This window comes from Trichosurus vulpecula, chromosome 1, assembly GCF_011100635.1.
Source record: "Trichosurus vulpecula isolate mTriVul1 chromosome 1, mTriVul1.pri, whole genome shotgun sequence".
NCBI lineage: Eukaryota > Metazoa > Chordata > Mammalia > Diprotodontia > Phalangeridae > Trichosurus > Trichosurus vulpecula.
In genome coordinates, this window is record NC_050573.1 from 444,150,357 (window position 1) to 444,294,535 (window position 144,179).

General features: G+C 39.9%; 4 protein-coding genes, 1 non-coding gene and 1 pseudogene across 8 annotated transcripts; 3 read left to right on the forward strand and 3 right to left on the reverse strand.

Annotated features, from left to right (window-relative positions):
• Window positions 1-20,758: 20,758 nt before the first annotated feature.
• On the reverse strand, window positions 20,759-40,033 carry UTP15 (UTP15 small subunit processome component). Its single transcript, XM_036763893.1, has 13 exons — window positions 39,357-40,033; window positions 36,892-37,075; window positions 36,373-36,465; window positions 36,068-36,252; window positions 34,055-34,233; window positions 32,664-32,789; window positions 30,995-31,130; window positions 24,908-24,992; window positions 23,166-23,315; window positions 22,590-22,691; window positions 22,289-22,422; window positions 21,576-21,634; window positions 20,759-21,164 (listed from the first exon to the last, which is right to left on the reverse strand). Exons 2-13 carry the CDS (start codon window positions 36,979-36,981, stop codon window positions 20,932-20,934), a joined length of 1,572 nt encoding a protein of 523 aa, XP_036619788.1. The 5' UTR covers window positions 36,982-37,075; window positions 39,357-40,033; the 3' UTR covers window positions 20,759-20,931.
• Window positions 39,570-54,598, forward strand: ANKRA2 (ankyrin repeat family A member 2). Of its 4 annotated transcripts, XM_036763908.1 has the most exons (10): window positions 39,586-39,774; window positions 40,535-40,635; window positions 43,695-44,079; window positions 46,351-46,509; window positions 47,771-47,836; window positions 48,931-49,028; window positions 50,266-50,391; window positions 50,797-50,863; window positions 50,951-51,031; window positions 51,871-54,598. In XM_036763908.1, exons 3-10 carry the CDS (start codon window positions 43,791-43,793, stop codon window positions 51,924-51,926), a joined length of 942 nt encoding a protein of 313 aa, XP_036619803.1. In that variant the 5' UTR covers window positions 39,586-39,774; window positions 40,535-40,635; window positions 43,695-43,790; the 3' UTR covers window positions 51,927-54,598. The 4 variants fall into 4 exon arrangements, with proteins under 4 accessions (XP_036619798.1, XP_036619803.1, XP_036619812.1 ...); XM_036763903.1 differs by lacking the exon at window positions 40,535-40,635 and having other exon boundaries at window positions 39,570-39,774; XM_036763917.1 differs by lacking the exons at window positions 39,586-39,774; window positions 40,535-40,635 and adding an exon at window positions 40,826-40,866.
• A 31,443-nt stretch (window positions 54,599-86,041) lies between these two features.
• On the reverse strand, window positions 86,042-86,168 carry LOC118835102. The gene has a single exon (XR_005009451.1). It is a non-coding gene; the product is annotated as a U6atac minor spliceosomal RNA (small nuclear RNA).
• A 9,192-nt stretch (window positions 86,169-95,360) lies between these two features.
• On the forward strand, window positions 95,361-100,084 carry LOC118839672 (low-density lipoprotein receptor class A domain-containing protein 1-like). Its single transcript, XM_036747184.1, has 5 exons — window positions 95,361-95,553; window positions 96,556-96,678; window positions 98,722-98,865; window positions 98,972-99,094; window positions 99,948-100,084. Exons 1-5 carry the CDS (start codon window positions 95,361-95,363, stop codon window positions 100,082-100,084), a joined length of 720 nt encoding a protein of 239 aa, XP_036603079.1.
• Window positions 100,085-102,177: 2,093 nt separating this feature from the next.
• On the reverse strand, window positions 102,178-109,851 carry BTF3 (basic transcription factor 3). The gene is made up of 6 exons (XM_036742147.1): window positions 109,625-109,851; window positions 109,012-109,080; window positions 105,265-105,378; window positions 103,694-103,895; window positions 103,046-103,102; window positions 102,178-102,503 (listed from the first exon to the last, which is right to left on the reverse strand). Exons 2-6 carry the CDS (start codon window positions 109,078-109,080, stop codon window positions 102,457-102,459), a joined length of 489 nt encoding a protein of 162 aa, XP_036598042.1. The 5' UTR covers window positions 109,625-109,851; the 3' UTR covers window positions 102,178-102,456.
• Window positions 109,852-136,233: 26,382 nt separating this feature from the next.
• On the forward strand, window positions 136,234-137,140 carry LOC118834735 (annotated as a pseudogene).
• Window positions 137,141-144,179: the final 7,039 nt, after the last annotated feature.

The window sequence follows — 144,179 nt, forward strand, 5'->3', positions numbered from 1 at the left end:
TTCTCTTTTTGGTCTGGACCTTTGATATTTTTCAGCATGAGGAATCTCCAATGTGGAAATTTAAGAGTTGCATGAGGTGCTAAAAGGTCAAATGAAATGTGTATACAGCTAGTACAGTATGTGTCAGACTTGAGCTCATCTTCCTGACTCCAAGGATGACCTTCTATCCACAGTCACACAATTGCTCACATTAAATATATGGAGAGAGAGAGAAAGAGAGTGGAGAGAGAGAGAGACAGAGAGAGAGAGAGAAAGGGAAGTGTGTACATATGTGTGCATACCACACACTAGTCAGCAGGGGGAAAGTATGGTCTATGTTGATTCATTTTTCTCTATTAGAATGCAGCTTTATAACTAGAAGAGCCCCAAATCATTTGCATTTTCTGTGCAGCAGATAGTTTTGTTGACTATTCAATTGTTGCTGATGGAATCATGTCATCTTTATTCAAAAATCAGCTTCATTTGTTTATGCTTTTGCATTCTGTCCTTTCTTTGTTAAAGGAAGATGCCAAATCACAGGCCAAAACCATTTTTGAGTTGGGATTCAGATGTCAAGCACTGTTTTTGTAAATGAGCCTGGCCACCAGCCTGTCTCCCACAGCTAGACTTAAAAGCCCTTTGAGAAGGACAATGTCTTAAATAATCCCTGTTTATATTTCTGGTATTTTGCACAGGAACCCTAATTTAATTCAGCAAATGTTCATTAAGTTCCTACTTTGTACCAGGCACTGCACTAGGTGTAAAGAATATAAAGAGAAAAATATGGAATGATGCTGCTCTCAGAGAGCTAACATCCTACAAGGAGAACCTGGCCTATATGCAGAAAACATACATACATGAAACATACACTAAATAAATAAAAACCCACTATTTTTGGTGGGAAGCATGAACAACCAGGGGATGAATCAGGAAAGGTCTCTTGTAGGAGGTGGCACATGAGCTGAGCCTTGAAGGGAACTAGGGATTTGAGGAAGTGGAGATGGGATAGGGAGAGCATTCCAGGCATCAGGGACACCCTAGGCAAAGGCATGTGGCAAGAGATGGATTGTACTGTATGGAAAACAATGAGTAGGGTGGTTTGGCTGGAATATAGAGTTTGTGACTGAGGGGAATATGAACTTAATCTGAAAAGATAGGTTGGACCCTGACTCAGAAGGGCTTTAAGTGCCTAACAGCAGAGCTTGTATTGCATCTTCTGACCAATAGGGAGCCCCTGAAGCTTCTTAAGCAAGGGAGTGACCCCATCAGACCCAAGCTTTAAGATTTAGGATCTGCACACTTGGCCAGCATTTATGTATGAATGTTGAACTAGAGAGAGGAAAGACGGGAAGCAAGGAGGCTAACCCGGGCAGATGCAATAGTCCAGGTAGAGGTTATTGTTGTTCAGTTGTGTTCACTCATTTTCAGTCGAATTCAACTCTTCATGACCCCATTTGGGGTTTTCTTGGCAAAGATACTGGAGAGGTTCGCCCTTTCCTTTTCCAGCTCATTTTACAGATGAAGGACTGAAGCAAACAGAATAAGTGACTTGGCGGGGGTCACACAGCTAGTAAGTGTCTGAGGGAAGATTTGAACTTAGGGAGATGAGTCTTCCTGACTCCAGGCCCCGTGCCACAATCCACTGCACCACCTAGCGGCCAGGTAGAGGTAATAACAGCCTAAACTAAGTGGTAAGAGGCATCTTTACAGTAGAATCAACAAGACTTGGTAATTCATTGGATAGATGGAGGGGGAAGGAGGAGTGAGTGAGAGTGCACATAGTAGGTACTCAATAAATGTTAGTTCATGGTGGTAATCCTGAATCTCCCTAGAGTCACCTGTTTGCACAAATAGGTACAACTCAGAAAGACAATGGCACACTCTATTCTGTCAACAACCTCTATCTGGACTATTAAAGCTGCCTACTAGATGAGCATGCTTGTATATGTTCAATAAAATGCATGCTTATCCAAAAAATCAACTTACAGGCAATCTCACCTATTTTATTTACCATATCCAGGAGCTAAAATTTTAGTCTTCTCGTGGCTCAATCCACCTAGTTTACCCCAAAAGAAATCCCCCAAAAGACTGTTTTCTTACACACAGAAAAGCAATGAAAATACTTGGCCCTTCCCAGGGAAGTTTATAGCAGCATAGAATTAATCGGGTTATAAATTCCTTGAGGGTAGAACTGTCTTTTGCCTCTTTTTTTTAATCCCCAGCATTTCACACAGTGTAAGTACATAGTAAGCCCTTAATAAATATTTATCAATTGATCAATTGGGAGGGGCAGAGGTATCAAACATGCCACTCCCCAGGGGCCCAAAACCCTCTTGAGTGTGGCAAGAACTAGATTAAAATGTAATTGGGAAATATTTAACAAAATACAATAAGGCAAAGATAACATTACCTTTTAAAATAAAATCAATGTACTTCCTGCAGAAATCTTTATGTATGGATTAATGGCCCCCATTTCTATTTGAGTTTGATACCACCTCTCCTTTATTTTTTCCCACTTAATAGTATTTTAACATGTAAAAATAGTTTTCAACAATCATTTTTATAAGATTTTGAGTTCCAAATTTTTTTCTCTCTCCTTCCCTTCCCTCCCTCCTGCCCAAAATGGCATGCAATCTGATATAGGTTATACATGTACAGCTGTATTAAATATATTTCCACATTAGTCATGTTGTGAAAGAAGAATCAGAACCAAAGGGAAAAACCATGAGAAAGAAAAAACAAAAAAAAGTGAAAATAGTATACTTTGATCTGCATCCATACTCTATACTTCTTTTTCTGGGTGAGGATAGCATTTTCCATCATGAGTCTTTTGGAATTATCTTAGATCCTTGCATTGATGAGAAGAGCCAAGTCTATCAAAGCAGATCATTGCACAATTTCTCTGCATACAGTGTTCTCCTGGTTCTGCTCACTTCACTCAACATCAGTTCATATAAGACTTTCCAGGTTTTTCTGAAATCTGCCTGCTCATCATTTCTTATAGCACAATAGTATTCCATTACATTCACGTACCATAACTTGTTCAGCCATTCCCCAATTGATGGACATCCTCTCAATTTCCAATTCTTTGCCACCACAAAAAGAGCTGCTATAAATATTTTTGTACATGTGTGTCCTTTTCCCTTTTTTATAATCTCTTTGGGATACAGACTTAGCAGTGGTATTGATGGATCAAAGGGTATGCACAGTTTGATAGCCTTTTGAGCATATTTCCAAACTGCTGTCCATAATGTCAACACTGCTTTAACAGCTGAGATCCAGAGTCGTTACAAATTGGCTCAATGACTTACCCAAGTAACAGAGATTCAACCCAGATCCTTTGCTCCAAACCTAGCGCTCTTTCCACTATCTACCACAATCTAGTTTTGGTCAACAACCATATAGAGTATCACTGAAGGGAATTTTTTTAAAATTAAGAACTCAAGGGCTGTTGAGCCCTGTGCCTTTTGATAATTCTATCATCCTCCAAAAGCAGGAGTTAGGGAGTCAGCCTGGGGTAGGGGAAATTACACTGGACTGGGAGTGAGAAAAGCTAGATTTGAAATCCATCTCTGTGATTTGCTACCTTGTGTGACCTCGGGCCATTCGCTTAACTCCTCTGGGCTTTATTTTCCTTTCAAGTCAAATGAAAGGATTGGAACAGAGGATCTCTAAGGGTGGCTCGCACTCTTAAATCCTTGGTAAAGTAGCTCTTGTTTAATCTGCAGCCAGTCTGAGGCATCATAGTCATCATAGGAATCCTCTGCACTCCCTTCCCAAGTCAATACTTTCTGAAAAATATGAGAATTAGAGACCCCAGATCTAATCCTGCCTCCTAAATAGACCCAAACCCAGATAGTGTGGTGCTGTGGAAAGACCACTGAATTTGGAGCAACATGGGATTTGAATCCTAACTCTGCCATTCGCTACCTATGTGACCACGGGCAAATTATCTAACCTTTTTCAGCCTCAGTTTCTATATCTATAAAAGGAGGGGGTTGAATTAGAAAACCTCTACACTCTCTTTCAGTCCTAATTCTAACTCTATGAATTTATTAACCGATTTTAAAAGGTCTAAGTGTATTTTTTAACTTGTGAGGATTTAAAAAAATAATAATATTGTCCTCAATCCTAATGCTCCAGGATGAACTTGGGTGACTCAAACATTGACATTGTTTATTGCCAAGACCCTGAGTCACCAGCTAAGTAACTAGTGTTTGTTCAAAACAACCCTGGGACCTTATGACCCGATTACAAACAGAAAAACCTACATTGGTTGAAGTGAGTATCAAATTACTCTTATTCTAACTAGCAAACAACCAACAAACCTGAGAGAGCCTGTAATGTATTTTAGTGCTCACCAAACATGAACAGTGGTTGATGGCCTTATGTTTAAACAATTGGAGTTGCTATAGAATTTATACCAGCAAGGGTCCAGCAGAAGCAGTATTTCATTTGCACATACAATCTGCCATCGGATCAATGGAGGCATTTGAATTGTAAAACTTTCAAAAGTCTTTCAAAGACCAGAAATTTTTAGACTAGTTTTGCTTTAAAACCCCTGTGCCAAATAATAGTGTATTTTCACTGGAAGCAAACTAACCGAGGGTATTGGACTAGATGACCTAATGACGTCCCTTTTAACTCTAAATATACCATCCTAGAAGAGAATACATACACACATAGAGAGAAAGAAAGAGTTTATACATACACACATATGTATACTACATATATATATATATATATATGTGTGGGTGTGTGTGTGGGTGTATTCCATTGTTGCCAGAATGTCAGGCTTTGGACTTTATTTTATGCATACAAATGTATATATGTATATGTATGCATATATCTGTATTATATGTGTGTATGCACACATATAACATGTATACATATATGTATATATTATATGATATATTATAAATTATATGTAATATGTTAGCTTTGGGCTTTATTATATATGCCATACATTATATATATTTATATGTATGTAAAATAAAGTACAAAGCCCAACATTCTGGCAACAGTGGAGGAAGCCCAAAATATACTTCAATACACTTATTTATAGTATATTTGGGGTAATCCTATTAGTTCATCTAGATAGGGAACTCCAGGTATGGAAACTTCTCCCATTGTTGCCTATTGGCAATTCCTCTGTAATTTGTAATCTTAGATAATAAGTGCCTGGGGCACTGAGCAATTAACTGACTTGTCCCTGGTCACACAGTCAGTATGTGACAGGAACTGGATATTAAGCCACGCCTTGCTGACTCCAAGGTTGGTTTCCATATATGAAATTCCAATAAAAAACTGTAAAAATCAAAAACAACCCAGAATCTATCAAAGGAGGTGCATTGGACCAAGAGTCAGGAGATCATTGTTCTAATGTCACCTTTGCTATTGATGGTTTCAGTTCCTCCTTTGGCAAAATTGGGGTGATAACCACTTATCTGTGAATTTCATAGATATGTTGGGTTTGGGACTTTATTTTAAGAGAAAATGAGCCCCCAAATATCTTTTCATAATTATTATGTGTTAATATCATTTCTACATCTGAACCTACATCTAAATGCCAAGAATATTCTTCTCTAACCTATGTCTGCTACTGGTTTTCAGGGACAATTTAGTCTTCACTTCCTTATGCCTCCTTGATACAAACCCAGGAGGTACACAGAAACAATAGTATTCACCTACTTAATAAATCAATCCTGGTTACATTTTCTTAACTTTCTAACTTAGACTTCCTTAGGGTATAGCCTAGCTGTAGGACCTCTGGGTCAAAGTGTAGGAAATTTTCGTGATTTTCTTAGCACAAATACAAACAGCTTTCCAGAAGTGCTGTCAATTCACAGCTCCACCAATGGCATATTATTTGCCTTGTCTGTCCACAACCCCTCAAATATTGACTATTCCCATCTTTTGTCATCTTGACCAACTTGCTTGGTGTGAGGTGAAACCTCTGGGTAGTTTTGACCCACCCATCTTTTAAAACTCAGATCAAATCCTGTTTCCTTCCAGTGAGTTTTCTCTGATCAAACCGTGTCAGGAATAATTTTTCCCTTCTCACTTGTAATAGCACTTGTGTGTCTCTCATTTAAATACTGAGAGTCTGTGTTCTGCAGTTCTGCATCTAGTAGGCTCCTAATTGTTGAATGCAAGCAGAAAAGAGAAAGGGCTGGTTCTCAGTTGTTAATGTTTCAATGACAATATTTCTGCCCTTCTTATAACTCCAGTGAAATATCCAGTGAGCAAACCACTGCCGGTTTAGCTTGTGTGATGACTAAAAGGCTGTTTTTCAATATGGGCAATAAATGTAGACAAACAAGTGTTGGACAGTTCAGTCCTTGTGTGCTAAATTCGCTCAGTCCCAGACTGTCCCTAGGACAGCGTTGGCAGGCAGCCGCAATAAACCTGAGCAGCCTTGAAACAGCGGCAATAACCCCCGATCACAAGGCGGTGGGGTGGGGAGTCAGGCTTAGCCAGTTGCATTCAGGTGTGAGGAGTTGTGGATGCCTGGTCTTTGGCTGGGGCCACCTGCTAACAGAGGTCTAAGTCTTTGAGCTTAAGAGCAGGGCAAGAGGTCGGGATATCAAAGCACATCCCCTTTGTAGGCATTCCAGAGGAGTTACTGGGTGGGGCTTATTTGCAGACTTCTTGGGGTGCCAGAAGAAGCAGTAGGTTTTGATTATTGATACCTTATTCCTAGGTCCTCAGCTGTCACTGGTTTAAAAAAAAATCAATCTGGGAGACAAGAAGAATATGGACCTTTGAGAGCTTTAATTGATTATCTTCAAGATCTTTGAAAATCAAGCAATTTCCATGGGACCAAGCCACAAGGAAGAAGGATGGGACAAGATTTATCTTACCATAAAAAAATAAAATATAATTTAAGTCTGCTAAAGTATGGCTCCCCAACCAGACTTCTCAGTACTTTCATTCTCTATTGGGTACCTGCTGTGCAGAACACAGCATTAGTCACTCAACTAGTAAATAAATGATACACAAATGTTATTCCAGATTTGAGAAGGGAAAGATCATTCTTGATGGGGGCATGGATTTAAGGATCAGGAAAGGCATTTTGCTGAACAAAGAAGCATTTGAGCTGAGTTTTAAAACACGAATATGTCAAGACAACTCTGAAGTTTCAGTACATGCTCAGCAGTTTGGCAGTGGACTCTCCTAAATTCATCCCAGCAGGTTCATCCAATTTGGGGGAACCTCCCTCAATTTCTCAGGGGTGCCAGTGGTGCACCTTGGCTACCCAGCTGTCCTCATTCGTGCCACATGACCAGCCCAACTTATCTTCCTCTGATATTAATCTTTGAGATGTCACTTACTGCTTTTCTTCAGAGTTCCTCATTGGTTATATGTTATAATCTGCTCATAACCCACCATGTGCCTCTCCAATACCCTCTATGTGATATTTATTTTTAGTTTTCAGAGGCAGTTGTATTATGTCTTGTTGCCATATAGCAATATCTGGTAGAATGTTAGTATTTTTTTAAATGGGCCTTTGCTTTCATGGGAAGCATGAAGTGGGTAAAGAAGTTTTGCAAATTCCTGAAAGCAATTCAGCTTGTTCTCCTCTGTCTGTTCAAATCTGGGCCCAACTTTGTCCATCTGAACTGTCTGTCTCAGATATATGTACTATTGGAGCACTCTATATAGTATCCAACCAAATACATGGTGAAATCTAGACAATAGCCATTCCTTATCACTTGGACTTTCCCATGTGGGTGATCAGGCAAAACTCCTTTGAGTGATTAAACATCTCTTTCCAGAGGTTCTGCAATTTTCTGTGGCTGAATGTAATCAGAATAATGTCACCCATAAACAGGAGCATCAGAAGGACTTCATTACCCCCAGGGAAAACTTCTTCATGCAAGATCTCTTCCATTACAACAGAAAATATTTTTGGCAGCATCTATCTCCCTGTTATATGCCTTTCCCTGATTTTTATTGTTAGAGGGTCATGGAACAGAGTTATTTCTGCTGTTACATCTCCTGAGGAATCTGGAATGATTTTGATGTATGGATGGGAGATGCCTTATTGAAAAAGGGCATATAAGGCAACATTCTGTTCTACAAATCAAATGGTTTTTTCCACAATTAATAAACAGTAAGCACACTGGAATCTGATATTCTCTATATCTTTCAGTCAATTGTGAGATGGTAAAAATGTAGTCCATTGTTGAGTATCACTTGCCAGAACCTACTTTTTTCCCTACTAATGCCCTCTCTGAGGTTGCCCTACATTTATCTATGTGTGACTCTCATAAAGATTATGTGTACACACACACACACACACACACACACACATATGTATATGTATAGGAGGGGCAGCTGGGTGGCCTGAGTGTCAGGCCTGGAGTCAGGAAGACTCATCTTCCTGAATTCAAATCTGGCCTCAGACACTTCCTAGCTGTGTGACCCTGGACAGGTTGTTGTGTTTGTCCTTCGTTCTCAAAGAAGACCATGACATCAGGGAAATGATGACATGACTCGCAGTTGACTTTGATTTGAATGAGGGAAGGCTGTGCAAGGTCACCAGCCTTACTTTCTCCTCCAGAGACATCTGGGTCCAGTGGCCTGATATTCACCAGGAAGACTGGAGATGGCCCAGGTTGCATGACCCTGGCCAAGTCACTTAGTTTGTCATAGTTTCCTCATCTGTAAAATGAGCTAGAGAAGGAAATGGCAAACCACTCCAGTATCTTTACCAAAAAAAAAAACAAAACAAAAAAAAAAAAACAAATGGACTCACAAAGAGCTGGGGAAGACTGAAATGACTGAACAAAATATACAGGAAATGAGGTAAGTTTGAGTATTTATTGATATTGTCAGCCCCCTTTGGGGGTTTTTAATAAAGTCTGACATCTTTTCCACAACATCGGCATCTTTCCTTCCTTTCTACATCTTCTATCTGAATGTCTCTCAATTTCTTCACAATTCTATTATCTCTAGCACTGATCTTCTCAAGGTCCAATGTGGCTGATTCCTCATCTTTGTTCTCTTCAGTAGAGGTAGAAGACAAGTTTAGTACTCCCATTGTCCTTGTTAGAGAAAACATTGATAAAATAGATTTTATATATCTCTTCCACTCTTCTGTTATTCTCCTTACATTTTCATTCTTGAATGCCCTTGGGATGGCTTGATCAGTTGGATGTCTTGCCAAATTTTCTATAAATTGGTTTTACCGCCCCACTGCTTCTTAGTGCTTTATGAGATGATACTGCTCAATTGTCAATCTCTCTTTATGAGATTTGATAGACAAGTTTATATGAACCCAGTGTGGTCTTCAGTCTCCTTGTTGTGGCAACTAGTTTACAGATAAAATTGTAATAATTTCTGTCAATTGCTGTCATTTCTGTTGTCCACTTCCCATTTTGTCAATTAATTGTTAAGATACTATAGAATTAAGTTGTTTCAATTATAAGCCTTATATTTTTCTCATTAAAAGTCTTACTTTTCATTAATTCTGATCTTAGCTCTGACAAGTTGGTGGTCTGACTCAGGAATTACTCCCACATCAATAATACTTCCTGTCCTTTAAAATGTAATACATTTTGTTCTTTTTGGTGCTCCCCATACCCAGCTGTTACCAATACTTTTCTCAAAATGTACATGATTTAGAGACATGGAGCTTCCATGCAACCTACAAGTCTTTGGTTTCATTCCTTCTTGCTGAACCATACTTTCCCATACAGTTCTTCCCATACTCACTTTTGCCCATCTTTGCACTGATATCACCAAGTACCAGAATATGCGTTGATTTAATTTGGTCTTATTAAGTCCTTCACAGAATGTCTCTGCCACTTCGTCTTCGACATTTGATGTTGGTACATAAACTAATTATTTTCATAGTAGCCCTTTTGCAAATAGTTATCATTAGCAAGTTGTTGTCCTTCATACTCAAAGAGGTTCAAAATGACATCACTATGTTGCGGCCAGTGTTATGTGTCCCACTGTGACTGATCACACTAATTTGAGCTCGGGAGGTTCTACCGCAGATCGGCACGAATAGTCCATATGAATGTATGGAGTGGAGATGTCTCCAGATGTGCACATCTGTATCAGTAAGGCAATAATAACAATGTAGATGATAATTGTCAAAATGCCTACGTAGTTCTGCATCGCGAAGTATATGAGACTCTCCACATAGACGGTAGAAGAAGTAAACCATTGATTCAGACATCAGAGAACCAGATCCTGCAAGCCATTTATCCAGTCTATCAGAGCAGTAAAGCATTCCATACATAATATCACAACATGGAGCCTCGCCATCCCAAAACCTCTCTGACCCCCCTGCTGGGGTCTTCCCAAAGACAAACTTACAGTACAGCTAAGTCAGCCTGTTCAGCTGTAACTATCATGATGGCGGCCATTAGCAGCCATAACTGCTCACTTGAACACTCTCTCTCTCTCTCTCTCTCTCTCTCAGCATTTCCTGTGACACAACTTCCTTTTCCTGTCAGGAAGCTCCTCCCACCACCTGTGTCTTAGGCTTCCTATGATGTAAGCAGGTCACATGACCTGTTAATGGGTGGGATAGATCTTCAAATCTAAATTGCTACTACGACATTTCACATTTCCTTTGTGCCACTGCAAGCCTACTTTGCCCATAGAGTGGAGTACCTTCTCTGATCTAGGCACGCTACACTGGGCGGTCCTGTGCCAGTGTCTCAATCGATTCCAAAGTTCTTCAGAGAGGCTCTGAGAGTGTCCTTATATCACTTGTTCTGACCACCATGTGAGCGCTTGCCTTGTATGAGTTAATTACTTTATCATTAGTTCTGCAATATATGATGACCAAATATCCCATTAAGTAATGTTTCTCGTTGACTGAATGACTCTGAGTGTATGCCAAAATATATTCTGCCAACTCCTTTCTTTGCCTCTCCAAGAAGTATCTGTGGGTCATCCTTCCATCTTCTAGTTTGTCTATAGAAAAATTTAGTAATATTAATTTGATTATTGTTCCAAGAGCAAGAGGTGAAAAGCAGGTGGAAATAGATGGCAAGATGCCAGGCTGGATAGAGCCTAGAGGATGACTGGAAGAAGTTTTCACATCAAAAGAACCATGAAATTGCAGGCCTAGGCCCGAAAAAAAAAAAAAGAAATTATTGGAAAGGTAAACTTTGACTCAGTCTATGCTGAAGGGATGACCAATGGCAGATTAGTGGATGAGGTTTATTATGGACAAGTCTCTTAGATTCCCTAAAGTATAGTACTGGTATTTTGTAACCTTTGAGCAGTGCTATGTAGCTCTTCTTTTGGGGAGAATTTTTAGAGCTTGAAAAAATAAAATAAAATCGCTTGAGTTCTTTCTATTTTACTACCTCCTTCTCTTACATAGTTCACCCTCTTCTGATCCTCCTCTATGGCAAGTACTACATTTCCAAACTCTTTGACTTACATGTTTATTTACTTTGAATTCCCAATGAGATTGGAACTTTTGCACAGTGGATAGAGCCAGCCCTGGAGTCAAAAGGACCTGTGTTCAAACATGACCTCAAACACTTACTAGCTGTGTAACCTTGGGCAAGTCATTCAACCCTGTTTGCCTCAGTTTCCTCATCTGTAAAATGAGCCAGAGAAGGAAATGGCAAACCACTCCAGTGTCTTTGCCAAGAAAACCCCAAATGGGATCACAGAAAGTCAGACACAACTGACATGACTCAACAACAACAACATCCTTTCCCTGAAAGAACCCGCATCGCGTCTCTGCAGTTGATGGAGTATCTTGTAAGGAAGACCTTTCCCAAGCTATTTCGCTTCCATGTTGTTCATTTATTGTTATAGGAATAAGATGTTTTACATATATGTTCAGGGCCTAGCATAAGCCTTCTTCCACAAAGTGGTGGTTCAATAAATGTTCGTTGATTAAATGAATAAACGAATACAGAGATAGCTTCTAACAAAGCTCCCGGAGCTACTAGAGAATACCAAGCAGAACTTAGGGAAAGAGTGCCGGGAAAGGCCCTCCAGTCTTGTAAATCTACTGCCACCTTGTGGTAGTAGATGCTTACAAGGTTTGTTATTAAAGTGGGGTTTTCTGGTTGGCCATTTGAATTCTATTTCAATTATGAGTCATAAAAGGCAGTGTGTCTAGCTTTGGGGAACATTTTCTACTTGAGCTGCATAATTTATCTTATACATGACAACCAACTGCAGCTCACACATAAATTGACCATTTATTCAATAAATATTTATTAGTTCAATTCTGCAAATATTTATTAAGCACTTTCGATGATGTATGTTCAGAGCCCTGAAGTAGGCCCTGGAGATACACAGTGAATAGTCAATTGTTTGTGTCCTCAAACAATCTAGGGGATCTCAGGATGGGAAGGGGATCTCAAAGGTCATTTAGTCTTAACCCACACCTGAATCAGCATCCCCTCTAAAACATTCCTGAGAAGTAACCACCCACTAGAGGAGTTTACAATCTAATTATACCTACTGTGTGTACAGGATAATTTTTTTGATAGAGGTTGGAGGACAGTGACATTCGAATCACCCTCAAGGAGTTTCCCATCTAATAGTAGAAATAAAACATGCATGTACACAAAACTCGGTAATCCCATCACATAAAGCAGGATTGGGTGACATAAAGGCAGAAACAAAATGTAGTAGGAATGAACTCAAAGGAGGGAGAATTTATTTCTAGCTGGCATTATCAGGGAAGACAATGGAGGAGGTAGCTTTGGGCTAATAGTAATAACAGCTAGTATTAATACGGAACCTGCCAAGTGCCGGCCATTATGCGGAGCAGTTTATAAATATTATCTCATTTGATCCTCATGACAATCCTGGAAGATAGGGGCTATTGTTTTCTCCATTTTACAGATGAGGAAACTGAGACAAACAGGAGTTAAGCCCAGGGTCACACAGCTATTAAGTATCCGAGACCAGATTTGAATTCAGGTCTTCCCGATTCCATTCCCAGAGTTCTTTCCACTTGTCACTACCTGGGTCTTAACCAATGAGTGGAATTTTAATTGGCAGAGTTGAGGAGGTAAATCTGTACCAGGAGGAAACAAATGCAACAAAGAGAGGTACAGAGGTGGAAAGGTATGGGCTAAGTGTCCAAGGAAGGGCAGCTTGGCTGGAGTGTTGTGCACTTAGTGGGAAGTAGTTGGCATTTCTTGACTTGGAAACGTCAATAGGTCACAGATGGTAGAGGCACTGAATGTCAAGCTGGAGTCTGGACTTTGGCAGTCACTACGGAGCCATTAAAGGTTTGGAGTGGAGTGAAGGTGTTACACAATGAAGTTTTAAGAAAGATTGGCCAAACAATAAAGGATGGGTCAGAGGAGAGACCAGAGGCAAGGGGAATTGGTAGGAGATGACTGCACATTACTTATATAAATCACTAGGTGAGGAACAGAATCGTCTAACAAGCTAATCGGGTTGAGATGATGACAAAAATGCATAGCGCTCCTCTCCCTAAATCGCTTTGGAGCTCAGTGGAGCATCTAGGTGGCACAGTGGATAGAATATCAGGCGTGGGGTTCAAATCTGGCCTCAGATACCTACAAGATATGTGACCCTGGGCAAGTCAGTTAACCCTGTTTGCCTCAGTTTCCACATCTGTCAAATGTGCTGGAGAAGGAAACAGCAAACCACTCCAGAATCTCTGCCAAGAAAACCCCAAATGGGGTCATGAAGAGTCGGACACAACTGAAAAATGACATCCCTTCCGACTTCTCTGCACTGTGAGTTGTGATTTATAAGCAAATACCCCTATTATAGCCACCATGAATCACAGAAACGGAGCGTGCATAACGGTAATCTTTTTTATTCAAGTAAGACACGCAGAGTAGATGACATTTAATGATATGTATGACTATGATTGGCAAGGAAGGAAATGAGCACCTTGAGGATGGGCTCTGGATCTCCAAGATCTAAGTCTTAAACACTAGAGAGAAAGGGTTGGGGTGGGGATGGGGGTGAAGGGAAGAGGGAAATAGAGGGGCCTGACCTGTATCCAGGCTCAGAAAGGAGAGAAACAAGTAGGGGAACCTTGCCAATGGGAAGAAGCCGACTGCTATAGAGTAGAATGGAGCTAAGACGAACCCTGTGATTATACCGGTCAGGAAAGCTCTCTCTACCAATGTAGGTCAGCACTTTCTCTCCAGCTTAGTCTGAGACAGTTGCCTAGAGTACAGGTGATGATGATGATTTAATAGCTTTAATAGGGATCTCTGCGACAATCCCATAGGGTAGGTGCTATTATTATCCCTGTTTTACAGATGAGGAAACTGAGGCAAGGGATAAGTGGCTGGCCCAGGATCTCACAGCTAATAAGTATCTGAGGCAGAATTCTAACTCAGGTCTTCTTCATTCCAAGTCCAGCTCTCTACCAACTGAGCCACCTAGCAGCCTAACTTGCTTGCGCAGAGAAATACAGCCAGTATGTGTCAGAGGTGGGATTTGAAGCTAGGTCTTCCTAAAATCAAAGCTATACACAGTGCTGGCTTGGCATGGATGAGAGGTAAGGGGAAGGTCCTTTACAACGTCACTCTAGTTAATGTTGGATACAGACACTGGAACCTAGGTCCTCTGACTTCCAAGTCCTGTACTCTTTCTATCCTACTCTCCCTAGAACATTTGCTCCCGACACCAAGAATCTGCCTGGCTTCTCATCTCAAGACAAGTGCATCAGGCCCACTTTTGTCCCAGCTTGGGCCCCAGCCTGGGAGAATGTTAAAAAACAAAAACAAAAACAAAACTTGTGTCTTCTAAAGCAATGGCATTGCCAAAATCAATCTTGCTCCCATGCCTAAATTCTGACCCTTGTTATCCAAACATCTGTGTTTGGGTTTTAGCCTGCCTGAGTAAAGGTTATAGGCCCCCCTATAACCAACTCCTCTGGAACTAGATTTCATTACATGGCTTACAGTCTAGTCTACCATCCTTGTCACCCCTCTGGCCTTTGTTTGTTCCTCCACAGCCAAGTTGATTGGCTGGACTCTGCTCTCCAACCTGTAGGGCAAACAGGGATAGCATGGGGGCCCCAGAAGAGACTGAGAAAACCACTCAATGTGAGGGTAAACCTAAGACAGTGAATTATGTTTCAGGGGAGAAGTGGAGACCAAAGAACCTGGAGGGCTGGGAAAAGGGTGTCTGCCTCTTGCATTTAGTCCAACACAAGCCTTTCAGGAAAAAAAAAAATCTGTTAAATTGATCTAGACAGAGAGTGTGTGATAAGGAAGTGAGTAAACCATGACTGACCTCGGACAAACCTCCAATTTCTTCTTCCCCTGCTCCCTGCACCTGGAGTGCGGCTTTTCTGGGAACCCAGGTATGTACAACAGTGCCTTGACTTCCCACCATCACTCTGAGGAGTCCCTAGAACAGGGTTCTTCACTTTTTATGTATTTCATGGGCCCTTCTGGCAGTTTGGTGAAATCTATGAATCTCTTCTCAGAATAATGCTTTCAAATGCATAAAATACATGTGTATAATAAATCAATTTTTTCAAAATACAGTTATCTAAATTTTATTAATATTAAAATTTAAATTAAAAATTAAATTAAATATTATTATATTATATATAACATCTATGGTATATGTAAATAAATATAAATTGCATATAATTTATTTATAAATACAATTAAATGAATAAAATTTTAAAATTAAATTTAAAATTTTAAAATTTTTTTAAAAAATGTTAATGCACAAGTTGATGGACTCCAGGTTAAGAACCCTTACCTTAGAAGAACTGGCCTACAGGTAGGTTATGGAGGATTATGGAGGACACTCCAGGAGTATCCAGAGAAGGACAGGGTCTCCTCATATCTGCCCCGGAAGTTAAACAGCTAGAGTCCCTTTTCCCAGGGAGGGCAGGTAAACCTTCTAGTATGCCCCTCTTTAAGAACAAATGACCCAGCTGGGACATGCTGTCTTACTGTATCAATAAAGGGTGGTGTAGACCAACACCCCACAGCCTCTCCATCAACTTTGGTTTCAAATTCAAGGATCTGTGTGTCATCTTGAGCTGAAGAATAAAAAGACACCAGCACAGAGGCAGATTCCCACGGCCCACCAAGAGAGCAGGGAATCCCACTACAGAATAATTTGCCTAAGGGACAGCTGTAACCTGTAACCTGCTTTACTTTCTTTCAAAGGCTGACACAGTTAGACTCCTGATCTATCAATATTAGGCACATGAAGGCTTTGTGGTTCCATCTGAGCTCCTTGGTAACTTAACCCATAAACTGGATCATCTAATAGAAATACATGTGCCAGGTTATGTGAGCTTTCCAATTTCCAGATTCCTTTGGAAAGTAAATGGCACAGTGGATAGAGCACAGTGACTTTGAATCAGGAACACCTGAGTTCACAATCAGCCTCACTTAAAATCTCTGTGACTCTGGGTAAGTCACTCGACTGCTGGTCTGCCTCAGTTTCATCTATAAAATGGGGATAAAATAGTACCTAATTGCCAGGGTGGTTGTAAATGATAGTTATTAAAGCATTAGAAACTATGAAGGCAGAAAGATTCCACCCCTTGATCATCCAGATGACCCTTAAGGTTCCTAAAACAGGAGACCCAGAATATAGTAGTTCAGCTGTGGCCTGACCTGTCCAGAGTCCAAGACCATTACCTGCCTTATTTTGAATATTCTCCATCTCTTAAGTGATATCTTTTCTATATTTCATATATTCACCATAGGACTATTTCAGATAAATATTTATTTTCACTTTTTTTAAACCAATTTTCAAATTAAAGCTAAGTGATACAAGCTTTTTAAAATATTAGAAAATAAATTGTATCCCATTGACCAAGGTATGAACCTATTCAGAGAGATGCTTGTTATGTCTAAGTTATACGTAACCTAAAAAGGTAACGGGATAACATACACAAACTTTTTTTTTCCTGTTTCTCCATGTTTCGATGTCTTCCTGTTAAACATGTAGGAGAAATTCCATTCAATCATCAAGAGAATAGATATTTTGCTCAGCAGACTTGGAATTCACCTAACATTGTTGGAGGAATTCTGTTTTTATGTAGCTGTTTCCTTTTGTACATCCAGATTGCTTAGAAATTACTCAAGCCTCACACATACAAAAAGATGAATCAGATGGTTTGAAACTACTATTTTAATGAGCAAAATCTTTCCTGACGTTCCTGGAATTTCCTCTAGTTTGGGGTGTTTATTCAGCAGACAGTCCCCATTAGAGCTGGCTGCTGAGACAGACAGTTAAATGCGTACATTCAGGTCTTCAGGTTCTAGAAAACATGCTGCTGTAAAAAGAAAATTTTCTCCCTTTACAGGAGGGAAAAATTTTTGAACACAAACATTACACTCAAAATTCTACCTGCGCTTTTAGACAAAACATCCAACTTCACATTTTTACTGCTTTGACAAATTAATAGCTCTTAATACAGTTAAGAGTGCACAAAAATATTTTAGGTCAAATGGAAAATGATTTGGATAAACACTAATGCTTTAAAATAACACTTCGTAAGAAAGAGCATAGTGGCTGAAAAGTTGGCCTCAAGGCTGCAAGACCTGAGCAAGTCCTGACTTTGACACATCCTGGTAATGCAATCCCCTGCCCTCTCAGTGCCCCCAGGCAATTCTCTAAGACTAAGTGGAAGACCAGACCTGCTTTGGTAGAGGGAATTTCCTCACTGGGAGCTCCCTACAGCAATGTAATCACAGGTCCTGTACCAAGAGATCCCCTAAACTTGAAGCGTAGGGGCAGCTACGTGGTGCAGTAGATGGGAGTGTTGGACCTGGAGTCAGGAAGAACTCCAATTCAAATCCCTGCTCAGACACTTTACTAGCCATGGGACCCCGGGCAAGTTCTTTAACCCTGCTTGCCTCAGTTTCCTCACCTGTAAAATAAGCTGGAGAAATGAACGGCAAGCCACTCCCATATTTTTGCCAAGAAAACTCCAAATGGGGTCACAGAGTTGGAAATGACTGAAATGACCAAATGGCAACAAAAATTTGAAGCATCTGTTAATTCTATACCCTTGAGAGCATCAGTGCATATTCACCACCAGCAACCTTTCCCAGGGATGTTCCTGCCACTTCTCATATATCAATCAGTTTCTTAAAGAAACCTATAATACAGTATAAGCCATCTATCACATATATATGATACAAGACCTTTACTGAAATATATGGACATTTTCAGAGATTTACCAATTGTGAACTTATAAAACATAAACTAGAAAAAAAGTACAATAAGCTTCTTTTAAAGGCCAGATCATTCTAAATTGAAAATAAGATCTCTGAAAGTAAAAAAGGCACAAGTATATACTGAAAAAGTGACACTGATTATAGACGACCCTCAGATTTTATGTGAAATTTGAGAGAGGGAGATGTGATAACATGAAAAAAGCCCTAGATCTGGAACCCAAAGAAATGGATTTTAATTCTAGCCATCCTGCTGTAAAACCTTGGGGAAATCGCTTATCCTCTCTGTTCTTCCAACTCCTTATGTAAAATGAAAAAACTGGACTAGATCATCTCTTACGATTCTTTTTGGCTTCACATCCCAACATCCCTAAACTTGAACAAATATTTTTAGTGTTTAACACATATTCTTGGGAGGAGGGAAGGGAGTTGCAGACCTGGATTTCGCTGGGATAGGGAATTCCCAATATAGAAACTCTCTCCACTGAACATCAACAGCTGGTCTGTAACTTACAGTCCTAAAAAATCGCCTGGAGCACCGAGAAATGACTTGCCCATAGTCACATACCTAGTCTATGTCAAAGACAAAACTCGCCTCCAGGTTTTCCTGACTTGAAGGTCAGCCTTCTATCTACTAAAGCAAGCTGCCTCATACACTTAAAAGTGGCCTGGTCAAGGAAAATGTGGGTGAGGAAGAAGGAATGAGAGAGGCCAAAATTCAAAAGCCTCATACTTCCATATCACTTTTGTTCAAGCCAAGGAAGTGGTAGGCATTATCCAATTCCAGATCTCCAGAACCTCGAGGCGATGGCTTTCTCTAGCAGTTCATTAGTTTCAGTAAGATCCTGGCTGTCTTCTCCTCTGAGGGGCAAGCTGTTAAGGAAATCCTCTCCCTCTAGCCAAATGATGTCCAACTCCTGAATTCACAGTCTTTGACTTATAAGGCAACCACCAAGACCAGAAATGTCCATTTTTCAGGATCACTAGTCACTGATCTATGCTCAGAGAAAAAAACAGTGTATATATATATATATATATATATATATATATGCATATGCATATATATATTTATACATAAATACATATATATTAAATATTTATACACATATATTTGACATAACAGCAACAAAGAACACAAAGAACAAATTAGGTTATATTTTAACAGATAGGAGATGCTATTAATGTGGGGGTAATCCCCGAGTTAGCTGTCTCTGTATGACCTAAACTGTCAGAACTATGAATATAATAGTACCTTTTGTGGAAGCAAAAAAAAAAAAAAAGGGAAATGGATGCATCTATTGGGAAGCAAATTATGGTATATGAATGTAATAAAATATTACTGAGCTCTAAGATATTACTAAGAATTCAGAAAAATAAGACTGATGAATTGAAGAGCCAAAAGAAAAAAGGAGAACCAAGAGAACAAATACATATCGATCTCACAATAAGGTAAAAAAGTAAAAATCACCAAAATTCAGATGAAATTCAATGACTCCATGGTGAAATACATTTAACACATGACCACAGAGTTAAGACTGGAAAGAGTCATCTCATCTTAGTTTCCGATTTTCACCAATGAACAGATAAGGAAATCAAAATTAAGAGATTTGCTTGAGATCACACCAATAATAAGTGGGTGAGGAGAGCCGGGATGAACCTCAGGGCCAGGGTCCTCTCCAGTGCCCTTCCTCCTGCTATCAATGGCATACTAGAAGAGCAGACAGAATTTTTAGGACAGTTTGTTTTGCTTAACTTTATGTCACAAGGGAAGGCTGGGGGAAGGAACAATTATTGAGAAGTAAGTGTATAGAAGACAAAGAGAATTAATAAAATATCTATTTTAAAAGGACAGGCATTATGAGGATGAAAGGAACTCATATTATTTAATTCCCTCCCTAACACCTCCCCACCCAACTAAAAAAAGACCGAGTGGTAAATGAATAAGATTCAAGCTTCTGGAGGGCTATCAGAAGAGGAATTATCAAATGAATATTTTCTGACACTAAAGAAAAGCCAGGCTCAGAGACTAGATAGGCTGGAAATTCCTGACTATAAAGGAATAAGCAAACCACTGAGGTGTTGGTATTTCCTTACCTAGAAAAATTAATAAAACATTCAGGTACAAATGTAATCATTTCTAGAAATTTAATGTTAATACATTCAAATGGACTGGCAAAGAGTAAACTGCTTTCTCCATGCTGAGGCAAGATTGGTGTAGATCTGATGTCCCAGGAGATCTATAGTTTCACCATTAGCTAATAGCTTCGGGGCACGGGACAGCCAGTCTGGCGGGTACTGAGGATGCCAAGTGCCCTTTCTGGAGCTGGAAAAGTAGGACATCAGCTTTGCTGGGTACAAAGCAGAAAAATCCTTGAGTCTTAAGAAAGGTATCTCGGAGTGGAGGCATCACCCAGAGGGGCTCCTCCTTCCTAATACAAACATGATACCCTCTGAATGCTTCTTCCCCTCCCAGATTCTGATGTAGAATGCTTGCTGAATCAAAACATCAGCTCATTCTACGAGCATTTAAAATGGACTGTGACCAGTACAGCAAGAGTCAGAGAAGCAAAACCATCCTCCAATCTGAAGATTTTATAAAACTATTTAAAACACAGAAACAAAATTACTTCATCAAAAATCACATCTTAAGGAGATATTTATTTCCCAAACATAACAACTTCAGTCTCTCTTAAAAAATACACTTTGATGAGCTTCTTCTTGTATGAAGTTATCTGTAGGGAGTCACTCATCTAACAGTTCCCTTTCCAATTAAGGTTGGTATTATTCACCAACCCAGGTCTCAAACAAGCACAGTGCTTGTATCTTGTTCCTGTTCCCTGGAAACACCATTGGATTTACTGTCGAACACAGAAGTGCTTTCTTTTCTTATCATGGTAGCAAAGAGCATGTCCATCATCCCCAAAGCTTCTAATAGTTGTCCTTGATAACTAATCTCTTTTTCTACAAGCTCCTGAAGCACCAAAAACTGTTTGTCAATTACTGGTGACTGTCCAATCACAGGTAGGTATATGTCTAGAAAAAAAAAAACAGTCATTAGAACATCCTTTCTACTATAAGATGTAATTTTGTAGATGGTAGAATTCGCACTGAAGTATATGACAAACAACCACGTGTTCTGCTTCTTTTTAATAGTTACTTTATCCTTTGTGAAAGCATAAGAATAGAAACAATCCACACAATGATCTAACTATATAGCCATGTCCCTCATAAGAGATCAAATAAGATAATATTAAAGCATTTTTAATAAAGTGCTACACAACTGTCAGTTATGATTATAAATCTGAGTTGATAAACAATCATATAAGCTGAATTTTAAATTCAATTTTAGCATTTTCACAACTATATCTATTAAACTGTTTAAATTTGAAAACTACGAACCTTAAAAAAAAAAAACCACCAAAAGCCCAAACCCTTACAACTTACCAATAACCATTTCAGCAACATTGATCAAAACAGGGGCAAATCTTGGCTCAGCCAGGTGCCTACAAAGTAAAAAATTGGTTTATCAGAACCAAAAGTTAGGAAGTTGTCACCTTTTTGTTACACCAACTCTATAAACATCAAAGTTTGCAGCTCACTGGATTTGAAGTCAGAAGACCTGGTCGGGTTTCAACCCTGGCTTTGACCCTTCCTGGCTATATGACTATACTACTAAAAGTTTAATCTCAAAAAAAAAAAAAAAAGTTTAATCTCTTCAGTTCAGTTTCCTCATTTGTTTAATGGGGGTGGGAAGGGGAATTAATACTTCTACTACCAACTTCATAGGATTGGTGTGAGGAAAGCTTAGAGCAGCATAGAAGTGTGAGTTACTAAAAGGGAAAGGGACATGAAACTGTGATTTCACTGGTATATGGAACTTCCAGGTGAGGAAACTTCTCCTCCCAGTGCAGGTTGGCACCATCTTTGCAACTTACACTTTAGAGAGTTGCCCAGAACAGTGAGGGATTAAATGACTTGGCCCAGGGTTCAGCCAGGCAGTACTGGTCAGAAGTGGGACTTGAATTCAGGTCTTCCTGGCTTCCAGGCCAACTCTCTATCTACTACACCATGATCCCTCACTATTTTAATAATTTCTCTAATTTGGAAATAAGGTTTTCAGGTTCAAAAGGCTGTTGTTTTAGGACCACAAAACATACCTTATCAAGAAACTAAGAATAATACTAAGTTGTTTCTCATCCCTTCCTGCAAGGGCATTCGAAAGAGTTCCTCTTCGATTTAACTCCTGAATGACAGCAACTGTAACTTCAGGCTGTTTGACCCTAAACCTGGGCTAAAATAAAAGGGAAAAAAGTCAACCGGAGCAGACAATGCAGTAAAATCCAAGATCAAAGTCGTTAACATTATAAAACCTTTTTAAAAGGCTTTTTTTCTATGTTCCTGAATCCTGGTAATTTACCCCAAATAAAACAATTACAGGAAAAAAATGATGTTGCTCACCTGAAGTACTCTATCAAGAGCTTTGGAAACCTGAAAGCTTTTCAAATCTCTGTCGTATGTCTGTAAGTATGTCTTTAATGGTCTGCTGACCAAAATATCATCCTAGAAAGACAAATTTTAAACAGGAAAAAATAATCTTTTTCTTTCTTTAAGTGATTTTTTTTTCATTATCTCTTTCCACAGGAGCAGGGAAGGGATAGGGAAGAAGGAAGTACTTTTAAATATTCATACTGTAAGTACCATTATGCGTACAAGATAAAGTACATAAAAGTGGGAAAGAATGATTAAATCAACACCTAAAAAGTTAATTCTAAGAAGTTATAACTATATTATAAAGTTATAAATATATACATATGTAATAAATTTATGAAGAAATTATAACTTCTATCAACCCTCTTTACTTAGGACACCTTGTAAAAGTATTCCCCTCTTATCAAATCCCCATTATCAGGCTTATTTTGTCATTTAAAGAACTGATGCTTCCTAGTAACTTTCTTAAGGGACTGGTTTGCACATTCTTTATGTTGAAAAGAAAGAAATCAAGGATTTATTCTATTCTCTTCTCCCTGAAAATACCTGTTTTTTCATGTAATTTTTCCCTCTAACAAAGGTTCTATATGCAGGTCTTCGTCTCCTTGGAAAAGGATCCTTCTTTGCTTCAGGTTTCCGATGTTTAACATTTAGCACTCCGTTGGTCATCCCTACAACTATCGTCTCATCTTCACGCTGAAATGAATTTTTAAATGTTGGTAAGTTCTGGTGAACTGTAATACTGTTTTGTAACAATCAGATACTCCCCTTTTATTTTAAATAGACTTTAAAGGGTTATTTACTGCTGCTTATTATATTGCTAGATCATTAGGGTGAGACCAGAGAGTAGGAAAGAATAAGAACTTCATTTTACTATCAGCATAACCTTTGTGATGAACACACATGGTAAGTGGATTATATTCATTCATATAGCTCCACTAAAAAATTGTAAGATACATGAATACAGAATTAACAATATATTTTAAGAGTCTTAAACTATCTGTATTTCTCCTCCAAACTACTGACTCTTCTTAAATCCTCACAGTTGGCCTTGACTCCAGAAAAGGCTCTACTTTCCTACAGTCTTTCCAAAGGGACCATAAGATCTAGATCAAAGATGACTTACTTCTCCTAAAATCATTCTGTCCTAAGGGTGACCTTCAATCCCTCCAGCTTTCAGAACTTTTCCAGGCATCCACCTCTTCTTAGGCCACTTCACCTCCTCCCTTTCCTAATTACAACCCTTTAGATGACCAGTTCAACACAACCCTTTCCTCTACTCCTGAATTCCTTGTTCTCCTGTCCTGCCACTGCTCGTATCTCGCCAAACCCTAACCCTGTATAACTCCCCCCAACTACCTCTTCTGCTCCTACTTATGTGCTACCAAACAGAACTAGAGAAAGTCACAGAATCACACTGACTGGATCTACCACGTGTTTATCTCATCTCGACAAGAAGTTCACTACGGCAAGGTGATTTTTTTACTCCTCCATAATTACCTCTCTATCTGACTTAGCACAGGAGCTGTTCAATACCCTCTCTTCTCAAGCCTCTATCTCCTGCTCTTCATGAAGACTTTTCTAATCCTCCAACTAATAGTGCCTTTTCCCAAAAATTACCTTGCATCTATTATGTAGTACACTTATGGGCATACAGGTTATCTCGCCTCACGAGACTGTAAGCGGAGGGAAGGGGGCTGTTTCATTTGTGTCTTTGTATTCCCAGTACCTAGCACAGTAATAAAGTGCACACAGGAAGCATGTGATAAATGCTTGTTGGACTGGATGTGCTTTACAAATTCTGTTCTTTTTCATTCTCATCTCTGATATCTTGGTACATACTGCACTGTTGTTGTCGTTGGGTCATTTCAGTTCTGTCTGACTCTTCATGGCCCCATTTGGGGTTTTCTTGGCAGATTCTGGAGGGGCTTGCCATTTCCTTCTCCAACTCACTTGACAGATGAGTAAATTGAAGCAAACAGCATGAAGTGACTTGCCCAGGGTCACACAGCTAGGAAGTGTCTGGGGCCAGATTTGAACTCAGCAAGATGAGTCTTCCTGACTTCTGGCCCAGGACTCTATCCACTAGCTGCCCCACATACTACATTATATTAAGTCATTATATGTATTCTAGACACTCTCAAACATTTCAGGCAAGAGAAAGAAAAGGAAATTCTTCAGACTAAATTACAAACCAAAAAGATCCCTATTCCGATCTGTCTAAAATGATTAAAGGATAGCTTTAAGGAATAAGCACATACCCCAAGGAACCCTGCACAGATACTTACTGCCAGTGCCAGGCTTAAAATTGATGCTGCGTAATCAAAACTGTGCACCACTTTGTAGGAAGTCGTGCTGTACACTTTCACCTTCCTAGTAAGAAGAGAAACTTAGTTACAACATTTCTTGGAACTTTTCAGCCTAAAGTACACAATATATAGTATTTAAAAAAAAAACTATGAGCATAAAGACCTATTTATCAAACTAAATTAAGACATTATGTGAATTGTAAAATGATTCACCATGGAGCTCCCAAAATTTATTAAATGTTTATTTACAGGCCATGAAAAATAGGGTCTTACTTCACTTTTAAATGCCACTCTTTCAAAGGAGACAGTCCTTATAGTAATGACTTCTGTGATAACTATTATCTGGTTTTTAGCTGCAAAAATAACTCACACTGGCATCACACTTTAAAATCATCAAAGCGCTTTCCTCACAACCCTCTAATAGGCAGTGCAAGTATTATTACAACCATTTTACAGATGGGGAAAATGAGGTTTTGCATTTAGGGTAATAGCCAGAAAACTACCCAAACTCTAGGCAGAACCAGAACCTGGATCACTTGGCTCCAAGTCCAGCCCTCTTTCCACCAGATCACCCTAACACTCACAACTGGCACTTTTTTTTTTTAACATGCCATCATCTTTGGCATGTCTCTAGATTACAAGGACACTTCAAAGGTTAAAGCCACTAGCACAACAAAATAGTGGGCAATTTTATTGCAGGCTGCACTCTACTGAGATTGCTCAACTAAAATGAAACCACTCGGTTCAGTGTGGAAAGGTAAGATGGCAAGCTGGAGCCACCGTGTAGCTGAGGAGATTTCTAGGGCTCCCTCCAGGCCTCATGTCCTCTGGCACACACCAGAGCCCTTCAGGAAGGGAGCAATGTGGTAGGGTGCAAAGAACACTGGGGCTGGGATCTGAAGATTTGCCACCTTCTTAAGTCACTTCAACACTTTGGCAATTTACCTATATTAAATGATCAACTCAACAACCATTATTGTGAAATGTGAATAATCCCTATAAAGATCCAGGCACCAGCTAAATAAACAAATTTACCATAAACATAGGAATAAAAGGATAAACAATGGCAAAATTTACCACCAGCTATTTATCATAAGATTTATAAGACCTAGGACTAGAAGACCGCCAAGATTGTCTAGTTTAATTCTCTTGTTTTACAAGGTAAAGAAACTGAGGATTTATTGAAATAAGCCTTCACTATCCATGAGGAGGAAGCACAGTAATAGGTTTTTTTTTTAAGTAAAGGCACTTTAAGACAGGCAATTCATGGACTACTTTTATTCATGTGTTTGTTCGTTCATTCATTTTCAACGAAACCACTATGGACAGTGTGTATGCTGGATACTAGAGGAGACAGAAGAATAAAAAGAGATTCTATTCCTGACTTCCCAAAACTGTAATCTAGATTTAAATGATTCACATATCTAAATAAGATAACTTCGATATAATTAATAAATGCTGCATGCTCCAGCACCAACTACAGACTCAGATAAATACAAGCAAACTTACATTTATTGATTTGATAAGAAAATAATGCCTACAAAAAAAGATCACAGACTCTACACCTGTAAAGGTTGTAGAGGAATACTTAAGGAGGCTACAAACTGCTAGGGTGGATTTACTCATGCTATAAGTCTATCAGCACAGCAAACCTCAACTCAGAACTAGAATACAAGGAGGGATAAGAATAAAATAAGAGACATCAAAAGGCTTAGAATGCAAGGAATCTGCAAATAATAGGGTTACCAGAGGAACTGTTCTACGTTCGGTTAAGATGGAAACTATAATAAGAATAAAGAAGATTTTCTGAGATTAAAGAAAAAAGTCTGTTTTGCTAAGGTATAGGATTCCTAGCAAGAACGATCCTCAAAGGCTCAGCCATCTATTTGCCAAGACCTTAAACTTTTAAGATGACAAGATTTAATATGCCACAAAAGAGTGATGTCACTTTAAAAAGCCAACTCTGCTTTCCGGATGATGGAGAAGAAAAGTTCATAAAAAATGCATTTACCACTGGAACTACTCATTGGGCAAGCTGACTTATCTCTGAAAACTGGGGAATATTTCAAGAACTAAAGAATCTGAAACAGTCTACTGAGAATGTTCCATGGCTCATAGTCCAAAGACCACCATAATGTGCACTGGAAATATGAAAGCAAAGGAACAAGAAGAAGAAAAAATTAGTACAAAAAAAAAAAGATATAAGAGATGAAGTGAATCTGAACAAAAGGAAAAGTAGTTCAATGAACAGGTATACTCGGTGATGTGGGTATAACTCCCTCCAGTGGTGCCAACAACTCATTCATCCATGCCTTCTCATGTTCCTGAAAACATTACATAGGGGCTCCACTCATGTGCGACTGCAGTATCACAAATTCACAGCTTTAGAACTAGAACAAACCTCTCTTGACAACTATGGGCCCCAATGGAGCACATGATGGTGCTGGCCATCAGGTATCCTACTACTCCTGGACCATGTTTCTGATATTATCTTTCACCCCAACTCTCTCGGCAAAATTCTTTGCTGTCAAGATGCTGTCATACCCACCATGCATCATTCCATTGCCTTTTGGCTCAACTGCCATTTTGTTTCCTTTCAGATTATGGTGGTCCCCCATTCACAGCCACATAGCAGCAATGGAAGAATGTTGGTGTTAAAAAGAAGGGCTTTTTGCTTCAGAGGGAAGCTCAGGGTCATTAATGGCACTATGCAATCTCCCGTGAGCAGTTAGGCCTTATTTCCTATTCAATTCTGAGACCATTATGTCGCCATAGCGTCGAAGATCCATGTAGAGCTTTACAGAACACGTGCATGTGAACCAAGAGCCAACAGGTCTATATCATTCACTTTTTTTTCTATATGGGAAATTAAAGGAAAAGGTTTGAGTAACTACACTTATTTAGAAAACTGCAATGTTCTGGGAATGACACAATCTGAACAGTATTATTCAAAAATCGCAACACCGGGTGGAGTACATTCCTCTTCTACAGGGAATCACTCTTCTCTAGAGATTCTGTGCTGGACATCCTCCAGGACATGCACAGGGCAAACACCTCTAGCTAGCATGTCTGTTTTATACCCTGCCTCGATATTTATAAATAGCTGGCTTTATAAAGTTCTCTGTTATTTTCTTTTTCAGTTTCATATGATTTTAAGATAGGCACTGGAGATAGTAAGGAAGAAATTGTGTTCTACATCAAATTGTTTTTATAGTCAACAAAATGTAAAGTGGAATCTTACATTTGTTATACCTTTCTATCAACTTTGTGACTACAAAATTATATTCTGCTGAAGAATATCACTTGTAAAAGTTGCCTGTTCCTTTTGCATATTTTCATCAATAAAGTCCTTGAATTACAGGTATGGGAAAATAAGCACCCAAGTTTAGTTACTGACATTTTTTTTTGGATTGCTTTTTGGAGCAGTAAAATCTGAATCTTTTCCTGAGGATTTAGTATGATGTCCTCTTTCAGAGACCTTGAAAATGAATTCATCACCCTCAAAAGAGCATTGCCTCCAAAAGGGACCGACTCTGTCCCCTCTGTGTATGCTTGACTTCACCCATCTTTATTTTCTTTAGTGTTATTTCTACGCCTTCACACATCACCCTAGAGATCATGAGTTCACATGTGGAAAAGTTCACCAACACTGATGAAGAGAAGTGTGTTACAGAAATCCTGACAGACCTTTCCTATTTTCCATCTGTTTGTTACCCTCGTTCTTCTAGGTTTCTCACTGAGCTTTCTGTAAAACTTGTTTTCCTCCACTTCTCCTTGCTCTTTTATGTGATGTTGCTCATAAGTTTCCACCATCCCACTCTGTAAGATTTTACAAACCAGTTTATATCCTAAGCTAGTATTACCCTTGGCTGCCATGACTCTCTGCTTTGGCAAAAACAAGTGTTTTCTGGCTAAGTTGTTTCTTGGCCCTTTTGGACTCCTTTTAACTATTGAGAATGTCAAGATTAATATGATTCAGTTCCTCCAGTAGTACGTCCTCCAGACAAGGAATTCACATTTAGGCTACCAACAGTTAACATCTGTAAGTGATTGAAAAACTGTGATTCTTACTACTTTCTGATCCCTGTACTCCCACTGTCAATGCAGGAAAAAAAAGGGATCATATTGGACCAAGGGCCATTTTGTACTTTTCCTTGCTTTATGGGTTGCAATGGCCAAAAATTCATCACCCATGGTGAATTCTAGGATCTTCTCCAAACTTATCAAAGTGAGTCTTCAAATAGCAGACAGTCTACTACTAAGACCATGCTTTATAACCTGAAGGAACCTGTTAGATAAGACCTTGTTGCTCTGCTGACATAACCTCTGAAAACCCAGGATCCCCTACATGCTACAACATTGTCATTGTTTGTCCTTCATTCTCAAAGAGGACCATGACACCGGAAAGGTGATGTCATGACTTGAGGGTGAATTGGATTTAAGTGAGGTAGGGCTGTGCAAAGTCACCAGCCTCACTCCCTCCTCCAGAGTCATCTGGGTTCAGTGGCAAGATATAGATCAGGATGATTGGAAATGGCCCTGGATGCAATGGGAGACCTTGGCCTTTTTAAGCTAAGGTCTTTCCCAGATCAGCCTCTTTTACCTAGCCAAAAAAAAAAATCAATCTGGCAGGGAAAGACCCTCAGGGTTTCTGGCCAAAACAAAAACAGTTACTATTTACATTCACTCTGAACCACCAGAGCCCAAACAATAACCAAATGCGTCTTGGGCTGGGAACCTATTGTTGGCCAATCAATGTGAGTCAGAGTCAGATCCCTGGAGGAAAGGACTAAAAAATTAAGACAATATATTGCAGTTATTCCTTATTATAGTGATCTACTCTTATCAACAACAGATAAGCAACCACATTTGGACTCTATCACTTCAGTACCTAATGTACCAGGAGACAAAGCAACCACACTAAAGAAGTGGAAAAGGGTGTCTGACTTTGACCAAATAGATGAAAAAAAGATGTAATAAAATTCTTTAAAAACTACCCCAAAAAATCATGAATTGCACTTTTTTAAAAAAGTGACACCAAGTAAACAATCACTGGCCCATATATCTATTTTCTCATCCCTCTAAAATCTCTATGAGAAGTCTATGCATTTCTTTGCACAATCAGTGATAAAAATATAAGGGTGGGAATGGCCTTTCTCAGCCAACTTGCTATAGCAGACCATGTCTTCAAAGTCAGAAAAAAGTGAGAAGTGATGAAAAATTAAGCTCCTATATATTTTTTTTGGTTTTTAAAATTATCTGAATTTTTCTGAACTTCCAGTTTCTCTCTATTACATAATCTACCCTAAAATGCAGATCAGAACAGGCTACATGAGGTAAATAAGATTTTAATGCCAAATCCTAACAAGGGTAATACCAAAGAAAGTAAACTATTAGTCCACTTCATTGATGATTTTACTTGAGTATAAATATCCTAAATCAAATCTTAGCAAATACAATGCATTAAGTGAATAGTTTTCTAAATGATCCATAATATTAAAATAATCACTTCTTTGTAGCTAATATAACAAGAGCCAAGGAAAACCAAAAAACATTTAAGAGTTCAGCAAAGTTGGAGGGCATAAAAGACAAACATAAAATTTACTGTATTCCCATGCAGGGTGTCAGAAATCTTAGTGCAATATTAAGCTTTTTAAAAAGTTTATTAAAGCTTCAAGTGCAATAAGACCTCTGGGATTCCTTATATACAAATAACCAACAGTTCACATCCTATTTACCTATAATCTGGTCTAAGTAACAGTCTCCATATCTATAAAGTGGGGATGAAACTACTTGCCCAACCTACCCTGGGTTTGTGAGGAAAGCATTTTGGAAACTACAAAGCACTACACAAAATTCAAATATTACAACAACACAACAAACAATTTTTGGAAATGGGAATCAACAAACAAAAAAAAATTATTAACTAATTCACTTCACAACCAACTTTGGGAGGGAGAACCACATCTACTTCATTAAGCAGTTGAGACCTGTACATTTATCTCCATGCAATACTTTTCTTAATTCAAGACAAAGCCAAGTCTCTGATCAAATTAAGATACTGACCTGTCTAGTGATCCAGAGAGTAGTCTTTGTCCAGAGCTGCTTAGACATAAGCATGTGACGGTTTTGTGATGATTTCTCAGGGATACTAGCAATTGTCCTCCTTTTAGAATGTCCCAGACCTTAACATAGCGACCTCCTGGTAATAAGAAGAATCAAATATACGTTAGCATGACACAAAAGTGCTTTAGAAAAATAAATCACCCTTACTGTTATTAAACAAGGAAGTACTATTCTTGACCTCCAATTTCAAAGCCTCTTTGTTTGAAAAGCAAATTACTTGAAACTTGTTATGAAAACCATAAACTTGAGAAAAAATGCATTACAAAAGCCCTTCTGTTTGTGTTGAAAAAAAATTATATTTTTAGGCAAATTGTGAAATACTATTAAGTTAATGAAAACATACCTCATCAAAATTACCACCATAGGAACCCAGACCGCATATGGATCTCTTTTTCAGTAAGCAGGCAACCTGAAGCCTTCTCTAGAAATCTTAATTTCAAGCATTTGTTCCTCAGAAGCACAACAAAGAGAAGAGAGGGAAAAAATTCAGGGAGATCTATATTTTTGGTGGGGGGGAAGGTAGAGAGAGTACCCTGGACTGAGAGGTAGGAGATAAGATGGACAAATGATGTAATCGACAAAACACTGATAAGCTGGACACTTAACAACTATGAAACTTTCACAACTACTACTCTGGACTTCCATTTTTCTCACCTGTAAAGATTAGGGGGTTCTATACAGTAATCTCTAAAGTACCACTACCCTGCTCTAAATCCCATAATCCTAAATCATTTAGCCTCTCTGGGGCTCAGTTTTCTTTTCTGTAAAATAGGAATAATCAACTTGCACTTCCTATTCAATCAGGTCACTGTGAAGAAGCCACGTTAAACCTAAAAGCTCCATGTAAATATGAAATATTATTAAGTATTAGGCTGCTTAGCATTAAGCTTTAGGTTCTACTATATCAAATATAGGAATTCTCTTTATGGAAAGCAACTTCTTATAACATATGTATGCATTGCACACGTTTGCAGCATTTCAAGACTACACTAACTTTTTAACTTAAATAGAAAAAGGCCCTTAGTTTTGCATCATGTTGGAAAGTTTAGCTGGATAAACCAAAGACAAAACTCTCTGTCCAGACTCCATGTAGGCCATGTCCAGGCTGACACCAGAGTCTTGGAAGCTTGCATTTCCTCAAAGTCTCCCTGGCCCTGCTGAACCACCAGCTTCCTGCAGGGTCATCAAGCCAGAGATTGCCATAACTTTGGCTCTGACCAAAATTCTGCTGCGATCCCTTTGAGCTGGAGAGATACAAATGCACTAAGCCAATGTGGGAGGTATTTTTCCTTCTTAAAAATAACTGTGGTCTTCATAAAAAGTTTCAGGTATTTAATTCAAAATTTAAGGTCAAGAATAACCCTTTATTAGATAATAGCAATGATGATAATTTATGTTTAAACAGCCCTTAACATCTGTCCAAATTTCCCTACTCTTTCACCAACCTGAAATATATACTCAGATATCCAAAGAAGTCACACACAAATTACTCAAATGAAACGAGGAAACGATATCTGGTAAAGGATCGTTTGTGATTCAGAAAGGAAATACCAGTATGCAACGAGAGGCCACTATTAAATCTCTTTTTAAAAAAACCAAAAGCCAATACCTGCGGATACTAGAAGGCCTCCAGACGGGAAGAGCAGAACGCTCTCCACAGGCTGTCCATGCTCCACAGTCAGCACACTTTTCTTCACTCGAGCATCAAACATTTTTACAGTATGGTCGTATGAACCTAAAACATCAGTTTATGTTTTTATGAAATTGGCTGTCTTTTTAAAACAACCACAAACAACAATTCACAAAGCAAATTCACAATTCACAAAAGTTCAATCACAAAATCTAAAGGCATGGCTAACAGCACAAAGGATCCCCAAGAACATCTGTGTGTACAAGCTGAGCACCAAGTGCACCCTGCAGACAGCACAGTGGGAAAGGAGGCTTTGGAGCCAGAAGGTTTGGCTTCCAGGCCTAGGTCTGCTCACTACTGCCCAGATGTCCTTGGGCCCAGTCCTCTGACCATTCTATCTAGTGAGAGTTGCATGAGATAATCCCACCTGTCACCTCCAACTCTCGAATTCCCCTGTTCCACATACGTGCACAAGTCATGCTTTCCTAAGCAGGGTCTAGCTTATCTTGATTTTCCATTGCTCCTGCCTTCAGAGTCCATGTCAGTTTGCTAAACAACCAAAGGTGTAAAACCCTGGTTAAAGGCAGCCTCAAAAATGTAACTCCAGCACCTTTGACCCTTAACTGCCACACAGCCTGATAAACTGAAATGAACCTGCCCAAATTACATTAGAGTCAACTACGAAAATGGAAAATAACATGAAGAGTGCTGAGCCATCCCTCTATTAGGCAGTTGTGTTTAACACAAGGGCAGGTAGGTGGCGCAGTGAGTAAAGCACCAGCCTTGGAGTCAGGAGGACCTGAGTTCAAATCCAGCCTCAGACGCTTGACACACTTACTAGCTGTGTGACCTTGGGGCAAGTCACTTAACCCCAATTACCCTGCCTTCTGCCCTCAAAAAAAAAAAACAAACAAACAACAGCAAGGTACTATGGGAGAGGGAGAGCTGTTCATTAGAAGGTGACTAACATCTGAAAACAAAATACATCAATAAAAGAACGAATGTAGTTGAATTTGGAATGACACTGATTTGCTTTGCAAGAGGCACAAAAAAGGCAAGCAGCCTTGAGAATTTTGAAGGCAGTTTGCTACTCACATATAACGCACACTTATCATTCAGCCACAAGGGACCTCAACGACCATCTATAAATCTCCTCAATTTACAGATGAAGAAACTAAAGCTCAAAGAGATCCTTTGTACCACACCGGCTCCAAAACAAATAATACAGGGGGTGGAAGTGCGAGTCAAAGATAATATGTAAAAAGGAGAGGAAACAAACCTAACTCCATTACGAAATTGGAAAAACTGCTCCCTCCCCCAAAGAGCAAAAAGTGTACAAATCACCTACTTTAGAAAAATATGAAGCTAACCTGTTACAAGGAGATCTGCATTAAGTTTGCTAGCACAACCGCATCTCACGTAATCTGTGTGCTCACTAAAGGACAAAATTTCAGTGGCATTTGGGATGTCCCATAACTTAGTTGTATAATCATCTGCTCCAGAGAGGATGCGGTATTTGTCAGCTGTAAAATCTACCATATGAACGGCTCTGAAAGATAAGAAATGGTAAAGCATGAGTCTATAGCAGGAATTTTATTTCTGGAATATTGTAATAAGGTCAATTTGCAGAATCTATTAAAAATAGTAAAAAGTTTGAGTGGATGACTAGAGGCGAGGAATCTGTGGGGTCAGAACTGAGGAAAAGAAAGTGAAGGCTGTCAAAATGCCTCTCTGCCCCAATTCAGTTTAGATATTTTAAATTTCCACATCATGATTAGGCTGTCACAGAAAAAGAGATTAATGAAGCAATATCGATAAACTGACAGCTTAATTCAGTTCAACGAACATTCATTAAGCACTTACTGTTTGCAAGAAACTCTGCTAGAGTCTTGTATACAAAGAAACAACACAGATCTATATTGCAAGAAGTTTGCAATCTAATAGGAAGGAAAGACATTTACACAAATACCTATCACAAAAGGGAGCTGAAAGTCTAAGGACAGGTTCAGCCAAAGCTGTGGAAAACATGAGGTTTTCAGTGGGTAAAAGTGTGAACCTTTGGGGACACTGTTGTCCTAATGACATGCTTACATTTCCACAGGTAGAGGTGGCATGAATAAATATATGCCCAGATGCTGGGCTTGATGTCAGGAAGACTTGGGTCCAAGTTCTGTGGCTGACACTTTCTACGTGCCGCATACAACTCAGGACCAACTACATCTTAGGGCAAAGATGGGCTGCCATCTACTTCCACGGTGTGAAGGGAGTTCAAAAACAAGAAGAAATAAGAGGTACTTTTACATCTGTATAAACTTCAACAGATCTAATAGAAAAAGGTAGTTCACATCTTATTCAATATCTTCGATTCAGGCTTTATTAAATTAATTTAATCTCAAATGTTTGTTTCATGAGTAGTCAATCATCTATCTGGATAATTGCAATAGCACCATAACAGGTCTCTGTACTCTTTACCCTTCATGCCACTGCTAGAATAACTTTTCCTCTGTATAGGTATGGCCCAAAACACTTCATTTGTTCCCCCTTCCCAACTCTTTTTTACTTGGCATTCAAAGCCCTTCATCATTGGGTACTAGTCCTCTCCCATTCCTTCTCTCTCTGCTTAAAACTAGGATATTCTTCTTTGAACCTTCCCGCTTCTGTACAGATGAAATTCTCTGTGCCTCCAATGTCCACATTCTGTCTATGGACTCCTCTCTTGTCCTGCAGTAAGCATCATACCACCCTCTCCTGCATGTCTGGATCTTCATGGTAAGCAATGACTTTCCCCTTCAGACACAGAACTTTCCTTTGAACTGTATTAATGCACTTAAATCATCTGTGTTTTCATCTTATCCCTCCAGTAGACTGACAGCCCCACAAGGGCAGGGACCAAGTCTCATCTGAACTCTATCCCCTAACAATGGTTGGCACACTATAGACACAGTATATTCTTGTTGAATTAGTGTCAAATAATAATGAGAAATATACTGAAGAAAACACTTGTTTTAAATTAATATTTCAGTCATACATAATTTTAATAAAATGCTTGCAATTATCAGATAAAACTACATTTTATCAAGCAGTTTGTCAAAAAGCAAAATGTTCAACAGAATCAAGAAGAAAGGAGAACAATCCTGATACAGTTCACTTCTAACAGAGATCCACTCAGCTACTCCTCACTGGCTTGAATACCCACCTACTTATACAGGTTCCTAAATGCTTCCTCAAAAGTCCAACCTACTCCCAGGCTACCCACAAAACATGGTACTTGGGCTTTTACACAATACCTAAACCTCCATGACAGTGCCCATCAGTTTCTTCAAAGCTAGATCAGAGAATTATACTGAAAAAATGTACCAATACAAGTCGGATGCAATTCTTACTTTGAATGGCCATCAAATTGTCTGAGTGGTGCCCTTCCAGTCACATCAAAGAGTTGGACAGCACCATCTTCACTGCCAGCAACCAGCAGCCTACCATCTTGTCGATATGTAGCACAGTACGCAGTGTCCTTGAAGCGCGAAAAGGTTTTTATAGGTTCTTGGGAGTATCGGCCATAAATATGAATCTATCACAAATACCAAAGATATATCAAAAGAATTACATGAATATTTTTCACCACGGAGTACATGAATCAAAAGTTAAAGATAAACCACGTAAAACCACACTTTATGATATCAAGTCTTACCCTTGAAGAAGCTGTGACAGCATAATTATATGGAGGCTCTGGAGAAAAGTCTATTTTTGTCACTGCACCAAACTCTTTTATCTGAACAGGAGTCTAAATGAAAAACAGTGTCATATTAGAATACTTTTACCATTAGTGGATTAACATCTGTATACATTTCTTACAAATAATTTCTAAGAACACTTATGTGCTTTGTCTTACAAAGAAATCTTTAAGACTTATCAAAAACTAATTTTTTAAAATCACAAATGTTTTATAATGAGGAAAAGCAAAGAGGCTAGGGTTTAACAATTAGGGATAAAATCATTGAAATTTCATTGAACAACTGACACAAAATACTCAGAAATAAGAACAGGCAATCAAACTATTATCAAGTCATTTGCTAAATTAGTTTCTGAGTTGTTTTCAAATCTTTAGATTATTTAGGCCATATTAATTTGGTACAGAAAGTTAAACTGTGTACTGGAAAAATTAATATAAATGAAAAATTACTTTCTACTAATTATCTCAGGTCCTTACCTTGTAGTTTTTCCAATACAATGTATCTTGAGTTATTTTCTCACCAAGTTTGGGAAATGTCTGAATAACAACAGGCTTATAACCAGCCATTATTATTTACAGCTGAACTATTACCCTCTAAAAAGGACAATCCTTAGGTATTAAAGTAGTATCCTTTAATATTTTTAATGTCCCCTTCTTTAATCTGAAAAATAGGAAATATAATGTTTACATACGGACAAGAATATATATTTAAAATCTGTTCCCCTCCTACTTTCAAAAAGGTTTGAAGCAGCTTACATAAAATGCTGTAAAGGGGTCATTTGAGTACTAAACATAAGAAATCAACCAAAGGTGGCATCATTATTTTCTGGCACCTGAGTTTGGAAGGTTACTCCCTAAACTTGGGTCTGTTTTCCTGCAGCTAAGGCAAAAAGAACAACACTGAGGTAGCAGAGTTTTTCTTTTCTGTAAACAGGAAATACACACGTTCACTTGCGGAGAAGGCACAAAGTTTTAAACATGATCTTATGAAAGATACAGAAATGCCTCTGTCGATGCTCTATGAAGGAAGTGGGCATAACAACAAATCACAACTCAGTAAAAATTTCTTCAAGAGTCTGAAATAAAGCAGTCCAGGAAATTTGCTTTCTAATGGTCTAACAATACAGATCAAGGACTGTGGCATCTAGACAGAAGGATATTTAAAAAAGATTATTCAGCTATCTGTCCAATATCAGCATGCTCAAACAGCTTTGGAGAGGCCCTAATAGCATTTAATTCTGACCTAACCTTGTAACAACTGCCTGTAATATGCAATATATTCTACAAAATTGATTCGGGTGTCAGCAATTAAATAACAGATGCCTAGACAACAAAACTAGCATTCCATTCTGGAAGGATTTTTTTTTCTCTTAAACTAGTAATAACTCTTGTTTCTCGGATTCCTTAAGGTTTACCAAGTACCTTTTCTCATTTGATCTTCACAACAACCTTGTGAGGTAGGTGCTATATTTATCCCCATCTTACAGATGGGGTCAATGGAACCAAAAGTGATATGCCCAAGATAACAAAGCAGTGTCTAGGTAGGATATTTAGGTCTTACTGTTTCTAGAATCTCATAAAATATTCTATTGGAAAGATTCCCTTCTTAAATTTTTGACTTTAAACATAAGCTTTAAAGAGTTACAGATGAGGCCTCCGACACATACTGACTGTAGGAAATTGGGGAAGTCACACAACCTCTCAGCGTCTATACACTCTCCAAGTTGTAAACCAGTAAGAGATTTGCATTAGCAGAGGAACTTTCCCCAGTGAGAACTCCTTATAGTAAAGAAATCACAGGTGAGGCCTCTAAAAACAAACGAAAAAATGGCATCAAAAGGGTCATTCAAATTCAGTCACGGGATATTATGGAAAATACTTTCCTCTCTTCTAAGTTTATATTAACAAGAATCGTGAAGTCAATGCCTGTCTACTGTACTGATCACCTATGAAAGGGATGTAGTAATTTAGAAGCAGGTTCCCTACCTTTTAATATAGGGACATTGTTGGAGCAAAAGTATATGATGCATAGCCATATCAAAGAAGGTGACAAAACTTAAAAAGCACCACAGAAGAGAATTTACTGCATAAGCAAATGTCATTTATTCAATGAATAAATCCCATTTTTCAAATAAATCTAGTGAGATCAAAACGAATCAAAGGAACACTTGCATTATACAACTGTTTTTAGGAAAAAAAATGCTCCTAAATAGGGAGACATATTTGAACTTCACAATATTCCACTGAAGTTTCAAAAACCTAATGTTAATTTTCGAAAAAAGCAAATGACACATAAAATAATTTTTGAAGACAAAATGCTTAGAGCCTTTCTCCTCTCACATCTCCTCCAATGGGAGCTGTGCCACAAATCGGGTTAAGTACCTGAGAGGTTTAAAGTCCAAGCGGAAGTTTTCCATCGTGAAATGGGTGCATTACACAAACTGAAGCCACCAGAAGTGGACTGAGCTTCCGAAGGATGTTTAAAAGTCTAGTTCTGGGCTTCTTAACCTGGGGGGGTCTGTGAAGTCGGGAACAGGGAGAGGGGTTTGAGGCTGTGTGTTTGTGTGTGTATAACGACGAGTGTATTTCAAGAACTGTTTTCCTTTGTGATCATATACTTTTATGCATTTAAAAACATGATTCTGAGCATACAAATGGTGAAGTGCTTTCGCTCTAATTGATTAGTTAACTAAGCAAGCCTCCCAGCTCCTTCCAGGCAGGGAGGCCCAAGGTATAAAAGTCCCTGTCAATAGCACTGGGCGTGCCGGGGGAAGCCCGGCCCCGGACTGTCCCCCCTGCCCCAACCGGAGGCTTGTCACCCCACGAGGCCGTAGACGGTGCGGGTGCTCCAGCAGAGACCCAGGCCACCTGCCGGGGAGCTTGTCTTGGAGCGCTGGGCGAGGGGCAAGCACCCGGCTTCCACTGGCCGCCGCTTCCCTTACCTCCCCCGGAGCCTGCGGCGCTTCTGCTCGCAGGGCGAGGCTCTCTGAATCCTTTGGCGGCCGCTCCCGCTACTTCGGCTCGTCAGAACACCATGCAGCCGAACCAGGGGTCAGGCCCTGGGATTCACGTGTACTCCGGGCCCACGAGTCTTCACCTAGCGGCCCGGTCCTCTTCCGGGCCCGTCGCACAATATGTGCGTCATCCGCGACCCGGCGCTGCCAGACTGACGTAGAGGGAGGCAGGGCCTAGCGACGCGAGGGAGGCGGGGCGGCCTGAAGGAGGATGGCGAAGGGAAGCTAGCGGAAGCTGGGGCCTGATTGCGGGCTTCCGCCTCGAATGTCTTTTAAGTCCGTGGTCTCGGGCCGAAAACGCGGGTCGACTTAGAGGAGAGGAGAAACTGTCGGGTTGATTCGGAAGGTAAGATGGAAAACTCCGCTTTCCTAAGGTCGGGGGCGGCGGGGAAGGAATAGGAAGTGACGCATCAGCCACAACAACCTGGTCCGGGAGGCGGCGGCGGGACGGAGTAGCAGGTGAAGGCTGGCGGAGCTCACGGAGCAGGAGAGAAGAGGGGAGCCTGAAAGGAAGGGCCTGTCGGAGGCCCCGTTCTATCCCTCGCGTACCTACCCCCGTCGCCTCCCGCACCTACCCCCGTCGCCTCCCGCGCCCTTGCTCGCCCCTGCCCTCCTCTCGCGCCCCTGCCGCCTCCCTCCCCTGACATCCCCCTCGAGCCCCTGCCCCCTCCCTCCCCTGACATCCCCCTTGAGCATCTCCTCTGCCCTCCTCCTGCCCCTGCCATCCCCCAGCTTCTCTGGCTTCTTTCGGGTCTCAGCTAAAGTCCTCCTTAATCTTAGGTCTTTCCCGTGAGACTATGCCTAGTTTGTCTTGTAGATTTCTTGTTTGTAGGCACTTAATAAACGCAGGTCCGTTTGACTTGATTTGAATTGGAGAGAGTGAAAGACATAAGTTCAAATCCTGGTCACTTAACTAGATGCGTGACTGTGAGCCAGACGCCTCACCTGACTGAACCACAGTTTCCCCATCCATAAAGTGGAGATGATAAACCTGCCTTGCCACCCGAGAGAAGTGCTATATAGATGTGAACTATTTGCTACAGTGAGCGTATAATTATTCCTATTACTAATTTCTACTACTAATGCAAGCCATAATTCCTCTATAGTATTCTAGGATCACAGATGTGGAACTTGAAAGGACCTCAAAGACCACCTAGACCAACACCCTCATTTACAGATAAAGAAACCGAAGCCCAGAGAAGTTAAGGTACTTACCTAAGGTCACACAGAGAGTGGGAGAGCCAGGTTTTGAACCTTGCAAGGTCCATTGACTGCGAATGAATGAATGAAACTAAGTACTTGATATACCAATAGAAAAGTCAGTCTTCCTGGCTGCCAGCTCATATTTTGCTCAATCTTCATCCAGGTCATGCCCTCTAACTATGGTGTCTGCTGGGCTCTGTCCTGGGCAGTCTTCTGGATCTGTCGATTTCACTTGGTGAGGTTATCCGCTCCCATGGATTTAATTATCATCTCTATGCTGATGATTCTCAAATTTGCTTATCCAGCCCTAACCTTCAGTCTCACATATCCAACTGTTTTATCTGGAGCTGGATGTCCTGTAGACAGCTTAAAATTATCCAGAACTGATTTCATGATCCTTCTCCCTAAGTCCTCCTGTCTTCCTAACTTCCCTACTACTGTCAGTGGCACCACTATCATCCACACCTCCGCACTTTCACCCTCCATATCCAATATCTTGCCAAGGCCTGTCAATATTCTACCTTTGTAACATCTTTCTGCATGCCCTGCTCTCCTCTAATTCTGCCACTCCCCTAGTCTAGATCCTTATCTTACCTTCCTTCTCCATGGAGTCAAACTAGGATGTAAAAGAATTCTTCCTACCACATATTGACTTAGAAAACCACAAATTAATATTGTCTATATTGTATCATATTGTATTTTTATTCATTTTGTTAAGCATTTCCCAATTACATTTTAATCTGCTTCTCTGGAGTTTTGTAGGCTTCTAGCTAGGCAATGAGTTTGACATCTCTGTTCTATGAGAGCCTTTCCTGATCTTCCTTACTACTAGTACTTTTCCTTTTGTTGATTATCTTGTATCTTATTTTATGTAGCTGTTTGTATATTGTCTCTCTGATTAGACAGTGAATTACTTGAGAATGAGGACTGGTTTTTGCCCTTTTTTGTATCTGCAGCACTTAGCATTGTGCCTGGTTACATAATAGGTATATAATAAGTCACTGTTGACTTGCTGATTTATAGGGAAGGTTTCAGCCGCAAGTCAGATGGAAAGATCCATTAGCCTTAGAATGCAATGGCAAACAAAATGATAATGCATTATCTTTAATGTAATTTCCACTGATTAAAAAAAATCATAACTTTCTGATATTGAACTATTTGAAAGTGCCAAAGACTTTGACTACAAGAACTTTCTTTTCTGGGTCTTCAGGAGAAGTAGTTTCTAAAAGGTGGCATCTCCACAGGGCCTGCTTCCCAGGGTGATGGCTGCAAGGACAAGGCTGAAAGCAGAGCCATTGGGCTAAAGTGTGTAACGACTCTCAGGGAATAGCCCAGGAGTAGCAGCTGGTATTGGTAGTGGTAAGAAAGGCAGCCACTCTTTCACAAGGACTTCTCCCCTCAGTGATAGCTTCTGTGTCAGGGATAGAAACAAGGTCATTGGTCTGGAGGGCAATGCTGTTCACAGAGCTATTGGATTCAGGTTCCTGGGCTCTTTACATCAGTAAGTAAGGAAAGGTGGTGTTTTGACTTGCCAGGCACCAGCTGAAGTTCAGGCATGGAAGGTGGCTTATGTGAATGTGTAGAGGTGAGAGAGAGCTCAGGAACGCTTGTCAGTTGGTACTTTATTTAATTCAACTCCCTTGTTTTACAGATGAAGACATAGAGGCCCAAAGATGGCTTCCTTTAAGTCACAGATAGTGACAGAAGTACATCTGGAACCTAGAAATCTTAGCCAACTAGTATCTATTGCATGCAAATATAAACCCCACTGTACTAGCTGCTGTATGAGATAGAAAATGCAGGCCCTACCCTCAAGGCTTACAATATAGGATGTGAGGGTGTGTCTTTAGTGGTGTCCTATCATTTTTCTGCATTGGAATCACTACTTTCATTTGTTCATATGCCATTGTAATTTATTTTCTGAAAGTGTACTAACCTTGTGACCTATTTCTTTCTCTTTTACTATCAATATCAGCCAAAATTTGTCCTTAGAAGATAATGTATAACCTTAAGTAGGATTTGCATGCCCTCACTCTAAATCTAAGCCACTTTCCTTTTTTAACACAATTTTAACATTTCCTCTGTCATAAAATTATGCTCTCTCAAAATTTGTAGTAGAATTTGTCTACACCAAATATAGGAAAATGAAACAAGATTTTGCTTTTTATCTCTCCTTTTCTTAAGACATTTTATATCTTATTTTGTTTTGATTATTTTGTGTAATTTTAGCTACAGTAAGACATTTCGGTTGACTTTACATTAAAGTCTAGGAGGCAATGCCAATTATGATATCCTAGTGTAAACTACTAAAGAAAAAAATTAAAATAATTGGAAAAGTGTTAATTTGTAGGATGCACACTTTGAACACTGGTTTTTATTAACTAAAGGTAATGAATTATTCTGATCTTTCTTTGCAAATAATCTTTTCTTCTAACTTTGTTCCAAATCATATCCCTTGCCTCTTTCTCTAAAGATTCAAATTCAGGAGCTGTACTTATTCCTTATATTGTAGTAATGTTGACTTGTACAGAGATACAAACTTAGTTATTCTTAGACAGTTTTATTGCCCGTAAAAACTAACAGCTGCTCAAGTTGCTGATTTCTCCTGTTGACGAGAATTTAAGCCATTTGAAGCCAGTGGTTATTAAATTAATTTTTACATATAACTAAGAATAAATTTGAGTATAAAACAGATAAATTAGTAATATTTTCTTTAATGACAAGCTGAAATAATGCTACTTGTTTAATTGAAGCATGCCAAAAATAAGAAATTTCAGGTCAAAGGTTAAATAAGTTATGTTTTCATTATTTGTCTTGTTTTGTATACTGTTTGACAGCAGTCAAGCATATAATACATACATACATACACACATACGTACGTACATAATACATACATACATAATACATAATACGTTCAGAGTTTGTTGTTTGGTTAAAGTGGCTTATATTTGACATACTGTCTCTGATATTTGTGTTTGTGTGGTGCCCTGTGCTTCAAAAATATTTGTTGATTGAATAAACTCACCTTAAATGTTTAAGTGTTATTTTTCTTTATAATTGCAGGTTTTTCTAATACACAGATCCCAAGAATAATCCTAAAATTGAACCAAGTAGAAACCATGAAGAAACATTTTAAGTATTACTATTAAAATTAAAACGATGGCCTCATCAGCAAATCTGGATGTGGGAGCCCAACTGATTGTGGAAGAATGCAGCAACAGCTATAGTCTATCCAACATGACAGACATTAAAGTGGAGCACCCATTGGACCCAAATCCCGAAGAAGGCCCAGCCCAGAGTGGTGCAATGGGGATGAAATTCATTTTGCCGAATAGATTTGATATGAACGTGTGCTCTAGATTTGTAAAGTCCTTAAATGAAGAGGATAGTAAAAATATTCAGGATCAAGTTAACTCCGACCTCGAGGTGGCATCTGTCTTATTTAAAGGTTGAAATTTATGGTATAAGTTGTTGCATTTGTTTTGTCTTTCCATTCCCATTGTGAAATTTGTTTTGCACACATATATATGCATGTATATGTGTATACATATTTGTGTGTTTAAGTATGTATAGGTGTAAATGTACATATAAACATGTGCACATATATGTTATATACATGTGTGTATACATATATGTGTATATATATTTAATGAGAAGAGGGTCCTGGGTCATCTTTTAACATCACTTTCTTTCCTAGAACTATTCTGAAACAAATATTAAATTCATTAGGTCAGATATAAAAGAAATATGTGTGTGTGTGTGTGTGTGTGTATGTATCTATCTGTGTGTGTATTTTAATGCTTCTTGTCGAGACCTTAAAAATTCTAATATTCTTTGCCAGATCTCCCTTTTAGTTACTTCCTTAGTGTTCCAAAATAGTAAAATAAAATCCTAATACTGTTTGCAGTGAATCACTCTAATGCACCCCAGGCTGCAAATATTTAACTTGTATTAACTTAAGAATGCTGCATAACTTGCTTGAATAATACAAATCTGCTTTTCCACTCATCATTTGATGCTTCTTAAAAATAAGAAAAGTAGGAAACTAGTCTTGCTAGTCACGAGCAAGATCATTTAGAGCTTCTGTAAATACACAGAGAGACACACACACACACGTTTTCCATTGACTTAAAGATTCTGTGCAAACAAATAGATATGTAGGTGCATATAATTTAAGTACTTCGTAATTTCTCAAGAAAGAAATTGCCACTCCAGTCAAATACATGGTATAGAATATTGTTTTACCTATTGCTAAGGAATAGGTAGTTACTCCAATACAGTGGATTAGATAGTAAGATTCAGGATATAATGAAATCATCTCTGTGGATCTGGCAAGAGTTTTTCATTCTTTTTAAAAAGACCAAATAATTGCTAAAATTAAAATAGAATTTTGACATGTCCTCTGACTTCATGTTGAAAGATGTTTGAAAACAACTCATAGACAGCTTGGGTAGTGGATAGAAGGCTAGCCTCAGAGTCAGGAACACACCTGGATTCAGGTACCGCCTCTGACTTAGTAGCCCTGAGACCCTGAGGAAGCCACCCAACTTCTCAGTGCTCCAGGGAGCTATCTAAGACTTAAAACTTAATAAGTGTTTCTAGTTCATCTGTCATTCTTTTTAAATATTTTGTTCTCTCCCCCACCCTCTACCTCCTCCAAAAAAAGACTTAAAGAACAAGTTACTGGTAGGAAAATGAAAAATTTTAAATTTTTAAATAATATCTATTTGTGTATATATACATATATACAAATAAATATTGTACTTAGTGATATATTGACTTACTAATAAAGCAGTGCCATAAATTTAACTTTGAAGTAATATCAAAATGTTTTTACGTACTCTGTTATATTTAATATTTGTTTGGTCATTTAATTTAAAATAATCATGATCCATCTCTGTGACCAAGGATATTTCTTTTTTTCTTCTGTTAGGGAAAAATTCACATTGACATCAGAACAATAATCATTTCTTAAAAACCTTCAGGGTTATTGACTGGGATTCAAATGAAGCCATTTAAATACACATCAGCTTTTTAAAGTAATTTTATATATACACATATGTCCATATGTATGCATGTGTGTATACATTTTATTTATATACACATAATTTTATTTCTACAACACATTTATACATATATATGTATATACATATGTATGCATGTGTCTGCTTAAGCAATCCCTTTTGGGAGTAAAGGTTGTTCGAAACCTGTAATTTCATCACTTTGAAAAACTCTTAACATGGAAATTCCTTTCAGCAGTGCAAATGAACAATTTGCAATTTTATAAAATTACTTGGGGTGCTGAGAAGTTAAACAGTTTGTCCTTGGTCACATAGCAAGTATGTGTCAGAGACAGGTCTTAAGCGCAGCTCCTCCTGAATCCAAGAAAACTATCCATTTCAGCTTTCACTGTTCTTTTACCTAATAGTTAACAATTTGTGGCCAATTAGAAAAAAAACAAGGCCTCCATTCATGGAATAATAGAAAGTACTGAATTCCTCTGCAGTTAAATAAATCTATTCCTATGAGGTTTTCATTGTGATGGGTTGAAGAAGTAAATATACACTTTGATAATAAATAATTTGTATATAAAACAGGAAGTTGAAGTTTTTTTATCCATTTAAGTAATCAGGCTACTACCATCGGTTGAATGTCCGTTGTTATAAGCTCACTACTGTTGAAAGACTTTTTTTCATCTGTTTTAACCTGTTTGATTTAGCTGAATGCAATATCCATACATCCCCTTCTCCTGGGATTCAAGTAAGGCATGTCTACACTCCTTCAACAACTAAACATTTTTCACCCATAAAACAGTCAACTACTTTAACAAACAAACACAGAGGAAATGAGGTATCTACGACGCCTCTGCTAGTGAATTGTAAGTATTTCTCAATGGTATATTTATCTAGTAAAGTAATTTCACAAATTTAACTTTGAAGTAATATCAAGTATATTTGGTTGTGGAGGCGATAGGGACTGGAGTTTATGGGGCAGGGGTGGGGCCGCATAATCAGATCTGTTCTTTAGGAAGATCACTTTGGCAGCCCTGGGGAGGACCGACTGTGCTGGGGAGAGACATGTGGCAGGGAGATCAGTCAGCAAACTATTGTAATAGTCCAGGTGGGGGGGGGCCTTGATTCAGAGCCTGAACTCGGGTGATGACAGAGTCAAGAGAGAAGGGGGCATATATGAGAGGTGAGAGCTAGTGAGGAATGGAGGATGACACCTAGGATGTGAGCCTGGGTGACAGGGTAGTGGTACTTTGAACAGTAAGGATTTTGGAAGGTGAGGAATCTTTAGATAACGAGTTTGGGACGTGTTAAGTTTTAAGATAGATACAGGATGTACAGTTCGAGATATCTAACAGGCAGTTGGAGATGTGAGAGGTAAAGACAGGAAAAAAGGGAAACTTGGATCTCGGAATCAGCAGCACAAAGATGATAATTGAATCCATGGGAGCCGATGAATTCACTAAGTGACACAGAGGGAAAAGAAAAGAGGACCTAGGACAGACCCCTTTGGGACACCCACGGTTAATGCACATGGCCTGGATGAAGATACAACAAGGAAGTCTAAAAGAAGTGTCATGAAAACCTAGAGAGGAGAGAGTATCGGGTATTAAGTGTTTAGAATACAAGGTAATGCGTTTCTTGAAAATCATGGACCAGTTAACAAAAGGTGCCAACGTTATAGTTCTAATATACTTACTGTAACTTTGATCACAGAATTGAACTCATCGATTTCAAATGGTAAACTTCCAAATTCACCTGATCAAGAGATAAAGTAATATAAGGTCACCCTAGGGGAAATAAAATGACAGAACCTTGAAATAAAGAGAGATGAAAGTTTGTATGGTATTCCATACAGAAGCCGCAAAGCAGCCACTTTGTACTGTTGTTACAGAGGAAGGCCTTTAAGTTGTGTCCTGAGTCACCTTGGGGTGTATATTTCAATTATGCCACTTAGCTAATGTCGAAGTAATATTACATTGCAGATGACAGACTGTCTCTGTAGTATAAGCGGTGTAGTAGATGGTTTTATAGGTTGGGAAAATTAAAATCGCACAAAATAAGCAAATCAGAACTGAAGGAAAATATATTTGTCATGTACCCGTGACCCATTTCATACTGTTGTTTCAGCCTTATCTGTTCACCAGTTGGCTGCTCAGGGAGAAATGCTCTATTTGGCCACTCGTATTGAACAAGGTGAGATAACTAAGTAGTCTGTTTAATCATGTTATTTGCTTAGAAGGAATAATTAATATTTACAACTGTATAACTAGAGAGGTTCCTTCAGATAGGGCTGGCTTTACATGGTAAACTCCACTGACCTTATTAGAAACACTAGATCTCAATCCATGACATGGATTTAGAGAAAAGACATTATGGACTTTAACTTTACTATTACATTCTATGTTGCTAGGCCACGAAAATGAAGGTGAAAATCAGTAGAGTTCTGCACAGCTAACAGATTAGGGGGTAAGCAGATTGGAGGGCGGGGTGGTGAATGGGGGGGGTGGCTTCAAGGTGGGTTTCCAATATACTGTTCTAAATTATTCACTATGCATTTGTATTGTGCTATCTTAATAAATCACAAGAATGGGAAAAATTTAAAAAGTTATTTAACATAGCAGTTGTCACAAAATGACTCCTCTCCTAAGATAGTCTCATTTTATGACTAGTATTTTATAATCTGTCTGGTATTTAGATATCTAGTATTTTATAATCTGTCTAGTATTTAGATTTTTTTTAGTATTTTATTTTTAAAATGTGGCATATGAACAACGTCAGTTACACATTGGACTTATTTTATTAAATTCAACTAGTTTTCAAGGATCATATTTGAACTCAAACATTACCCTTTTAGAATGGCAGGGTTTTTGTAACAAATAGTGCCATATTCCTTCCACGGTACAGATGATAACCCATCTACATACTTTCTTATCCTCTGTGATTGTTGTCCATGTCCTCCAATAAGTAATGCTAACTGACATTTATATAGCACCTTAAAGGCCTACTAAGCACTTTTTTATTATATTTAGTAAATCCTCCATAGAGCATCTATTCAAATCCAGACCTTTCTCCAGGTCTTAACATTGCCTGAGTACCAAGACCACGCTCAGACTGTCTGTTACTCACTCCTTGATCTTTGTTACATGACCAGCTCACCCCCTTTCCTTAGTGTATGTTTTCTGAATGATGTCTTTCATGTTACTTCTTGATTCAACTCATGAAACAAAGAGTAACAGATACAGCAGAATTGTTGTGTTAGATGCTGAAATTATTTTTCTTTTGAACAGAAAATATAATCAACCACACAGATGAAGAAGGATTTACTCCTCTGATGTGGGCTGCCGCTCACGGGCAAATAGCGGTGGTAGAGTTTCTCCTTCAGAATGTAAGGAAATTTTTTGCAAACTTTATTTTATATTAGTAACTTTCAGATTCAATCATCAGTAATTATTAAATATTCACTATGTATCCTAAACTGTGCTAAGGCCAGGGGGTATGGGAAAAAAAAAGATGAGACAGCGTCCCTGACCTTGAGGAGTTTGCAGTCTAGTAAAGGGAACTACACCAATACATATGAAAATCAAGAATCATGGTATCCCAGTGACCCAGCCACATGAACAGCTGTCCCCTCTACAAGAACACCGACAAGTGTTTGTTCTCCCTCTCCTTGAGGCTCTCTAGTAATGGAAAGCTCACCAGCTCTTAAAGCTACCTATTCTACTTTTGCTCTAGTTTTAGGAAGTTTTTCTTGCCTCTACATATTAAAAAAATGTAGCAGAGTTGAAAGGAGGGAGAGTTTTATGTGAGCTGGAAAAGGTTTCTTGGTAAAGGTGGGATGAGCAGAATCTAGAAAGGTGGGTAAGATTTAGGTGGCCAAATGGAAGAAGGAAGGAGTATTAACAGACAGAGGGAAAAATTGTAAATTTATAAGATTCTTTTATGAGTCCTACAGGGTGTCCATAAAGTTTATGTGCAATTTAAAATAGTTGTAACTTTGTAACTATATATGATAGGAAAAAATCTGTAAAAAACAAAAGAAATAAGAAACATTTAATTTTTTTATTGTTAATTTTCAACATGTCCACGATCATTACTAATACAAAGGGTAGTACAATTCTGTGGAAAACATTTTCAAGCTGATTTTCAGTAGTCAACAATCACATCACATGTTTTCATCCATTTGGATATGGAATTCCGGTGTGGTGCTTCTTTCTTGTACTGGGTTCTAAACCTTCTTTGGACAGTGCTGGTAGATTTTAGTTCAGCCAACCAAAGAACACAGTTTACTTTCTTTTTTAGTGAAGCCATGGGTCAACAGTAATCCTGAAAAATAAGTAATTTTTAAGTTGAATTTCTAAAAGTAAAAATAAACTAGATACATCAAGCTTTCCTATCCTTGTTACAGATTCTATCACATATAGTTACAAAGTTGCAACTATTTTAAATTGCGCACAGACTTTATGGAAACCCTATACTATAACTTCATTAAAGTAAAGAAAATGTCTGTTATTATTTGTCATCCTTTTTACTGTTACTCATAATAAGTGATGATGAAAGTAATGATCAAGACTTTTAAGTTTTGATGGAACTGAAAAAGGCATTTTATCAATTTTTTCTTCTAGGGTGCAGATCCACAAATTTTGGGGAAAGGACGAGAAAGTGCCCTGTCATTGGCCTGTAGTAAAGGATACACAGATATTGTCAAAATGCTGCTAGATTGTGGAGTAGATGTTAATGAATATGATTGGGTAAGTTGGGTAAGACAAGTTGTCTCCTCTAACTTTCAAGTTGTGGGTATATTATGTAACTTGTATTTCACTCTCCTCTTCCTTGGAAGTCTTAAGGAATTATGTAAGTGATATTTATTAATAATGGCAACAGTAATTGGAACATAAGACTTTATAAGTTATAGACTAACTCCTTAATCTGAGAACCATTGCCTTTATCAAACACTGAAATTTATTTGTCTTTGCATATTAATTTTATTTAAACTTTGGAAGGTGGTTGAAAATAATTTAAATTATTTTTAATTGCTTTTAGGTTCCTGATTCTTATTGACTGACTCTTCTCAAATCGACAGGTTTTGAAAGAGATTTCTAGAGTAATATCAAATGGTTCTAGATTGACTTTTTTCCTTTCCTTTTTTTTCTCAGAATGGAGGAACACCTTTACTTTATGCTGTGCATGGAAATCATGTGAAATGTGTAAAAATTCTGCTAGGTAAGCCAAATAAAAATGAGAATTAGTGAGAAATTACAATGTGTGACATTAACTTTCTTTTTTCCTTTTTCACAAATTATTATTTAGAAAATGGAGCAGACCCAACTATTGAAACAGATTCTGGATATAATTCTATGGATTTATCTGTTGCTTTGGGCTATAGAGGTGGTAAGTACTTTAGAATTCCATCCTATTTAGATAAACCTTACAAATTTTTCAGTAAAAATCATCCCACCAGTATTTATTCTACCCAAATTCTAGAAGATTTTGTCATAAAACACCCAGTTTCTGGCATAAACTCTGACTTGAATAAGTATGATTTATTATTAATATATCTATAAAAATAGAAAAATATGAGTGCGACTTACTATTAATATGTCTTTATAGAAATACCAGAAAAATATGAGTATAGAGAAAACAAATCTCTACACAATCTGGAAATCATTTTCAGTTCATGTTACTCCTTTCCAGCTTAAGTTTCTTAGCAGATAAGAGTATGTAAGTGCCTGCTTATTTACCAAGTGCTTTTAGCATTTCATTCACAAATTGTACTTACAAAATATTTTATAATTTTGTTTTCATCATTCTTTTTATAATGCCTTTGTTAAAATTGATGTCTCAGTTTTGCAAAGGAAATACCTTATTGATCTGAATATAGGTTGTACTTTTCTTGAAAAATCTAACCTATATGAAACCTGAATGTCACCTGTAATAAGTCACACTGAAAAACTCTTTTTCCTTTAAAAGGAGTTCTCATTTTAGGGGTGTGGTCTGCAGATCAGTATTGTGGTAACAAACACAAAAAGGCCACTAGACTTGCTATGTCTCATAGTCAGTGTCAGACTTGGGTTTCAAATGCCTAGTTTACTTATCTACCAAGCTGTATACTTCAGACAGGGCACTGCTTGCTGCTTGGAAACCAGTGTTTTCGGGGATGAGGTCATGTTTCTTAAATGTGATATAACTTGTTTACAGTTACAGTGATCCTGATTGTTTCTTTATTTTAGTTCAACAGGTTATCGAGGCACATTTGTTGAGGCTTCTACAAAATATCAAGGAATAGACTTGTGGTCAATAGGAAATGTTCTGTAAAAAAAATTTGGGTATTTTTTGGTTTTTTTGGTTAGGCCCAATAAGTGACAAAGACTTGTTTACTTTTTTTAAACTTTACCTCAATCACAACATTTACTGATTTTTAGTAAAATTTAATAAATTTCCTTCTAAGTAATTCACCGGTTTATAGTAGGCTTGGTGTAGATGTTTTCTTTGTAAATGTATTTACTGTGTATTTAAAAATGTACATTAATGTTCTGTTGCGTGTAAATGTTTGTAGTCAACATAGTTACATAAGTCTTCATATCAAGTGTAGTAGTTTTACATTTCCAGAATTTATTCAAACCAATCCTCTTTCCTCTCTTGCATTCACCTATTGACTTTATATGGAATCTAGGTGAATTTCCATAGAAAACCAATTTTGTTGTTAAAGTTTTTTAAAAGTGCACAAAGTGTGATTGTTTACAGAATGCTGTTCACTTATAAATAACTTGTCTGTTTGCATAGCTGTCCTTAAAAATTCAAGATATATTTTGAAATTTCTTTAAGGTTTCAGTTTAAATTGTTCTGTTAGTGATTTTAAATATTTATAAATGTTCTTGTTTTACATGAACCTGAATATAATTAAGGTAAATTTAATATATGCTCTCTAATATTCAAATGAATCTTGGATCTTATCAATCTGGATGTTTTCTCCAGTAATGCATATTGCAATCTCTCTGTGTCTGCTTCGTAACTCTTGTTTATGTCATCCCATAAGCTGATTTCAGGAGTTCCATCCAGCGTGCTGAAGTTGGTGCTCATTTTTTCCTGACGTCATGAGCATGTCAGTGGAGCACTCAAGCTCTCTGCTTGTCACACTTTGCCCTTGCCATGTGACTCGCTTTTCTGTCATACATTTCTCCAGTGACAGCTTTCATTCCTGTTCATAATAGTTCCTCACTGCTTATGTATGGCAGCCTGCTCGCCCCCACCATGTGCCTCTCCTTTGCTCTCTGTGTGATATCATTTTTGCTTCTACAGAGACTTGTGTTCCATTTCTCACAGCCTTTAGATAGCACTGTTAGCATATTGATCTTAAAAACATGAACCTTTGTTTCTGGAGAAAATTTGGGAGCTTTCTATTTTCCTGAAGGCAATGCTCCTCCTTTGTACTCTCTGTCTCATATGGACATACAGATGGACAAATTCTATATGATGCACAGGTTATGACATGAAGTTGGATAAACAATAGATATTCTCTGTCCACTCCCAAATGGCTAAGAATCTTTTCAAGGAGGCTCCACTGTGTTCCAGAACTTGATGCAACCAGCATAATGTCATCCACAATAGGACCATCCAGAACACCTCACTATCTACAAGGAACCACCCTTCAACTTAGACTCCAAACTAGATCTGCCTCCTTAAATCAGTGATGGACATCTTTGGCAAGCACATGACTCCCTGTTTTATGTCTCACCCAGTGTTTGTGATCCTTGAGTTATAATTACTAAATCATGTTGTATCTCATTACACTTTTCAAGGAATCTGGAATGGTTGCAATGGCTAGATCAAAGGTACCTTGTTGGAAGGTTCTACCAAATCGAATACTTTTTTTCATAATCAGTAGTAAGCACAATGGGGTTTTGTATTCTCTGCATCTTTCAATCGGTTATAAAATGGTAAAAGTGTGGTCCACAGTAGATACGCCTGGCGAAAGCATGCCTGTTCTCTGTAAATACTCTAATTCAGCATGCCCTTGATGTGTGTCTAGATGAGTCTCATAGGGATTTTACACAATAGAGAACATAGGTAGTGTATGGCGTTGGGCCTTGAGCCAGGAAAATCTGAGTTCAGATGTGGCTTGGGCGTGCCCACCCTCTCTCAACATCCATTTCCCCATCTGTAAAGTTGGGGACAGCAGCACCTACCTCACAGGGTTGTTGTGGGGATCAAACGAGATATCATGCAAAGTGATTTGCAAAACTTAAAGCGCTATGTAAATATTACTTATGAGTAATTATTGATGTTCTCCAAGCTTCCCTTTTTTTTATATTAGTAAGGTCTGAGATTTTTTTCCATGCACTTTTGGTATGTTGCCTTCATCAGTTACATTGTGTGAAACAATCCTTCAGCAATACCCTCAGAGTTGTGTCACATTTTCTTTGATGTCCTCTTGGTCCGATTCACTTGTTTTTCACATCTTTGTAGTCTTTGGTGCCATCTCTGAAATAAGCACATCTGGGACTGTAATGTTAGGGACCAAATGTAGTGGTTCCCCTTCTCACAGGTAGAAAACAGAAAAAAGCAATCTTCCTTTTTTCTTCTGTTTGTCTTTTGTGCATTCATTTTCATCCTTAAATACCGCTGGGAATCTTTGCTTAGTTTGATCTACAGAGGAGTTGGGTTGTGCAGTTTTTTAAAAGTGCACAGATGGCGATTGTTTACAGAATGCTATTCAATTATAACTTTAAACTGGTTTCACCTTCTGTTGTTTCTCCCTGCTTTTTGAGGTGATACCGCTCATAGTCATCCAGCATAAGCATTTTCAAATGATTTTATAGTCTTAACCTAGTTTTGCCTGTCACCACCATATCTTGTCACTTGGCAAGTAAATGTCTACAGACTAAGGTGCTTTGTTGGGTTTTTTGGGTCTTCTTGTTATGGCATTTGATTTGCATCAATTAAACTATAAAATTGTTATGATCGGTGTTGATGTCATTTCTGCTTTCCTAGTACTCATGAGTACTCGACTTGTTTAGCTGAGCCAGGATTGAGTTGTTTCATTTGAATTCCATATCATTTTCTCATTTGCTGTAGGTTTCACTAATTTGTACTTTGCTTTACAATTCAGTGGCCAGTTACATTCCCATCAATGGCAAGTTGAAAATGAAATTAGTTTTAATTTTTGTGATGTTATTCAATGTTCACCATGCCCATTGCCTACCAATTGCCTTTTTGAAAAAGTATTCACAATGTAAAAGTACAACTTCTGTGTAGTCTGCAAGTGTTCCGTCTCTTTCTTAGCTTTCTTTCCTACCTGTGTTTTCTCACCTATTATTGCTTTGCTTTAAAGTCACTGAGTATGGCAAAAGCAACATATATTAAGGCCCTGCCACATAGGCTGGACTAGTTTCTCCTAAAAACAAGTCATATAGCCTGGGCTGATTTTTCATTAAAAGAGAGGGAAGCTATCCCTGAGACTTGATTGGGCCAGTAAGGCTTGAGCCATTGGCACAGCTTCCCACTTGATTAAGGCATAAAAAGGCCAGCCCACAAAGAGCCAATGCCTTTCAGACTTGTGGGATATTCCACTGTCATGAGAGTCAAACCCTACCCCCCCACACCCACTTTTGACTAGGTTTTTCATATGGAAAGGAAGTAGGCTACCTCTGCCTAAACCAGCACTGTTTCCTTGCTGAATATTCTCACCATGCTGGCTTTTGTAAACTGTCAACAGCTTTATGAGGGTGTCGTTTCATCCAGTCCCAAGCCTGAACTACTAGAGTTGACATTTAGGCCTGGCCCACAACATAAGTATTAAACTTTTGTGATGATTTAATTTGGAAGGTCTTACAGAATTTTTTGTAGAATTCCTTTATTTCTTCGTCCTCTGCATTCAGCGTTGGTGTGTAAGCTATAGTTATTTTCGTGGTGCTCTCTTTGCAGATAATCACAAACATTGCAATACTAGACAACCAAGTGTCTGATGAAATAATGTTTCCCGTCCTTGGATATACAAGTAAACCAACTATAACAACTCCTTTCTTGGTTTTTACTGAGTCATCCTTCCCTTTAGTCGCAACTTCTTTCTTTTGGTTTCTTTTATAGTAAGAATGTCAACATTGATATAAATCATCTCCTTCATCAATAAGTCCGCTGCATCAGCCACTGGTCAAGGACCTTACATTTAGAGCACCAGCAATTAAAATGTATAGACTGTCTAAAAAAACTTATTCTTAGCACTTTCTGCCTCTAACTACACCACTAACATTGCAGAAGTGGAAGGAGACTGCATAGCATTAGGGACTATTTTCTAATTAGTTTTCCAAGGTCAAAAGACTTATCCCCAAATGACCATCCTACTGGTGCAGAAGATCCTTCCCCACATGTAGCTTATCCTCAGAAAGCTGTTTCAGTCTGTAGCCATTACATACTCAAAGGCCTTTCTAGTGCAATAGAAGCGTCCAGAACTCATGCTCCACTGGAATGCTTTCAAGGAGGCACTGAAGTAGAACTTTGGAGAAAGGAACATATAAATCAGTAAGGCTTGTTGAAATAGGCATCTAGGAGTGTTCTCCAACTCATTATACTGTGGTGATGATGCTGGAACAGAATTGTCACTAAGAAAAAAAAGTATGAGATAGGTTAATTCTCTAAGAATAACAGGATGCCACACAATTCTCTCAAAAGAAACGGTGTAAATCTTATCCAAATCTAGTGAAGAGAGCAATAGAGATTGACTTGACAGCAGGGTCCATGACCTAGAATGATTGGCCTGTGCCTCAAATCCTTCGTATGTAAAACAGCTCATCAGAGCTACCTCTCCCTATATTCAAGTGGGATATACCTTAATTCTTTAAACATCTGGGATTTCATCCATGTAGATACAGGTAATTCCTATGCATATTCCAACCCCTTGACTTTCATAGATGGTTTTATGAATTGCTATCACCAAAAAAGTTAGACCCAACCCGGTAATGATCTCCTATAAGCTGGACTTGGGGATAAGAAAACCAGAATTCCAGTTCTGCCTTATACACTATGACCCTGGGCAGGGTAAAAGCCTCAGTTTCCCTCATCTGGAACATGGGGATGATAACATCTACCTCACAGAGTGAGGTAACCTCACAAGTGAGGTAACAAAATGCTTTGCAAACCTTAAAGTGCTATATACTTACTAGCTATTTGTATGTACTCCAAGCCCTTTCACTGCAGTAGAATCTGCTAGAGCCTAACTTAGCAGGCATAGCCTTCAAACTTGGGGTTACCACTCCAACCCCATGAGGCAGCAGAATAGGACTTCAGTGAAAGGAGATAATCTCTATGGAAACTCTTCAGAGGTGAAAATGGTAGTATCTTTCATTCATCTTTAAAGATGATGCTGCTGGCCCACTGTCAAGAGAGAGAATGCTTTGAGTTCAGAGGTAGCAATGGTGGGTTTATGCAAAATGGCCCATAATTCTTGAGTAATTATCTGTATTAATGGCGTAGTATCTGGCAAAGCCATGACCTTGACCTTATGACTACCACAGTCTCATCATGAAGTTAAATAGCTGTGGGGGAAAGTGCAATACAAATTTAGGATATTGAAGATAACAGCTGAAAGATATGCTTCAAGGGCAGCTAGATGGCACAGTGGACAGAGTGTTGGGCCTGAAGTCAGGAAGACTCATTTTCCTGAGTTCAAATCTGACCTCAGACACTTACTGGCTGTATGACCCTGGGCAAGTCACTTACCCTTGTTTGCCTCACTTTCCTTATCTGTAAAATGAGCTGGAGAAGGAAATGGCAAATCACTCCGGTATCTTTGCCAAGGAAACCCTAAATGGGGTCACAGTCTGAAAAGCCTGAATACACACACACACACTGTTTTAAGTTTTCCAAAGTGTTTAGCACAATTATCTCATTGTCACGACAACCCTCTGAGGTATTACCCCTGTTTTACAGATGAGGATTCTGACACTGAGAGGTTGTGGTGGCTTTGGTCACACGTTAGGACAGAGGCAGAACTCAACTCCAGATCTTCCTGACTCGGTGCCCAGGATGCTATCCTATCCATAAGACTATGCTGCCAAGAGGCAGTAGATGGTGCAGTGTGATAGAGCCCTGGGCCTGGAGTCTGGAAGACTTCAGTTCAAATCTGGCCTGTGACACATTAGCTCTGTGACCCTGGGTAAGTCACTTAACCATGTTTGCCTCATTTTCTCAAACATGAAATGGGATAACAGCAAGCACCTACCTCCCAGCATTGTGAGGATTAAATGAGATACTAGTAAAAAAAAATGCATGGCACATAGCAGATGCTATATGTCCTGTGTGCTGAGTCCTTTCTGCAGCTCACCACTACATGTCCAGAAGCAGTCAGGAAGTTTGTAAGCCCCAAAGTTCCCCAGCAATGAGTCGACATCTCCTTGAAGTCCCAGCGTTTTCAGAGGAGCCCCGAGTACATGTTGCCAAGGCCAAGTCAGCCTTACACATTAGTCAGTTATCAATCCTGCTGAGGTCATCAGTCAGCAGGGATTTTGCAGGAATTTTGGAATGAAGGTAGCTCTAGGTAGGATGAGGGACATTAAAATGTTAGAAATCAGTGTAAGGGCATTTAGTGTTTGGGGAATAAGGAACAGAAAGGGGATGTTAGAGAAAGTTTTGTAAAGGGAAATGGAAGAACAAAGATACCATGCTCTTGTGGTGGTTTGGTTACTTGTTTAAAGTTCATCTATAAAATCCCTTCAAAAACCAATATTGGTGTTCTAATACCTCCCAGGTGATCTAGTTCTTATAAGTGTTTAAAACAAAGGATGACTTTTTCTCTAATTTTGATCGGGCTGAAGTTTAGTGTCTGAAATTTTGTATTGTCTCCTACTTACTTTAGCTTAGAACCCTTTATCAGTTAGGCAAGATTCCCTAAAAGTCAATTCAGTGGTGCACTAGATGGAAAAAGACTACACTGACACTATTTTATTTGTTTTTAGTAGCATTAATTAACTGCTTTAGTTTCAAATTCACCTTCAATTCATCTCATGCTGTAGACTATATTGTTGGATCAGATACTTAAAGTTTCACAGTTGATATGCGTAAGAGAACGGCACTTAGTGTGCCTACAGGGAAGCAGGACAAATACTATGCAACCCCATCGCTCCAGTCTTGCTAAATTAAGTTCCTGAGTTGATTTGCAGGGACCTAAATTAGCAACCACAGGCATAGCTGGAATTAAAAGGAATATACTCACCCCCAAATCAAATAACAGTTTGAGTTCAAGGAGCAGCAGTTCAAGCAGAAGCATAAATACTGAAGAGATCTATTTAACTAGGGCTTCTACTGGATGCAGCTGTCTGTGTGATTCACAAAAGAACTGAAATAGCTCCTGGGGCTTTGTGTTAAAAGAGCAGATGTCCCTCCCTTCTGAGAAAAGAGGATGCAAAGCATCTGTAGTTCAGAAGAAGACAAGAAGACGGCCCCGGCAAACATCAAAAGAAGCTTTCAGTGTAGAAACTAAGACTAGCAGAGAGCAGCTCCCTGGAGGGAATTGTAGATCATGTTGCAGCAAAGCCCTATCAAATGTCAGCGGAACAGAGAAAGTAGCCCAGTAGAAGACTCCAGAAACTTATAATGGAGAGAGAAACAAGCAGCAACATCATTGGAAGACTGGTTTTAGCTGAGACACAGCTCCAAGAATGAATTCCCCTTGTTACCCTTATATACTTTCCCACTGATGGTATATGGATCCATGAGAGAGTGTACTTCTGCATGTATGGTAGAAAGGGCTCGATTTTCTGGAATGAGCACCTGCTCCGGACACAGAAGAACTGGGTTAAAATTGCACTTCTGACAAGTACCACCTGTGTGACCTTGTTTTACTTATTTAACCTCTATTTCTTCATCTATTAAAAAAATGGAGGGGTTGGGCTAGATATCTTTTGAAATCTCTTTCATTTTTAGATCTAGGAATGATCCTGCATTCCTTGGAATTTATCTTGCTTTTCTGTTTAATTAAAAGCCTTTGCTTTGAACTAATGTGCTCCTTCTGATCTATGAATTAGTGCTACTTCTATGAATTCAAAGGATTTCATCTTAAATTGAAAGAGACTCACCTGCCTGCATCAAATGGCATCAAATGGCTCTATAGATGAGTGATTTTTGTGGTAAATCAACACCTATGCTGGTAAGGGAAAAGAGGGAGATCACACCTAAGACTTGTATATTCAAATGAAATTTATTGAAGGATAGCCTTTACAGTTGGCCAAGGTCTCAGAAGAGCTGGAGACAGGGATTTTTGCTAGTTCTTGGATCTGTGCCTCAAGATGGCCTTCTGTTAGTCATCTGGGTGACCTGGGGGGTCAGATCTGTCCATGGGGATAAAGGGCAGCAGCTGATTTTCTAAAATGTCATGGTCATCATCATCATCGATATTATTAATAGCTAGCATTTGTATAGTGCTTTAAGGCTTACAAATTATATCTCATTTTATTTTCACAATGACTCTGAGAGCCTCTGACAGTTGTTAAAGATGTTCTCTCAGTTTTCTTTACTGGTCAGGGGTTCTAGGACTATTCCTTGTACAAAGATGTTATCTTTGTTAAACAGTTACCTCTGTTCCTAGATTTATACTTCAGGATCTTTAAATACTATGATTGATTTGGAAGATAAAGGAGAGGAAAAGAGAAGGTAGGACAGGGTTTGATTTACCCCATGGCTACTTGGCAGATTTATTCAGCCTATTCTTCTAGAGATAGGGAACTGACTGTTCTCACACAGGCTTGGCTAAATTCTCAGAAATTTTCCTAGAGCCCAGAAATTCATCCCTTACTCAGCTGGCCATTAGCTAGGAACAGGCCTTACACCAAACAAAGAACAAAAGTGCCATTATGCTTGGTCATAGCCTAAATTTATTATTTAACTCAACTCTCCTGAGTCTGTCTCTAGGCTTCAAAGCATGATATAGATACAGTATACAGCCTAATATTCACTTGAGGCTTTCTGTTCAGTGTTGCATATATTGGAGGTGTCTTACATCTAAGACATGGACCAGCAACCACTTGATTGTAAGGTGTATGTGTGTGAGTCCATACAAGATATGTATGTCTTAATTTGTAGATTCATGATTTGCTGGTAAAATACATAAACATTTTGGAATCTGACCTACTCCTCTCCAGGGAAACTGAAATTTCTGCCTTGAGGGGAACAGGAAAAAGGTCATGACTCTGAGCTTGCTCCTTCCTTTGCCCATCTCCAAGAGGAGTATTGGACTAGACATATCTATCTGCCCATCAAATATTTCCTATCTTGGGGCACAAATCTGGTTGAGTACAAAAGTTGCTTCCCTGGTAGCTAGTTCTCAGCTTACACTCACCAGTTTAATTCCTACCCACCAAATGCTGATTAAACAAAAGGCCATTACACAAAATGGCAAATAGAAATTAGGGAAGTTATTACAATATATCAGAAAAGACACAAATGTGAATGAACTCTTTAGATAGGAGGGAGATAAGATCTCAGCTTAACTAAGAGCCAGGCCTGGATCTCACCCAACAGGAAATTCTCTGAAGGGAGGCAAGTCGGAAATCAGAGATGTGGAGATGTTGGCTTCCCTATACATCTGCTGATTTGAGTCTTTTTAACTATCTCTCTCCCAAGGAGTGTCTGGCATCACATATGCCAGAAGCCCTGCTCTCTAGCTCTGTACCTTGCATAGGTACCCAGCATCACATTGTGCTCAGCACCCTCTCTACCAATTTAGATTCACATTTCCTGCTTGCAATATGGAGCACAGGGCTGACTACCCCACCTCTCCCCACAATGGGGAGTGGGTAGCTCAAAGAAGGTGTTTTATAAATGTTTATTGACTGGCAACTAATCTTACACCCACCTGACATTATTATCCTATCTCTTTTACTCAAGTCTGTGATGAAGAGGTGGCCCTTCTTCTTCCCAAGGCCAAGCCCTCTCTATGTACCCTCGATCCACCCACCCCCATATTCCCACACAGATTGCCCCCATTATCATCCCCCTTTCCTAATCTTTGGCCTCTCCCCTGTCTATTGACTCCTTTCCTGCCGCCTATAGACATGCCCAGATCTTCTCTATCTTTTAAAAAAAATCCTGTTAGCTAGACCATTCCCATTAACTATCACACTATATGTCTCCTCCACTTCTCAGCCAAACTCTTTTGAAAAGCTGCCTGCATGCTTTACATAATGGCACATGAATAACCCAGATCAGATTGCATTTGCTCTACTCTCACTCTCTTCTAAGCCCTCTGTCATCTGGCTTCTCACCCCACTACTCAACTGAAATGTTTCTCTCCAAATTTATCAATGATTGTTGATTCCAATGACTTTTTCTCAATGCTCCTTTTTCTTGATACCTCTGCTGATGTTATTGATGTTACTGACCACCCTTTTCTTCTGTGGCCTCTCTGGGTTTTTGAAACACTGCTCTCTTGGTTCTCTATCCACCTGACTAATCATTCCTCAGTCTCCTTTGTTGGATCTTGATTCATGTGACATCCACTAACTGGGAGTCTCCAAGGCTCTCTTGTGGACCCTCTTCTCTTTTCTCTTTATACTAGCTTTCTTGGTGACCTCATCAGTTCTATTATCATCTCTATGAAGATGACTTCCAGATCTATATATCCAGCCTCACTCTCTCTCCTGAGCTCCAGTTCTGCATCATCAACTGCCTAGTAGACATTTTGAATTAGACATCCTGCCATCATCTCAAACTCAAGATGTCCAAAGTCAAATTCATTATCTTGCCCCCTGCCCCCTCCTTATAAGTTAAGGGCACTGACCCATTACTGTTGAGGGCATCATCATCCTTCCAGTCACCAGGTTTGCAATATTGGTGTCATCCCTGGTTCCTTACTCTCATTCACCTCATAAATGCAATCTATTGCCAAATCTTATGGTTTCTTTTTCCAAAGCATCTCTAGTGTCTGTCCCCACTCACTGGACCACCACTCTAGTTCATGCCCTCATCATTTCTTGCCTAGAATATTGCAATAGGCTTTTGATTGATCTCTTAGCCCTAAGTCTCTCCCTCTCCAACTCATCCTCCACAGAGCTGCAAGAGTGACCTTAGGTCTGACCCTTTTAGCCCCTGACTTGATGAAAATCTAGTTGTTCTCCATTATGTCTAGGATCAAATATAAACTCTTCCCACTTGTCACTAAAAGCTCTTGCCTGTCTTTCCAGGCTTCTTACACATTGCTCCTCTCTGTCCAGCTTCACCTGACCAGCTTGCTGCTCCTCATACATGACACCCCCATCTCCCATCTTTATGCTTTTATCTCTTATACCTGGAACTCTCCCTCCTCCTTCACCTCTACCTCTTAGTTTCCTAGATTTCTCTGAGACTCAACTGAAAGGCCACCTTCTACAGGAGACCTTTCCCTGTCTCCTCAGCCTTCCCCACCGAGGTCACCTTGATTTCCTTTGCATGTGTCTTGTAAATGCCTCTATATAGTCCCCTTGTGTCTCTGATTAGAACTTAGTTTCACCAGCATTTGCATAGTGCCTCATCCATAGTGACACTTTAAGGCTTGTTGTTTGATTGACCAGCCTAACCAAGGTTGGAGAAGCTTATCCCCAAACTGGTTTGGCCACAATGGCTCTTAAGGGCTTTCTGCTAAATCACAGAGAGGGCTATGGTCTATGCCAATGAAAGATTCTTGAAATATTTTGAAATAAAATGTTATAAAATTGTTCAACTATTAGTGTTATGGTAATTACATTATATTATACTAATTATGTTGTGCTGTGTCATGTTAGATCAGATCATATATTATGTCATATCATGTCATATCATATCATATCACATCTTATTCTTTTAGAGAGCTAGTTGCTAAGACAAACAGCTTGACACAACTAAGGGTGAGGAATTCGTGCCAGAGAGATAATAAACTCCAATGGGAGGAACTTGGGCAGAATGTCACTGTTCCTTGTCTGGTGAAAGCCAGGCTGAGATTAAGTGTTATTGTTACTTGTAATTCTCCTTCTTTCATCACTTAGGCAGTAAGCTAACAGGGGTTTTAAAGGGATGGTGAGATCACTCACCCCACTAGCTGAGCCGTGTAATTCACCATGAAGCTGCTCATTATGAAAGAAGCTGAAGATTGGAGAACTGAGTAAAGGGTAAATATATTGTGGTTCTATTTTAAGCTTTTTAATATTCTTGAAGTTTCAAAAAATATTGTCAATAGCCTATGTAAATTATAATCTGTTTTGCCTTAGGGGAAAAAAGTGACATGTAACAAATAAGCTTTTTTTAAAAGAAGTAATACTATATTTCCTGTCTTTGAAACTGCTTGAAATGCCTTTTGCTCTGCCTGTTGGTTATTTAGAAAATATCCTTTAAGTATTAACTGCAATACATTTTCTTTTTTAACAAATACATAAGGGTTTTCTTAAAAAAATATATACAAATACATAAATTTTACGTGTTCTGATATGCTTTCTGTAAATTACACCGTATAAAGTAAAAGATTTGATTGGACTAGCTGTAGTTATCATAGTTGGTGCTGAATAGATTTGACTTTTAAGTGATGCCTTGTTTAATATTTAATTGTTATTAATCATATAATTATATTATATAATTCCTATATATAATGTATAATATAATATATGTTGTATTATATTTATTTTATATCCGTTATAGTATATAATTATGCTATATATTTATTTATATTATATATAATATTTAATTATTTAACAATGCATCACTTAAAAGTCATAAATCTATTCAGCATCAACCAAATATTTTTGGAAACATGCTACTTTTGAGTTGAATGGAAGCAGAAAGAATGGAGGAAAATCTGGCAAAATAAAGCCCTGAGGTAGTACTACCATTGGGCATTTTCTTTAGACTTTCTCCTCCTCCTCCTCTTCCTCCTTCTTCTTCTTTCCAGAAGAAGTTACTCTTTAGACGGATCTTCTAAAGGTATAAGAATTACAGAAATTATGTGTATATTGTCATGTACATGCTTAGTAATAAAGAACACTGATCATGCATGCATTTTGTACTATTGGATCATATTATTTGTGAGAGGCAATGTGGCATAGTCGATAAAGGCCCAGCCTTGGAGTCAGGAAGTCCTGGGTTCAGGTCAGCTCTGCTCAAGCTACTTCTTCTGCCAGTGCCACAAACAACCCCCTACGGCTATATACTAGTATTATCTTTCTGCATCAGTGGAGGTAGTTTCCCCACTAGGAGTTCCCTGAATTGATGATATCACCAGTCCAGTTATAATATTCAATATAATATCATATTATTTATATTTATAAATTATTATATAGTTATATTATTTATATTTATATATAATATAATATATTTATATAATTTTATATAATATAATAATTCATTTTGAAGTTACCAAAGAAAGAGGGCCAGAGTTAGGGTGAGTTCAGAGCTGTCCTCCTGGCTCTGATGCAAACTAGCTGCGAGTCAGATCTTCTCTCCAGGTGTCAGTCTCTTTATCTATGAAAGGAGGGAATTTAATTCAATTCAACAAATATTTGAACCAGTTCCTCTAGAGGTGGCATGAAGTTATAGAGATGAGCTCTGGACTCGGAGTGAGAAGCCTCTCTTTATCAGTTGCTGCTGCCGGGCACTAAACTCTCTGAGCCGTCATTTCCTCCTCTGTAAAATATGGTTAATCATAGGATGGAGTAGTAAACAGGGCAAGCACCTCGCCCTGCTGCGGCACACTGAAGTGTGTTTTGTGGAACCCACTTCACGTGTTATTTTTCATTGGTAAATTCAGAGGAGCAGGTGGTTTCATTATCAGTTGTAATTGTCCATTGCATTGAGCAGAGTTAAGTCTTTCCCAGTTGGTTTTCTTTACAATAGTATGGTGATCATGGAAATTATTCTCCTGGTTCTGCTCATTTTACTCTGCATCAGGTCATGCAAGTCCTCCCAGGTTTTGAATCCATCGCTTTCATAGTTTCTTACAATGTAATAATACATTGTAACAATATTACATTACAATTTGACTAGCTATTCCCCTCCAAACCCTTGACCCCTCAGATCACTCCCAGGTCACGTCTCCTGCACTAGCCACTCCTTCTTTTTTTCCCCATCTTGACCCCTTGGTGAACTGACCTCTTCTCTTAAGTCCCTGGCCCCCTTATCTTTTCACCAACTGTTTCCTGCCAAGCCTCTCAGCCTTGGATCACTCCCACCACTTTTGTTCTTACACACACGCCGTTCACTGAAGGTAAAGAAAATCATGCACCTGTTCCGACTGGGTCCAATGTTACATAACTTCAACTGGGCCCTTGCTGCTGCTAGGCAATCCTACTGTACCTCCCTCATCATCTCATTATCCTGCTCTCCAAAGTGGCTCTTCCAAACTTTTTCATTCTTCCTCAAACTTTTTCATCCTTTCTCCTACTTCTCACGGCTCCTCTTTCCTTCCTCTCAGCTGAGAACTTTGCATCATATTTTATAGAAAAAAAAGAGACCATTTTCCATAAGCTCCTTCTCCATCTCCCATCTTTCCAGTGCCACTCTTTCCACCTTCACCCGTTTCACACGATGAGGCAGCCTTACTCCTAACCAAGGCTAACACTTCTACCTGCTCAAGAGATCCCATCTCCTCCAACAGATTGTCTCCTCTGTCATCCCCATTCTATCACATATTTTTTATCTCTTCCTTTCTTCAGGCTCCTTCCCTACTACGTACAAACTTTCCCACATCACCTCCATCCTCAAAAAATTCTCACTTGATCTTTCTGTTCCCAGTAAATATTATCCTATATCTCTTACTCTTCTGCTCTTTGCGCTAAGTTCTTTGAAAAGTCTGTCTATGCTAGGTGCCTCTACTTTCTCTCCTCTTGCTCTCTTCTTAACATACTCCCTAAAATACAGCTTCTGACCTCATCATTGCACTGAAACTACTCCCTCCAAAGTTATCAGTGATCTCTTACTATCCAAATCCACTAGCCTTTTCTCAATCCTAACTCTCCTTGACCTTTCTGTAGCCTTTGACACCACTGATCACCCTGTCCTCCTTGATATTCTCTTCTCTCTAAATGTTCAGGACACCACTTTCTCCGGGTTCTCTTCCTACCTATCTGACAGCTTTTTCTCAGTCTCCTTTGCTGGATCCATATCCAGATCACACCCTCTAGCTGCAGGTATCCCCTGGCGTTTTGTCCGGGGCTTCGTTTTTCCTCCCTCTATACTACTTCGTTTGGTGATTTCATCAGCTCCCATGGATTTAGTTACCCTCTATTACATTTATGCTGATGATTCTCAAAGCTACCTGTCCTGCCCCAAACTCTCTGCTGACCTCCAATCTCACATCTCCAACTGCCTTTCAGACACATTGGATGTTCGGTGCTCTTGTTCAGTCATTCAGTTGCTTCTGACTCTTTGTGACCCTGTAGACCATATTGTCCGTGGGATTTTCTTGGCAAAGATACTGGAGTAGTTTGCAATTTCCTTCCCCAGTGGATTAAGGCAAACAGAGGTTAAGTGACTTGTCCAGGGTCACACAGCTAGTAAGTATCTGAGGCCAGATTTAGACTCAGCTCTCTCTGACTCCAGGCCCAGCACTCTGTCCACTGAGTCATTCAGCTGCCCAATGGATGTCCAGCAGATATCTTAAATTCAACATATTCAAAACTAAACTGATTATCTTTCTCTCTAAATCCTTCCCACCTCCTACCTTCCCTATTACTGTAGAGGTCAACGGTATCCTCTTAGTCCCTCAGGCTCACAACCTAGGTGTCTTCCTCAACTCCTCACTATTTCTCATCCCCCATATCCAATCTGTTGCTAAGGCCTGTTGACCTCACCTTTGTAACATCTCTTGAATATGCCCCCTTCTCTTCTATGATACTGCCACCACTGTAATGAAGACCTTCATCACCTCATGCCTGGACTAGTGCAATAGCCCGATGGTGGGTCTGCCTGCCTCAGATCTCTCCCCACTCCAATCCAGTGTCCATTCAGCCATGACAGTGATTTTCCTTAAAGGCAGGTTCAACTGTGTCACCCTCCTACTTAATAAACTATGATGACTCCCTATCAACTCCAGGATCAGATACAAGATCCTCTGTTTGGTGCTTGAAGCCTTTCATTACCTAGCCCTCTCCTACCTTTCCAGTCTTCTTACACCTTACTCCTCACCATGTGCTCTTCTATCCAGTGACACTGGCCTCTTGGCTGCTTCACAACCAAAGACACTCCATCTTTTGGCTCCAGGCATTTTCTCTGGCTGTCTCCCATGCCTGGAATGCTCTTCTTCCACATCTCCGCCTATCAGCTTCCTTTCTTTTCTTCAAGTCCCAACTAAAACCCCATCTTCTACGGTAAGCCTCTCCCCTTCTCAATTCTAGAGCATTCCCTTTGTTAATTATTTCCTGTTTAGCCTGTGTACAGCTTGTTTGTATATATTCGTTTGCCTGTTGTCTCCCCCTTAGATTATGTCCTCCTTCAGGACAAGGCTATTTTTTAACCTCTTTCTGTACCCCCAGTACTTAGCATAGTACCTAGCACATAGTAGGCACTTAATGTTTATTGACCAACTGACTGGCCCTCCTGATGGCCACTTTGTTTTCAGCTTTTTGCTAAAACAAAAAATCCTGCTACAAATATTTTTGTGCATGTTAGGCCTTCCTCTCTCTCTCTCTCTTTCTCTCTCTCTCTCTTTCTCTCTCTCTCTCGGTTAATTTATTTTCTAGAATGTCTCCTAAGACTTTTGAGGGCAATTTTTTTCTGGTATTGATCTCTTACATTTGACTGGGGGTGACATACATGCAAAGATACATTCAAGATGTTCCTAGCAAGTCTAGACCTGAGAGTAAAGGACCATTTCGATAATTCAGCCATTGAACATGGATCAGATCAAGCTTTCAAGCTACACAAGCATTAAAATCTACTATTCCAGTGTTTCTAAAGTTGGATTCTAGGGACTTACACAAACCTTAATTTTAGAACTTCTCCCGAAGGCTCCCCAGGTTTCTTCTTTTTCACCAAGTTGTCACCTTAACTCGACCATGTTCTCAACCTAAGCCAACCTTGTTAGAAGAAAAATGTGTACTTCTGTATTCTAAATGAGCCGAACCAAGAGAACAGTACAGTAACAGAACAGCCTACGGTATACAGTAACAGCGAGAGTGTTCAAAGAATAACCGTGAATGACTAGGTCATTTTGAGTATTATAAATACTCAAATCTACTGCAAAGGACCTACAAAGGAAGGTGCCATCCAACTCCAGAAAGAGAGCTGATAAATAGAAGTTCACACAGTATGGTTTTACATATCTATATACACATACATATGTATGTACACACACATATGTGTGTACGTGTTTGTGTGAAATAGAAGGGAGACAGTTTGGAACTTAAAATGTAACCAAAAAAAAGTTTAAAAGAAGAAAAGGGGGCAGCTAGGTGGTGCAGTGAGTAGAGAGCACTGACCCTGGAGTCAGGAGGACCTGAGTTCAAATGTGGCCTCAGATACTTGACACACTTACTAGCTGTGTGACCTTGGGCAAGTCACTTTACCCCAATTGCCCTGCCAAAAACAAACAAAAAAAAAGAAGAAAAGGCCTGTTTCATCCACATTGATATCTACCTTCTTCAAATATTTTCTTCAAAGCATCAAGATGCTTAGTTGCTATGTTATCAGGCCTTTCCAGTAATTTTTACTCAATCTGAAAGCAATTTTTAAAGCAACCAAACCAACCAATGCTGGCAGTAAAAGTTCCTTAATTATCGAGTTGCCCTTTAGTTGTGTCCAACTCTTCATGACCCCATTTGGGGTTTTCTTGGCAAAGATACTGGAGTGGCTTGCTGTTGCCTTCTTCAGCTCATTTTACAGATGAGGAAACTGAGGCAAACAGGGTTAAGGGACTTGCTCAGGGTCATACAGCTAATAAGTGTCTGAGGCCAGATTTGAACTCAGGAAGATGAGTCTTTCTGACTTCAGGTCCAGCATACTATCTACTGAGCCACCCAGCTATCCTACTTTGGTTTACCCTCATAAAAAAGTGACAATACTGACATTTTTGTTATATCATCAATATAGGCATAATATTCAATAATTCAATTTTTTTTAAATTTTGCTTTCTGTAACTACTATTTTGTAACAAACTTGATTCAGAAATACATTTTTTCTTATCCTTTGCTGTTATAGCAGATTAACTTACTTTAAAAATTTTCACTGCACATTTCCACTGGGCTAGAACTGATTCATATTTTACATATAATTATAACTTTGAATAGTGCAAATTCTATTAATGTGACTACTTCATGACATTCATTATTCACACTAATTGGGATTTAGCTGTAGATGTAAATGTAAAATCCTATACTTTTGTTCCAAAAAAATCTTTAAAGATACACAATTAGGGAGGGTTAGCCACAGAGGGGCGAAGTTCAGGGATCATGGGGAACATCATGGCAAGGAGAGTCACAATATAGTATCAAAAAAACCCCCAAAACCTTATTAAAGCAGTGGAGGGGAAGCTGACACGTCTAACAACAGGAGCAAACTCCCAAACTTCCCCGAGGAACAGGCCAGTTATACAGGGAGGTCCCTGCATCATAGGTATGACCTATAGAAGTCACATTAAGCTAGGCCAGAGTAGTACTTTTTATATGAAAGTGAGTTCTTTGGTACTCAGCTCAGTGCCTGGAATTTCCATGAGAGATGAATAATCATTTAGCTCTTGGGTGTTGTACAACACAGAAAGGCAAATAAAGGAATTATGGACTGGGTGCAGGCAGAAGTTATTACATGTCTGAAATTGAGAAAGACCCTTTGTTCAGTCTGTCTTTACATAAGCTCTTCAGCAAAGTGTTTCACCAGCTACAAGGTGACATCTCTAGACAATAGTTTCTGTAAAAAGAGATGGCAGTTTTAATAGGCTGCAATCTTAATATGAGTCGACAATACCCATGACAATCTCCAGAGCTAATTACATCTATCCTAGGCTGCATTAAAAGAAGCTCAGAATACAAGTAAAAGTTTAAATGTGCTCTTCCCTGGTCAGACTACATCTGGACTACTGTGCTCACTTCTGAGGGCAATATTTAAGAGAAATCATAGGTAAGTTTACCTTAAAAGCTGCTCTCAGAAATGAGCATATATCCAATCAAACCACCAAAAATTATTTTATAGAGCTAGAAAAAACAATAACAAAAATCATCTGGAAGAACAAAGGTCAAGAATATCAAGGAAATTAATGAAAAGAAATGCAAGGGAAGGTGGCCTAGATGTACCAGATCTAAAATTGTATTGTAAAGTAGCAATCATCAAAACTACTTGGTACTGGCTAAGAAATAGAGTGGTGGATCAGTGGAATAGCTTATGGTACACAAGACACAGTAGTCAATGACTATAGTAAATCCAAATAAATATAATATAAATATAATAAATCCAAAGACTCCAGCTTCTGGGATAAGAACTCACTATTTAACAAAAACTGCTGAGAAAACTGGAAAATAGTATGGCAGAAACTAGGCATAGACCAACATCTTATACCTGATACCAAGATAAAGTCAAAATGGGTATATGATTTAGACATAAAGACTGATATTATAAGCAAACTAGGAGAGCAAGGAATAGTTTACCTGTTAGATCTATGGGTAAGAGAAGAATTTATGACCAAACAAGAGATAAAGAACATTACAAAATGCAAAATAGATGATTTTGATTATGTTAAATTAAAAAGTTTTTGCACAAACAAAGCCAATGCAACCAAGCTTAGAAGGGAAGCAGAAAGCTGGGAAACAATTTTTACAACCATTGTCTATCATAAAGGCCTCATTTCTAAAATATATAGAGAACTGAGTCAACTTTATAAGAATATAAGTCATTCCCCAGTTGATAAATGGTCAAAGGATATGAACAGGCAGTTTTCAAAGGAAGAAATTAGAGCTATCTATAGTCATATGGAAAATGGTCTAAATCACTATTGACTAGAGAAATGCAATTCAAAATGACTCTGAGGTACCATATCACACCTATCAGATTGGCTAACATGATAAAACAGGAAGATGATAAATGTTGGAGAAGAAGAAAATTAGAACACTAATGCATTATTGGTGGAATTGTGAACTGACCCAACCATTCTGGAGAACAATTTGGAACTATGCCCAAAGGGCTATAAAACTATGCATACATACCCTTTGACCCAGCAATACCACTTCTAGGTCTGTGTCCCAAAGAGATCATACAAGTGCGAAAAGGACCAGTATGGACAAAAGTATTTATAACAGCTCTTTTTGTTATGGCAAAGAATTGGAAATCAAGGGGATGCCCATCAATTGGGGAATGGCTAAACGAGTTATGGTATATGAATGTAACGGATTCGTATTGTGCTATGAGAAATGATGAGCAGGCAGACTTCAAAAAAACCTGGAAAGACTTATATGAACTGATGCTGAGTGAAATGAGCAGAACCAGGAGAACATTGTGCACAGTAACTTCCACATTGTGCACTGCCTGACTTTAATAGACTTAGCTCTTCTCAGCAATGCAAGAACCTAAGACAACTCCAAAAGACTCATGATGGAAAATGCTATCCACATCCAGAGAAAGAACTGTGGAGTCTGAATGCAGATGGAAGCATGCTATTTGCTCTCTTTTTCTTTTGTTGTTTTGCTTTGTTTCTTCTTTCTCATCATTCTAATTAGTCCTAATTCTTTTTTACATCATGACTAATGTGAAAATATGTTTAATATGAATATATAAGCAGAGTCTATATCCAATCGAATGGTCTTAGGGAGGGGGAGAAAATATAAAACTCAAAATTTTTTGGAAGTGAATGTTGAAAACTAAAAATAAATTTCATATACATATATATATATATAAATTTATTTTAAAAAGAAATGAGCACATGGATAACCTAGGGGCAGCTAGATGGCTTACTGGATAGAGCTCTGGGCTTGGAGTCAGAAAGACCTGAGTTCAAATTTGCCCTCAAACCCTTAATAGCTGGGTGACCTTGGGCAAGTCACTTCACCCCTGTTTGCCTAGGAGGTAGCTAGGTGACTCAGTGGATAGAACATTGAGCCTAGAGTCAGAAAGACCTGAGTTCAAATCTGGCCTTAGACCCTTGCTGGCTGTGTGACCCCTGGCTAGTCACTTAATCTCTGTTTGCCTTAATCCTTTGGAGAAGGAAATGGCAAACCACTCCAGTGTCCTTCCCAAGAAAATCTCATGGACATTAGGGTTCACAGGGTCACAAAGAATTGGACATGACTGGACAACAGCAAGACTACATAAACTAGAGGCTGAGATAGTAAGAGGACCAGAGACCATTCCACAAAACAGTCGATTGAAGGAATGGATGGTTGGAACCAAGATGGCACCTCCAAATAGATTTAGAAAGTTGTAATTGTGAAATCTAAAAAAAAAAAAATCACAGTGAGTCTTTTTTCCAGCCCCAGAGGTCTGCAGATGCTGGGCACAGGGTCTAGCCAGGAACAACCAAACAAAGAGTATTCCTTGCCCCAGGGCAAGAAGAGTCCTACAGGAGAGTGGGACCTTATACAGGATGCAGGAATAGGTGCCAGCTGGCAGTAATATGACTTACTAGCCAGTTACAGAATTGGGATGGACTGAGGAGGGGACCTCTAGCTAGGTGTGGTTCACCAGGATAAGGAGAGATTGCAGGTCTTAGGTTGTACACAGAGCAAGGACCAGTTTCAGAAGTAAGTTGCGGAGATATTGCTCAGATCTCAGAAGCAGAGCAGGGTCTCAGTTTCAGCTTCCAGCCCAATCTGAAACCTATTAATAGAATCACCAAGACAGGAGTCCCAGACCAAAGGGGAGCCTGTAGTTGTGTCTGAACTGGTAGGGCTTACTCACTACCCAATTTTGGCTCAGTCCAGCAGCATCTGGACCTGGCTCTGCCACTTACTACCTATGTGATCTTGGGAAAGGGACTTAACCCTTCTAGTCCTTGGTTTCCTCATCTGTAAAATGAGGGGGCTGGACCAGGTAGCTTGTAAGGTCGCTTCCTGCTCTAGACCTATGATCCTATGACCCTATCGCCTGCCTAGTGAAACCAGGACAATCTGGAATCGTGTTCTACTGCCCTGCCATCTTGTTACCAGTTCCTGATAGAACAAGTTATGAAAGGATCTCATTTTCATCCTTTCTCCTTAGCCTGTTCATACTTGTTGAGTTTTCTTTGTGAAAATAAAGCCATTCTAAGCCTCTATGACAAAGTAAAGCATTCCTGCACACTAATCTCACCTTTAGTCATTCAGGGTGCTGTTAATTGGAACCAAAAACCTTTCTTTAATTAGTGTTTCTGGAGAGCCAAGCCCCTTTCTGATGCCCTTCCACTGTTGACTTTCTTGGTTTCCCTCGGACAAACACTCTGAAAACTAACAGCCTTGACTATCAAGTGTAATCATTTGTACAAACAAAAACCCCAAACAAAACAAGGGCTTTTCATGTCATCATTTTATTCCAGGATTTCCTTTAGGACAAGTGTGCTGGCAGCACTTCCTGATCAGTGTGAAGCATGCCAACTCACAGAGTTCATCCCCAAGCCCAGGTAACATGATCAGTCTGTGAAATCCTCTCCTACCTACCTTGCACCAGAGAGCACTAATGGTAGCTAACTATCAGGGAGACTGTCAACAAAAGCATGGAGATGCAGCCAGTTACTTTCTGCTGCTGTCTCCAGGACCACCTTATTTCAAGGATCACTTTGTTGGTTAGTCATTTTTCAGTTGCGCCTGACTATTCCTGACCCCATTTGGGGTTTTCTTGGCAAAGATACTAGAATGGTTTGCCATTTTTTTCTCCAGCTCATTTTCACAGATGAGGAAACTGAGGCAAAGGGGGTGAAGTGACTTGCACAGGGTCACACAACTAGTGTCTGAGGCTAGATTTGAACTCAGGTCTTCCTGACTCCAGGACCAACAATCTATCCACTGTGCCCCCTAGCTGCCCTAATGGTCACTTAGATCTTACCAAATATTGCCTTCTACTAGACTATAAGCTCCCTGAGGGCAGGGACCAAGCGTGTTGATCTTTACGTTCTCTGTAGGGCTGAAAACCTATAGTAGGTGTTTCATGGGACACCTGTGGGCTGCATGTGAACTTGGTGTGTACTCCATGTGACATCCAGGTTACTGGAGTAGTAGTAGCAGCTTAACAGCCAACTCATTTGCTGCAAAAAGGTGATGTGTCACTATGTTAATTTGCCAAAGAGGTCATGCAATATCTGAATTGTCCAACAGATGTCACTATACTCAAGCCTCCTGCCAAGTGGTCCCATTAGTGTTGCTCTGACACCTGAATGAAATAGCCTTCCTAAGAAGTTCCTGTATCCCCACTGGCCACCAGAGAATGCCCAGCTTGTAAATGCTTCCTACCACTTCTGTACCAACAAGGTTTTTTGCACCAGAACTGAGCTCTGAATTTAAGCTAAGTGATAAAAATTAAATATAGTTCAAAGTCCATCCCATATCTGGAATTTCTTCCCTCAGTCCACGTAGCATTCACATAACAAGGACCATTTCAATTTACTGGCCACCAAGTTCACTAAAGTCCCCATCCTACTCTCCAGATTATTTTTCCTTAAATAGAAACAACCATCCCCAACCTTTAACTCTCACAGATAAAGCACCTAACAGAGAAGACCCTACCAGTAAAAAGCAGTGTGGTACAATGAACCTGAAGTTTTAAAACTGGAGTTCGATTTCCACCTCTGGCAGCAAGGGAGGCAGCATAGTGCAGTGGTTAGAATGCTAGGTTTGGAGTCAGGACCCCAGGGTGAATCCTAGCATTACCACTGTGTGTGTGTGTCTGTGTATGTGTGCACGTGTGTGTGTATATCTGTGTCTGTGTGTGTGTCTGTGTGCACGTGTGTGTGTGTGTGTGTGTGTGTGTGTGTGTGTGTGTGTGTGTGTTTATGTGACCTGGACAAGTTAAGTTGCCCCTTTCTCTGGACCTGTTTCCTTCTCTATAAAATGAAGGGATTGGCTTCCAAAATCCTTTTAAGTTTTAAGGCTGTGATCCTTAGATCTTGGGCAAATCACTTAAAGTCTGTTTTCTCATCTGTGAAACAGGAATAGTAATGTTTAGCTGGCCTAGATCATAGGGTCCTCGTGAGGATCGAATGAGAAAATGTGTGTGAAAGTGTTTCAAAGACTGTTTGGTGCTATATAAATGTAAGATATTATCAGCCCCCTTCCAAAATTTTGCTACAACAAATGACTTACTTGTTTTGTGATATGCATTAAGTTCCTACTATGTACAGGACTCTGTGCCAGGTGTCATACAGTGACTCCTATTGAGAGGAACTACTTCAGCTTCCAGGAGTGCCAAGCAAACAGAATAGAATTTTGACTTTTCACCCGCCCTGGGTTTTGTAGAGGGGGGAGAAAGTCTTTTGCAAGAGTGAATCACTAGGGGCAGCTGGGTGGCACAGTGGATAAAGCACTGGCCCTATCGTCAGGAGGACTGAGTTCAAATATGACCTCAGACACTTGACATTTACTAGCTGTGTGACCCTGGGCAAGTCACTTAACCCTTTACCTCCCCCAAAACAAACAAACAAAAAAGAGTTAATCACTTGTTCCATGTTACAGATTACTGTGTCTGCCTGTTGGCCATCCATACAAATAAATAACTCCTTTTGAGTGCCTTATTATTCAATTGCCCATTCCTAGGCCCCTGGAGTCTCTCCCTAGGATCGTAAACTTAGCTTTAGAAGGGACCTTTGAGGTTATCTAGTCCAATCCCCTCTTTTTACAGTTAAGGAAACTGAGGCTGAAGAGAAGTTGAATGATTTGCCCAAGGACACACAAGTAGTAAGTGGCAGAACTAGGATTTGAATCCAGGACCTTTGACTCAAAATCCAGTTGTTCTCAAAAATTCTTCCAGGTAAACCACAGAGTTGATGGTTTAATTCCAATCATAAGTAGTCTGAATAAAAGGCACCTTTTCTTGGACATTGTCTGTATCATAAGAAATGCCAGTCTTCACTCATTTCCTTATTAGAGCCATAACTAGGAATCTTTTTACATCTAAAGCAGTACCACAAACCACATATGGAAGTAATGGATCAAATGGTCTCCTCCCCCGGGAGAGAAGGGTTAGACACTGCCGTGTGGGGATTGAGAGAAATACAGGCCACTGACCTTAGGGGGCAAAGACCCCTGGCTAGCCACAAGGCCGACACTAGGGAAGCTGCCCATTTCCTCCATCCTCCCAGAAAGAGGGCCATCTTGTAGCCCTCTACTAAGTAATTATTCCCGATAACTGGTTCCTAAGGTCAGTGATTTCTCCACATTTAGCATTCAAGAAGCCTGATTCCTCCCAAGTAGAATGGCTAACCTTGCAGCAGCCAGCTTGATGCTACTGGAGAGGAACCTGAAAGAAAGTCTGACAGCATCTCCTCCCCACCTAATAGAAAAGTTTTAGTGTTTCCCATTAGTGCTGGAAGGGTCAAGGGCCATCTAGTCCAACTCTTTCTAGACCTCCTCTTTTTCAGAGCAGGAAACTGAGGCACCAGAGAAATGAAATCACTTGTCCAAGGTCACAAAGGAAACTCATTCAACTCTTACTTTAATCGGGGCTAAATTAAAATGGTCCAACGAAACCTAAATCTCACAGGCTGTCAGAGTTTGAAGGGACCTGAGAGCCGATGTTGTCGATTTTACAGACGAGGAAACAGAGATCCAGAGTTGGAATGAGAGTGAGGATTAGAACCTAAGTCACTTGACTCATAGTGCAGCATTTTTTTCAGTCAGGTTGTTGAAATTTGGCCTCCTAGAGGGCACTAACTCCCCCAGAGCATAGGTTCTTGGTCTCATAGCCGAGGCCAACCGTATGACCTGGATGGAGGTACTTCTCAGTCCTTCCAAAGCTTATGCACTGCTCCGGGTCCCTATTGGTGGGAACATTTTAGAAATGAATAAGGCAATTTTTCTACGGAAAGAAAAGGTCTCTAAGATGAGAATGTCTTAAGCTTCCCCAAGAGGGCAGGCAGGGCTGAGAGGCCCCCTCTCCCTATCCTAGCCTTACCCCATCCCCAGCTCCATTGGTTCATAATGAATGTGAGCACTAATCTGTCCTCTCTCTAAGTAAGAAATGTGTTTCAAGACAGCCCCCCAAGGGCTGCTGCTGTCAGCACCAAGGGCACTGGCTAGCTTGGCCTGGGTCAGAGCCAGGGTTAGACCTCTCTTCCCAGCCTACACTAGAAAAGAGCCATGGTTTTGCTGGCCATGGTCTTTGTCCTCTCTTTCTCTGTCTCTTTCTCACTCTGTCTCTCTCTGTTTCTGTCTCCCTTTTTCTCTCTGTGTCTGTCTCTTTGTTTCTTTCTCTCTCTGTCTGTCTCCCTATCTCTTTTTCTCTGTCTTCGTCTCCCTGTCTCTCTTCCTCTCTCTGTCTCTCTCTGTCTCCCTCTGTTTCTGTTTCTGTCTCTGTCTGTCTCTCTGTTTCTCTCTGTCTCTCTCTGTCTCTCTCTCTTTCCATCTGTTTCTTTCTCTCTCTGTCTCTGTCTCTCTGTCTCTGTATGTCTTTCTTTTTCTCTCTGCCTCTCTGTCTGTCTCTCTCCCTCTGTCTCCCTCTGTTTCTGTTTCTGTCTCTGTCTGTCTCTCTGTTTCTCTCTGTCTCTCTCTCTTTCCATCTGTTTCTTTCTCTCTCTGTCTCTGTCTCTCTGTCTCTGTATGTCTTTCTTTTTCTCTCTGCCTGTCTGTCTCTCTCCCTCTGTCTCTCTCTTTTTTTCTCTCTCTGTCTCTGTCTGTCTCTGTCGGTCTCTGTCACTCTCCCCCTCCTTACACAAGGAAGCCTCTGAGATAGAGCTAAATATGGATTCTGAGACAGGCATCTGCTCCTGCTGGAATTCTCATCCTTGAGGCCCCAGGTTCTCCACCCCTTCTCTACTCTTCCCTATTGCAGCATTGCCCTTCCACCATCTTCTTTCCTTGGAGGGGTACAAGCATTGTTATCTAGCCTCTAATATTTTCTGCCCTGAGCCAAAGCCCTGATTGCTGAGCATTAGTCCCACCTCTGCTCCCTAGGGAGAGGGAGGAAGCAAATACTTTGAAATTTTCATTGTTCCATCATCTCTCCAGAGAATCTTTCCAATTTCCAGTATTATTCCTGCTGACCCTTGCTCTGCATTGAGAACTGAAAACCAGCTCTGCCCTTTACTATCTGGGGAAGATTGGGCAAACCACTTAGTCCCTAAGGAGTGTCTCTGTTTCCTCATCTCTCAAATCTAGGGGTTGGACTAGAATCTAGTCACTAGATGGTCAACTCTGGTCTGTGAGGGCTCAGCCTTTCCTGGTTTACAAGCCATGGGCACTCAGCTCAGCTAGAAACAAGCCTAGCTCTGGCACCTTCTGCCTGTGTGATTTTGGGCAAATCAATGAATCTTTCTGGTTCTGAGTTTCCTTATTTGTAAAATGAGAGGGTTGTACTAGATGGCCTCTTTGGTCCCTTCCTGCTCTAAATCTAGGATAATTGTACCTCTGTGAAGATGTCTTTATGTCCAGCTGTTTCTTAACACAGAGATATTCCCATACACCAGGGTATTCATGACTATTTCTTCTCTTGTAGGAAGAAGTCACTCCTTTCTCTGTTGAAAAGGAAAAACCTGTGAATCTGAATCATGAAAAAGGTGACGTTTCTATTTTTGCAAAAATAAATAAAAGCCCCCCTCGCCCCCCAAACAGCAGCCAGTTAATCAGTGGAGGCTTGGGTGAATAATGGGTACAATATCAAAAGTCCGGAGCCTGTGAAGCAGGCATTTGGACAAGGCACCTGAGAAACCCAAACAAACACTACATTGTTTCCTCCATGCGCAAGCCAAAGACTGAGATGGAACTCAAATAGAATTTTCAGAATGTGGTTCCTGAGAATCTTCCTAGATCTGTTGATGGAACAAAGCTTGTTTTTGAGGTTTTCTAGATAGCTAAATGTTCTTATATCGGCACTAACACACTCATGGTCCCTACTGCTTAGAGAAGGGGTGGAGAACCTGGGGCCTCAAGGCCACATGAGGCCCTCTAGGTCCTCAAGTGGCCCCTTTGACTGAATCCAAACTTCACAGAACAAATCTCCTTAATAAAATGATTTGTTCTGTAAAACTTGGGCTCCATCAAAAGGCTGCATCCAAGGACCTAGACGGCCACATGTGGTCTCAAGGCCGCAGGTTTCCCACCCCTGGCTCAGAGCAACAAATTCTTCCTCTTTTTCTGTCTTCTGTTCTCAATGAATGCCTTCAGTATTGGGCAGTCTGGACAGAGGTATGGGATGTTGCAGAGTAGAAGAGAGCATGGAAGGGGGGAGGGGGTTGTCGGGGAAGGGGGCCCTGCTGAGTTTGGGAAGATAATGACAGCTAGGTGGTTAAGAGGAGATAGTGCTGCACTCAGGAAGGCCTGAGTTCAAATCCTCCTGGACAAGTTACTTAATCTCTCAGCCTCAGTTTCCTTATTTGTAAAATAGGAATAATAACTCCTACTTTACAAAGTTGTTGTAAGGATCATGAGATAATATTTGTAAAGAACTTTGCAAACCTTAAAGTGCTATATAAATGCTAACTCTTATTAACAACTGGAATAGGATCCCCTGGTATCCTCCTCCAGTCCTGGTGCTGTGAGAAACATGATTGGGTTGGTGCTTTTCCTAGGTTGTTTAAGGGAACCAGAGAGTGGGGAGGAGCTGGTACATCTTGGTTGAAACTGGCCTAGATAAAGCGGTGAACAGAGTCTGTGAGCAGACTAGAGTAAGTCCACAGGACAAGCTTCTAGAGGTTGGGAGGATGCAGGAGCCTCCAGTGTCTGCAGCATTAGAGTCTTTCTGCTGTACAGAGAGGGAGAGTCCCCACATGTGTGAGCAGCTTCAGTCACAGTTCAGGTTGCTTTAGGGACTACATCAGGCCCTACAACATGCACCATAATTAGAGCAGTGAGTAACTATGAAAACTACACTCAGATCTGGCCTGTGGTACATATATACAAGCACATATACATACATATGTGTGTGTGTAACTGTACGTATAGGGCAACCAGGTGGTAACGTGGATAGAGTGTCAGGCCTGGAGTCAGGAGGACCTCTCTTTGTGAGTTCAAATCTGGCCTCAGATACTTTCTAGCTGTGTGACCCTGGGCAAGTCACTTAACCCTGTTTGACTCAATTTTCTATCTGTCAGATGAGATGGAGAAGGAAATGGCAAACCACTCTAGTATCTTTGCCAAGAAAACCCCAAATGGGGTCACAGAGAGTTGGACACAACTGAAACGACTCAACAACAAACAACAAAGTGCTGAATTGTATTGCATTGTGGCTACTACATGTACATAGTAGAGATGTCTCACTGCAACCAGTAGAAGTGTTCCTGAAAAGTTGAAGGCACATTGAATTTTTATAAATTAAATAACATTTCACAACACCAGAGGAACATATTCTTTAAAGAAATCCTTATGATGAATACTTTAATGAGGTAAAAAATTGCCACCTCCCTTTATCCTCCATGTAAATCCAGATTTCCATTTATCAGGTTTGTTTAAAGTGAGGTATCTCTGTAATTAGAGTTCAGTTTGAGTGAGATCAGATGATAAGGACTTACTCCTTTTCAGACCCTCTGGGGAAACAAAATCACCAAACACTCAGGCCCAAATTTTTCAAGCCTAGTATGAAGTAAAGGGAAACCTGGGAGGATCCAAGGTCCATTCTTGTCCATGGTGATATCAGTTATAATCTAAACATCTCATGTATCTGATCTGCGGGGCGAGCATCTGTTAAGCACATAAACAAGTCCTGATAGCAATCTGGCAACCACATCTGAAAACAAGAGTCAGATAACCTTTCTACTGGAGTTACCTGGATATGTGTCTCCTTAGTTTCAGTAAGATGGCCTCAATTGATTTGCTGGCTCAGAAAGACAAATATTTACCTATGGTTCAAACTAAATCACAGCCTTGGCCCTTCCCCCAACAGAAAGATTCTGTCTCCAAAGTCCAAAACCTCTTTTCTAGGGTGGGGGTGAGGGTAGGGGGTAAGGGCAGGGCAGAGCCCTCTCCGAAATTCTTTTGCATATTCATTCTTCAATTGCCAAATCCTTGTAAAAGATAACAAGAATATCATTCCCAGCCTAAGATATAAGGCAAGACTGGTTCCAACACTTTACACTAGGCCCCCCGAGAGCCATTGCCAAATTAAGCCCCAAGGATAAGGCTATCAGGTTGATCCCCTAGGACTGAAGACCTAAGGCTGCCTAATGTAATTTATGGGCCTATCCAATTGGTATTTAGATTAGCTCCTATGTAAACTCTTAGATTTACAGCTGTAAGGGACCTTCCAGATTGCTGAATGCAGCTCCCTCCCTATAGAGCTTTGCTAAGGATCAACCCAGTCATAATTAGCAGAGATAGAATTTGAACCTAGGTCTTCTGAACTCCAAATCCATACTTCTTTCTGTTACAGAAGCTATTGAACCTATCACCAAATCAAATTAGCTTAAATATTTCACATCTTAACTAAATTTGAGGTTATTATTCACTGTCAATGGCTTGGATACTGTGACTACCCCCACCCAAGTTATTTGTTTAACAGTTTCTCACACCCAAATCCGGTGAAACAGAATTTGCGAGAAACACCTACAGTACCTACATCTACTGGCCTAGACTAAGGTTTCCTAAGCTAAAAAGTCTGTGCTGTGCTCACCAATTTGGCCACATCTATTGAGACTAGGGACAACAATAAATACTCAAGCATACTGCTCACCACAATTTATAAGGTGGAACACATGAGCATTATTCATTTTATATTCAACAAACAATCATTAAACACATTGGGATGCTTACAGAAAGGAAATAGAACTTGCCCTGGAGAAGCTTACGTTCTTCTGGAGGTTTTCAATATATAATGAATAAGTAGATAAACATATGAACAAACAAAAAAATTTCTGAATAGAAGAAGCACTAACAACCTGGGGGAACAAAGAAACTGAGGGGCACAGAATTTAAGTGATTTGCCCAAGGTCAACCAGATGGCAAGTGATGGGCTAAAGAACCCTGTGCTCCCCATCATGCGACCTTTGTCCCTGCCCCAGCCACCTGTACATACACACACACACACACACACACACACACACACACACACGCACGCACATTTTCACGTACACACTCATGCATACACACACACTCACACATGCTTTCTCTCTCTCTCTCTCTCACACACACACACACACACACACACACACACACACACACACAAGTGGAGGGAACATTGTGTCTGTAGATCAATCATCCCCTGCTCCTGTGTCATCCTGGAACTTTCTTCAGTGTCTGGGGCTCCACCCTGGAACATCCAACCCCTCCCTTGGCCTTCTCGACTTGGAACATCCCTACATCCCTATGTCCGGCCTGCATCCTCGTCCCATTGGAGAGTCCCTTCTTGGGGGCCTCCATCTAATAGAAGGCCTGCTCCAGGCTCTGCTCCTGACTCCAGACTTCTAAACACGTTTCTTCATATCAGGTACATTCATTCTCTCCCCTCTCTTTTTAGCTCTTTTAGCTTATCTTTCCCCATTAGATTACAAGCTCCCTGAGGGTAAGGATTGTCTTTATTTTTGTTTGCATTTGTACTCTGAACACCTAGTTCCTAGTTTGTTGTTAGCCCTTCACAAATGCTTGTTTCTTTCCTTCCACTTAAGGTAAGTGATAAGAGATATACCCTGATACCTCAATCAGGTGAGAACACATCTCAATCAATCTATCTATCAAAGACCTTAGATTAAGTATGAAAAGGCATTAAATGCCTCTGAATGATCTGCCGTGACTAGTACGTTCAGATTGGCTGAGGGAGCCTTGTCATGCCCTGTGAGTCATCCCCAAAATATCCAACTAGTTCAGAACCTGAGAGATCTGAGCATCTGGCAGCAGAGCAGAGAGAGAAATGCGCCTGAAAAGGAACCACTTTAGGGGATAGAGAATGCCTCAAACCTAGCCTTGACCTCCTCTTGGCTCTGGCCAGAGCAAAACCTCACGAGTTTCAGGCGGTCTGGAGGATTTGGACTTTTTCTTCCATCAGTATCCTAGCAGCACCTTTGGTCAAGCACAGACCGAATGAGATGAGGAAAGCAGATTCGAGGACCTACAAATAATGATAATAGCTAACATTTATGTAGCACTTACTATGCACCAGGCACTATGAAAAGCTCTTTAAATCCTCATTTGATCCCTGCAACAACCCTGGGAGGCAGGTACTATTATTATCCACATTTTACAGGTGAGGAAACTGAGGCAAACAGGGGTTAAGTGATTCATCCAGGGTCACACAGCAAGTGTCTGAGGCTGGATTTGAACTCAGGTTTTCCTGACTCCAGGCCTGGCTGTTATCTCCACTGTACCACTTAGCTGCCCCCAAAAAGACCAAGGGGAAAACTATACCAATATCTAAGGGGAAATTTTTGAAGACTCTAGCAAAAGGGCTTCTAGGAGATACATTTGCCATGCATTCTCTTAAACTATATCCCACTTTCCCCTTAACTTTGTATTTGTGGAGCTGTGTGTTGCTGACCTTTGGAGGGATACTTTAGTCCAAACATTTTTACTATACCACCTTAGTCGGGTGTCTGGGGTGTTTAGGCAGGACTAGCACCTCTGGTGTGAGGGCTTGCTGAGTCCTTTTTAGGGCTGTCTATCTATCTTTGTTGTCTACCTACCAATTCTCACCTGTGGCTCCAAGAAGTTGTAGCATGCACAGTGGCCATACTCTGGTAAAACTGTCTCAGAAACAAGTTAAGCCAGGTTGAGGGCAACCAACAGGTCTCAAACCCATCAGTGAGTTAGGGGGATGGCTACCCAAGAATGGGAAGACTTCCTCCAGTGGAATGGGTAGATGAAAACAATTTGTTCCAACGGCCCTGAAGGTGGCTGAAGCAGGCGCTGTGGAGCACCTAGGGCTTCATCAGACATCAAAGATGCCAAGGTCATTCACTGCATCCTGGGCCATCACCAGTTGTCTTGACTTTTGTCTTTGAACACTCTAGAAGAGAGGGTGAGACTGATAACTTTGTGTAACTCTACCACACTTAAATCTAACTCACACACAAGTCAAAACATCACCAGGTGATATCACTGGTCCTCTTTGAAAATGAAGGACACACAACAACAACTATCTTAGTAAATAAAAAACCATATCCTTTTCTAAGAGCTAATTAAGTCTGGCTGACTGATCGATATTAACCAACAATCATGGAGAGAAGCATATTGGTTGGGACTCCTGAACTATATCATATTAGAAAGATGCCACCCAACCTTCAGTGCCAACCGTAGAACACTGCGGGAAAATATAGCCAGCCTTGCACTAGGGACCTGACTTGTTGGTATGTGGGGGAGTTAGGATAAGGACCCCCAAAGTCTGTATATATTACACATAATAACTGAATTGCCTCTAAATTGTCAAAACAACTTTCAAATAAGCTAAAAAGTTCTAACAAATTAGTTTATTTCCAACTTAAACATCAATAATCTTTTTTTCCTTTTAAATGTATTTATTTTTAGTTTACAACATTCAGCTCTTCAAGTTTTTGAGTTTCAAATTTTCTCCCCCTCTCTTCCTTCCCCCTCCCCACCCAAGATGGCTTGCAATTCGACATATGTTCTACATATACCTTCACACTAAACATATTTTCACAATAATCAAGTTGTAAAGAAGAATTATAACCAATGGAATGAACCACTGGAAAGAAGAAACAAAACAAAAACAAAAACAAACAAAAAAGGAGAGCAAATAGTTTGCTTCAATCTGCATTCAGACTGTAATTCTTTCTTTAGATGTGAATCGCTTGCTCCATCATGAGGGTTTTGGAGATGTCTTAGAACCTTGCATTGCTGAGAAGAGCCAAGTCTATCAAAGTTAGTCATCACAGATACAATGTGTCTGTAATTGTGTGTAATGTTCTCCTGGTTCTACTCCCCTCACTCAGCATCAGTTCATATAAGTCTTTCCAGGTTGTTATGAAGTCCATATGCTCCTCGTTTCTTATAGCACAATAATATTCTATCACATTCATATACCACAGCTTGTTTAGCCATTCCCCAATCGATGGGCATCCCCTTGATTTCCAATTCTTTGCCACCACAAAAAGAGCTGCTACAAATATTTTTGTACATACTGGTCCTTTTCCCATTTGTATGATCTCCTTGGGATACAGCCCTAGAAGTGGTATTGCTGGGTTAAAGGGTAGGCACATTTTTATAGGCCTTTGGGCAAAGTTCCAAATTGCTCTCCAGAATGGTTGGATCAGTTCACAACTCTACCAACAATGCATTCGTGTTCCAATTTTCCTACATCTTCTCCAGCATTTATAATTTTCCTGTTTTGTCATGTTAGTCAGTCTGACAGATGAGATGTGGCACCTAAGAGTTATTTTGATTTGCATTTCTCTAATCAATAGTGATTTAGAGCATTTTTCACATGACTATAGATATAAAAGCATGGTTAGATGCCACAGTGTAGGTGGCAATGCCTTAATCTATATGTGTTGTAAAGACCACTAGGACCTCTTCCATCCTTATCAAGGGGAGTGCTAACTTTCTCTCCTTTCATACAACACGTCAATAATCTTTTGAAAGTGGTCAATTAACAATGTAAATTTCCTGGCAGAGGGACTCGCATAGCTCAATGAAACTATGAGCTATGCCTGGCAGGGTTACCCAAGATGGACAGGTCATAGTGGAGAGTTCTGATCTACAGGAGAAAGAAATGACGAATCACTCCATTATCTTTGCCAAGAAAACCCCATGGACAGTATTAAAGTTATAACAGAAATGACACCAGAAGATAAGCCTCTGGGGTTGGCAGGTGGAGAAGAAGGGAGGACAACCACAAATTGCTGCAGTACTAATGAAGTAGCTGGGCCACAGTGGACAGGAAGCTCAGCTGCAGATGTGTCTGGTGATGAAAGGAGAGTCTGATGCCATAAAGCTCAACATTGCATAGCAACCTCTACGTAAGATCTATGAAACAAAGTAAGCTGGATGTGGTCAGACAGGAGATGGAAAGATTAAACATCAATATCCTGATTGTCAGTGAACTTAAAGGGATGAGAACAGGTGAGTTTAATTCAGGTGATCATTCCATATACTACTGTGGGCAAGAATCCCTTGGAAGGAATGGAGTAGCCCTTGGTCAAAGGATGAGAAAAGTAGTTCTGGGGTTTGATCTCCAAAACAACAGAATAATATCTATTCAAATTCAAGGCAAACCTGTGTATGCCTGGTTTAAAAGGAGGACAGAAATCTTGCAGTGGTGGGGTGCAGTTTGGGGTGAAAGGCTGCCCAGAGGGAAAGCAGGTAGCTTGGATGGAAAAAGGGACAGCCCCAACAGAAGAAGAAAAACCCGAGACTGATCCAGAAATAGGGAGGGTGGACTACACCTAATCCTGGTGACTGAACCTCCGGAGCCTTAAGGCACACTGAGATGGTCTGGTCCTTTTTGCTCTTTTTCTCTGTCACTCTCCCAGGATTCAGCCTCATTTTCCCATGCTATAGAATAGATGTTCCCCATACACTGATGGATGTCTATCTTTCTGCCCTAGCCCTTTGTCTTTTCTCTAGATGCCCACTGTCCCATGTTTTGTGGGGACTCCCCTATTCACAGAGATTTCCATCTCTTTAAAGAAGACACACTAAGAATTTCTGAGCTTCCACTCGGGCTTCAAGGGGATGTCATTCCAAAAGTAGAGATGTTGTTCATATATTTCCTGGATCCACATCCTTATAACTATTAAGTGCCTACTATGTGCAAGATACTATACTAGACACTGGGTTTAAAAGACAAAAATGGAAGAGTCCCCATGCTCAAGAAATTTCCATTTAATTGGGGGGAGGGTAAGAGAAGAGCAGAAACTATAGCAACTGGAACATAGCAAGCTCATAACGAGTACTTTATCATTCATTCATTCATCATACAATATGTATTCCAAATAGGTCTAGCTCAAAGATAACAAAGGGAGGAAACACTAACATTTGAGGGCTTGTAAGTCTTTCTAGAGAAGGTGACAATGAACCCTGGCAGAGATGAAAGGGCAGTGGATTCCAGCGATAGAAGATAACTTTGTACATATGCACAGAGGAGGTAGAATATGGAGCTCAGGGAGTAGCTAATATTCCAATTTAGTTGAAATGTGGTTCCAATGTGGTTGAAATGTGTTTGTAACGTGAAATAAAATTGGTAATTAGATTGGAGCCAGATCATGGAAGGCCCTAAATGTCTGGCAAAGAAGGGTTGTAAAATTTTTGTTTGTTTGTTTTTATAGGTAATGGAGAGCCATGGACAGTTTTTAAGCAGGGAACCTCAGACCCTGCCCTAGTAAGCTTATTGTGGCACTTCGTTGGTGAGGAGGGGAATAGAAGTGGGGAGACAAATTAGGAAACTATTATAAAAATCTAGGTGAAAGGTGATGGGCGTGGTGGCTATGTGCGTAGAGAGAAGGGGCCAAATATGAATGTTGTAGAGACAGGTAGAATCAATAAAACTTAAAGAATGACTGTATGGAGCTAAATCCGGGGTTCTTATAACTTTTCTGTGTCATGTGCCTCTTTCTTATAAATGTTTAAATAAAAATAAACATTTTAGATACATAAAATAAAATACACAGGATTACAAAGGAAGCCAATTCTATTGAAACAGTTATCAAAGTATTCATTTTTTAAAGTTCACAGACCCCAGGTTAAGAACCTACTAGGGGTGGGGAACCTGTGGCATCGAGGCCAAGAGTAGTTCTTTGACTGAATCTAAACTTCAGAGAACAAACCTCCTTAATAAAAGGATTTGTTTTGTAAAACTTGGACTGAGTCAAAAGGCTGCACTTGAGGACCTAGAGGGCCACATGTGGCTTTGAGGCCATAGGTTCTTCCACACCTGACTAGACAGAGAGGGAACAGTCCAGGATGCCCCTAAGATTATGAACATGAGTGACTGGGAGGATAGTAATACCCTCAACAGAAATAGGATTTGGGAAAAGAAGTAAATTCAGGGGTGGGGTGAAGAGGTGGTGGGGAAAAGAATGAATTTCATTTGGTCATAGTGAGTTTGAGATGCCCATAGGGCATTCAGAAAGTTATATTCAACAAGACAATTGATAATACATAGTTCTGGTTATATGCAGGTAGCTAGGTGGCTCATTGGGTAGAGCACTGGGCCTTGAGTCAGGAGACTTGAGTTCAAGTCCAGCCACAGACTGTGTAACCTTGGGCAAGTCATTTAACCTCTGTTTGCCTTAATCTACTGGTGAAGAAAATGGCAAACCACTCCTTATCCTTGCCAAAAAAAACCCCCAAAAACCAAAGAAGGAAGGATCCACAGGGTGACCTCAAGAGTTGGTCACGACTGAACAACAAAATATAGATTGGGGAGTCCTCTGTAAAGAGATGATAACTGAATCCATAGAAGTTAAGATTTCCAAGGTGGGGGAAAGAGTTGAGAGAGAAGAGAAGGGTGCCCAGGAAAGACCCATGATCCTTCTTCCACTTGGCTCATCATCTGTATCATCATCCTACCCTAAGTAGGGGCTAATGGCAGATTCGTGGGAAAGAAATGCTTTGATGAATATTTTCGAGTGTAAATCTCTCCATATGTCTTCTGATTTGTGGTGTGATGGAAGGGGTGCTGAATTAAAAGTTAGGAGTCTTGAATTCAGACTTAGACAAGTCGCTTCACTCTGTGTCTCAGTTTCCTGTCTGTAAAAGGAGCGTGAGCTAGATTCTGGCCTTCCAGCTCTGAATCTATAATCCTCTGATCCTTCCAGTTCTAACATGATGCCATTTTATGATCCCTTTTAACTCCAGGATTCTTGGAACCTAATCTTCTCCTCCCAGATAAAGGACTATTCATTCCTTTATTCTCTGCTGCCCCCTTCAGGACAAAAATGATCCCAATGTTTGCATTTGATCTGATGATGTATCGGCATCCACTGAAGGCTAGAGAAGAGAAGAGATAGGGAAAGTGGACTACTAGAACTGAGCCCCTTCTGATGGGTGGACCAACCCCACAACATGGCAGCGGCATACACCAGACAGTATCTTCATGACAATGTCACAACATGTAGACATTTCCGTTAGACCCTGGGCCAGGGCAGGTTACATACAGACAACTCTAAATTATGCTTGGTCTTTAGTGACTCCCCACTCTCCTCTCTATATGCCCCCTCCCCCTTTTCACCATAATTTCTGCCTTCGAAAACCCTTTTTTCCCTTAAGGATTGACTCAAGCGTTCCCTCTTGTAGAACAATTTCTGTCACCCTCAATTTCTTTCGAACTGTACTTTGGGGTGCATGAGAGATGACAAGCTAGTAAGTGTCCAAAGCCATATTTGAACTTGAGTCTTACTGATTCCAGACCCAGCAGTCTATCCACTATATTATCTTTGTTGTTATTTGGTCATTTCAGTCGTGTTTGACTCTTTGTGACCCCATTTTGAGGTTTTCTTGGTAAAGATACTAGAGTGGTTTGTCATTTCCTTCTCCAGCTCATTTTACAGATGAGGAACTGAGGCAAACAGGGTTAAATGACTTGTCCAGGGTCACATAGCTAGTAAGTGTCTGAGGCCAGATTTGAGTTCATGAAGATGAGTCTTCCTGATTCCCAGACCACTATTCACTGCAACAATTAGCTGCCTCTATAGAGTTAAGTGATGTTTTTTGGTTTTGGGTTTTGAGAGATTTTCTTTGGAGGAACAGAGGTAGGTCTAAGATTCAAAGTCAAAACTGGGCCATATAGGGATTGTATATGAGGGGAGAGGGTCAGTGTTAGGGATAATTTTAAGGAAAATGAAGGGCTACCAAATAGGGAAGGTTTGGTGCTGAGTACATAGACAAGATAGGATTGGTATTAGATGCTGATAATTTTAATATCTTAGAATTAGATTTTAACCTGACATTGTCTCCTGACTAATGGCATCAGAAAAAAAAAGAGGGTAATCGGAAAAACTATATAATAGACTTTCTGTTAGCCATGGATTTTAAATGTCAGCTAACATGATCACCTTCCGAAGTTCTATAAGAAGCATAGAGAGCTACCAAATGACATGGGAAAATGCCAGGCAGAAACTAATTTTTAAATTCATATTCAAATTCATATTCATACTTAATATGAATCCAATCCCTATTGATATTCTGCTCTGTTCAAGAGTACAAGAAGTATCCACGAGGAAGTGGGCCATGCTCTAATCCTATGTCCCCAAAGTAGGCAATACTGCCTCCTGGGGGGCTCTGGAACCATCCAAGGGGGCAGTAGTAACCTTGGGTGCAACTGGGGGGAGCTGAATAAAAATAAGAGGATGGTGGTAGCATAAGGAAAGAAGAAAATAAAATTTTGAAAAACTGTTCATGCATGTTTCATCTGTTGTATAACAGAGTTAAAGTCATAGCGATTACATTAATTTTTAAATTAACACACAAAATGCAAGTTATAACCAATCAGTGGTCAAGTCCGCCGACAGACCTTAACAAGGAAGTCTTGGCAGGAGAGTGTCATGCATTGTCTGGAAGTCCAGAATGCTTCGGCAGGAATGTGTGCATGTAATGGCTTGTTTACAATATGATACTTACTATATGGTCACATGATGCAATATTGCATCATCAAAATTTCAGTGCAGGAAATCCCCTCACAAATTTACAATAAATTTCTTTTTTGAAATGATGCAAAATTAAAAAAAAAACATTAAAGAATTAAAGAAAATAAATTTACAGGGGGGTCCTGAATATTTTTTTAAAGGGGATGGTAGGCCAAATATGTTTGGGAACCTTTGCTCTAACCTAAAACCTGCAATGGAAAAGGTAACCCTCCACAATAGCACTTAGTGAAGGACTTTGCCTTGTAAAGAGGTTCCATGCCCTCCCCTCCCCATCTCACACTAAAAGAATATCTGCCATCTTCTTCCACGCCTCTTCCAGGGGACACCTAGACAGAGATGGAGAGTCAGCAGGTAGGAGCTGTTGGTTCAACACTGCACATTATAAAGGCAATTCACTGGGATACTCCTCATATACTTTTAACTTGACATAGTAGTTATTCATTCAGCCGTGTCAACTCTTCATGACTCTGTGGACCATAGCATGCCTGGCCCTTCTGTCTTCCACTATCTACCCAAGTCTGTCCAAGCTCATGTTTGTTGCTCCCATGACACCATCTATCCATCTCATCCTCTGCCATCCCCTTCTCCTTTTGCCTTCCATCTTTCCCAACATCAGGGCCCTTTCCAATGAGTCCTGTCTTCTCATTATGTGGCCAGAGTATTTAAGCTTCAGCTTCAGAATATGACTTTCCTTCCAGTGAATAGTCTGGATTCATTTCTTTAAGTATTGACTGATTTGATCTCCTTGCTGTCCAAGGGACTCTCAAGAGTCTTCTTCAGCACCTCAACTTAAAAGTGTCAATTCTGTGGTGCTCAGCTTTGAGGTAGCAGAAACACCACCAAGTAACAGGAGCCAATAACTCAATTTTAAATGGCAGAGAGCCAACGATGTATAATCATCCAGTTTCTAAAGAGAGAGGGTGATAAATGTGAAGAACAGTAAACATGGAGTTTCAGATAATAATATCAGATTTTATTAAGAAAGTGCAGGAGGATTTTAAATGTAAAGGTGCTCAGAAGAATTTTAAGCCTAAAACATCAAATCCTGCAGGGAAAAAAAAAGTCCAGGGACAGAGACTGCATAGGTCTAATCATCCTCATGCCTTTTGAGAAATAACTAATGAAGCCTCACCATTGTATCAGATCCCAACATCAATTTTATATAAGCATTTTAGAGAAGTACTATTTGCACTCAGAGCCACTTTTCCCACAGTTCTATATCTGCTGGTACCAAGCTGCAATATTCCAGCTGATGCAGAAAATCCATGTTTGGATTCAATTCACTCTCAACAAAGTAAAGGCTCATCTGAAGCATTGCAATAATACAGCTCCTGGACCAGATGGCATTAGGCACTAGATATAGAAAAAGATTGGTCTGGGGGACATTTTAACTCTTTTTAGTATGTCACATAAATATAACTATGTCCTGAAGGAGTGGCAGCTTTTTAATACCATTTTAATCTGTAAGAAAGATGTGTGTAGGCGTGCATGTATATGTCTATGTGCATATGCAATATATATTTGTATAGACATAGTGTGTCTGTGTGTGCATGCACATGTGTGTATACTTCTAGGTGTACATGTTTTATGAACCTATAGGACAGAGTAGAAGCTTCTAAAGTGCAAAGATTTGTTTTTGTCTTTGCATCTTCAGCACCTAGCATGGTTTTTGGTACATAGTAGGCACTTAATAAACGATTTTTGAGTGAGCATCCAGTAGCAAGGGGGTCTCCCAAAGCACAGCATCCAAGGCAGTTTTAATTTTCTGTACATAGAGGGAGGGCTCTACCAAGCACGCTGAGCTCTGGTCCAGGAACACAAACACAGAATCTCACTGAGGGGGACTTGAGTCAAGCGTGAGAAGGTTGGAGTCTTCAGAATATGAGTTCTTAGCCTTTTTTGTGTCTTGGGCCCCTTTGGCTGTTCAGTCAACTCTAAGGACTCTTTCTCAGAATGTTTTAAAATGCATATGATAAAATACAGAGGGGAACAAAGAAAATCAATTTTATCGAAATACAATTATCAAATTTTAAAAAATAACAAGTTAATGGACCCCAGGTGAAGAACCCCAGCTTTAAAGAGTCTCAGTCTCTGTTTTTTGGGCCCTTGCAGAGAGGATTTCCTCAGGACCAATTGCAAATGTTTTCTCACACCTGCTAATTTACTAGTCACTGGTAGAAATGATATCTATAATTGAAATTCTACTTTAATAATATATGACTTTTCAATTGAAGATCTCAGTACAGTTTAACAGGATGCTATTAAGTCCTTCCAGTACCCTTGAGGGAGCCCTGCTGTACAGTATAATATGTGTCTGAGAGCTCATGTTACCTGAGTCTCTGCTACACTGAAGCAAAGTCCAAGAAGGGATGCATTTACCAGGGTTCCACCCACTCATGCTTTGACTTTCCGGCCTGTGGGTAACTAGGTACTAAGTCCTACTGACCTTTCACAAGCACTAACAGAAGGTACAAAGAGGGGCCAAAAACCTCCAGGGCTTAAAGTTGAGGATTAGCCAAGCACCCAATTGTACCCAATAAATAACACCAAAAGAAAATGAATAGCAAAATAAAGGAATTCAAGGTTACCTCAAGTGAGTAGAGAGGCCTAACTTTTCATTCCGGTTTAGAAGAGGACTTAATTTACACAAAGCACATTTCAGGAAAGGTATTTCTTTAGGTTTGATGCTCCGTGGTAAATTCACTTGTTTTGTTGGGTTTGAAGGTAGAGGAAGAGAATAAGATGTGAATAAAAGTGACATTAGTAAGGTATAGGGGGTCAGCCTTGGAATCAGGAAGGTCTGGGTTCAAGTCCCACCTCTGGCGGTGTGGCTTTGAATAGTTCATTTATCCTCTTAATTCCTCCAGGCAACATTCTGAGAATATATGGTATAAATGTCTTGTATATCTATATCAGTGGAGAGAGCTTCCACACGAGAAATTTCTTTCACTGATGAAGTCACAGAGAAAGAAAAAAAAAGAAGAAAAGAGAAAAGACAGAGGAGAGAGACTGAGAAAGAGACAGAGACAGAGGACATTCCACATGAGGAATTCCTTTAACTGATGATGTCACAGAGAAAGAAAGGAAGAAAAGAGAGAAGACAGAGGAGACAGAGAGAGTGAGAGTGAGAGAGAGAGAGAGAGAGAGAGAGAGCACTCGTGGTCAATTGTCAGATGACTGAACTTCCCCTGGTAGGCCCCAGGCATTCAGGCATTAGCAGAGACTGAATGCCTGGGTGGAATTCTTCCACTGGCCAAATTGTTATGAAATAACAATAGAATGTATGCAATAAGCATTAAGTACATACTCAACACAGGCTATCATAGACCCAGTAAGTCAGCTCAAAATGCCACACTCCATGAATCAGTAAGCATTTAAGTGTGCCAAGCACCGTGCTATGAACTGTTGCTGTTGGGGTTACATTGGGTATGTATGTGCCTATGCCTGTGTAACTCTCTCTCTGCTTATTCCTGGCTTCCTTCAGGAACCAGCTAAAGTCCAACCTAGAGGAGGCTTTCCTCTATCCCCCTTAATGATCCCTAGAGCCTTCCCTCTGATGATTATCTCCAAATTTAAAAATCCGGAATACAGTTTGTTTGTACATGATTGTTTGCATTAGACAGTGCGAGCCGGGGACTATCTTTGGCCTTTCTTGGCATGCCCAGACTATGGCACAATCCTTGGCATATCTATTTTTTGCTGCTGTTTTCAGCCTTCCTGATTCCAGGCCTAGTAGTCTAACCTGCTACACCAACTTTGCTGTTGTTCAGTCGTTTCAGTCATGTCTGACTCTTCATGACCCTGTTTTGGGGTTTTCTTGGCAAAAATACAGGGGTGGTTTACCATTTCCTTCTCCAGATCATTTAACAGATGAGAAAACTGAGGCAAAGAGGATTAAGCGACTTGATCAGGGTCACACAGCTAATAATCATCTGAGGCCAAATTTGAACTCAGGAAAATGAATCTTCCTGACTTCAAGCCCAGCGTTATACAACAGGTGTTTAATAAATGCTTGTTGACTTAAAACAGTGCCTACCCTCAGGGAGCTTATATTTTCTCAAGGGAGATGATATGCATAAATAGAAACATGCAAAATAAATCTAACAACTTTGGTGGAGGGATATAGATGCTCACATTTGAAGAACTGGAGATGTTTTGAAGATGGGGAGCATGGTAGTTGACAAAGAGTTTAGAAAACTATGGAAAGAAGACTTTTTCTGCTTGGTCTCCTGGCTCAGACTGAAAAACAGTGAGTGGGAGCCGTGCCCAGGCAAAATTAGGCCGACAACTGGATGTATCCGAAAGCAGAACGGACCAGCTCAGGAGTTAGTGGGTTCCCTCTTGCTACTCTTTAAGGTGTCAGGTGTGCTACAGAGGAGATATTCATCCAGGTGGGTTGGATTAGACGACCTCTGATGTCCCTTCCAAACTGAGATTCTCTGAGAGTCTCCAGGCTTCCAGTCCAGGCTCCTCTAAGTATGAATCACAAGCAGGGGCTAGCAACTTATGTGGTTCTATGACTGCTATAGAAGAAACATGTATAAAACACCTCCTTATGGGCTAGGTAGTGCAGTGGAGTCAGGAAGACCTGAGTTCAAACCTGATCTCAGACACTTGGTAACCCTGGGCAAGTCACTTAACCTTGTTTGCTTCAGTTTCATCTGTCAAATGAACTAGAGACAGAAATGGCAAACCGCTCCAATATTTCTGCCAAAACCCCAAATGAGGTCCGAAGAATTGGACATGATTGACTCAACAATCTCAAAAATATTACTAATTGTATAGTATATACATTATCTTTACAAACCTAAATTTACCATATGTGAAATTATTTTATGTATTAACTATTGAAAGAGCTTTCTATCCTCCCCGCCTCCCTAAGGCTCTGTGGCACACTATAAACGTCTGGCTGATACACAACAGCAAGTTTATGCCCAAGCAACGGTCACTAAACAAAAAATGTGAACTTAGCTCTATTGTCCGTTTGTCCAGTCACTGCAGTTGGTCTTTTTTTGGGTGAGAAGAGCTGTCAGTTGCTGCAAGAGTACTCTCTAACCTACCAGTTGGGAGGGAGGGAATGAAGGAGTGGTAATTAAGGGAGTCAACCTGCTTCCCCAGAGGTGAAGTCACAGAGAGAAGCTACGTCAGAAGAAAATATTAACTCCTGATTAAACTACCCTTACAAACAAGACTGTAAGATCACTATAGGGCACGTGAAATATGTGAAAGGAAGGGGAGAGGACTTGACCTCTAGTTGGGACCCAGTCATCTTTAAATTCCTCAGTATTGTTAATATCCCCAGGGCAAGTGTCTGTGGAGCAGTTTAATGAAAATGTTGTCTTGTTTGTGTATGTTTGTGTAACAGAAAACAGATACCTTCCCACTAAGAGAGGGCTCCTCATTTCCTGTGTGGCCTTCCTTGTGCTTGGCAGTATTGCAGCTGTCCTGGGTCTTTCTATTACCTTTGGAATACCTGCGAAACCTGCAAGTATGTGTCTCATATGGCTTCATTAAAGAGCTGAATGACCTCTTGGCTGAGTCTGTGTTGAGCATGTGGGGTTACAGGACAAAAGAAGAGACCTTGAATCAAACGCAGTCTCTTTGGGGAGTAGGTGACAATTAAGCTATGTATACTGAGGCTAAGGCTAAATTTTCAAAATCTCAGCAAGTAATCTATGATGTCAGTGTATGGGATATGGAGAGACTGTTGCAAGCATCCTGAGGCAAGTCGTTTCATCCCTTCTGTCCAAAACCCACATAGTCTGTATCTGAGGAGCTAGCCTAGATTTCCTCCTCAACAACTCTTAAGATAGGTCCTTCAACATGGTCCCAGGAGCCCATCATCATCCCCATTTGGGGAAGGAAATAAATTTTTATATAGTACCTATGTGCCAGGCGCTGTGCTAAGTATTTTTACAAATATTATTTCATTTGATTCTCACAACAGTAGGAAGCAGGTATATTACTATTATCCCATGGGAATTTATTCCTGTATGCTCATAACTAAATACTAGATTGACCCAACCCAACTTGCTAACATAATAAACCAAAAGGTTACAGAATAAAAACATGCAAATTAATCATTTCTTTCCAACCCAGTGTTTATGGACTGCTACCTTACCAAGCTGCAATATCTGATCAGAAAATAAATAAAATCAGTATCTTGTTCAGTCAGCAAACCCATGGTTGCAGGTAAAAAACCACCGATATTTTTAGAACTGTTTCCTGCAAAGACTTTGCAGAATATATTTAGGCTTGCTTCTCAAACACTCATTTGGCTTAGGCAATGTTTTTCCTTATAATCCCTTCAAGGAGAATTCAAAGGGTCTGTTATTGTCCTTTGTGGGAATGGATGGGTGTACACCAGGGTCACTGAGGTTCAGTCCTTAGTGAACGTGGGTTGCTTTATACATATAGAACCAATGCTATGTGGCTTGCCTGAAACAGTAGAACAGATTTTTAATATTACAGAAGACTGATTCGGAGCTTATTATTTTAGGTTAAGTACTTCTATCTTTAATAATCAACCAATTGATCAATGAATAAAGTATTCAATGCATCCCTACTGAGTGCTCAGCCACTGTGATAGACACATAGCAAATACAATATTAATAATGCTGGGACAATTTCACATTCCTAGATAAATATGCTGTCTCTGTAGTGGGAAAAGCATCTTGTATCCTGAAAGATCGAAGCCGTGGTGCTCCTTGTCTGGAATCAAATGACTCAGATAGAAAACAAATCTTCACCAAATCTCCGCAAACCTTGAGCCAGGTAGAGGGGGCAGCTAGGTGGCTCAGGGAGTAGAGCACCAGCCCTGGAGTCAGGAGGACCTCAGTTCAAATTCAGCCACAGACACTTGACACATGTATTAGCTGTGTGGCTTTGGGCAAGTCACTTAACCCCAATTGCCTTGCTTTCTCCCCTCCAAACAAAAACAAAGAAGGCAGGTAGAGTCTGTGAATACTGTAAAATAGCTTAAGTGTCAAAGTACTTGATCCTCACAATATCCCTCCAAGTTTGCTATTTTTACCCGTCTTATGGGTATGTTGTGTAGCTAGTTAACAGCAGAACTCAAACTACAACACCCATGTCTCTAGGCTCCGAGCAAAAGCCACCCATTTACTGAGCTTCAAGTAATACTGGAGACATGTAGGCTAAAAACAAACAAAAAACTATGTCTTAGTAGGCCTTGAGAGCAGAGAAAAAGAAATTAAAAAGTATAATGGGAAGAAAGTGGCCATGGAATCAGAGGACCTAGATCAAGTTCGCCCTTGATTCTTGTCATGTGACATCTAGCAAACGATTTAACCTTCTTGGATCCACGTTCTGTCAGATGAAGGGTTTGCAAAGGATATGGCTGCCTTTCACCTCTAGATCTATGGTCCTACAAGGTCTGGCTAAGCAGGTGTGTGTGTGCCATGTGCTACTGTTCAAAGGCAGCAGTAGCTTGGTTCCCAGATTTAGATGTATAGGATAGATGCAGTTACTCACAGATGTCACCAATAATGCTTTTTTACAATTTCTCTAGGCCCATCATACCAACAATGTCAAACAGCTTCAAAGCAGCTTGGCTTCTTGTGTGATGACCTCACTACCTGCTTACCACCATCCCGGCTTTGTAATAGAAAGCTAGACTGCAGTCACGGTGAAGATGAATCCACAGCATATTGCGGTGAGAGGACACAAAACCCTAGGCTGAAATATGTTTGCTATTAATCACTAAGACTACCAGCTATATAATTTTCATTCCCTAGAATTAATACCTTTGTCTGAAACAGGTCAAATGCCCAGCAGTCTCCCTCAAAACTTGCTATTCCAGTGTCCTAACCAGAAGTCATGGACTTACATAGATAAAGTCTGTGACATGAGGAACGACTGTGGAGATTGTTCAGATGAATCAGGTAAAAATGAACGAAGATTCTTAATCTGTGTCAATGGGCTAGCAGAGCTCCACCCATTTATTCAAACTCCCAACACACCCTAGAAATCTTCCTTGGATGTTTCTACCTACAAACTGTCAAGCTGATCAGCCATTTTTTGTACAAAACTCAAAGTGAACAGATGAACCAAACAAACTGATGTAGCCAAGGAGCAGGTTCAGCCAGTTTTAGAGTTAATAAAAGGGATTAGGCAGGACAAGGGCTGGATGTGAGCCAAAAACTTAAGCAAGCTCCACCCCTTTTTTAAACTTGAATTCAAGAGTGTCTCATTTCATTGATCATTTTAGGTAAAGGTTAGGAGGAATTCTGAAGGTTTCTGCCTTTATCTTCATATAGCTTTCCCTTTATTTTCCTCACTCCTCCCTCTCTTCTCCAAAACTTCTCTACAAAGACTATTAAATTCTTGCTGACAACTGAGTGGAAACTTTCATCTCCTGTGAAAATGTTTAAAAAAAAAAAACACACACACACAAGCCATAAAAGGTCGGAAATAATGCAGTTCCTTCTTGGTCTTGACACCATCAGGATGTAATCAGTGTTGGCAAACATTCCAAGTTCCCTAAAATTAATTCTTTCTACTCTTGTAAATCAGTACTATTTTTAGGATGAATTATATTCTTTAACTTGGCTTTTTGCTCACGTTATTTTACTCAAGAGTGTATAATACTTGATAGTTTCAGTTATCTTAGTTTTTACTAATACACCCTAAATCTCTGAGATATTTCTTTCCCAGTTGTCTTTAACCCTGCATTCTAGTACTGGAGTCCTGCCTGAATATTGGACAAACATTTTAAAATAGACCAATTATCCACAGGTTTGCAGTGCCCAACCTGTTCAGGCTGGAAGTGCAATACGGTTTTCTTTGCTGATTGTGACTGCATTCCCAAAGTACGCTGCAAAGATGGTATACAAGACTGTGCTGACTGGAGTGATGAAAACACATGTGCATAGAAGACTAATCTCACCCATCTATGATTTCCAGAAAAGTGAAACTTCTGTTTCGGAATCCACAAGACTTTCAAACAAAAGATTTATAAGTTAAAAAAGATTTTCTGAACAAATGAAAACACTAATACGTGAGCTACTTTTACTACCAGATGACTTTATGACCCTTTAACCCAGGCCATACAATATATTCTAGCACCAATACTTGGTCATTAACAAGAGTATTCTTCTGCAGACAAGTCAAGAGCGTCCATCCAATTCCATATATTGTCTGGCTAATTCGCTTCCAAATGGGACCTACAGTTAGGCCTAAAGACAATCATTTACTAATTTGAGAGGAACACCAAATGTCATAGATTTATAGAACTCTCCCAAGATAGAAGGAACATAACAGATTCATAGTCCAACTCTAATTCTAGACATTAGGAATTAAAAACCAAATAAGGTGTAATGTTCTAAACACGAAATAATGACCACCAGGGGTTGAACCTGGGTCCCCTCTTGACTCTAAACTGTATCTATGTCCAACTAACCTGCCATGTCTTAAATTCCTGTACTGCTCACTTCATGAGGGCATTCTAAAGATGTATATTTTGAATGAGTTGTGGCAATTAAATAGGTGAGATTTAACACGTTAGTTACCACAAATCATCATCCAGTGCCCTGAAAAAAAGGTAATAGGATGATTATTTAGAAAAGCTCCTAGACTGTTCCAGTAGGGAACCTTTGGAGAGCATGAGGGTACTGCCTATATTTAGGCAGTCATCTGTTGCTCATTGTCCTATAACAGTTTGTCAGGAGACAGAATTGGCCAAGAAATTACACTCAATAGTCCTTTGATCTGCTACATCATTCTACTCTTAGATACTTACTTATAGATGAAGGTGGAGAGATCCAAGTACTTAGGCAGAAGCTTCATTTACATAAAATATTCGGATGGCAATTAAACAACTAAACTGGCATTCCACATGTGGCTAAACAACACAAAAGCGAAAGACACAAGACCCATTCTGGGTTTAACAGAATCTGACATTTTGGTACCTGCTAATTTGGGAGCTAAATTTGTTGGGATAATTACTGCTTTAGGGTTGAGAATAGGTAGTAGTTTACCGTAGGTGCTCAAATATTTGTTGGCTAAAGCAGGCAACTTACAGCAGAAAGCTACTGGGAAGCTATTTTTAAGTAAGTTATTTTTTACCTTGTCCCCATAACCCCTTTATATTTTTAGGAACAAATCTCCTACTCCTAAACTTGTTATAATTTTCAAACTTCTAGTAGAGGTATAATTTTTAAAAGCCCATATTTCTGTAGGTTACACAGTATCAGGTAATTTGTAGCTTATTAGTAAAATTTATATATAGGGTTGATAAAGTTAAGTTGTACTTAAAAAGCATCTGAACACAAAAAATAGGTCCTCTGGATTCAAAAACAATCTCTCCATTTTCTGAACTTTGAAATTGCTAGAACATAAAAAACAAAAACAAAAACAAATGCACCACCCCACCCCATGAAAACAAACAACAGTAAATACAAAAGTTCATAGAATAATAGACAAGACTTAACAGCAGGGATCTGAACTGCTGAGGAACTACTTACTACTTTATACTTTAAAAGATTAATTGGCGGGGTGTTGGAACTATGAATAATTTGCCAAAATTACTAGTGTCACTTTCCTGAAAGATTATATATCTATCCATAAATTTTAAAAGCTACCAGAGGCTGATAAAAAACACTAGAAGAGTTAAAAGCCTCCAATAATATCTTAATTTATGAAACCTGCTAAAAGTATGATGAAACTACTTTGCCACAAAATGGAAGAAGTAGTAATTATTCTTATTCTTTCCAGAAACGCATACTGAATGTGCTTTTATTTCTATATACAAATTCACCGTAAGAGGTAAATGTTACCTAAACTATTTTAACTGCTTCACTCATTGGCCAAAAGAAATAAAAAAAGATTTACCACGAACTCTAAACCAACATTTTTTTCTTTCTATCCTCTTCACGTAAAACCATTCTAATCAGCTAAATTTAATTTAAATCTGGAGACATTAAAAAACTTATGTTGCTTTCAGATACAAATTACAATACCAATAAAATCAAGTCAACTGTATACTAGGTAAAGATTTTATTAACCTTTTTTTCAAACTTTAATTCCAGGCTTGTTCAGCATAGTTAGGCTGCAAAGAATGAATTGTGTATAAGCAATAAATGAAAAGAGCTGCAATGTCCAATGGGCTTCAAAATATTAGAGATCTAATTCTCTAGATCCATAAACAAAAAGAAAAAAAAAGGAAAAGAAAAAAAGCAGTCACACGATATAAAATAGCAGCTCCATATAACTTTCAAGTTTTAACTTTCGGAAGATGATTCTCAATTCAGTTTGCCTCGTTCTTAGAAGCCTCGTCGAAATTCTCAACGAGATCTAGGGGGAAAAAACACATTATGAGGTTATGAAAATAAAATTTTCACAAGTGAATTCTTTAGTCTTATGAAGGGGAAATAACTTCCAAAGCTTATCATAGAAGACACAAAGCAGAACTATAGTCTATTTAGCAGTATTCACTTCAATTTAGTTTATTTGGGCATAGGCATAAAACATGGAAATACCAGTAGCCCATTGGTAACAGTTGAAATATTGCAACTCAAGAAACTGTACCACTCTACAAGAGCTGTAACTGGTCAAGATATTGGTTACTATGAAGGAAAAAAGCTACTAGGCACACACAGGCTTATTAAGATTTATTTTTTAAAAACTCCTCAGACATTGAAGTTACCTGTGAAAAAGGTATGTTTATTAGTAATGAATAATCAGCTACAAATCCAAAGTTCTCAAAATCTGGTTCAGGGACCAATAGGGGCTTTTCGACTGTTCTCCTGTAGTATTAATGCACTAAGAATATTTTATTTGAATTATGAAATTTAATAAAACAAATGTATTACTGGTATTTTTTCAAGTAGTCTTACCTGGAACTTCATCATCGTCATCCTCCCCAGTGGCAAGTGGTGCTTTTCCATCAACAGCTGTAATAATACATATAGTAAAAAACTCAATCTATATTTTCTCCATCTGCCTTCAACAAAAAATACAGCACTAACAACAAACAAAGTAATTCAAGGTGTTCACCCAATTCCTCTGAGTAATAGAAAGTCGTAGTATCCTACACCTTGGTGGATACTCAAATAGTGTAAAAGATAAACTGATGAAATCTCAATTGTTATTTTTTTATCTCCATTTATAATTACCACAAACTACCAAGAAATTACAACAGTGATTATCATTTGGGATTTCACCTATATTAACCATTATTAAATAGTGATTTCTAGAGTTTAAACATATAAAATAACTTTTTCCATCTAATTCAAATCTAAATGAACAAGAATATGAAAAAAAAAGCATTCTATCAAAGTAGAAACATGGCATAGTTAAGAAGGAAGCAACTTTACTTTTTGGAGAAGGGTATTTACTTAGAAATTATTTCATAATTCATTATTTTTTAAGAAAATAGGTCCCTGCCTTGACATTAAGGCACATTTACATTTCTTTGAAGGATTAAAAAAAAAACACTATAAGTAAATTACCACACCCACAACCCCAACATAATCATAACTTACGCTGTTTGGGCAGAGCCTCTGCCAGTCTTCTTAAACTAGTTAGACTGTCAGCTCCTAGCTGGTTTAAGATGCTGGGGAGCATTTCTGTTAGCTGCTTTGTCTCAGCATGGCCTGTAATAGTGAAAGTGTTTGCTGCCAATGATGCCTGAACTTTAGGATTATTAAAGTGGATCACTGTTCCCTGGTTGGTAAACATATTCACCTGTAAAAAAAAAAATTAGGGGAAAAAAGTTAGGAATGCCTAATTTAAAACATTTCAACAACAAAACAAAATCCCTAAGTTTAAGTATGGCTCTCTCTTAAAACAGGTGAGCTAAGATATGGAATTTCCTTGTTAAGTTTTAATCAGAAAACATATTCAGCAACCACTCAACTATCTTACATATAGAATTTTTCCTGGTTTTTTTCTATACCCTAATCAGTGATGTTTTATAACACAACCAATACATTATTACCAAATTACATTGATATGAACAAATGAACTTGGCTCTAAAAATCATCTGGCTTATTAGACCACTTCCTATGAAACAAACTCTTCTCCCCACCAACAGTTTTGCCTATCATATATTCAAGTAAACAAACAATCATTTTAGGCAGGCATGCCTATCATAATCTGTAGGAGTGAAACTGCTGCCAATGGCTTTTTTTCCTCTAGAGTTGTAATACATAAAATTCTGATAGGTGGAGGAATGGAGGTCTTATGCTACCCCAAGAAAGGCAGTTCAAGTGACATCTGGGAGGAAAGAAGGGAAACGGTAAAGTCAGAACATAAGGGGACTTTGCAGATGAGAACTAAGATGACATAAGACACTTTGTACCTATAAACTTACACCAAGTTTGAAAACCAAGTGTAAGTTATTATTAGACTAAACCCAACCAGAAGCCCACCAGTCACTGGAAAGGAATTTCAGCTTACTTCTAGCTATTTTGCAAATAGAAAAGATGAAAAGTAATTAAAATTTAGGCACTCCAACTCCCTTGTCTTGATTCTCATCTTCCCCCCAATTTCATGACATGAAAATACATAAGAAAGAAAAGTGCTCAATATTTTACTTCGTAGCTAATGCTTATTACAACAGTAAGTCATGGCATTATCGTTTTCTAGGCGACCAAGTTTTTGAGAAAGTAGAAAACTTATAAGCAAAAAGACAGTTCTTGAATCGTGAAGACTTATCTAGGATTGCTTTTCTTTAACTACCATTCAGCAATTTCTATATTTTCCCACATTTGGAAAGAAAAATACTTAAATCTTAATACAGCACTTACCCATAATGGGTCAAAAATAACTCATGACTAGTATTAAAAGATCAGACAGAAAAGCCATGTCAATATCAGCATGCTAATACATTAATAGCTCAATTCTGTATTATTATTTCCTTAAGGAACTATATTCCCATCAGAGCAATTATTATCGCTTGTGCCCCATTTTGGGGGCAAAAACCGTTACTCTATATAGCTGGCTAAACCCATATCCCTGAAGTAAAAACAATTAAGAATTCACAACGAACTATATTTGTGTTTGCTTTATCTTTTCAAAGGAAAAAAATTAGGCCCAAATTTACTAAAATTACCTCTTCAATACCAGAGATATTGTTTACTCCTAGTTTCTTTAAGGAAAACTGAAGTTTCTTATCATCTGCTGTAGCTGTTCTATGAACCACCTTCTTCTTTCTCCGAGCAGTTCCCTAGAAGGGGGGGGAGAGAGAAGACATTATCATAAGAGCCATCTTCAATTAAGTCCTTTTCCCTTCTTTCTTTGGACCCTTAACAACAAAATAATCATGGCAAAATATTGCTGTGCTAAGGTGGGGTTAGAGGGTAACAGTGATAAAGGAGAGGTGGAAGTTGAAAGTGTTAATTTGTTTTTAAACACTCAGGAAGACAGACATAAAGTAGGATATGTCAACCTGATTAATTCACTGGCAATAAGGATGAGCAAAGGAGCAAAAGGCATATTTGAGAAAACTCCTTTCAAAAGGAAGAACATGTTTATCCTATTAACCAGCACTTTTCTGACCACTGGTAGAGACCAAATGATGAATATGGTCTAGGTGTTTGAATTTTTGTTTTCATCTGTTCATTCTGAACGAATGTTTTGTTGTGTCAATAAGAGAAAGCAATGTCACAAATATCTAACACCTCTGTGCATGGCACTGTACTTTGCACACACCACCTAATTCTAAAAGTTTAATTAGAGGAAAATGGTCTTTTGAAAGTACTGTTTTAAACTGGAAGGATATTCAAACTAATGAGAATACAAAAGAAACTTGTTAGCAAACACAATGAACAAAACCTTAAGTGAAAGCAGACAAGTATGGAAAATCCTTGTTTTATGCTTCCAAAGACACTCAACCATTTCTTAAACACTAAGCATCTAATTCTAAACATGTATTATTTATTTATATATTCCCAATATGTGAACATGCTTCTATTGAAGCATAACTTACAAAAACCTACTTAATAATTAAATATTATGGCCAAGAGGTATGGTCACCTAAATTCCTTGCTTCACCTTTTTACAAAGGGTTCAGTATGTGGTTAAATCTTCCAGAAATTTAAAAAAAAAAATTCTGATGTTGGAACATCTGTGATCAGTGGTAGCACATAACCAAAGGAAAGACAGGCTCATACTGAGCAAGGTACTTCCTGACTCTGGAGAGATCTTTCAGATAATCAAAAATGTTTAGGGGCTGGATAGGGAATCCCAATACAAAGTAGAAAGGCTTGGAAATGGCATAACTATTGTCTAATGCCTATTTTATGCTAGGGCACTAACACTTCAAAGATAGCCCTCGAAGTAGCCAGGTAGTCTAACCCTCGGAATTGTAGCTCAAATTCAACTTGGCAGTAGACACAAAGCCTAAATGAACAACTTCCAGCACTCCCATTTAAACAGACTTCCTTTTCAAAATGGATACTAAAGAATGTAATCTTTACAGCAAAAGTAGTATGCTTTCACATGCATTACTCAATGCCCGACACCAAGCCTTATTAGTCAATAAGAAAAAATGAACTCTAATATCACTAAACTGACTAAAAATGTTAGGTTTTATGATGTTTCTGGAAAAAAACTAGCACAAATTTTTAAGTTCTCTCAAACACAAAAAAATTAGCTGTTAACACTTCATCTTCCCCCACAATAAAAGTCAATACCCTCTTAAAAGTCTAGAAATTCAACTTTCCATATTTATTGAGTACACCCATTTTAAAAAAACACTCACCATCAAGACTACATGTTGTCAATGACTCCAGTAAACTACAATATCGAAAACCCTTCACCTTTCTTATTGTATCTCCCCCCCAAAGTTAAATAGTTTTTATCCATCGAAAGGTATAAAAGGTATACTGCTTAAAACATTAAAGGAATCATGGCATAAGAACCCTCAAACTCTGTCCCATTAAAAAAATCTGATTAAAATTTTCCCAGAGACTGGCAGGCCACACCCAACTTATAATAATTGCTAAAAGTACAAAATGCAACCAATCTTTAATATGTAGGAGTCAACCTTGGAGAATACAGGTTACAGCATGCAAGGATCAAGATCAAATCACTGAATTCAAGGTCCAGCAAGTTACTCATTGCTTAAGACCAAGTACAGTTCTGAACGATGTCTTAACACCAATGACTATCTGTATCTCTTCTGACAATTTTTAAAAGAGCCTGTAACACAAAAACCTGGAGAGTCATAACAAGTAAGAACATATGACGTTCTATTGGCAACAATATCATTAAATACAAAAATAAGTCATTAAGGGTGAATAGATTTCTGTCCAGTGAACTTGTGATACAAGCTAAGTCCTCAATTTAATTTTAAAAGTAAAAAGCATAATCATCCACTGTCAGCAGGAAACAAGCTACCAGCCATTTTAAAACTTCTCTAGATTTTTGGTCCTGAAATTGAGTGTTTAAACAACCCATCATTTCTCCTCTTCCTCTGTATTTCCCAAGACCATAAAGGCCTAAACAGTTAAGAAGACATTGTTTCTGGCATGGTTATAAATTCCATAATATGCCTGTATGAAAGATGCAGAACGAAACATCTAAGAAAAAAAGCAATTATCCTGGATCAAATTCAACTGCAAAACATCAGTTACACTTAAAATCTCTTAAAAAATGTACCAGAAATGTACAAATATTGCTATTACTACAATTCTTACTTTGGGAATTGTCTAGAGCATGAGAGTAAAACCAGCCAACCTTTAAAAAGTTCACTTGTGAGCCTTCATTTCTGGTTTGACACATATACAATGCATATACTGGGGTGGATTTTTGTCTGGACCTCACTGGTGTTGTAGGGTATTACTATTAATTATTCAGGTCAGCAGCTGCTCAGTAACTTATAGTCTTAAAGTCATTTGCCAAGGTCACAAATCCTGCATAGGTGAGAGGTAAGAATTGAACCTAGTTCCTTCCTGACTTCAAGTTCGTGATCCATTAAAACCCAAATATCCAAAATAATGTAACAGTTTAAAAGGAGGAAGCAGAGGCTTCCTACTACTACATCAAATTAATGTAGTCAGTGTGTTTCTTTGTATTCCCAACATGTTAAAAGTGTAAGATGAGCCCCAATTAGCAACTTAATGGATAACAAGGGTAGGCTAGGTTGACAGGAATGGTTGCTGGGTTTACTGGAAGAAATACCTACAGTGGTAATCAAGGAATTAAGAGTATTAAATAGTCAAAATTAAAATTTTCATTACAAGTGAACTTTAGAAAATCTAAGATTATCTATATATCTCAATTAATACATCTCTTCCTAGGCAGCAGCAGTTTGTGGTTTTTTGTTTTTTTTCTCTTCCAGAATTTTATGTTTTTCTATTTTCCTATTCGCTTCTTCTCAAATAAACACCTGCCACATCTTAATTGGTATATCCCTCTCTCCTGATCTTCAACAAACATTTAGTAAGTACCTAACAGTGGACTAAGTACTGAAGGAAATACAAAAATTTACATAAGACGAGGTAAGAAGGTGTCAGTCACAGGCTTACAAGGTGGGGGCGGGGGTAGAGTTCTTAACGCGTTGGGTATCAAAGTTATCAAGTAAAGTGTGAAGACCTTGACTACGGTTCCGTCAATGAACAAGCATTTATTAAGGGCCTATTGATTATGCGCTAGGCACTGTGTTCCTGACCAACTGGAGAGTGACTTAAGGCTCAAAAGCGTATGCTTCTCAGCTATCAGATTTAGATTCGGACTCTGCAGCATCCCGTAATTAAGTTTAAAAAATCACAAGCAAAAAGTTCTTTACAGGGTTCAAAAGCACCACCAAAGCCTTAACTTGCCGGAGCAAAGTTGTAACGCTCCTGATGAAACTTACTTTCCCACCAATGCGCACTTGTGCTTGCAGCTTGGCAAGTTTCTCTTGGTTCATAATCGTTTCTTTCATCTGTAAAAGCAGAAAGGGGCGTCAGCTGGGGCCTCTCACCCGCTCGGTCCGGCCTTCGGGACGCCTCGCTCCAGCTGCCACCCCCCCACCCCGCCCCCGCCAGAGGGAACGCCTGCCGGGCCTCGCTCCCCCTCCCCCAGGGCCCGGGGCTCTCTCCGACTTGACCCCGCGTTCCGGCCGGCCGCCGGCCTCGCCCTCCCTAGAGCCCCGCGCTGTCCCGGGGCCGCAGCCATCTCCGCCGGGGGTTCCCTGAGGCCCGAGCCCGTCCCTCCCCGCTTGAACTCGGCGGCGGAGGAAAGGGAGGCCGCGCGTCACCTGCGGCTCCGGGTCTCCTCCCGCCGCGCCCTGAACCACGGGATGGGAGAACATGGCCCGGCCGCGCAGGAGGGGAGCCTCGCCCCGCTCGGTCGCTCGGCCTGCCCGACTTCCCAGCTCCCTTCCCTCCTTCACTTCCTCCCTCCCCGCTCTGCCTCAGCTCTCGCTTCCGGGAGCCGTCCCCGGGAGCCGCCGTCCGCCCAGACCCCAGCCCCGCGCCCTTTTGTACCTTGCCGGAACGGAAACGGAGCTGCGCAGATGACCCGGGGAGTTACTAGCAGGGTCGCAGGTATAAGACCCAGAAACAGGGGAACACACGCGGGGTAGCAAGATGGCAGCCAGAGAGGAAGCCGGAAGTGACGCCTGGCCACTTCCCTGCCAGCCTCCGAGAGGAAGGAAGCGTCTCCGCCCCGTGCTCTGCGGCGCTCACAGCACCTCTCTCTGCCCCTTCCCCCCTCCCATCCTCGAGTTGGCTGGGTTCCTAGTTTGTGACGTTTCCCCGCTCGACCCAACGCCGGGGTTGCTGGGGAACATGTGACCCGAGAGCCTTTGTCTTTGCGCAGGCGCAGTCCCGGAGAGACGTCTACCTTGCCGGCATGCCTGGCCTTGAGACCTCTCCGCCGGGGGCCGGGACCTGGGTTTTCAGGGCGGGGCTGCAGCTAGCACTTTGCATACGCCTGACCGGGTGTTCGTAACTTTTTTTAATTAGATTTTTTATTTTTTGTTTTATAACGCTTAGTTTTACCCGTTCTTGAGTTTCAAATTTTCTTCCCCTCCCCCCCCTCCCCTCAAGACGGCATGCAGTCCGATATCGCTTTTACGTAAACCTTCCATTAAACTAATTTACACCATAGTCAAGTAGCAAAGAAGAATTATGACCGATGGAAGGAATCATGAGAGAGAAGAAACAAAACTAAAAAAGAGCAAATAGTGTGCCTCATCTGCATTCAGACTCCACAGTTCTTTCTCTGGCTGTGGATACCTTTGTCCATCTTGAGTCCTTTGGGGATGTCTTTGAGCTTTGTGTTGATGAGAAGAGCCAAGTGTATCAGTTAGCCATCACAGAATCAATATGTCTATGGTTGTGTACAGTGTTCTCCTGGTTCTGCTCCTCTCACTCAGCATCAGATCCTGTAGGTCTTTCCAGGTTATGATGAAGTCCATCTGCTCCTCATTTCTTATAGCACAATGGTATTCCATTACCTTCGTACACCACAACTTGTTCAGCCATTCCCCAATTGATGGGCATCCACTTGATTTCCAATTCTTTGCCACTACAAAAAGAGCTGCTATAAATATTTTTGTACACGCTGGCTCTCTTTCCCACTTGTGTGATCTCTTTGGGGTATAGCCTGGTATGCACATTTTTATAGCCCTTTGGGCATAGTTCCAAATTGCTCTCCAAAATGGCTGGATCTGTTCACAACTCCACCAACAATGTATTAATGTTACAATTTTCCCCTTTTTTTTTTTTAACATTCCAGACCTCTTTGGCAGCCTGGGGAAGCCTAGGCATCCCTTTGCAGAATAATGTATTTAAGTGCATAAAATAAAATACAGATGGATTGCAAAGGCAACTTATTCTATTGAAATATAGTTATCAAAAATACTTAAGTTCACAGGTTAAGAGCCCCAGCACTAGCAAGATCAGAGAACTGAGTATTAGGGAGCCTTCTTACACACCTTCCCCCCAAATCTAAAAATATGGCATCATTTAATTAATGGGTCACAAAATATGTGGACTTTCAGGTTCAGGTTTGGGTTTGTTTTTTTTTTGCCAAGTAAACAGTCCAGTCACCTCCAGTTTCTTCCTTGGTTGCTCCTTGAACATCAATCAAGTGGTTTAGGCACTAAGAAGGAAATCTGGTGGAACTGGAGTAAAAGCAACAAAGAAAACAACTGCATGAATCACCTGCCTAATTGTAACCCAGTAAGATTTTTCTGCCTCAGAGGTGAGGTGACTGGGCTTGGCGATAACAAACTGAATCTACTCAACATGGAAGCAAGACCCAATAACAGTACTAATTTAAACCTTGACTGTAAAAAAGAAAATAATTAAAAATGCTATTGACCAGGTTTCATGTATATTTATTATTCATGTGTATTGAAAGTGAATCATAGCTTAACTAAATTGTGAAATTGCCTGGAATTAGGCAGAAACAACCCACTGTCAGTAAGTAGAAAATAAAGGTTCTCTCAAGTATAAGTTTCTTTCTTTTTAAAGGAAATAATAAAATCCTCTCCAAGCACTGATTAATTTCATACTGTTAAATATTCTTCAAAGATAAAGTAGGGTTAAAATTAGTAATGTTGTAAGTTATTTATTGTACTGCTTCTGCGCATGTGGACCCTTCATTCTCAGTGCATTCAATGCTTGGCTCACAAGTCTCTCTATCCCCAATTCTTTTTTTTTTAATTTTTTAAGGCCATGATTTATTTTGTCCCTTTTCACCATTTGGATGGTCATATTTAATATATTTTTCTTTTTAAAAATTAATTATTTTGGGGCAGCTAGGTGGCTCAGTAAGTACAGCACCGGCCATGGAGTCAGGAGGACCTGAGTTCAAATCTGTCCTCAGACACTTGACACATGTACTAGCTGTGTGACCTTGGGCAAGTCACTTAACCCCAACTGCCCTGCCCCCCCCCAAAAAAAACCACCAAAAAAACAAAAAAATAATAATTATTTATTTCTAGTTTTCAACATTCAGTTCTACAAGCTTTTGAGTTTTAAATTTTCTCTGCCTCCCTCCCCTTCCCCTTCCCCAAGATGGCCTGCAATCTGATAACAGGCTCTAAATATACATTCACATTGAACGTATTTTCACATTAGTCATGTAAAGAAGAATTAGAACCAATGGGATGACCCATGAGAAAGAAGAAACAAAGCGAGACAAAAAAAGAGAGAACGAATAGTATGCTCCAATCTGCATCAGACCTCCATAGTTCTTTCTCTGGATGTGAATAGCATTTTCTATCATGAGCCTTTTGGAGTTTTCGTACAACTTTGCATTGCTGAGAAGAGCTAAGTCTATCAAAGTTAGTCATCGCACAATGTGGCTATAACTGTGTACAATGTTCTCCTGGTTCTGCTCCCCTCCCTCAGTATCAGTTCATATAAGTCTTTCCAGGTTTTTCTGGAGTCTGCCTGCTCAACATTTCTTATAGCACAATAGTATTCCACTACATTCATATACCACTACTTGTTCAGCCATTCCCCAACTGATGGGTGTCCCCTCAATTTCCAATTCTTTGCCACCACAAAAAGAGCTGCCATAAATATTTTTGCCCATGTGGGTTATCCCCAATTCTTTCCTTCATATTGAGGTCATCATCATTGATGTCCCCAGAGATACTATTTTACAGCTGAGGAAATTTGACCTAGTGAGGTTAAATGACTTGCCCAAGATCATAAAGTAGATTATCAGATGTGGGATTTGAACAGTGGTCCTCTGAAACCAGAGTAAGTCTTCTTATCACTGTGCCACATTCTCTCCTCCTTGTCAAAACACAAGTTCCTACCTAAAGGATAATCCCCATAATAATTCCCGAATGACAAAGGAAGAGTTTGGAACTAGATGCTGTGCCTAGAAATTAACAGAATTGGTGAGGCTCTAATTAATAAGCAAAATCTTATTTTTTTATTTTCAGTTTCATCTTTCTGAATAAAATTGTCATTTTAAAAATAGGATAGAGTCTCAGAAGTATCTAAGTATGTCAGTTATAGTTAATTTTTCCTTTCTCCAGTTTTCTCCTGTCCCTAGAGTTTCATTCAGATTCTTCTGCGCAAATAACATCCTCAAATCATAACCCAGACAAGCCAAATTTGGAGTTGTAACAGCTGTTTTTCTTTATTAACCTCTCTAATCATTGGGCAGTGCCTGCGGAACAAAGTATATGGAGCTTCGAAATGCAAATCAGGTGGTAAGGAATAATAACAAATATTTTTCAGGCTCCTACAATTTTAAATTAAAGTGAAATTAAAATGTTGTACTCACTCCTTGTTTTCTTCCAGTACACAAGCTGTTCTGTGTCTAGATCTGCTGAACAGATGAAAAGGGTGAAATTTGCATTAAATCCTTGTTAAATTGCAACCACAATCTGTGCTTTTAAGTGTCTTCTTTGGGAGGCTAATTTTCAGACTTCGACTTTCATTGCTGATTAGAGCATATGAGAAATAGCTGGGTATATTCATGGTACTGACTAGAGAAGTATCATAGTTGACTTTAAACCATTATTATCATAAGCGGCTTTCACATATACACAATAACAGCTGAAGTGTGATCGAGAAAAATTTTGAATTATAGTCACTTTACTCTGAACTCTTTGTGTAACTTTGGGCAAGTTAAAACGTAACTTCTCTGGTCCTCAGTCTCCTTATCTCTAAAATGAATGGGTTGACTAAGTTTCTAATGTTTCTTCCTCTTCTTGCAAAACTCCATTGAGTTGAAGCACTATCTTGTGTGTGTGTGTGTGTGTGTGTGTGTGTGTGTATGCATATATGCATGTGTATACGTGTGTGTGTTTTTACTCTCTTCCTATGCTGCCTCCTTCAGCCTCATGTCCCACTTCTTATCTGTATCAGGTTCGTCATCATCATCCTCTTCATTCAAATCAACAAATTGCTCTATCAGAGTAAAATTAAGTGGTGCAAGGGATAGAGAGGTGGACCTAGAGTCAGCAAGACCTGAGTTCAAATTTGATCTCACACACTTACTAGCTACATGACCCTGAGCAAGTCACTTACTCTCTTTTTGCCTCAGTTTCCTCAACTGTAAAATGAGGATAATAACCTCGTAGGGCCGTTGTGAGCATCAAATGAGATAATATTTGTAAAGCATTTAGCACAGTTCCTGACACATAGTAAGTGCTTAATAAGTGCTTCTTTCCTTCCCCCAATCATTATTCGAGTTTCACTTTTAACAACAAACAATTCTGACAACTATTTATTTCTAAGTACCTATGATAGGAAAGAGGGGTGGATTTGGAGTCAGAGGTTGTGGGTTCAAGTCCTGACTGCCACTTACTAGCTTGTGTGACCATGAGCAAGTTAAGATATCAGTTTCTTCATCTGGAAAGTGAAAGGATTAGACATTCTCTGATTCAATCCATTGCTTGGGAAGTTCCATATTGCCCAGCAACTTTCAGGAAATACAAACTTAAATGTAAGGTGTGTGTTGCCCATGCAAAATGTGTGTATCCACATGAGATGTCTAAATGTACAGACAGATGGCCCAATGGAAGGAATCAATAGATGTAATCAAAGATCTGGGCCAGCTCTCTCCACTAGAGACTTTGAATCCTGTCTTGAAGGGAATAGGATAAGGAGCCATGAGGCAACCCCCTCCCATGAGACAGTTTGTTCTCTAGTCTCTAAGAAAGGGGTATGGAAGTAGAATTATGTCTATTTGCCTCCCCTAAATATTGCTGTCTAAGGGCACATTTGGTTCAGAACAAAAAGATACTAGGTTCCCTAGTCACTATCCCTTAAAAAGGCTAGGTACTCCGGAGGCAGGCAGGTGGCACAATGGATAGAATGCTGGGCCTGGAGTCAGGAAGACCTGACTTCAAATCCAGCCTCAGACACTTAATAGCTGTGTGATCCTGGGCAAGTCACTTAATCCTGTTTGCTTCAGTTTCCTCATCAGTAAAATGAGCCGGAAAAGGAAATGGCAAACCATGGCAGTATCTTTGCCAAGAAAACCCCACATGAGGTCATTAAGAGTTGGCCATGATTGAGAAACAACTGAGATTCCCCATCAAGTTCACTTCTGGGTATTGTGTAGATTGTAACCAATGGACAAGTGACTCCTTGCTGAGGGAGGATGCCTTGCTGCACTGGGTTAAGGAGCCTTGTTTGCTGCTGCAATGGTCTCCTCCTTGGATTCTTCACTGGATTCAGCTGCTGTACCTAAAGGCAGACTCTATTGATGACAGACTATTGGTAGATCACTGGTGGCTCTTTTCACTTTACTAAGCTCACAAGGTTGTGACCAGGTCAGTTCCATATCTGAATACTCTGTCCCCTACAAGCAGGAAAGAATAAACATGAGGCAAAGGAAATAACAAGTACCATGTGTTCATATCCACATGGCAATCTACTAGGGAGATAAGGCAACCAAAGCCGCTGCCACTGTTTCTTCCCCCACCCAGAGGCTCACAGTTCTTCCTCACCAGAAATCTTTCGGTGAAGAGTGACAGGTATATCAGCTAGAGCCTTTAATATGCACACGCAGTTTCCTCAGCAGACAATTGAAAAGCTTTCCATGTCTCAGTGAGCCAAAAGGAAACAGAGGACACCTGTGCATACTTGGGGGGGGGGGTTGGGGTTGGAAGAGCCCCTTCATTAGTTATGCTCAGAAGCAGACTCACCAAGCCTCCACCTGGACTGGAACCTGGCAGGGCGTGTTGTGTTCATGCTCTCAGGACCTGGTTCTCAGACCCATTATGTACAATACCTTCTTTTGAACAGTAACATTATCTATTAATCATTGGCTAGGTGACCTTAGAAAAGTGAACTCACCTCTGCTGACCTAAGTTCTTTTATCTATAAAATGAGGGGGTATTAGACTACATAGATAACAATATTTCACCCTTACGCACAGTTTTCCAAAAATCTTAGTGCAGTTTTAAGCTTTAATACATTAAACTCTACTAAACTTTTGGGAAACTTTATGGCCTGCTCAGCTTTGCAACATGTTTCATATACGTGAGGAAACTGCTATTACCACCCATTTTACAGATAAGGACTAACTAAAACTTAGAGAGGCTAAGTGATTTGACCATGTCTCAGGGGTGGGACTTGAACTCGGTTCTCTCTGGACTCCAAGTCTGGCTTTCTTTCCACTAAACTGTCCTTTCCCGCTCTAGAGATATACTTTTAGCAAAACAAAAATCAGAGCTGTTCATCCATAATACCATTTTCTTTTTCTTTTTGAATTTGATGAAATATGTTATGAAGTGCCAGAAAGAAAGGACTTAAGAGGACTTTACTCCCAATGTACCAATGTTAGCTTTAGCTGATGAAAAAATAGCTAAACTATGTATAAGGAAATTCAAGTAGTAATCCACATTCATGTTTAAAGCATTTCACTGAATAGCCACCACCCTCCTGACAGCCATTGATTAGAGTATGTACACTGTATACAAAAATATAAGCTCTTGCTCCTTCCCCTGAATTAAGGTAATCTGTTTCCATCAGAGCTTAGAGATGCTGGCTGAGCCATAAGATGGTAAACCTACACTCTCTATGCTGGTGAAGCACAGGGTAGGACAGGATAGAAAAAAATGAAGTAAAGGTATGAATCCTATCTGATGGCAGGAGACAGTACTGCCCTGAAGAGGTTAGCGGCCAGGAGTGACTGCCAGATGTTCTACAACAGTGGCCAGACTCTATTACAGAAACAGATGCTTCACATCTGTCTTCTATCAACTGGGATCAAAATAAAGCTCTACCCACTACATGATTTAGCATATAAAATCTAAACAAAGGCTCTCCTGTCTTTTTTTAACAGAATCTCAATCCTAATAAATCTTTTTCCATCCTTCTGATAACTCTGGAACGAAGATACAGGTACTTTTCAGGTAGCTTTTTGTTCTCTCTGATTCCACTATCTTATAGTTTCTCCTGCATCTCCAAGCCACTTCTTTTCTGTGTGTTTTTTCCTTTTTCAGTTTGGCTACTGTATACATATTATGCTCTTCTCTCCCTGTACATGCTCTCTGCCTGTATACACTTCTCTCTCTCTCCCTCTCTCTCTGTCTCTCTCTGTCTCTCTGTCTCTCTCTCTCTGTCTCTGTCTCTCTCTCTCTCTCTGTGTCTCTCTGTGTCTCTCTCTCTCTCTCTCTCTCTCTCTCTCTCTCTCTCTCTCTCTCTCCCTCTGTCCTTCTCTCTCTTTCTGTTTCTCTCTGTCTCTGTGTGTGTTTATGTGTCTTTCTCTCCATCCCTCCCTCCCTTTCCACCCCCTCTCTCTCTGTCTCTCTCTCTCTCTCTGTCTCTGTCTCTCTTTCTGTTTCTCTCTGTCTCTGTGTGTGTTTATGTGTCTTTCTCTCCATCCCTCCCTCCCTTGCCCCCCCCTCTCTCTCTGTCTCTCTCTCTCTCTCTGTCTCTGTCTCTCTTTCTGTTTCTCTCTGTCTCTGTGTGTGTTTATGTGTCTTTCTCTCCACTCCTCCCTCCCTTTCCACCCCGTCTCTTTCTGTCTCTCTCAAAGACTTTATTTAGTTTCGCAGTTTCACCTATCTTCTCCATGCTGTTGCCTCCCAAGTTTATAGTACTATCCCTGATGATAAAACCATCTCAGGCTGTCACAGAGCCAGAGCTTGCCTGGGCTCCATCTCTAAATCTATAATTGCCCACTGAAAACATCTACTCAGATATCCAAACTGAATATTCCCCAAATTGAATGTAGCACCTGGAATGTGTCTGACTAACATGAAGGCTTCCCAAAAAAGCTATCTCAGGTTTAAGGTACAATTCAAAGTCTTCCGATCTAAGTTGTGCATTGCTAGAAGACACTTTTGATCACCAAAGAGCATTTTTTAAGCAGCTAATTTAATACTATGAGTGACAGTTCTCGCCTTTAAGAGACTGTAGTGTCATAGTCAGTGTGGCCAGACTCAAGCATGTAACGGATTCACAGACAGCAAATGAGCAATGATAATCTGAATCTCAATTAGGTATAGCTTGGATTGCCCTCAAATGTGGGTTCCTTCTGAGAAGCTAATCCAGATTCAGGCATGTTTTGAGTCACCATGCACTTAAAAACACAGCTGAAGCGTTCCCATACATGTTTCTTTTACCAGACCAACCAATCAGAGGACACAATAGTTTAAAGAAGAAGGCATTTATATGAAATATAAGTGCTGTCGAAGGCTCACAGCCGGTCCCAATCAAGGACAAACAGGCTGGGTCAGGTCTCCATACTCTCAGCAACACCTGAGTATGAGACTGTGCATGGGGGATCCACGAGGGCATACACAACGCTAAACTTTTTACATGATTGGCAATAAGCCTCCTTGCAGGTGCCGAGCTAGCATTGGCTAAAACTGCTATAAAAGCTTTGCTGCTTCCTTGAACAAACGAGACTTCTCTAGCTCTGTCTCCCTGTCTCTTCATTGTTCCTGAGCGGGGTCCCTGCCGGCCGGAGACCCCCTCCCCTGGGAGCCGAGCAGACTGGCGCCCAATGCAGGGTGAATAAGGAGACAATCAGGAACAACTCCACTCCAGGGGCCAGAATCCCCGGACGGCCCGCAGCTTGGGAGCAGAGAACGGGTGAGTTACTTCGAAGCCTGCGGTTTCTCTTTCCCTCAGGGCTCTGGGTAGAAGAGCCTAAGAACTCACCATGGGACAGACACTTGCCTTGCAAGCAATAAATATCTGGGAAAGAACAATTATGAATTTAGCAGAGCAGCAAGGGTGCAAGGTCAAGGACTCACAGATAAAGAAATTTGTACAAGTAGCAATAAAGGTGTCACCTTGGGTTGCTCATGATCCCCCACATACTTCACAGAGGCTGCTCACAGTGGGGGAGCAATTAACAGAATATGACAAGCAAAACCCAGGAGAGGTAGACATTGAGGTGTTCATCATCTATAACGTGCTAAAGTTGATCAATGCCACCGGGAAAGAGCAGTTACAGCAGGTCAGGAGTTCCCCTGCTCAGACACAGACTTCGGGCTGCAGCACCCCGAGTGAAATAGGGGACCAGAGAGAAACCCTGATGGTGGAAGAAAAAGAAAGAATACAGAAAACTTTATAGTGTGACTTAAAAAGGGGGGTAGAAAAAGGGCATTTAGAGGCAAAAGATTATGGAGCTACAAAGTGAAATCAGAACTTTAAAGCTCGCTGCTGATAAAAAGCCTAGAGGAATTGGAGGCACCCCTTACACTCCAAGTGTGAGGAGAAGGAAGGAACAATTCAACCACTAGCGGTTGAAGGTTTACCAACCATCTTATGGGGTAGAGACATATTGACACAGCTCAGATTCACATTATCTAATGAGCCTTTTTAGGCGGGGCCATTGAAGAAAAAAAGGCCTTGTCCACACCAGCTTTAACATGGAAAACCACTACTCTGGTGTGAGTGGATCAATGGCACCTCTCTAAAGAAAAGATTGAGGCCTTGCAGGATATAGTTAGGGAACAAATTGATAAGGACCACATAGAACCCTCTACCAGCTCGTGGAATTTGCCTGTATTTTGTATAAAAAAGAAATCAGAAAAATGGAGAATGCTTACAGATTTAAGACAGGTCAATGCATGCATGGAAACAAAGGGAGCCTTGCAACCAGGTCTTCCACCCCCAAATATGATTCCTCGGAACCAACCATTATGGACAACTGATATAAAAGACTGCTTTTATAGCGTACCTGTTGCCACACAGGATAGAGAAAAGTTTGCTTTTAGTGTACCCAGCATTAATTTGGTTTCCCCCTACCAGAGGTATCAGTGGAAGGTCTTACCACAAGGCATGAAAAACAGCCCAACATTGTGTCAATGGTATGTAGACATCATTTTAAAGCCTATCAGAAAAAAGTACAAAGAGAGTACCATAATACATTATGTGGACGATATTTTGGCATCACATAACAATATCAATACATTGGAAGCTATGCTTCAGGAAACCATTCAGGCAATGCCATGTTATGGCCTGGAAGTGGCACCAGAGAAAATACAGAGAGAAATCCCATTTAATTACTTCAGGCGTGTGATCAATTTTTCTAGTGTGGAGGTAAGGGCACCAACAATTGACATTACCAAACTCCAAACGCTAAATAACATGCAAAAGTTGATAGGAGATATACAATGGATTCGGCCTAAGATGGGAATCCCTAATTCAATCATGCAACCACTTTATGATGTTCTTAGAGGGGACTATGCTCTTAACTCTTGTAGGAAGTTAACAGCAAAGGCCTTGTGTCTGATAGAAGAAAAACATACCAAGGGACTCACTGTTAGAGTGGATCCACATCAACAAATGGAAATTTCTATCTTGCCCACAAACCACTCACCTTAGGCAGTCCTGCATCAGGGTGAAGGAGTGATAGAATGGTTGTACTTACCCAGTAAACAGAAAAGGACAGTGACAACATACATGCAGGCAGCTGCAGCCCTCGTACACCAGGCGAGAATGAGAGTGAGACAACTGCAACGGAATGAGCCCAAAGTTGTTTGGGTGCCTTACACCACCACACGAATTAGTAATGCCATTATGGAAGACCCTGACTGGGGAATGCTTGCAGGTCTTAATTTCCAATATGGGACTATGGTACCCTTTCCACCTTGGTTAGGGAAGTGGCCAATAATTTTTCCACAGAGTACAAAGAACAATCCTGTTGAATGTTTTAATGTCTTTATCGATGCCACCAAAGAGAACAAGGCATCTATATATTCCCCTGATTTACACATCAGCACTTTGCTACATACCCCATATACCTCCACTCAACAGAATGAACTTTTACACCATCAAAACTGACAATGGTCCGGTTTACACCTCTCAGGGCTTTTCTCGATTTTGCCAGGAATTTAACATTCACCATCCTACAGGAATCCCTTATAATCCCCAGGGACAAGCCATTGTAGAAAGGACCAACCATACCTTAAACATACTTGGAAAAACAAAAAGGGGGAGTTGCTTCTCCTACACAAAGACTACAACAAGTCATATACACAATGAACTATCTGAAATTCGATTCCAAAAATCTTTCTCCCACTATGAAGGCCATGGTACTACAACACGGACCATTGAGCCACAGGGAGATGATCAAACACAAGGACGATCATCCCCCAACGAAGGTTCCCGCTGTGGTTATGTGGAAAGATGACGGGGGGAATGGCGGGGGCCTTCCAGGGTAATATCATGGGGAAAGGGGATATGCTTCTGTTGTTACAGATACAGGACCATGTAGCATCCCCACCAGAAACATCCATGAGATACACACCTCGCCGACGACCAGCGAGAAGGAGGAGAAAGAGGAGGAGAACGATGGGGGCTCAGACGTTCCTCGCGATCCTTATGATGCAGCTTTCCTTGGGTGTGGCAGAATAGTATTGGGCTTACATGCATCAACCTCCGTGGGTCAATCCTGTACTCATGGGAGATCCCTTACCACCACCCGTCACCTTTGGAAATCTTAGTCTGCTTTTTGGACATCACAACATGGTGCAGCCGAACAATACGGTGCTTCAGGGTTTTAACATATCACTGCAGACATTTGGACAACCTATGTTTTGCCCTGAACAATGACTCGAACTGTAATTGAAATTGACAGTGGATGGACCATTGGAGTTCAAATGCCTTGAAAATTTGACCATTTTCTCGGCACATAAACAATGCACCTTTGATCCGTATCTTAAAGCACCCACACCGTATCCACCTTTCTTAGATTGTGACACCCCTCATGTAAAATGTATGAACTTGAGTGGAATGAATGAAAGTCTCTCATTTAAGGAAAAGGATACTTGATATTTTAGCTTCCATAACACCTGAACTATATCTTTAAGAATTAAGGCCCCACCCCTTCCCCTGCTTAAACTTGCACATATGCCACATATATCCACATCCTGCATGCACATAGGGTGAGCATGCCTGTAATGGCTGTTAAGGTGTTAGAATAAGAATCTTTCCTTGTTTCAAGAATCTGAGGCCAACTACCCCCCACCCCCTCCATGGATGGGGATAGAGGTCCAGGGGGTTTTTGGGGCTTCTTAGAATTGTTTTTGTAAGGGGGTCTTGAGGGGCCCTTTAAGGGGTATATAAACTGTCTGCCTTCTGAAACTTGCCTCCCCTCCCCAGACCATTCTGGAGTGGGCGATGCCCAATTCTCGCATGAGACTTGCAAATAAAGCCTCTGTCTTTACCTTGAGAAACCTCTGATTGTTATTTCAATTTGGGCGATTATTGTCCCATACAAACTTAAGTGGGGAGATTGATCATTCATGGCATGGGGCCATGGACAGATCAGACAGAGTGCATAAGTATGATGATTGGATTGCAGGGTACTCAACTTCTCTATGGGATATAGTGAAAGGCCAGAAGGTCACTCCTTGGCTTTGGAAGATATATATATATGGGTTTAACGAGAACAAAAGCTGTGAAGGCTCAGGATTTGCCTGATAAGGAGGCTGATGAAATTTTCAGTTGGATTAACGGTGCTAGAGGTGGGCTTGGATGGCTTTGGTCAACAGTTGCTGGGTTCCTTCCCACATTGTTGACCATCCTCCTACTGATTTGTTGTGCCTCACTTCTGAGATTTTTCTCCAACACCGTGCATGACATTGTGGACTCCCTCCGAAAGCCTTGGTTCTAAAACGAAAAAGGGGAGCTATTAAGTGCTGTCAAAGCTGTCACAGCTGGTCCCAATCAAGGTCAAACAGGCTGGGTCGGGTCTCCACACTCTCAGTAACCCCAAGTATGAGACCATGCATGGGGGATCCACAAGGGCATACACACCGCTAAACTTTTTACATGATTGGCAACAAGCCTCCTTGCAGGTGATGAGCTAGCATTGGCTAAAACTGCTGTAAAAGCTTTGCTGCTTCCTTGAATAAACAAGACTTCTCCACCTCTGTCTCTTCATTGTTCCTGATCGGGTCCCCGCCAGCTGGAGACCCCTCCCCAGGGAGCTGAGCAGTGAGGTAAACAACAAAGAGTTAAATCAATTAAGAACATTCTTGGATTTCATTCTCTAAATGATTTCTTCCTTTCTACATGTTTCCCAAGAGAGTCCTGGCACTCCTACAGAGATCTTCTGTCTGCTCTACACCCTTGGTATCTTCAGACTTGTTGAACTTGAGTTCTAACATTAAGCCCTGACTGACCACCACTGTCTCCAGCCCCCAATGAATCAGTTTCTATAGGAGGCTTCTTTTCCCTAGAAGCCTCTACAGTTAGATTATTAGACAAGAATGGATGGTCTTTAAATTCAGTCTTTCACCCTATCTGAACAAAAGTCTCTCTAGGCCTGAGGCAGTCATACCTGAATTCGATGACCATCTAGACTGGACCATCTAGGGCTGACGTAGTTTCTTCCATGGGAGCCATCATGTGGCACTAACAGACCACCTATTAGCTAGGCCTTTCTCAGAACCTTCTTAGCTGTCTTTTAGGTACTTTCTTCTTGGTCATTAGCAAATCCAACCAGCTTACAAATTGGCTCTGATTTATCCTCTTTGCAGAGCCCTGACTGTTCTCTGGAGCTATTTTGGGGAGTGACAGATTGTTGACTATTGTAACCAAGAATTCTTAGCAGAACTCTATCCCCTTGAGGAAACCCCTGACGGTGAACTTGAATGGTATACCATAATTCTCTCTGAGCTTTTGAGCTAAGGCTAATGGCTAGGGGGTAGAACTCCTTTAGTCAACCTCTTAGGCCAAAGACAATCTGGATATAAATCTCCATGTGATTTCCATCAGTAAGTTATCATGGTTACCAAATATTATCAAATATCATATTAAAGCCTGTGGCCAAAGAAGAGTTGATCAAGTGAGATCCTAGACTAACTTGATGAGTTTACAGTAGGTAGGCCTTTGTTTAGGGCTTTTGAAAACATTTACTTGTTAAAGGTATAGACACCTTGATTGATACCTTATTGAGAAGACTAAAGAAGGGAGTCTTCATCAGCGCTTTTCCCCCTTTAGCACCTTTCCCCTTGAGAAATTCTGAGAGTACAGTAGGTAATAAAATCACATGGCTAGATCAAAAATACCCCCCCCCCCCAAATATATATAAAAGGAATCTGCACAAGAAGGACCATAATATGTATTTATTTATCCTTTGTGGTCAAGATACACTTCTTACTACATCTATTCCAAATAGCCCCTCTAAAATGGCACGGTCCAAATGTCTTACTAGTCATACAAATGGAAAAAGGAGTCAACCTGCTTCCCATTTTCTTTACTCTCCTGAAGAGTAATTTCAGTTTCTGATCAAATGCTGATGATTTCACTTCAGCATGACTCACATTCAGCCAAACTGAACGTTAGGCCAGAATAGCTAATTTCTTGTAGTTTGCATGGCAACTGAGGAAGATATGGCGTCCGTTTGGTGTGGCAATGGATTGTGGTTAGAGCAAAATCTATCTAATATAGGCAAATCTAATTTCTCCTTAAAAAGGCAAGAAAATCATCCTCAAGATTTAATCAACTCAGAGGACTAAGATTTGAACCCCTAATGCTTCCTGTTACCAAAGGCATGAGAAACCCTGTCCTCCTGTGGCTTGACGGACTGGTCCTTGATGTCATGCAAGTTAATCCATCCTCCTGATGGCCCTATGGAGATGGAGGGAGCTGGGGCCAAATGAAACAGTGCTGTATCTTTGCTGGGTATCCTTTCCATGCTATTGTAAACCCCTATCATTAAATATTACATAGTCTACAAGTGTCTGATTGGTTCCAGTACTGAACCTGACCCATTGGACCTAAGTTATGTCATGCTCAAGATAAAGATGGTGAGGTGAGGAGGAAGACAGGGCAAAAGAAGTTGCCAGAGATAAATGTTGATAACATTAGTAATAATGATAAGAGTAGTAATAATAATAGCCAACATTTATACAGTGTTTTCAGATCATTTTATCTATATTCTCTCATTTCATCCTCCTCAAGGTAGGTACTGTTACTGTTTCCATTTTATATATGAGGAAACTGAGGCTCAGAGAGTTCTTTGTATGACAGTGTCTTTATATAACAGTGACGGTACTTAGGGTCACATAGATGGTGACTCAGGTAGGATTTAAACTCAGGTCTTCCTGACTCCAGCTCCAGCACTCGATCCACTATACCACTCACAATGCTACCATTGACTATCTAGTGAGTGCCTAAGGTTTACTATACCCTGGTCATTAAGTCATCAAGGACAAAGACTAATCTTCATAGACCTGAGAGTCTAAGGCTAAGCCCAGACCGCCATTGGCTTCTGCATCTGACTCAGAGTGACACAGCAAAAAGGCATTCACATTTGAATTGAATAGCCACTGCCGTTCTTCTTGCTTTCTTCTTTTTCTGGGACTCAGGTATGCCCTGTGTCATTGATTGTATGTATGTTTGGAGAGGGGTGGGGATGGAACACTGACCGATGGGAGGTCAGGATGACCCTTCACCTTTGTCATCCTCGAAAGAAAAAGATCATGCTGTTCCTATACCAAGCCTAGCGGTACTCTATGGCTATGACTACATATTGGCAGCCACGTGGTAGAATAAAGGAGAAAGACCAGACTATTCAAAAAAGTAGGTTGATTTGTGACAGGACTGAACTGATCAGCTTCTCCCTCAAATCAGTTCTGCGTCCTAACTTCCCTAATTCTACTAATGGCACCACCATTCTTCTAGTTACCTAGGTTGGGAAAGCTAGGGAGGTTTTTTGATTCCTCCTTATTCTCCCTTGTCATCCGGTATTAGGAAAAACTAACTCCTCTGGCCCCAGTAAATTTAGGCCAAGGAAATTCTTCATCAAGGACGCATGAGGTAGCTTCATTGCTGACTAACTGAGTCAGCAAATCCTTCTAATGCAATAGGACTAATAGCTGGCTAACCTGCCTCCCCAATGTAGAGAGACAAAAGGGATTCACTCAAGAGCCTCCACTCTCCTTGAAGAAAAAGACTAGATGATGCAGTCAGCAACTTCTCTGGACTCCAGTTTCTATAATTGGAATCACAGTTCTCCCAGTCACTCCCAGTCATTATATTACATTATAAGGGCACTTAATCAACTCTCGATGTTAATGGGGGGCCCATTCCCTCTGGAGCAAAAATTAAACAACCCTGATTCCCTAAACCCATCCTTCCTCCGAACTTCCTTCATTCTCTTAAGGACATCAACATCCTTTCAGTCATCTGGGTACATAGCCTTAAAGCCACCTTCTACCCTTCACTCCACAGCTCATTTCCAACCATTTGTCAAGTGGTTATAGATTTTCCCTCCATATTAGCTCTCATATCCTTCCCAAACTCATGTCAGCGTAACTTCTTACCTAGACTATGTTAGCAGCTTTCTAATTGCTCTTCCTGTTTCCAATATCTTCCTTCTCCATATCTTCCTCTGCACAGTTTCCAAACTGATATTTCTACAGTACAGGTCTGACCACGTCACTGTCCCCATGAAGTTTTGGTTCACTATTGCCTCTGATATAAGATACAAACTTCTGTTTGACTTCTAAAGTATTTCACAATATACCACCAATCTATATTTCCATACTGATTTAATATTATTTCTCATGTATCCTACATTTCATCAAAACTGGTTTATTTGCTATTCCTTATACAGGATATTTGATCTCCCGTCTTTGTGCTTTTGTCTCATGTCTAGAATACTTTCTCTCTCCTCAGTTTCACCCCTTGGAATCTGTAGTTCCCTTCAAGCCTCACCTCAAGTGCTACCTCTTATAGCAGGCCTTCTCAGAGACCCCCATTTGTTAATGTCAGCCCCTTCATTAATTTTTATTTGCCCTGTATATAGTGTTCATTTACCTGTGTACATATTGGCATCCCTTCCCCTTAAAATGTCAATTCTCCTGAGGAGAAGGTCTATTTGTTTTTGTCTTTATACCCTTAGTACTTAAAAGAGTATTCATCTTTTAGTAGATAATAAATACTTTACTTTTTAAAATTTTTATTTATTTTTCATTTATGGAATAAAACAAGCATTTCCATAACAGTATAATAAAAAAGATGATTGCACATGAAACTGCAAATCTACCATGCACAACCTGCTCTTTCTTTTAAATATATAGTAAACACATAAATTTTTCTTTTTCTTTTTCTCATTGACCTGGTCCTTGCCTTGACCATGAGACATAGTATCAAACCCAAGGCTTGACACACAGAAGGGTCAAATCAAGCTCCAAATAATTGTGAGGAAGAAATCAGTCCCCCCACCCCACCCTAACCCTGTCATCCCAGCCAGGAGAAAATGACACATAAATGTTGCCTGAGGCAGTAGCTTTGGATCTAGAGTCAGAGAACCCAGGTTTAAATCTCAGTTCATCTATTTTAATTTGCCGATCTGACTCCTTTCATCTTGATCAAGCTCTTTCCTCATCTGCAAAATTTGAGAATTGGACTAGATGATCTCAAAGGATATCCTGCTTCTAAAACCCCTTGGTCCTAAAATAAACAGAGAAAGGGATGGGACCCCTGGAAAGGAGCTGCCATATGGAAAGATATAGGCATTCCTGACATCTTTCAACATCCAGTTAACAAAAGTGTTTTAAGGGCCTACTGTATTCAAATCACCATACTAGATAACAATAGCACCTACCTCTCAGGGTTTTTGTAAGGAACAAATGAAATAATATTTGTAAAAATATACTGCCTGGACCATAGTAGATGCTATATGGATGCTCATTCTCTTTCATCCTTTCATCATCTGATGTCTATGTCTAGGGTCTGCCTGACTGTTCAGTAATATGGTGTATTACCAGACCTTATTGTATTCCTTGCCAGTGCCTTCTAAGGTCCTCAAGGCCTTACCATTGACTTCCTTCCACGTGCTGTAGTCCCTTCTAACTTTTATTAGACCTACTTATGTCAGGACCTCAGGACCTTGACATCCAACCTGCAGCTGAACCCTTTGGATTTCTGGTCCTTTCCATCGAACCAGCAACTGAACTTTTATGTGTTGTCTTCCCCAATTAGAGTGCGAGCTCCTTGAAAGCAGGGCTTGCCTTTCTTTTTTTTATTTGTATCACCAGAACCTGGTACACAGTAAGCAATTTTTGCATTTATTTCATTCATCCACCTATCAAATCACTGACTTCTAAGCCTTATCTACCAGTCACTCTTTTCCCATCCCTTTTAGCTTTGTCTCATTGATTTGCCTTGCCAAGATCATTATTTTAGAAAATCTTTAACAAAAGTAGCAAAAAATGAAAACAAAAACAAAAAACCCCAAAGGATGTTGCTATCAGGAGTATTACTTCCATGTAATATAGACTGTGCATTCTATTTAATTTCAAGTCCAATCCCCAAGGAAGGAAAATTCCAAATAAGCAACATGTCCCCTTCCATGCAACTATGGGAATTAGTATCTAGTCATGAATATCTCAAATTCATAGGATCACAGACTCAAAGCTCGAAGGAATATTAAAGGTTATGTTATACAGTGCCCTTCATCTTGTAGATGAGGAATCTGAGACCCAAGGAGGGCAATAACTATGATCTTGGCAGCATTGTGGAACATAGGGTAAAGCCAAAATACTCATATTCTACCTCTCAGCAGCCATACAAGCATATGGAGATACAATCTAAACTCTTATTAGGCTGTTTGATCTTATTGTGTTTGGTTCAACCACCTGTCTCTGGAAATGAAACATTCATTTATGTATCCTTGAAGCTCTAGCCTTTCTTAAAAGGGGTAATGCTTAAATACACCTATACTAGAATAGCCAATATACCCTGGTGGTTGGCAGGTCGGCGTGGCTGTCATCATTTTTCCTCCCTTTTCACCTTCAAAAAAGTCTCTTTGGAGAGAGCACATAGCCCATCATGTTGCCACCTATATTAGGAAGGCAGAATTTATGATTTCAAAGAGAATCTCATATGTGCCTAAAAGGTCCGGAACCGCAGGATATAAGGAATTCTCTAGGCAGAAGGCAGGAGAACTAAAGCATGTATTTACACTCCACAATAACAATCCCACAAACCAGCGTCCCCATTTTGATATTTTCATCAAAAGCTTCCAGGCCCAATAAGTCCGCTTCACAAGGGTAACCAGGAGGCCACAGAGAAGCGAGATGGTATAAGGCAAAATCGTATACCCTCCCTCCATCTGTCCTTCCTCCAGGCTGTGTTGGACTGGCAGGAGCCAGAATGTTTATGTTACATGCACAAGACAGGAGTAAAGCAATAAATGTGTTATTAATTCAAAACTTTTCTCTCTAATGGATTCCTATTATACTAAGCATCCAATAAATCCCTAGATAAAGAAATTACTCCACTGGGTTCCTGCTAATGCAGAGGGCACCCTTAAGAAAATCTCCCAGAGTGAAAACCTCCTACAGTATCCCAAAGGATGAGTCCTTACAATATAATGGAAGAAGGAAAATAAATAAACATTTATTAAGTGCCTAATCCATGGCAAGCACTGTACTTAGTGGTTTACAAATGGTCCTCACAACAGTCTTGTGAAGTATCTGCTATTCTGATTCCTATTTAAGAGATGAGAAAACTGGAGAAGATGGAGGTTAAGTGACTTGTCCATGATCAAGTATCTGAGGTCAAATTTGAATTCAGGTCTTCTTCACTACAGGCCCAGTGCACTATCCACTGTACCACCTACCTGCCTCTGAGTATATCAGGACCTGATTCAGTGGGCTTTCTAATGTTGCCCTACCAGGGACTTAAGGAGGCAAATGTCATCCATAGCACCTACAATATAAAGCGGAAAATGTGTGTGTGCATTTCATCAAACGATCCCCCTTCTCTGGATTTGGCTTGCTCACTCCAACCTGTTGTCACACTAGCAGGTCTAAAATTCCCAGAGAAAGACCACTACCACACAACTAAATTCAGACTTTTTCAGGGTCGTAAAGGACCCTGAAGGAGGGGAAATACACTTTTCCTACTCACTTCTCTAGCTTTTGGATCCCTATTCAATGTATCTTCTATCTGCATACCACCCATTCACAAATGCATCCACACAGTATGTAATATTTACATACATGTAATTCACCATAATGACACTTTGAGATCTTAAGCACAGCCAAAGTTACCAATATATTAAGGCAAATGAATATGTAATAAACTACATCACAATATGCATATAATCCTAGATTACATGCTTTCACCAATGCACTCAATAGCTATGATGGGCACACTCTTATAACAACATGGCAGAGAAACAAATAAGGGAGTTACCCCAAACTCATGTGTTTAGGGCTACTCACACCTCTCGGCTTCAGGCTTCAACGTTATTGGTCCACTCAGGAAGCTCTGCACCACACAAATCTGCTTCTCTGCTCACTGCTGGACTGTTGATCCCCACCATTCTTTGGTTAAGGACATACTATTCTCCTCTCTACTCAAACGCATCAGTGAGCCATCACTCTTTAAAAGAATTTAGGAAGTGTTAGTTCTTACTACGAATAGTGATTCGTTCTCTTTAAGCTAGACTAGATGCAAAGCTGATCAGACTGATTGTCTCTGGGCCTTACAAACCAGTCAGGCAGTGATACACTCCCCGGGATGCTGCACTGTCCAATCAGAACAGAGCTCACAGCAGCACAGCTCTGATTCACCAGGGTACCTACCAAAGCAGTTGCAAAGGCCTCTCAACTTTTCCTATTCAAGCCTCAGGTGGCATATGAAAAAGCTTCACCATTCTTTACCTCTAGGTGGCGCTGAAGGGCAACAGCTGTGGCTGGAGCTCTGGGGCCAATTAAGTCAATTCTCTCTCCTACCAATCATAAATCAGTCTGCTGAAGCCTTCTATCAGCTGACTGGTTCAACTGCCACGGCTTTTTCAGCCCCGCCCATTTGCTGTGTCTTCAACTTCTTTTTTAGAGTTTTCTCGCGGTCCTCCAGTGTTGCTGTCTTGTTGCCACTGATGGCTTAAAAGAAATGCCTCCTGACTCAGCGACTCACTTTTACTTAAAAAGTCACAATTCCCAAATTTCCTCCATTGAATTGATAGTCTTTTTAAAATCATGCCTCACATGTATAGTCAAATAACTTGACATATCACCATGCTTTGCAGTTCTATGGAGTCTCTTGCACGATCCACTTTCTTTTTGGCACCCTCTAAATTGTGTTTCTTTGCATTTCTCTGGGTTTTAATAAATAGATCTCTCTATGCCCTTTTATAACATTAAAGGCACTGTAACATTAGAACAGTAAACATTAAAGGCATCATCCCACCCTGTTGACAAAAACATGCAAGTCTTCAAATTTATACTACAAATTACATTCTCTCTAAAACCGTCCAAATCCTGTCAAGAAGAATTGCAGACACATAGTGTAGAGGGATTTCTCAGGGAGTTTAGCCAAGAAGAAGAAAGAAATAGTGGGAATGGTAGGATCAAACCAAGGTTTTTTTTTTGTTTTTTTTTTTTAAGGATGGGGGACATGTGGACACGTTTATAAGCAGCAAGGAGGGCAACGATGGATAGAAAGGTCAAAGATCACTAATCTTTTACAAATTACAAATCCTTTTAATAAAAGGATTTGCTCTGTAAAACTTGGATTCAGTCAAAAGGCAGAACCCAAGGACCTAGAAGGCCACAGGTAGCCTCAAAGGTGCAGGTTCCCCACCTGGGATTAGAGGGAAAGTGGGGATGATAATGGGGCAGAACCTGCTAGAGAAGATGGGAGGGCCTGGGATCAAGGGTACGTGTGATTTGTTTTGCTTGACTATACCTTGTAATGGGTTTTGTTTTTCTTGTTTTCTCAGTGGGGGAAATGGAAAGGAGAATTCAGAGCTGAAAATAAAATAAAAGTTAATTTTCTTTAAAAAAAAAAGTAATTGTAGAGGTGTTTGCGTTGGTTTGACCCTATATATGAGACAAGAGTAAAGGAATGGGACAAGATGTCTGAGTGATGTGAGATGAGCTCTCCCTCTGATTTATTGAATGAAAAAACAAATCCAATTTGGTTCCTTAAGCAAGTGGGTTAAACCTATTAACATGTTAACTCTTTGCCAATACCACTCTTTGGTTGTCCTTTCACGTAGCTGCTGTTCTTGCCAAGTCACTTGCCAATAAACAGCAGATCCTTCTGAATGAGGTGTATGTGGGAGAGGTGGATGGTGGGAAGAGGAGGGAAGAGAAACGGGGTAATTTAGAGAAAGACTAGCAAAAGTGAACCACAGAGAGTTATAAGGTTATACTACGATAGACGGAAATCAGATACGTGCCAGTGACCTGTGTGGAAAATCCTTCTCTCCCTTCCGCTTGAGCATTGGAGAGAATTGTAACCTCGCTACCTGCCTTCAGAAACTTTTACCAGTGGGTCCCCATAATGGAACTCTTCACTAGTGACTTTGGTGCACTCTGTAGCAACAGGAATGTAAACCACCACGTACCTTTTGAGCACTGCAATTCTTTATCACTTAAAAAGTTCATTTTGCAGGAGGGTATTCATTTCAGGCAAGGATGATGTGACAGTATCTGTTGGAAGCAGCAATTACTGATTACTGTTTGTTGCTACTAATAAAGACATATGATAATAATCATTACTGTTGTCCAACCTCCACGGCATCTGGGATGTTGTAAAAATAACAAACATGAATTAAATCAAACTAGACTGTGTATGTAAGTAATGAGTCACACATACACACGCAATTAAGCCAGAAATAAACAAAGAAAGATTTCATGTTCCCCAATGAGACCAGAACTTTATTCAGTACACTGAATTTATGAGCCTATTGATAGTGTTTTTATTAATTCTTACTTTTTTTCTGTCTAGGTCTAGGAATCACTAGGATTATGGGAATGAGCTAGAATTTCCCCACTGTATAAATTCATATTTCAACCAAGCTGGACATAATAGAAACAGTTTCATGCATAATTCTCTCTATTCTACTTTTCATGTGGAAATACTTATTTTATTTAATGTTTGGAAAGTTAAGAATAAAAATTAATTTAAAAATATTTTAAAATGGTAATAGGGCCCATGCTTTGACACAGACCTATGTTGAAAGTCTTTACAAATGACTAGGAGTGTTAAGTATGTTTTGGCTTTATCTTCATAAGTTTTGATGCTTATCTATCCCATAATCTAATAGATTCTGGAATCTCAAGTCCTCCAAAATATGAGAATATGCTTTTTTTGACATTTAAAGTTTTTGTTTGAAATCTATGTGGAAAAGATAAACCATTTTAAGGAACTGAAATTATGATTTTTTTCAGAATTTTGTATGTGTGCAGTTCTTCAACTGATGAGAAATTGGGTCAAATGCAGAAATATTACAGTATATGCTTTCTCTTATAGATGAATTTTTACATGTTTTTATTTTTGTTGCTTTTTGTACTTATTGTGTTATGATCAACATGACTATTAGTCTCATGTTATTTGGAAAAAATACATTATTTTGTGAAAAAAACTCTCTTGTTTCAGCAATTTCAGTAGTACCTTAGTGACATGGAGCACATGAAGCCATCCAACAGGGGTCTGGACAAAATTTTCTGTAACCTTTTCTATACAGGGCACATCAAAATTTCTCTAGGGGTCCCTACAGCATAGGCAATCCTCTCAGTGGTTCAGCCAAATTTCTTCTGAGTCATCCCAAAAAGCACCCCCCAAATTTCTCCCAATTGACCCCTGCCTTTGCAAAAGTAATCCAAATGGAATTGCAAACTCACCCAAAAGAGTGAGTAAGCTCAATTAGAAGAATAGCAAACAAAGTCAAATTCTTGAGATTTCTAGACACACAGGCAAACCTTACTCTGTGATATTACAGGACACGCTGACCTCACAATAAAACAAGCAATGTGGGACTGTTTAAATGTAAAAGAAAAAAAAATATGTGAGCATCTCTCAACTAGGCACCAACATTTTGGTGGTGCAAATTTTATATTTCTCATGTTAGATTCAATATCAATACTGATACAAAATTTAGCAACACAGTAAATACAAGTATCTCAAAACCTGAAGGATTTGTGGGTGTCTCTTCTCTTGCCATCATCTTGAGTCCCACCTGCCAGCTAATTTCCCCCCATTTGCTAGGTGGCCATTCAGCCACTTAACACCAGATAGCTTTTTATTAAACAATATTTACTTTGAAAATTTAGGTAGAACAAAGTACAGATATTTCCCCTTAGTACCCTCAACAGAAGATTATGTCAAATATGAATAATGAAGGTGGAAAGCCTTGGTTTTTAGCAAGAATTGTATGCGATTGTATTGTATTATATACAAAGAATTGTATATGAACCTCAAAGCTTCAAAGATACACTTTTTGAAAAATCATATTAAGGCAATATAGTCCTATATCTTTTCATGTTTTTAAAAATAGATGTTGCATTTCCTCAAAACTAAAAGTTTTCTCTGAACCTAGTAATATAAGTGGGCAGTTTTTGTTTTTCTCTTCTTGGTATGATTTATTATGTTAATTGTTTTCTTGATACTAAGGTAATCTAATACTCCATTTATAAATCCTACTTGGTAATAGTGGATTTGCCTATGTCCTATTTATGTTTGTGCACATTTGAGTCAATATTTTTGTGCAAATTTTCCCTTAGATACTCCCTTAGAATTTTCTTTATCTTCTTGATCTTTGTCTGTTAGGAATCAAAACTACATTTTCCTCTTGGAAGGAATTGGGTAGCCTAATACTTTCTCTGTGTTTAAAAAAAGTCTATAAGACTATAGCTACAAGACTATAAGAATTAAGTGTTCATTATCAGTTTGGTAGAAATTATATGGGATAGCTAGGTGGTGCAATGGATAGAGTGCTGGGCCTAGAGTTAGTAAGACTCATCTTTCTGAGTTCAAATCTGGCCTCAGAGACTTCCTAGCAGTGCGACCCTGGGCAAGTCACTCAACCTGATTTGCCTCAGTTCCTCATCTGTAAAAGGAGCTGGAGAAGGAAATAGCAAACTACGCTAGTGTCACTGGCAAGGAAAACCCCAAAGTGGGGTCATGGAGAGTCAGACATGACTGACAACAAGAAATTACATGCTTATACAGTTAGTCTTAGATATTTGACATTTTATTTTTTTTAAATCAAAAATCTTAAAGGCCTCATTTCTTAAATAGATAGAGAACTGAGTCTAATTTATTAAAATACAAGTCATTCCCCAATTGATAAACGCTCAAAGGATATGAGCAGGCAGTTTTCAGACAAAGAAATCAAAGCTATTGTCATATGAAGAAATGCTCTAAAACACTATTGATTAGAGAAATGCAAATTTAAACAACTCTGAGGCACGACCTCACACCTATCAGATTGTCTAATATGACACAAAAAATTGATGGATGTGGGAGGGAATGTAGAACCTGGGACATTAATGGTGGAGTTGTGAACTGATCCAACCATTCTGGAGAGCAATTTGGAACTATGTCCAAAGAGCTATAAAACTGTGCATGCCTTTTGATCCAACAATACCACTGTTAGGTCTATATCCCAAACACATCAGAATAAAAGGGAAAAGGACTTATTTATACAAAAATATTTATAGCAGCTCTTTTTGTGGTGGCTAAGAATTGTACATCGAAGGATGCCCATCAGTTGGCGAATAGTTAAACTGCGGCATATAATTGTAATGTAATATTATTGTGCTATAGGAAATGGCAAACAGGCTGATTTCAGAAAAACCTGGAAAAACTTACATGAACTGATGCATGGTGAAGTGAACAGAACCAGGAGAACAGTGTACACAGTAACAGCAATATTGTTCGACGAAGAATTGTGAATAACTTCGCTATTTTCAGAAATACAATGATCCAAGACAATCCCACAGGACTAATGATGAGGCATAGTATCCACCCCAGAGAAAGAACTGATATTGTTTGCTGTAGACCGAAACACGCTATTTTCCACTTTCATTCTTTCTTTTTCTTTTATTCGAGTCTTAACACAAAATGACTAAAATGGAAATGCTTTACATGATTGTACATGCATAACCTATATCTGATTGCTTACCATCCCAGGGATGGAGGGGGGGGGGGCGGGGCGGGAAGGGAGAGACAGAGGGATAGAATTTGGAAGTCAAAACTTAAAACAAAAACAAATGTTAAAAAAATTGTATTAACACGTAGTCGGGCTCTCAGTTCGATGCGGCTGCGCAGCCGGGCCGTAGAGGCGGAGGTGACTTAGAGCGCCCCCCGCTAATCCCCGCCACCAGCTCTGGCCCCGGCTCCCTCTCCAGTGCGGACTCGGATCCGGCGCTGGGCAGGGGGAGGAGCAGGAGATGGCCACAGCAGAGGTCCTGGTGGAGGGCGAAGATGGCGGCTGCGGTCGCAGACGAGCGCTCTAGGGCTGCGAGCACTACGACCGCCAACCTCTACATCTGCGGCTTATGCCGTGATAACAGTGAAGGTCATCCCCTGGATCATTTTAAAGTGAAAGAAGGACAGCGTACGAAGTGTGGTGAAGTTCAGAATGTTCCACAAACTTGTGAAGAATGTAGCACTGTGTTTGGGGAATGTTGCTGCAATACGTGCCACCTATTCGACGAAGACAAGAAGCAACACCATCGTGAGAAGCGTGGAGTTTGTAGGATTGGAAGAAATTTTTCACTATTTGAAAAGTAACCTACGCCTATCCTTGAGTCTCCAAGGGGGTCACAAGTGCACTGAGAATGTCTCCAGGCAGAATTGTCCCATATCTTTGGAGGACATTCATACGTCCTGTTTAGTTGCTCATGTCTTGCCCTGTGGGCATGTTCTACACAGAACATGTTATGGAGAAATGTTAAAACAAGGCAACAGGTGTCCATTATATACGCCCTCTGTTCTAGATATGACTGGCTATTGTTGACAGTAATAATATGATGTAATGCAATATGATATAATGCAATGTGAGATGATATGACATAATGTAATATTTATGATATGATATAATGCAATTCAATATAAATATGATGTGACATAACATTACATTACATAATATAACAATATACCATAATATAATATAATGAAGTAGCACAAACTCCAATGCCAACAGAACATCAGAATACGACTGTGGAAGCTCACTGCAGTGATTGCAGTCCCTGCTCTTCAATCCAGTTCCACGTATTAGGAATGAAGCCTAAGAGCTGTGAGTCTTATAATACTGCCCAGGGCGGAGGATGTGGACTTCCTCTAAAGCAGCAGTGACCAGCCTCTCTAAACTGCACAGGGTTGCCTCAGAAGACCCACCATTGTTTCTGAAATAAGACATTCCTTAGTGTCCCATTGCTATGCTGTCACAAACATCAGATGTTTGTGGTCATGTTACAACATAAACTCGGGCTGCAGGGACTCAGTGATCAGTCTCTTAACTGGAGCTTTTCCATGGAGTGGAAATTCCTTCAATGTTATTTAGGACCCAGGTGACATTCTGATCTGAAATTGGTGTTCATTAGAATGTATAATTTCATTGCATTTCCTCTAAAGTAAAGTTATGTGTCCAGAATCTATAAATAGTTCTTAATAGAACTGTGTTTAACATTAAAACTTTATCTTAGGGGCTGTATTGTAAGACTAGGGTTTATCTTATTGTCTAAATAAAATTAGAATTTTATAAAGCAGTCCCTTTTGAATGCTATAAATGTGTACTTTAACGTAACAACAAAAAATATCTAAAATAATCATCCATTTCTTTTAGATTTTCCCATTTATTTGCAGATAGCTATGTGTAGTAAAGACAGCTAAGTGGTTCAGTGGATAGAACTCCGGACCTGGAGTCAGGAAGACCTGAGTTCAAATGCAGACTCAGACACTTACTATCTGTGTGATCTTGGGCAAGTCACTTAACCTCTCTTTGCCTTAGGCAAAGTACTCCAGTATATTTGCCAAGAAAGCCGCGTATGGGGTTTGAAGAGTCAGATGTGACTCAACAACAACAACAACATGTAGTAATCTGATATTTTCTAGATCATAGATCTAGAACTGGAAGAGGCTTTAGAGATCATATAGTTACACCCCCCCCACACTTGTTTTACAGATGAAGAAACTGAGGCCTGTAAAGATGCAGTGACTTGACCGAGGCCACACAAGTAGTAGTAAGTACTGGAGGCAGGATTTAACCCAGGTCCTTTGACTCTAAGTCCATCACCCTCTTCTTTGCACCTTGCTATAGTGTAGACAAGAGGAAGAGATATGGGCTATTGATAGTACAGGTATATGGAGTCAGAACTCAAGTCAAGAAGCATTTATTGAGTGCCTACTGTGTGCCAGGCACTGTGCTAACTTCTTGGAATACAAAGAAAGGCACAAAACACTTGCTGCTTTCCAGGAGTTCACAGTCTAATGGGGAAGACAACACACAAGCAACTATACAAACAGGCTATATACAGGGAAATCATTTTGGGGATATATTAAGGGAGACATGGAAAGGTTTTAGCTGGGATTTGAAGGAAGTTGGGAAAGGCCAGAGATGAAGATGAGGAGTGAATTCTAGCCACAGGGGGCTTGAATTGGGAGATAGAGTATTGCATGTGAGGAACAACAAGAAAGCTAGTGTCATTGGATTGGAGAGTGTGTGCGGATGGGTAAAGTATAAGAAGACTAGAAAAGTAGGAAAGGATCAATTAAAAGTCAAACAGAGGATTTTATATTTGATCCTGAATTAAGTGAACACTTGTACATTCCTCCCCCGCCCCTTCCAAAATCAATGATATAGGGGGAAGAGTACTGGATTGGGAATCAAAAAACCTCGGTTCCTGTCTGATTCTGACACTGTCAGAATAAAGTCATTTAACCTTTCTAACTCCAGTTTTCTGTCAGTAAAAAGAATCCCATAAATCTGGAGGGCAGCAGTAGTCCAGGAATGTGTAACTGACCCTATTCTGTGCAACATTTTAATCAGTGACTTGGATAAAAAAACAAATGCCATGACTATTACTTTTTTAGGTGATACGAACCTGAAGGGAATAACCAATATATTGGATGACACTCAGGATCCAAAAAGATCTTCATGGGTGAGAACAAGGGGCCAAATCTAAAAAGATTAAATTTATTAGGGATAAATGTAAAGTCCCACACTGGGGTTAAAAACAACAGCAACTATTCAAGTGTGGGATAGAAAGACATGACTAGACAGTTACTACATGTAAGATTAGAGAATTTTAGGGAACTGCAAGCTAACTATGAATCAACAGTGTCACAAGGCAGCCAAAAAGTGAATATAATCTTAATCTTAGTCTGTATTAAGAAAATGCCCCAAATGAAAGAGGTGATCATCCCTTCACTGTTTTTGCTGGTTAGATCACATCGGGAGCAGAGAACCTGGTAGCTCCAATATCATAATATCAAAGGCTGTCGTGTAGAGGTAGGATCATAGCTCTTGCTTTGCCCCAGAAGGCAAATGGGTGAAAGAAACAATGGGTATGAATTGTATCGAGGTGGATTTTGTCTTGTATAAGGGGAAATTTCCAATTAGCATTCCTCCTGTTCAGTTATGTTTGGGAATAGATAACCATTGGACTCTGAGATTCTAGGAAAATATTCAGGGTCTTTTGATGAGTAGTCTATCTTTGTTCCTGGCTTGAACAAATAGGTAATTATCAGGTTCTGAAGGAAAAAAAAATAGCAGATTATCCATAAAGCCTTGAAATCCTCGACTTTGTTTATCAACAAATCAAAGGTATCTGATGAACTGTAATTGGTAAGCAAGAGGGCAGCAGAATATTTCTATATGTAAATTTGAATTATAGATTGAGACTGGAAGGAGCTTCAGGGGTCATCTCATCCAATCCTTTTATTTCAGAGATGAGGAAGCTGAGGCCTAAACTGGTTAAGTGACTTTCCCAAGGTCACATAGGTAGCACCAGAGACAGAATTTAAGCCCATGACCCCTATCCAGGTCTCTTTCCCCTACCCCATACTATCTTGCGTAGCAATTGTTTATATGTTTTAGGTTTGGTCTTATGGTTAAACATAAGGGAAGGATAGAGATGGTATGTATATATTTAGCTGAGACCATTGCTTATTAAAACAAAGATTCATACTAGAGGATTTTGGTTATGTTTTGTTTTTTGATGATTTCTTATTCTTCCTCTTGATTTTACAGTCATTGTCCATTAAAAGTCCTGTATAGAACAACTAGTTTGTTTTATTTTTACCAATTATGAGAAATTAAAGAAATGAAATGCCTTGCCCATATATTACATTTTGAATGCTGCAAACCTACTAAAGTCACCTAAAAGAATTCCCTTCTCAGTAGGGAATTGGATAGAGGGAGAGTGGGAAGAAGAGGAATCAGGGTGAGTAAATAGGATGAGTCTATTTCCTTTCTCAGCCAGGTCTTGAGTGAATTGTAAATGAAGAATGAGTAAGCCTGGGGACAGCTAGATGGCAGAGCAGACAGAGTCAGGAAGATTCATCTTCCTGACTTCAAATCTGGCCTCAGACAGTTACTGTGTGACCCTGGGCAAGTCACTTAACCCTGTTGGCCTCAGTTTCCTCATCTGTAATATGAGCTGGAGAAGGAAATGGCAAACCACTACAGTATCTTTGCCAAGAAAACCTCAAATGGGATCATGAAGAGTTGGACATGACTAAACACTTGTAGGACATGTGAAGGAGCTGGGATTTCACCTATGAATTCTCACAAGGATATTCTCTCTCTCTCTCTCTCTCTCTCTCTCTCTCTCTCTCTCTCTCACACACACACACACACACACACACACAGAGAAACTTTTCAATATTTATCAGGTACTAAAAATGATTGGCTCCTTTCCAGCAGAACTTCAGCTACAACAAATGAAACATAAGAGTATGTATACATTCATAAATACTCCACTCAAGCAGAACCTGAATTGCATGGAGTCTACAAAAGGAAGGAGCACGTCTATAGCAGAGATATGTTTGTTCTAATATGAATAAAATGTTAGGCATCTATTTCAGAATTTAAGCCCAGACTGTAAACTTACATACAGTCAATGCTTATATATAATACTCTTGCTCTCTCCCTGGCAAAGGGCCATTAAATCCTGGAAGATACCTGAACCTTACATAGGAATCAAATTATTTATTTGGATAGCAATTGTGCAAGCAGGGTTGGCCGGGTGAGATTTAAGGAGACAGTTAAAAGATCCTCTTCCCAACTACCCTTCACCTGCTTCAATGCCTGAAAATCCACCACCAGTAGTTCATTCCTTTGGGACAAAATGTGAAGATTCCAGGAATGTTCCATTAAAATGCAATTATTGCTAAAGGCAATAATTATTATCAGCCTTTATATAAATTAGTTTTCAGACTAGTTTATGGTCCAACTGTTCTCATTTTATAGGACTGAGAAATGGAACAGAAGATAGGTAGGTTTTTAACAGAGATAGGAAAGACAGAGTATGTCTATTTTATGAAGCACTGATTGGGGAGGACGGATTCTGCTTGAAAGCACTTAGGTCCCTAGTGGGGAGAGGTATGGAAGGTAAGTGAGTAGTAGAAGGATGCAGAAAGGAGGGACACTGAAAGGGCTTCCCAACTTTGGCTAGAAGGCTTTTAAGTTTTACCTGCTACTCCTTACTAAAGAAAGTGACAAGTCCCACAGTGACCAAGATGCTTTCGAAAGATCCGAATGAGCTCTTAGAGGGACACAGAACAAAGAGGCAGAATCACCCTTAGGCTATGGTAAGCATCAGAACTACAACCCGCCGTCTGGTCAATTACTCCTCTTGCATTCCCAAGGAGTTTGGGCCTTTCTGGGAGTGCATGAAGAAGTAGGAAAGCCAGACTCTGACTCTTCGAGCGTTTTAACAAACATCTTCCTGCTGCTCCTACATGTCAGAGTGCAAAGGAATATACTTAAAATAAAGATCTTTAGGGACGGAATAAATGAATGAGGCAGGTAGAGACCAAGTCCCATCGATTCCTAATCTCGTGGATTATCTGTTGCCGAATAAAGGTGTTGCGTTCTGGGAAGAGAAGAAACACATTCTTGGTAACATACATTACACGGTCCAATGGGGGGAAAGTCCTATTAAAGCCTGGAGCACCTTTCCTCTAGGGCAGAGTGTATTACCCTAGGCTCCAAGAATTCGTTATTTAAGTATTTTTCCAACTGTATGTCAGTATTATTGGTTTCCTTTGTATACATATTTTATTTTATGCAATTAGAAACTATCTGAGAACTGGTCCTGAGGCTTCCCCAGACTACCAGAGGGATCCACGACACACAAAAAAGTGATGAACCCCTTCTCAAGGGGGAGCTGAACTCGAAGTGTGTGATGAAAGAAGACCAGTCTCCTTAAAACAATCGAGGTGATAGCCAGACTGACAGGATCGGCTCGGGATAAGCAGAACCACAACCTTTGCACAGGGCTCAAAGCTCAGGGGACCCGCTTCATCTCAAATCCTGTGGCCACTGAACCCCATCTGTCAGTAGGTGGCAGCCCTCATCTACTCACAACCTCTGCGGAGGAAGTTCAAAGGCGTGCGATACGGCGAAACAGCTGCACACCCGGGCTGTTTGCGAGTCCTTTTCTTCCACTGTGACTTTCCGCGTCTCCAGAAGCACAGAAAGCCGAACGTGGAGAACTCTGGATCGGAGACGGCTTCATCCGAGGAGAGCACTCTTTCTCTGCACCATTCCGGCTCCAAGCTTTGCTTTTTCCTCCTTCACCTTTGAATTAATTTTCCGGACGTCTCTCGAGCAAGGAGAATTGAAGATATCAGAAAGACAGAGAGAGGCAGGAAAAGGATGAACAGACTCGCCGGGAGCTAGCGGACCGCAAACATTCCCTCCACCACATTTAGCACAGAGCCTAACACTTAGTAGGCGCTTAATAAATGCTTATTGAACGACTGAGGCTTTTCCTCCACGGGGGGGGGGAAATTTCATACCGATCTGGGGTACTCGTGGATGTCACTTATATAACTCTAGGAAGCCAGAGAAGAAAGTTGGATAACCAAAGCAAATTACAAAGCTCGTCAAAATATCCTTTAACACCCCTGACTCCTCCGCTCTCAATTGCAGTCAACACCTATCTTGATTGCCTGACTAGAGCTGATCCTCTGCCTTGTCTGACCCTTAGTAAATCGCAGCACTTTTCCCTTCGCTGACACAAGACGAGTTGCCAAGTTTGGAAATGTTTCCAAGAAAGATTATTTTGACCCTTAGGAAAGTTCACCACATTAGGCTCCTTTGCAAAGACATCAACAGTGGAAAGGCATATACTGTTTAGTGGATAACTTCTGTAACTGAAGGTTTGGTACCGTTTCCATCGCCCTTCTCAGTTCTATCCTCAAACTCTGCAATAGTCCAACGAAAACTACATGGTTGCTTCAGCTACTACGAAATTATATAAAAGCGAAAATGTTTATGGTAAAATGTGAAGTCCTTGGAATACTATGATTTACATTAAGAGAACACCTTGGTCCTTGATCATTATAAACTGATAAATGTTGGTGCAGGTTAATGTTCTCTTAGTCATTTTGCAGCTGCTGTATTTAAAAGCTATTTGGTGAAAATAATTTTAAGAAAATAGATGCGACACCTAAGATTCCCGTCCCCCCGCCCAAAAAAATTTTATCGGTTAGACACCACGAGCCATTCGATAACTAGTTACTGAGCAGCAAAAATCTCATTTGAAAAGGATTCTTAGAAAAGAGTAAGACTTCATTTGATGAGCCACGAAACTACTTAAATATCTGTGGGAGTATTGAATCTTTTAATTTTGCTTTGGAAAATAAGTTATAAATATATTGCACAGAATGCAATTCACGATCACTTTTGATAGCTGTTCTGAAAAGAAAACCAGCTTATTCTTGTTTAACAGAACTCATATATGATAACTTCAGGACAGAAATTTAATGTTTGAGTCTTTTAAAACTTATGACATGTATAATGTTATAGACCTTTAAAATTCAGAAAGTGGGAACTGTAAGAGTGTAAAATCCAATAATTCTCAGCTTTTTTTTCCAGCAAGAGAAATGATCCATCAATTCGGTAACATCTGAATGAAAGGCACTGAGAACAGGGAGGTACTATTTTCACTAACTGAAACAGAAAAAGCAATTAAACGGGAAATTGAATTCGATGAAAACATTTCCTTTCCCTCCACCTGCTGTTACCACAGAGTTTAGTATATTTACCCAAACCAAAAATAAACTTTTAAAATTTGTCATTAAAGATTTTATTTTTCCATTGTAGATTCCATTCCTTAGTCCACCTAGATGTGTGCATGTATACTTTATATACAGATATACAAAC

Excerpts from the sequence above, each read along its gene's own strand:
- UTP15 (XM_036763893.1), bottom strand. The coding sequence starts at position 36,981 with ATGGCTGGTTATAAGCCTGTTGTTATTCAGACATTTCCCAAACTTGGT. Across the intron at positions 32,790-34,054 it reads TGCAGATCTCCTTGTAACAG|GTTCATACGACCATACTGTA; the intron begins GTTAGCTTCATA and ends CTGATGTTTTAG. Across the intron at positions 31,131-32,663 it reads AGGCCTTCTAGTATCCGCAG|GAGGTCGCTATGTTAAGGTC; the intron begins GTATTGGCTTTT and ends TCTTATTACCAG.
- ANKRA2 (XM_036763903.1), top strand. The coding sequence starts at position 43,791 with ATGGCCTCATCAGCAAATCTGGATGTGGGAGCCCAACTGATTGTGGAA. Across the intron at positions 44,080-46,350 it reads GGCATCTGTCTTATTTAAAG|CTGAATGCAATATCCATACA; the intron begins GTTGAAATTTAT and ends TGTTTGATTTAG. Across the intron at positions 51,032-51,870 it reads TGCTTTGGGCTATAGAGGTG|TTCAACAGGTTATCGAGGCA; the intron begins GTAAGTACTTTA and ends TCTTTATTTTAG.
- LOC118839672 (XM_036747184.1), top strand. The coding sequence starts at position 95,361 with ATGGTAGTTGACAAAGAGTTTAGAAAACTATGGAAAGAAGACTTTTTC. Across the intron at positions 95,554-96,555 it reads GCTACTCTTTAAGGTGTCAG|AAAACAGATACCTTCCCACT; the intron begins GTGTGCTACAGA and ends TTTGTGTAACAG. Across the intron at positions 99,095-99,947 it reads AGATTGTTCAGATGAATCAG|GTTTGCAGTGCCCAACCTGT; the intron begins GTAAAAATGAAC and ends AATTATCCACAG.
- BTF3 (XM_036742147.1), bottom strand. The coding sequence starts at position 109,080 with ATGAAAGAAACGATTATGAACCAAGAGAAACTTGCCAAGCTGCAAGCA. Across the intron at positions 105,379-109,011 it reads AAGTGCGCATTGGTGGGAAA|GGAACTGCTCGGAGAAAGAA; the intron begins GTAAGTTTCATC and ends CCCCCCTTCTAG. Across the intron at positions 102,504-103,045 it reads TGACGATGATGAAGTTCCAG|ATCTCGTTGAGAATTTCGAC; the intron begins GTAAGACTACTT and ends TTTTCCCCCTAG.